This window comes from Lynx canadensis, chromosome E2 (assembly GCF_007474595.2).
Source record: "Lynx canadensis isolate LIC74 chromosome E2, mLynCan4.pri.v2, whole genome shotgun sequence".
In the NCBI taxonomy this organism is placed as follows: Eukaryota; Metazoa; Chordata; class Mammalia; order Carnivora; family Felidae; genus Lynx; species Lynx canadensis.
In genome coordinates this window covers 55,488,391-55,632,569 of record NC_044317.1, presented here as the reverse complement: position 1 = coordinate 55,632,569, position 144,179 = coordinate 55,488,391, and the positions used below count along the sequence as shown (strand labels likewise).

General features: G+C 43.5%; 4 protein-coding genes and 1 pseudogene across 4 annotated transcripts in view; 1 reads left to right on the top strand and 4 right to left on the bottom strand.

Moving 5' to 3' along the window:
• LOC115502181 (vomeronasal type-1 receptor 4-like) overlaps window positions 1-7,668 on the bottom strand; it is a 12,635-nt gene extending 4,967 nt beyond the window's left edge. The window contains exon 1 of the mRNA XM_030297367.1: window positions 7,582-7,668. Within this exon, the coding sequence (XP_030153227.1) occupies window positions 7,582-7,668 (87 nt within the window). The remainder of the gene's footprint in view (window positions 1-7,581) is intronic.
• Window positions 7,669-40,796: 33,128 nt separating this feature from the next.
• Window positions 40,797-70,138, bottom strand: LOC115503289 (annotated as a pseudogene).
• Window positions 70,139-88,731: 18,593 nt separating this feature from the next.
• LOC115503244 (zinc finger protein 665-like) lies at window positions 88,732-106,889 on the bottom strand. The gene is made up of 4 exons (XM_030299356.2): window positions 106,842-106,889; window positions 98,840-98,930; window positions 97,152-97,278; window positions 88,732-92,530 (listed from the first exon to the last, which is right to left on the bottom strand). Exons 2-4 carry the CDS (start codon window positions 98,852-98,854, stop codon window positions 91,119-91,121), a joined length of 1,554 nt encoding a protein of 517 aa, XP_030155216.1. The 5' UTR covers window positions 98,855-98,930; window positions 106,842-106,889; the 3' UTR covers window positions 88,732-91,118.
• Window positions 106,890-116,723: 9,834 nt separating this feature from the next.
• On the top strand, window positions 116,724-133,874 carry LOC115503219 (zinc finger protein 677-like). The gene is made up of 4 exons (XM_030299292.2): window positions 116,724-117,033; window positions 120,826-120,916; window positions 124,384-124,549; window positions 130,487-133,874. The coding sequence occupies exons 2-4, from the start codon at window positions 120,902-120,904 to the stop codon at window positions 132,541-132,543; spliced, it is 2,238 nt and encodes a 745-aa protein (XP_030155152.1). The 5' UTR covers window positions 116,724-117,033; window positions 120,826-120,901; the 3' UTR covers window positions 132,544-133,874.
• Window positions 133,875-139,152: 5,278 nt separating this feature from the next.
• LOC115503286 (vomeronasal type-1 receptor 4-like) lies at window positions 139,153-140,449 on the bottom strand. The gene has a single exon (XM_030299419.1). It carries the CDS (start codon window positions 140,322-140,324, stop codon window positions 139,380-139,382), a length of 945 nt encoding a protein of 314 aa, XP_030155279.1. The 5' UTR covers window positions 140,325-140,449; the 3' UTR covers window positions 139,153-139,379.
• Between the last annotated feature and the right edge of the window lie 3,730 nt (window positions 140,450-144,179).

Below are 144,179 nucleotides of genomic sequence, written 5' to 3'. Positions count from 1 at the left end.
TCTCAAAATAATAAATGTAAAAAAAAAAAATTAAAAAAACGGATGCAGCATTAAAAGCAAGAGGTGGCTAACGTCTTGGAAAAGACAAGAGCCCCGAATAAGGGTCCTTGCTCCGTTTTTATTAGGATCAGAAGGCTTACACACATGGTAATGGATGTGCACAAAGACATGAACATTAACTCATGGACCTGAGGGAAAGGGGGTCTTGAAGATATGTGGGGCTAGGGGTTTGGGTTAATACAAAACAAAATCCTGGTTGCATTTATAGCAAACATGAGGCAGGACCTCTGTTTATCATAGCTAGCCTAAGGGATAAGACGGAGCAAGTAACCTCAAGGTTAACAAAGCACCTTTTCTTTTGTTAATCAGCTCTGCTCTGGGCACCTTCACCCCCTGCTCATTGGTCTACAGCCCTATTTACGTGTTTACTTAATTTGGTCCTTCCTTCCTGTGAAAGCAGCTTTCTGCTATAGTACTAGATTGGGGGGCACTTTTGCCCTGAATACCTAATCTTGGTTACCTCCTATACCTTTATATCGGGGGCCTTTGCCCCCCCCCCCCACCCCCAGTCTTTCCTTATTTGCCTAATCTTGTTTACCCAAACTTGGGTGTGAACATCCTATGGCTTTGTAATTCTTTTTGCCTTGTTAACCCTTTGGTACAAGCCCAGGAAAGTGCTAAGCTTATTCCCCACAGCTTCCCCTTTTTTGTTTTTCTTGGTTCTTCTAGTTTTGTGTTTGAGGACCGTCATGACAAACTCCTGGTCCTTCTTTTGCTTTTGGATGGCCTGCAAAGTGATTCTGCAAAGACATAAAAAGAGGCATAGTAAAAGCATTCCGCTTTCCGGAGTTGTCCAGAATTTGAGATGGGTGCTAGCCTTAAGTGAGAAAGGATTTAAATCAGGCCACATTGCCCAGGAATCAGCCCATTCGTTTTTAAGCTGATCTTCTGCATATTGTAGCTGTTGGCACAATGTCATATCTAAATTTTCTTTGGTGTCAGAGAGGTAGGAAGAAAAGACACTGCGAAGGGGCATCTGGACAGCATCCCAAGCTTGGGAGTGATTATAAGGAATGCAGTCATGCAGATATGCTGGTAGTTAGGGTCACAGGGCAGTTTAGAGCAGAGGAACAAGGCCTCCTGTCTTTTTCCAATAAATTCCACTGCAGCCCCAAGAGTTTCAAGGCGGGCCAAAACTTGTCTGTCAATAGAAGTTTGGCTTACAAATTGTTTGGTAGTATTGACCGTAAATTTATTAAGGACATGGGCTGTCTGGACAGTGTGATGCAGGCTGATTCCAGCTACAGTGGCAGAGGCATAACGCCTACTGCTGCTAGGATACCCATGATTAACAGGCCAACAAATCTTTTTTGCCTTGCAGTAGAGTCCCAGTGTTGAACCTGGAAAGCACACTTAGTCCTGACAGATGCATATAGGGCTCAGAGCTATTAACAGGAACCCAGGCTGAGACGTGCTAAGTACTAATAAGGAGGAGATATTTAATTGGGTGATGTTATCATTCTTATGCAGGATACAATCCAGCCCTGAGAAGTAGAGCTGTCATTATTATTTCCTAGTTGTCGGATCTGGGAGGTAGAGGTAGCAAAGAGAACGTAGGGAGAAGGGACACAAATAGTGGTCCATGCAAATTGACCGTTGTGCAGGGAGGCCCAAGTTAGGTTAGTATGCTGATTTACATAAATTTTTCCATGGCTAATAGTACGAGTGAAGAAGGGAAGACCTAGCTTCCAAAGATTAACAAGCTAAGGTCCTTTTCATTTCACTTTATGTGCAGAAATTATAGGGCCAGTCAAGCTTCCTTCTTTTCAAAAAATATTCTCCCTGCTAAGATATGGTCTCATTAGTCTATTTTGTTTCAAGATATCCTCTAGGACCCCTGTCAATGGTCCAATTTTTCCAGTAAAGATTATGCTCCGACTCTCCATAACAAGTTGTCCAAGGAATATTATTCCAGGGGTGGTTTGAATATTTGAGACTAGAGCAAGCTATAACAGGAGTGTGAGAGATGCTGGGTTTTTTGTTTTTGTTTTTGTTTTGTTTTGTTTGAGGTATATCAGCACTTGTGGCTGAGAAAAAGGTAAAACTGTCTGGCCTTGTAGAGGTTTTGGGCTGTACATGCAAAAGCCAGTTGATTTTTTAAGACAAGCAGATAAGTTGCTAAGTTTAGTAACACACATAGGAGGTGCTGAAGTAAGCCACCATTGAGGTCTTGGCATATAAAGCCAATGCCCTTGTTTCATCTGGAAGGGCAGATTAAGATTGGCTCCTCCCATGAACTCAGTGTCATTATTGCTAATAGAAATATCCCGGTCTAGGAGTGTTAAGTTATCAAATATAGGCAAGTTAAGGAGATGAGCCTAATATGAATATTGAGCTTGGCCTGAACAAATGAGGGCAAGGAGTAGAGTCAGGGTTACACAAATCGAATTTTGGTTAATGACAGAAATCATGGCCATCAGCTGTGAATTAGAAGTATATGCAATATCATTGTGTCGTAAGAGGATGCCGGCCTGGTTAGACAGGCGTTTAAGGCTTCCTCATGTTATATCAGGGGCAAGGACTTGGCGTTTGTAGAGTGGCTTCTGGATGAGGAGTCCATGAAGAGGCTTCTTCCATCTTGAAAAAGTTCAGAATCTGAAAGAACACAAGCATATTCTCTACCCCAGGTGAGAAATTTAGTGGGCCGGGACCATATGGGCCCCCCTTTGGGGGTTTTGTACAGCACCAGAGGGTGAAAGGGCTTATCTGTTTTTGACGAATGCTGTTCAGCTGCAGTAAGTCCTTGAGGGTCAAGATTTAAAAAATCAAGAGTAGGGGCGCCTGGGTGGCTCAGTCGGTTGAGCATCCGACTTCTGTTTGGGTCATGATCTCGCAGTCTGAGTTCAAGCCCCGCGTTGGGCTCTGTGCTGACAGCTCAGAGCCCGGAGCCTGCTTCGGATTCTGTGTCTCCCTTTCTCTAACACTCCCACGTTCATGCTCTGTCTCTCTCTGTCTTAAAAATAAATAAACATTAAAAAAATTTTATAAAAAATCAAGACTAATCATAACGTGGTCAAGAAATTGAGATTGTAATGTAGACAGCCACGGGTATGTTGCCCTTTTTTGTTTCTTTTTTTTTTTAACATGTTTTTTAGTGAGCTATGTGCTTGTTCTGTAAATAGCTTGGTCTTGTGGGTTAGAAGGAATGCCCGTAATATGTTGGATATTCTATAAGGCACAGAAGTCATGAAATCAGGAGGAGACGTAGGCTGGGCCATTATCTGTCTTAATTGTGCGGCAGAAGCCCCAGGCTGCAATAGCATGCAGATATTGAATACCGCTTTGGCGTTTTCTTTTGTATGAGCTGAGACAAAAATAAAACCCAAGTAAGTATCTATAAATGCATGGATATACTTAGGTTTACCAAATGCAGGGTAAACTGTAACATCAGTCTGCCAAATCTCATTAGGCTTGCAGCTTGTTCCTGCTGGGAAGGAATTGACAGTCTGAGCAGGAGTGAATGATTTGTTTGGCCTCATTCACAGTAAGGTTCAATTGTTTGCTTAGAGCTAGCCAGTTTTGATGGTAAAGCTTATGGGAGGCTCTCATAAAGAGGATAAGATTCTTGAGAAACAATGTTGTCAACTTAGGCATTGCCTTCAACAATGGGCTCAGGAAGAGATATGGGAATGAATGCGAATGAAAAAAAGCGGGGAGGTGTGGGATATTAGGGCTAATTGAATACTTTGGAGAAGTATAGCAAAGGCAGGGTCTGAGGGGAGGTGAAGAATATGAAAAGGAAAATTTTCCATTAAATGCACTGTATATTGAGAGTCAGAAACAATGTTTAAAGGCTGGGAGAAAGTTTCTATTGCTAATAACATGGCTCGTAATTCTAAATGCTGGGGAAAGCTGGGTCCAGTATAAGAAATATGTTCCCAGTTTTCCCCAATTCTCCAAAGGCAAGAAGCCTTGTGAGTTTTCTTTGAGACATCTGTAACACCATGAGGGCATTCTTAATAGGTTGTTTTAGCACGACTCCCTCGGGAACAATGTTACTCTCCTGGTGAATCTTAAAACAAGGGTCAGAGGGGAGCCCATAAAATATATTGCCCACATAGTAGGCGAGAGCCAGGTGCAGCTCTAGCAAATAAGAGATGGCCTTGTCGAAGAAAGTGCTGCGAGGTAGCAAGTGATGTTTGCAGGGTCCTGACCTAACAATTCCCAGAATCTCCGATGTCCCTTTTGGATTAATTGTGCTATGTTGAATACGAGGGGGGTGAGAGTATGTCTAAGACTAATGGGGGTGAAGAGCCATTCTATTTTTAGAACTTTAATAGTGGCTTGCCCAATTAGTGTGGTAGAAAAATCCTTCGTATTAAGACTATCATAGCTGCAGAGGAAGGTTGGGATCTTGCCTATCATAACTACGAGAGGTGAGAATGGACTGAATATCATCCAGCTCCTTCTTTGCTGCTGGGGTGAGCTGGCGTGGTGATGTTAAGTTAGGATCACCAGAAAGCAGTGTTAGGTCAGATGGACATTAGTAATGCCCAGGAGGACGAACTCAAGTAATGGTGCCCCCAAATTTTTGTACATCATTAAGAGTACGAATCATTAGGAATGATCTGAATGAGGGGACGAATTTGAGTATTAAACATTTGCAGCCCCAAGTAAGAAAAAGGAGCCGACCTTTGTACTTTTTCAGGGGCTATTTTTCAACCCTGTTGGTGTTGTAGGTTGGGGAGAATGGCAAAGAGCTCATCTAAAGGTTGTTGATGCTGGGCACAAAAAAGAATATCCTTTGTATACTGATAATCAAAGAAGGAAACCACGTTTAATTGGCTCTAATGCTTCATTGACATAAAACTGGCACATAGTTGGGCTATTAATTAAGCATCCCTTGGGGAAGGACTTTCCAATGGTAACAGGGTGTTGGCCTGCAGTGATTAAGAACAGGAATGGTAAAGGCAAATTTATATCTTGTTTAGCTGAGGGGATTGTGAAAAAGCAATGTTTGAAATCAATAATAAGAATCAGCCAATTTTGAGACAATGTTGAGGGAAAGGGGTTTCCTAGCTACAAGGGGCCAAAAGGCTCAATTATTGCATTAATAGCTCTGAGATCATGAAGAAGTCGCCATTTGCCATTTTTTTTAGGAACACAAAAGAAAGGAGTATTCCAAGGGCTACTCCTAGGCTCTATATGCCCATTATTTAACTGTTCATCTACTAATTGTTGGATATGAATCAATCGGTCCCCTTTTATTGGCCACTGCTCAACCCATACGGGTTAGTTTCCCATTTTAATGGAAGGGGCTAAATTTGAGCAGTGGCTAGGAAAAAACTTGTTTTAAGCTCAATATTCCATTCACTCAACAAGCCTCTTCCCTGTAAATTGATAGGGATATTCATCACATAGGGCTGTATGTAGGCTATTTGATCATCAGGCCCTAAACATTTGCATAAGGTGAGACTGTCAGGAAGCCTGGGTGCCTCCAACTCCAACTAGGGTGGCTGTAGGGGCAGTAGCCTAGTGAGAAGTCCATAACAGTTACATCAGCCCCTGTATCAATCAACGCTAAGAGAAGTTTCTCTCTGACCTTTATTTGCAAGAGAGGTTTGTCTTGAGAAATGTTGGCGAGTCAGTATTATTCTAAAGGTGAATTTGTGATCCCAAACTCACGTGCCCAGAATTCACGATCCCCAAAGACCACCAGGGAGCCGAGTCCAATGCAAAAGCAAGGAGCCTTTATTCGAGCTAGCTCAAGTTCAATCTCCTACCTGCACCAATGCAGCGGTGAGATGCCAGAGAGAGAGAGAGCGAGTTTCAAAAGCACAAAGGTTTTATAGGGGTCTAGGGGCAGTTGGTGGGGTGATGGTCGTGGCCTTAGCCAATTGGCTGAGGAAGGATCAGAGTCCTGTTGCGCAGGTTGCCGGGTGTGGTTTGAATGGGAAGTTTGAACGGGTAAGCGGGAAGTTACTCAAGGGGAGGGGGTTTTAGCAGGTGAGAGGGAATTTCTTTCTGCGGTTTTCCTGGAAAAGGGGGCCATGTCGGGGACATAGTCACTCAAGATGGAGGACACAGAACAAAATGGAGTCCACCGGCCTAGGTCTGCTCTTTCATTCACCCCTTGTCATGTAGCTTACGGACCCAATCATGGGACGGGCTGCATTTCTATTTTGTCTTCTGTTACTAGGGGCTTGTACTGAGCATGGAGGACCATTAGTTGGATGGCCCCCACGAGGTCCCTGACAAACTGGACCAGCCTGTTGATGATACAGGGTCCGAGGGTTACTAGTAGGAGCAGGATGGGGAAGGGTCCGGCAAGGGCCGAGATGAGGGCAGTTAACCTGGGAGACCAGTTGAACAAAAACTCGTACCAGGACTGAGATTGTTCTCTAACTTTTGTTTTTGCAGCCCTTCTCTTATGAGGGCCATAGATTCTTTTACGACCCCCGAGTGATCAACATAGAAGCAACATTCTTCCCCTAGGGCTGCACATAGTCCTCCTTGTTGCATGAATAATAAGTCTAATCCCCTTCTATTTTGGAGTACTACTTCTGATAAGGAATTAAGGGATTCCTGTAAATGAGAAATTGATTTCTCAATTCTTTCTATGTCTAAGTCAATGGCTGCCCTTAGGGTTCTGGAGTTTTTGTCCTGGATGACCAGTGAGGATATTCCAGTCCCTGCCCCCGCTAATCCCAGTCCCAAGAGCGCAGCCAGAGTTAGGGTTCTAATAGGCTCTCTTTTACTCTCTTTTACTTCTTTAACAGAGCCTAACCTGTTAAGTATTCCCCCCCTCCCCCAAATGGTACACTAGCTTGAGGATCAACTGCACGAGTATTCAGAAGCCTTCCTTCAGGAGTTAAGGACTTGGGAGTGGACGCAGGGAGCGAGGCCTCTGGAACAGGTCCACCATGCATTTTTTGGGGGGAAGTAGATACACTGTCTCCCTGGGGACTGTTAGGGTTTCACTACAGAGATGTGACTGCCCGGGGGGCATGTGGCCTATGCAAGTGCCCAGTCCTGTTATTGCCTGGAGGGTTAGTCTTGCAGTAGTCTGCTGCCATCTGCAGGACTTAGAGTTGGAGGCTGTTGTATAATTGCCTTTAATGGCAATACCTTCGTAATATGGGGGCCACACATCTAGACAGAGCCAACAGGTTGGGCCTAGAAGTGTTTAGTACCTGGTATGCTCTGACAACCGAGCTCCATAGGGGGTCTGTATCAGAGAGTAAGTTGTGACCCGGGGCAGAAGATGTGGGTGACCCTCTGGGAGGGACAGGGGATGTGGAGGGCCGTATAGCCGGAGGCTGGGTGTTTCTGGGCGTGGCCGTCCGGGCGGGGGAAGGTCGGGGAACTAGTACTTGGTTGGGTCCTACCCCTGTGGGGGACTGCTGGGCAAGGGGGGGTTCCTTGCATTCGGAGGGTAAATAACATTCCTTTATCTCGAGTCCCAAGTCTGACCTTGTCATAAAGCCTGACCCCCAGGTTTTTCCAGCTTCCCTCCCTGTTGCCTTTTTTCCTTGTTCTGTGAAAGATATTGACACAGGATTACCATGGCCCAAGACATACGGTGGTCGGGGGCCACCAGGCCGCGTTACCACGATGAGATCTCCGGTGCGTGGTGGGGTCCACCAGATGTGTCCAGTGGTGACACATGACCAAGAGGCGCAGAAGTAGTCTGCCGCATCCCCGCAAGTGTCCCCATGGTCTTTTCCACCAGGACAGACATAGAAGTGAAAGTCTTATTGCCTGAACCCTGTGGTATCAACCCTGGGGTGGCCGGTATGAGGGGGAAACAGGCTTTCTAAGTCTACTCGTAATTCCAGGAACCATGTGTCTCTAGGGTGGGTCTGGGATGTCTGATTAAGTACTGTCCCTGAGCTGGTGTCTATGATCTGCTAGGTAATGTTTTGGGGGGTGTGGGGACTCTGGCAGCATGAGCAATGACAAGCAGAGTTAACAGAGTTACCAATATCAGGTGGGTTGAATGCGCTGTAGCTTGAGTGGGTTGTGTTGGTCCCGATTGATGGCCCATTGTGTGATGAAGTCCTTCCAGATCGAGGAGGGGTCCACTGGCTGAACGTGGGTGTGATGGACCCCGGTCGCAATGCCGTCTACTTTGAGAGTGGTGGGGGTTGTCAGCACCATGTTGTAGGGCCCTTCCAGCACAGCTCGAGGGTCTCTCAGCAGTGCCTCTTGACGTAGACCCAGTCTCCTGGCCTGTACTGGTGATGTGTCGGGGTTGGGCTGACCTCATAGATGGCACAGAGGTGCGGCCAAATGTCCTCGTGCACCTTCTGGAGCCCTCTCAAGGAAAGAAAAAGTTCTTGATCTTTAAACTCAGCAAGAAGTTCAGCTCAAAGGGTGGGAATAATAGGGGGTGGCCTGCCAAACATGATCTCATAGGGAGCAAAACCCAGGGTGTAAGGAGTGTTCCTAACCTGGTAAAGGGCATACGGTAGGAGAGTCACCCAGTCCCCACCAGTCTCCATGGTTAATTTGGTAAGGGTCTCTTTTAGGGTTGTATTCATTCTTTCTACCTGTCCTGAGCTCTGGGGCCTATAAGCACAATGTAATTTCCAATTTGCCCCCATAGCCTTGGCTACTGCCTGTGTTACCTGTGAGATAAAAGCTGGTCCATTGTCTGATCCTATCATGGCAGGAAAACCATACCTGGGTAAGATGTCTTCTAGTAGCTTCTTAGCCACCGTCTGAGCCGTTTCATGCTTGGTTGGGTATGCCTCCACCCAGCCAGAGAAGGTGTCTGTAAATACTAAAAGATATTTATAACCATACTTTCCTGGTTTAACTTCAGTGAAGTCAACCTCCCATTGGGCTCCCAGTCTGGTGCCTCTGAGCCTGGTTCCTTTTTTATTTGATGTGGCTCTCGCATTGGTGAGTTGGCAGGTCTTGCAGGCAGATACAACTTGCTCTATTTTGGTGTCCTGTTGGTGAATCTTGATTCTGGCATGTCAGATTAAGTCTTTTAATTTTCTGGCCCCCATGTGAGTGGACCAATGCATGTGCTCTAACACTGAGACTCCGAGCCGGTCTGGCAGCACGAGCTTCTTGTTAGGTGTATACCACCATCCCTTTATTTTCTGGGCCATGGGGAGTTTCTTGATCCACTGTAAATCCTCCTGGGAGTATTTGGGCTTGTCTGGTAAAACTGGGTTTCCCGGGTCCGGTAGTTGTATGGTCATGGTGGGAACTGATGTAAGGGCTACTGCCTTGGCTCCCTGGTCAGCCTTTCGATTACCTCTAGCTACCACGTTATCCGTTTTCTGGTGCCCTTGGCAGTGGATAATGGCCAGCTTGGCAGGAAGCCATAAGGCCGTAAGCAGGTCAAGTATCTCCTGCTTATTTTTTATAGTCCGTCCTTCTGCCATCATTAACCCCCTCTCCTGATAAATTGCCCCATGAATATGAGCCGTGGCAAACGCATAACGGCTGTGTAGATGTTAAGCCGTTTTCCAGCTCCCAGCTTCAGCGCCTTAGTGAGGGCGATGAGCTCTGCTCGCTGGGCTGACGTTCCGGAGGGTAGAGCCTCTGTCCATACGGTGTCTGTTTCGGTGACCACCGCTGCACCCGCATACCTGTGTCCGTCCCACATGAAGCTGCTGCCATCAGTGAACCAAGTAGCCTCGGCATCGGGGAGGGGCCGGTCGGTCAGGTCCGTCCGGAATCCATGTACTTGCTCCAGGATCTCCGCATAGTCATGTAGTGGAGCACCTAGGTCAGGGTCGGGCAGCAGGGTTGCAGGATTGAGGGCTGCACTAGGGTGGAACCGCACCCGTGGAGGGTTGAGTAGGAGGCTCTGGTAATGGTGTGTTGCTCATCCATCTATCAGGAGGCTGTTTCAGGACCCCTTCAATGGCATGTGGGGTCGTGATCCAGATCTCCTGTCCTAGGGTCAGTTTGTGTCCTTGACTAGGAGTGCTGTCGCCACAATAATTCTTAGGCATGGCAGCCAGCCGGCAGCCACTGGGTCTAGCTTCTTGGACAGGTAAGCCACCGGGTGGTTCCAGGGGCCTAAGGCTTGAGTTAGAACCCCTTTTGCTATTCTCTTGTGTCCATCTACAAAGAGGTGGAAGGGCTTCATAATGTCTGGTAGGCCCAGGGGTGGGGCACCTAGGAGGGCCTTTTTTAACTGATTAAAGGCAGTTTCTTCTTTTTCAGTCCATTCAAATGTTTTCCCCTCTTTGGTAGCTTCATATAGGGGTCTGGTGATGTCAGCAAAACCCGGAATCCAGAGGCAGCAGTACCCGGCCGATCCTAGGAATTCCCTTACTTCCCTTTGGGAGGTGGGAGTAGGGATCTTCAGGACAGTTTCTTTTCTGGCATCTGATAACCACCGCTGTCCACCCTCCAGGATGTATCCCAGGTAACTTACCCTCTCCCTGCATATCTTAGCCTTTTTCACGGATGCCCGGTACCCTAAGGCCCCCAGTGTAGCCAGCAGGTCCTGGGTCCCTCGCTCGCAGTCCTTGGCCGTGTCGGCAGCAATCAGGATGTCATCTACGTACTGTAGGAGGGTGAGGCCAGGGTGCTCCTTTCTGTACTCACCCAGGTCCTCGTGTAATGCCTTGTAGAAGATGGTGGGCGAATTTTTGAACCCCTGAGGCAGCCGTGTCCAGGTGAGTTGCCTCCTGTAGCCCTCCTCTGGATCATGCCACTCGAAGGCGAACAAGGGTTGGCTTTAGGGTGCCAGCGGCAGACTGAAGAAGGCGTCCTTTAAATCTAGCACAGTATACCAGACCCTGGAGGGCACCAAGGAGCTCAAGAGAGTATATGGGTTGGGATCAGTTGGGTTTATGTCCGTGACCCTCTTCTTTACTTCCCAGAGATCTTGTACTGGTCGATAGTCATTTGTGTGAGGCTTTTTGACCGGCAGTAGGGGGGGTGTTCCAAGCAGATTGGCAAGGAACTAGTACCCCTAGGCTTCGTAGTCTCCGGATGTGTGGCTGGACCCCCTTCCAGACCTCCTGAGACATGGGGTATTGTTTGATCCTTACTGGACCTTCTCCTGGTTTGAGCTCTACCAGGACCAGGGTCCTGTAAGCGACTAGTCCTATGCCCCCCGTCTCTGCCCAAACCGAGGGGAATTCTTGTAGCCACGTGTCTATATTAGCCTCTCTCAGGAGCGCCTCCTGGTGGAGGCGGTATTCATCCTCTAGTTTCATGGTCAGGACCTGATGGGGTGGCCCTTGCCATCAGTGACCTGAGGCCCCCTTGTCTGAAAGTTATCTGAGCTCCAATCTTGGTCAGTAAGTCTTGTCCTAACAGCGGGTAGGGGCATTCCGGTATCACCATAAAGGAGTGGGATACCCGGCCTGTCCCCAAATCTACCGTTCTGCAGGTAGTCCATGAATACTGGCTCATACCAGTTGCCCCTTGTACTCAGGACTTCTTGCTGGCTAGTTTTCCTTGTGGGGTGAGGAGGACCGAAGGTTGTGCTCCGGTGTCGACAAGGAAGTCAACAGGGGTTGACTTTGAGTTACCCTGGGTTCGGGGAGAGGGTCTGAACCCCGACTCCCCTAATCACTCAGTTCATCTAGCTCTAAGACTTTTACTCGATCAGTCTTGCTTCCCTTCCCACCGGCCTTTTTCGGACAATCTCAGGCCGAATGCCCTATCTCCTTGCAGTATGCACACTGATCTTTCTGCAGCCTCTGCTTCCCCCTCTTGGTGGTTCCTTTACCTCCTCTTGCGTCGTCCGCCAGCTGCCGGAGACGGCGGTCTCGTTCCTCGGGGAAGTCAGCAGTGGCAGCTAGTAGTATTCTGGCCAGGTCTCGAGTCTGCTTACTGCTGGCAGCCGCCATGGCGCGAGCCTGCTTGTCCTCAGGAGGCTCCCGGTTATTATATACCTTTTCGGCTACTACTAGTAAGTCCTGCAGAGTTTTTTCTCCCTAATTTTTTCTAATGTCTATGGCCGATTGGTTTACAAAGGCCATGATAACAGCTGCCTTGCTTTCCAGAGCCTCTGGATCCATGGGGGTATAAGTACGGAATGCCTCCATGATCCATTCTAAAAAGGCAGCCAGAGATTCATCTTTTTCCTGTTGTACATTTCCTACCTTGGCCAAATTGGTTGGCTTTCTAGCAGCCATTCAGAGACCCCCCATTAGAGTCTGGCAGTAGACCCGGAACCTCTCCTTACCTTCTGCCATGTTGAAATCCCACTTGGGCTGAGTTAAGGGGAAGGAGGCATCTATCTGAGCCTGGTTGGTGGTGGGATTCCTGTCTGTGCCCGGAACTAGTTTTCAGGCCTCATTGAGGATTCTTTCTCTTTACTCAGTCATGAACAGGACCTGCCAAAGCTGCTGGCAATCGTCCCACATGGGCTGATGGGTAAAAAGAACAGAGTCTAATAAATCAATAAGCCCTGCCAGTTTCTCAGAAAACTTAGGATTCTGAGCTTTCCAATTGTAGAGGTCACTAGTGGCAAAAGGCCAATAGTGATGGGGCTGATTCCCCTCCGCATCTGGGGGTCCGGTGGCTCGCAGGGGCAGAACAGTGGAGTCGGTGGCAGAGGCGGATTGCTCCCTCTGAGCACTTTGTCTGGTAAAGGGTGGGCTTCCCACTGGAGCGTTTCCGCCTCCTGCTCTCGGAACAGCGTCTGCCTCCCCCAGAGGGGGAGGATGGTGTTCTTCCGGCATCCTAGGGGGGTTATACCTGGGGGGGGGTTATACGGGGGAGGAAAAATTAATTCTTCAGCCCCCCCCTTGTAGGACAGGGTAGAGGGGTGCTGAAGGCTGGGTAAGACTTTTCTTTTTCTTCTTCTCTGTCCCCTGCAAAGCAAGAATGGGTTTTGGCTCCGGAGGGTGTGGGGCTAGGAAGGGCTTAAGCCAAGAGGGTGGATCTTCTACAAGGTCCTGCCAAGTGATAATGTAAGGAAGCTGATCAGGATGGCCTGTCTTAGGCTGAGAGATGATACCCCTGACTCGGCGGATGGTAGGGAGGTCGAAGGTCCCCTCTGGTGGCCATCCAACATTGAAAGCTGGCCACTCGCTAGAACAAAAAACCTGCCACCGACCCTTTCGGACTTCCACACTGAGGTTGTTAGCTCTTCCCTTGACATCCTTCAAGTGATCAATCATAATACTTAGAGGAGTAGTCTGAGTCTGTCCCATAACGTCCGTCCAGTAAGTCCGCAGAACCAAACAGAGAAACACAGAAACAGACAAACAGAGGGCCCCTAGAAACAGTCTTCCAACTCCATGGAAGCAAAACTGAAAGCTAGACGACAGCCTCATGCCAACCGGTGGGAGTGACCCGCCTCGTCTCAGACCTTGGGACTTCATTCCCGGGGAGCAACGGCCATCCTCCCACTGCTACCAGTGCCCAAGAGGAAACGGCTAGCCCTCCACACACCAGAGAAGGGACATTATACGGGACTGGACCTCAATCACCCGAACTCCCAGCCCCCATTCTCCCCCTCAGGCAGACTGCTCCAATTCCTGTCCCAGATGGGCATCAACCTAGGTCTACTCTAGTCTATACCCCTTTTTGTACCACTGATCTTTATAATTGGAAGACCCCAAATCCCCCTTTCTCTGAAAACCCCCAGGGCCTAATTGACCTATTGAGCTCTATTTTCACCATTCACTTACCTACTTGGGAAGACTGTCACCAACTCTTGCAGGTCTTACTGACTTCCAAGGAAAGGGCCCGAGTGCTCCGGGAAGCAACGAGAGCAGTCCTTGGCCCAGATGGAATGCCTACCACAGACCTTCACAGAATTGAGCACGTTTTCCCTTCCGCGCCACCCCAGTGGGACCCTAACATGGATAACGGTGGGGAGCATCTACTCCAGTATCGCCAGATTCTGTTACAAAGGCTTCGTGCAGCGGCACAAAAACCCACCAATCTGACAAAGATTCATGACATGGTCCAAGGACCGAATGAGTCACCTGCAGCCTTCCTAGAAAGGCTTTACCAGGCTTACCGCTTATATTCTCCTATTGACCCCGAAGCAATAGAGAACCGAAAACCATTAATAGGACTTTCGTTTCTCAGTTGGCCCCAGACATCCATAAAAAGCTTCAGAAATTAGAGGGATTTGAAGGAAAGGTAATCTCTGAACTGGTAGAAATAGCTCAGCGAGTTTTCCAGAGTAGAGACAGCCCAGCCATTATGCAGGGGAAGGAAATAGGGAAGGTATTCATGGCAGCATGGGGGGGAAGCCCCCCAACCACTCTAAAGGATTGGGGAAGCCTCAACCCCACCAAAAGAGACCCCGCTCAACTTTAGGAAAAAATCAATGTGCTTATTGCAAGGAAGAGGGACACTGAAAGAAAGAATGCCCCAAGAAAAAGCCAAAACCTCATAACCACCCATCCTGGTTGCCCAGGAACAAAGACGTCACCACAGCTCCCCTCTTTCCCTGGACCCCCAGGAGCCTGTGGTTACCCTCAACACAGAAAGGAAAGAAACCAGATTCCTGGTTGACACTGGGGCTATGTATTCCATTCTTAAAGAACCCTTAGGACCTGTGATTAAAGAAAAAGTATACATACAGGGAATCACAGGACAGACACAAGGCTACCCACAGACCCGTGCCCGAATCACTGACCTAGCTCAAGAACTGTTATTCTTTTATGCTTATACCTGATTGCCCATTTTCCCTTCTGGGGAGAGATCTATTGCACAAGCTTAAGGCCCAAATTTCCTTTACCAGGGATACTATAGATTTAAACCTACTGCCACCTGCCATTTTAGTTACCTGTCCGATATCAGAGGAATATCTACTCCTAGAAAAACCAGAGCAGAAAGCCTCTCCATTAATAGAAAAATGGAAAGAGACAATTCCTACAGTTTGGGCTGAAACTAACCCCCCTGGGCTAGCCATTCAACAAGTGCCACTAGTGATCTAGCTAGCTGCCACAGCCACCCCAATCCGGGTGAGGCAATATCCCATCAGCCAGCAAGCGAGGGAGGGAATTGCCAAACACATCAACCGCTTGCGAGAAGCTGGGATCCTAGTGCCATGCCATTCCCTCTGGAATACTCCCCTTGCTTCCTGTCCCAAAATCTGGGACTTCAGAGTATAGTCCGGTACAAGACCTCAGAGAAGTTAACAAAAAGGGTTGAGACAATTCATCCTACAGTCCCCAACCTCTATACTCTCCTGAGTGAACTCTCACCAAATTACCTCCTTTACTCCATCCTGGACTTAAAAGATGCATTCTTTGCTTTGCCGATTGCAAAGCTCAGTCAGCCTATTTCTGCCTTTGAATGGACAGACCCAGATGGGACCTACAACGGACAGTTAACCTGGACTCGACTGCTCCAAGGGTTTAAAAACTCCCCTACTCTTTTGATGAGGCTCTTGGAAGGGATTTGATCCCCTACCAGGAGAGCCACCCAGATGTTATGCTGTTACAATATGTAGATGACTTACTCCTAGCCGCTGACTCCTTAGAGAGCTGCAAAACGTCTACAGAGGACCTGCTAAGAGAATTAGACGTCCTGGGATATAAAGTCTCTGCAAAGAAGGTGCAGATTTGCTTGGGCTCTGTAATATACTTGGGCTACCAACTGCGTGAAGGTAAGTGATCGCTGGGGCCGGAAAGAATCCAAGCTATGCTAAACATCCCTAAACCTAAAACTAAAAGGCAGATCAGGGGGTTCCTAGGGGCCTCTGTGTATTGCCGCCTCTGGATACCTGGTTTCGCTGAAATGGCAAAACCCCTGTATTCTGCTACTGGGGGCGGGGGGCGGGGGAAGGAACTGAGCTGGTCTGGGGAGAACAAGAAAATAAAGCTTTTGAACAAATCAAGACTGCACTTACCCAGGCCCCAGCCCTAGCCTTACCAGACATTACCAAGCCTTTCCAATTGTTTGTACATGAGGTACGGGGAATTGCAAAGGGAGTCCTCACTCAAACTTTGGGCCCTTGGAAGTGATCCATGGCCTATTTATCCAACGACAAGATTCAGTCGCTACGGGATGGCCCAGCTGCCTTAGGGCAGTTGCCACGACAGCTGTGCTTGTTAAAGAGGCCTCCAAGTTGACACTTGGGCAAGACCTCCAAATTATAGGGCCTCATGCGGTGGCTTCCTTGTTGCACTCCCGGCCGGACTGGTGGATTTCCAAGGCAGGAATCATCCAATACCAGGTGTCACTGCTAGACCCTCCACGAATCACCTTAAAGACAGAAGCCTTAAACCCAGCCACGTTGTTACCTGATAGTGAGTTTGGGACTTGCTCCATGACTGCTTGGAAACCGTAAGTACCCTTTCAGGGCTAAGGGAAGACTTAAGGGATCAGCCTCTGCCTCAGGCGGACTTTGAGCTGTTCACTGATGGCAGTTTTGTCAAAAATGGAGTCAGATATGCAGGTGCAGCTGTAGTGACTCAGGACCAGGTTATCTGGGCCCGAGCCCTTGAGCATGACACTTCTGCCCAAAGAGCAGAGCTGATAACTCTAGCCCAGGCCCTCAGATGGGCAAAGGGAAAAACGGTGAACTTTTTCACTGATAGCAGGTATGCCTTCGCCACCACCCATGTTCATGGAGCTCTATATAAAGGAAGGGGACTACTAACATCTGGGGGAAAAGAAATCAAAAATAAAAAAGAAACTTTGGCCCCACTAGAAGCCTTATGGCTCCCAAAGAAGGTGGCCATTATACATTGCAAAGGTCACCAAAAAGTAGACTCACCCCAAGCCAAGGGAAACGCCTTCGCTGATCTGATGGCAAAGGCTGCAGCTGAAGGCGGTGTACTCCCAATTAAGATTTTGCCTCTGCTGCCTCCACGCTTTCTCCCCACGGAACCGTTTTATACCAAAGAAGAGCTACACCTGATAAAAATCTCGAGGGCAAAAAGAGATGACCAGCATTGGTATCACCTCGAGGATGGACGCATCTTCATACCAGAAGCTATAGGACGGACCTGGCTCCAGCAAGGCCACAGCTCCGCACATCTAGGGGCAACCGAGTTGTCTGAACTAGCCCAAAGGGACTATTTTATTCCAAACCTTAATAAAATCGTAAAAAGCCTAGTAGACCGATGCAAAGCCTGTGCTCAGACTAACCCATCTCCCAAGTTTAATTTTTCAGGACAGAGATTATGCGGGAATATGCCTGGAGAAATATGGGAACTGGACTTCACTGAGATAAAACATGGACTCTATGGCTATCATTACCTCCTTGTACTAGTGGACACCTTCTCCGGATGGGTAGAGGCTTTCCCCACTAGAAAAGAGTCAGCTCAGATAATGGCTAAAAATTACTCAATGAATTGGTTCCCCGATTTGGCATCCCTATTGGTCTGGGGTCAGATAATGGCCCGGCTTTCATATCCAGATCTCTAAAATGTTAGCCAAACGCTTACAAATAAATGGGAAATTATTGTGTCTACCATACCCAAAGCTCAGGGCAGGTAGAAAGAATGAATAGAACTCTAAAAGAAACCTTGACTAAATTAATTACAGAAACTGGCAAAAACTGGGTAGGCCTCCTTCCCTTTGCCCTTCTTAGAGTGCGATGTACACCCTATGTAAAGGGTATTACCCCTTTCGAGATCTTGTTTGGGAGGCCGCCCCCACTACTCCCCAAATTGGGAGATGAACATTGGGCCAAGATTTCCAACCAACATCTTCTTAAGTCCCTTCAGGCTCTGCAACATACGCTGCCAGCTATCCATGACTTGGTAAAAGAAAGCCATAAAGACCCCTTCCCCACCAGGAGACTAAATCATCACATCAAGAGCTCGGACCTAGGGATTGGGTCTGGACGCAGCGCCATGCCTCACCTAACCTAGAAGCTCGTTGGACCGGGCCTTATCCCATCATCTTATCTACCTCATCAGCAGTGAAAGTGGCTGGATGAAGTCATTGGATCCATCGCTCACAGACCAAGGCTGCCCATCCTGATCACGATCCACAAGAATGGACAATTCAGCAAACAGGAAAGGTTCGACTAGTTAAAACCTCCTGACCTTCTATTTGATAAATGCCTTGCCTGCTTCTGCCTTTATTGCTCCTAGTCATCTTTATACTAATTCTAACCACTGGATTAGTTGCAGTTGCGCCTGCAGATTGGACAGCCACTGAGAAAGGGCTATTCACTTTCACCTTCCTGTTATGGATGGAATGTTTTATAAGTATTGGATGCTTTTTATAATCTCTATAACTAGACAGGCTCTGATCATGCCCAATCCAATATAGATGGATTGCTAGTAAAACTACCACTGGACAGGTTCTAGCCAACTCCACCTCTTACGCCTCCCCCTGTCTTATTTTTGATCTTTGTAGCCAATTCCTAAGCTGGACCAACCCTGTACTTTTCAAACAAGGGGGAAGACCCATACTCTCACCCACTGGAGCCAAAATGGGCTTCATTGGAGCCAGCCCCCATCCAAAGGGACCAGAATGCCAACACCTTAAAAAGGTACAGCTTTATGCTTGCCCCTCGGATGGACGGACCCCCAGATTGTCAAGGCCATGGACAATTCCATTGTGCCTCTTGGAGCTGTGAAACAATCACAGACTGGACTTACAAAGATCCATTCATATCCTCTATAATTATAGTCTCTAATTCTAGAACCCAGCATTTAATATCCCTAAAAATTAAAGATGGATTAGACTCCCGATGGAACTCAGGAAAGACATGGGGTCTCAGACTGTATATAACTGGTAGTGATCCCGGTGTTGAAATCACTATACAGAGATTTAAAATCCGGGTCACCCCAAGGGCCCCTATTGGACCAAAATCCTATTATTAACCCTCTTCCTGATCCTGGAAGATCACTAACGTTAACCACTAAGGCAATCCCACTAACAGACACTCCTCCAACAATCAAAGAGACCCACAGTCCCAAAGAGACCCACAATGAGGATAAGGATACCTTTAAGGCCCTATACTATACCTTTAAGTTTCTAAACTCTACTAACCCAAACATCTCCCAAGACTATTGGCTATGCTTGGGGATAGGAGCATCCATACCCCTAGGAGAAAGAGATAATCAGATCCAGAATTTAAGCCACAATCATTATTACAAAATAAATGTCTGTGGAGACAACATGCCAGTCTTACCTTAGGGGATTTAGGTCAGGGAACTTGTTCCTATGCGGGAAATTATCGAGTTAACCAATCTCGGTACCTAAGTTATTGTAATAACACTATTCCCATCCCCAAGAGTCCCCATCTTGGAGATGCTCTCTACTTTCTGGTACCTCCCTCTGGGACATGGTTTGCTTGCTCTTCAGGGTTAACTCCATGTCTAAATTTATACCATGTGGGAAAACGCTCCAATTTTTGTATCTTACTCCACCTACTCCCCCAGGTTTTTTACTTTTCGGAAGAAGGTGGCCGAGGACATGTAGGTTTCCTTCCACAATCTAGATTTACAAGAGAACCCATCTCCACCATCCTGGCACCCTTATTTGTAGGGCTAGGAGTTGTGGGATCCCTAGGGGTCAGTACTGCTGTCTTTATTACAGGGTACCAAAATTTCAAGCTCCTTAGTCAACAGATTGATCAGGATATTTCAGAATTAGAAAAAATATAGGTAAATTAACAGAATCTAGGGACTCCCTGGCAGAAGTGGTACTTCAAAACCACAGAGGCTTAGACCTCCTATTTCTACAAGGAGGACTCTGCCTGGTATTGGGAGAACAATGTTGTTTTTATGTCAATAACTCAGGTATCATCAAACAAAGCCTAGCACAGATTAGACAAAGATTAGAAGAAAGAGAAAAACAAAGACAAGCCAATCTAAATTGGTATGAGTCTCTCTTTTCATGGTCACCATGGTTGACCACGCTACTTAGTGCCCTAGTTGGACCGTTAATCTTAGTTCTCCTTGTCCTCTTACAGTTTATCAACCAAAGACTCAGCTCTATCAAACTCATGGTACTCTGAGGACAATTTATACCTTTAACGACCCAAGATAATAATTAAGTACCCGAGGAATTGGGTAAAAACCAGAAGAAGTGGGGAATGTAAAGGGCAAACATAGCTAGCCTCCTGTAGCCCGGGAGTAAACTATGACCTACGTAAGCTTAGAAGGACCCCAGAATATGAGATGCTGAAACAGGGTTTGTTTTGGGCTTTCCTAGAAGTGCTGTTTCTGTTCCCTAGATATTAGTTCTGCTTAAAACCACATTTGCCAAGTTACTGAGAAATAGAACTTCTTCTTAACTGCTTGTTTGAGCTTCTGTAAACCTGCTTGGCATAATCACCCTTCCCCATTCTCGGGCACCGCATCCTGTTCGAACTAGATAGAAGACTAATATTGTAAACAACATGACTCAGCATTCAACTGGCTAGAGTCAACAAGTTATATTTTAAAATTCTTCAGGACTGTGTGATTGGTGCCTGCCTTATATTTTAAAAACCTACAACATTGTGTGATTGGTGCCCACCCTCTCAAACTGCTACCCTTTTGCAACCCGATTGGCCGATATAACCTTTATAAGAGATCCCCAAAGCTTGTTCGGGGCCAGACTTTCGGGACATGTTGTATTTCTCTGTCTGGCGCAGTTGTAATAAACTTGTTTTCATCCTGTTTTTGCTGTCCAGAGTTCATAAGCGATTGCGACCTACAACAGGTTGGATATACTGTCCTGTGCAAGACAATTGTTCAAAAGTCACTGGAGTAGAAGTGTCAAAGTTCTGCAGAGCACGAGTGACACAAGCATGAAATTCCTGAGCAACGACAGCATATTGGGCTGGGGTCAGGATGATTTTCATGAGAGAGCCCCAGTCCCAGGCACATATGGAATAAGTGCCACAGTTTCCAAAATACTGATCATAAAAGGGCTATGAAGGCCGTATAGTTGAACTGCTTTCTGTAATTTTTACTATTTGGAAGGGCAGGCTTTCATGGACATGTTGTCCATTTTGCCTAAAAACGGGAAACAGGTGGAATTCACGGCCTTCTGGGCTTCTTCAAGACACTTCTGCATTAGGGTAAGGACCTTATCAGAGGTCTTTATGAGACCTCTGATATCAGGTTGATGAGATTTTTTTTAGGCTTGATACTGTCTCACCCTTTTGGGAGAGGGGGAGTAAACTTTGGCTGTAAAGGCACCAGAGGCACAGCCTGATTATAGGGGGACTGAGGTTTTTCCTCCTTTTTAGGTAATTCTACCTCTTCGTAAACACCATCCAAGCTCAAGGGGAGAAGGGCAGTGTGGACGATGGACCAGGTGAAGATTGCCTCAGGGGGGGACATTAGCCCCTTCAGAATGCCTGCCCTTTAATGTTTTCCCTACTCGTTCCCACACGTCAAGATCATAAGTTCCTTGTTCTGGGAACCAAGGGCAACTTTGTTGGACAGTTAGCAATGATTTAAGGAGAGCCTTATAGTTTAGAGTCATCCCTGCTGTCTCTCCTAGTGACTGAAGAATTCAAATACAGTGCTTTTGTAGGGAGTCAGGAGCTGGGAGGGAGCTAGGGAGTTCCCCATGGGAGATCTCTCAAAAAGTTCCACGGCAGCAAATCCTAATATAGTTTTGCTTTATCCCTTACCTCGTCAGGGAGACTGTACCCAGTGCATTTTTTTTTTCTTCGAACTCCTTGATCGTTTCGCAGTGTCCTGCAGTCCTTGTGTTGCACCACCTCCTGGCCACGTCAACTCCTTGTCCATGATGGCCCGTAGTCCCCTTTCCTTCCATCACGTCAGGGTCACCATCTGTTGTAGACTCTAAGTCTAAAGTTCTCACTTGACCAGCAATACAGTGGATGCAGGATTAAAATCAAGAGGTGGCTAACATCCTGAAAAAGACAAGAGCCCCGAATAAAGGTCCTTGCTCCGTTTTTATTAGGATCAGAAGGCTTACACACATGGTAATGGATGTGCACAAAGACACGAACATTAACTCATGGGCATGAGGGAAAGGGGGTCTTGAAGATATGTGGGGTTAGGGATTTGGGTTAATACAAAACCAAATCCTGGTTGCGTTTATAGCAAACATGAGGCAGGACCTCTGTTTATCATAGCTAGCCTAAGGGATAAGACAGAGCAAGTAACCTCAGGGTTAACAAAGCACCTTTTCTTTTGTTAATCAGCTCCTCTCTGGGCAGCTTCACCGAAGCTCATTGGTCTACAGCCCTATTTACGTGTTTACTTAATTTGGTCCTTCCTTCCTGTGAAAGCAGCTTTCTTCTATGGTACAAGACTGGGGGGCACTTTTGCCCTGAATACCTAATCTTGTTTACTTCATATACCTTTGTATTGGGGAACTTTGCCCCCCACCCCAGTCTATCCTTATTTGCCTAATCTTGTTTACCCAAACTTGGGTGTGAGCATCCTATGGCTTTGTAATTCTTTATGCCTTGTTAACCCACTGGTACAAGCCCAGGACATTTCTAAGCTTATTCAACAACAATATACAACATTGTATATTTTGACGATTGACAAGTGCCTGTTGGTGGTCCCCTGTCCATTCAAGTGCTGCATCTGTGAAGTGCAGTCTCTGCATGATACCGTTATCAATCTGTGAATAATCATTGCTTTGGTGATATTAGTATTTATGTGATTGACTACTCTAGCAGTATGGACAGACTCTGTCAGGGAGACTGCTGCCACAGAGGCTATGGTAAGATGACACCCGATGACATAAGGAAGGCAGTGAACCATCCAACAAATCTTGCAGGTCTCCAGTTAGAAATGGCTTGGGTTAATTGAGCGAGACCACTGGACCCTTGTCAGCGCCTTGTTATATTTATTGGAAGCCAAGTTTGAGACTGTCTTTAAGATAAACATATGTGAGACACAAAGTTTAGTAAGATGATAATGGCTGAGACAGGCTGGGTACCAAGCCAAAAACATAGTATGTATGGGTTGTCAAATGTTATATTAACCAGCTTAAAGAAAGGGGGGCTGTGATAGGAGCCTCATACTGTGATGGTATGAAGAGTCAGTGGGGCAGAGAGAGAGGTAGGGAGAATCCCAGGAAGGCTCCACCCTGTCCGTGCAGAGCCCGATGCAGGGCTCAAACTCACAAACCATGAGATCATGACCTGAGCTGAAGCTGGACACTTAACCCACCGAGCCACCCAGGCACCCCAAGAAACAGACTCAACTATAGAGAACAAACTGATGGCACCAGAGGGGAGGTGGGTGGGCCATGGTTCAAGAGGTGATGAAGATGAAGGAGCACACATGTCCTGATGAGCCCTGGGCGATGAGTGCAAGTGCCGAGTCACTTTATTGTACCCCTGAAATTAACAGAACACTGTATGTTAACTATACTGGAATTTAAAAGGAAAGAAAAATACCCTTTCTTTGAGAGCTAACATAATTTTGTACAGCGTGAGTGTTTTTGTCATTGGGTGTTTGAAACCAGGCTATCCTGAGATTAATTTGTATTACAGATGAGCACTCTTTAGTAAAAAATCCTGTTCCTTTAGGTATTCCTAAAATTTTGGAGATCATGGAAAAGTTTTATAACTGTGCTCAGTACAAGTATTACTTTTATTGTTATATGTTGAGAACATTACATTCGTTTGCTGACTGTAATTAACAGGATACCTCTGGCTCTTTATATTTGTAGATGTTTCTCCTACACACGTGATCAAGAAATTACAACCAAAGGAGTATAGTAATACAGGAGAAGTATTCCAGGCAATGATGTTGGAAGGGCACAAAGGCCACAAAATCAAAGATTTTGCTTCAGGGAAATCCAGAAAAATGTGCATGACTTTGAGTGGCCGTGGAGAGACGATGAAATAAATTACAGAGACATGCCTGTAACCCGTAAATACAGTCTCACTGATAGAAGAGATCAATCTGGTACGAGGGATGCAGGAAACAAGCCTGTTGTAAATAGGCCTGGATTAAGTTTTCAGGATAAACTGCACATTTCATTGAAATTTTTTTTGTTTTATTTATTTTGAGACAGAGAAGGAGAGAGAGAATCCCAAGCAGGCTCTGTGCTGTACGTGCAGATCCCAACATGGGGCTCGATCTCAAGAACCATGAGATCATGACCTGAGCCGAAGTCAAGAGCCTGACACCTAATCATGTGAGCCAACCAGGTGCCCTTGTCAAGTGGCTTTTGAATATATTTCCCACAAGAAATTCACTTCAAAAATTAAAGGACACAAGGTAAAATCATGGACAAAAGATAAACATAAATGCTATTAAAAATAGGGTAACTATATCAGATCAAAGTTAATTAAAGAGCAAATACTATGACCAGGGATAAGGAAATCTATTTCACAATCATAAAGGGATACATTCAACAGAATAACATGAGAATCCTAAACTATGCACCTGGTAGCAGAACCCCTGAGAAAACAGAGAGGACCGTAATGACAGAACAATCCACAATCACAGAGATCTCCACGCTCCTTCTCTCCATAATAGAACAAGTAGACAAAATCAGTACCTTGGCGACTGTAACATGACTATCAAGGAAACTGCCCCAATTGACATTTACAGAAAACTGTGAGATAAAAGAAAAATTATGTATTGTTCTCTGCGCCTGGCTCCTGCACAGAACTCCTAACGTCCTTGTATTTCCTAAATGATGAGGTTAACAGCAGCATCTTTTGTTATAATGAGGCCACTCCTGTGTGGGCTCCTTGGGTGGGGCTGCTCACCAGAAAGCCCAAGCCATGATTATAAACGGGATTTTGAGCCCTATCCCCTCATTCTCCAGAGAGAGGACCTGGTCTGGAAATGGAGTTAATGACTGGTCATGTGTATATGAGGAAGTCTCCTCAAAAGCCCAATGGCTGGAGATTCAGAGAGATTTCAGGCTGGCGAACACTGCCCCTCCAGGAGGTGACACACCCCAACTCCATGGGGACAGAAGCTTCTGCACTGAGGACCTTCCCAGACCTCATCCCGTGTGTCTCTTCATCTGACTGTGCATCCGTATCCTGTATCATAGCCTGTAATAAACTGGTAAATGTGTTTCGCCGAGTTCTGTGAGGGGCTCTAGCAGGCTAGTCAAAGACAATGAGGGGGTTGTTGGCACCTCTGATCTAGACCAGTTTGCAGAAGCATGTGAGTCAGCCTGGACTTGCAGGGTGGCTGGAGTGTGTGGAGGGGCATCCAGGGAGAGGGTGTCACAGTTGAGGTGGATGGTAGGAAACCGGCTGGTGTCGGAGACTGCTTATTAGTGGGGGAAACCCTCCACGTATTTGTGACCGGAAGTGTCAGAAGTGAAGTCTTCTGTGTGAGTAGTGAGGGAGACAGGATAGAAGCACACAGTAGGGGAAAAAAACAGATTTTTTCCCTACACAGGAGAAATACTGATTTTTTTCATTCATAAGAACGCTCCACCTAACCAGGGAATTAAACACAATCTTTAAAAGTGCACACAGTACTTTACCAAGAGAAACCATATTCTGGGCCATCAAACTTGTCTCGCTAAATTTTAAAAGAATTCACATCACACAAAATATGTGTATGACCATCATGGAATTATGATAGAAATCACTAATAGAAAAGCCTCTGGAAAATCCACAAATACTTGGAAAACAATGACCTCCTTGTGACTAACCCTGGGACAAAGAAGACGTAGAGAAAGAAATGAGAATGTAGCCTGAAGTGAATGAAAATGAGAGCAGAACATTCATAATTTGCCACCACAGCGGGAGAAACTGAAGACCACGTCCTTGGAAAAGGGCTAGCCACAGAACACCTAAGCCAAAGACTCTTCCTTTTTGTTTGTTTGTTTCCTTTGGGTGTTTGCCAAGGAGTGTGAACCTCCTCCTAAGTGAGCTCATGCAGTTCTGAGGCTTACTTAGGTGAAGCAGGACAGTGAAGAAGGCAAGGTTCTTGAGGTTATGTATAAATATTTGATTATGATAAACCAGTTGAAAATGTTGTAACTGAGAACACATAGTCCACTGAGGGTAGTTGGATTGTAAAGGGCAATATATTTCTAGATACATTAAAATAAATGGGGGCACCTGAGTGGCAGAGTCGGTTGAACAGAGCATGGAGCTCCGTTAAATTTCTCTCTCCCTCTCTCTGCCCCTACCCCACGTGTGCATGAGCTCTCTCACGAAATAAACTTACAAAATTAAAACAATAAAATTAAAAATAAATGGATATTTTAATGGAAGTAGAGAATATAAAATGGCAGATATGAGGGTAGTAACATAGGAAGGGAATAACCAAAAATGTGATTTCAAAGGTGGTACAATTACTGGAGACAATGACTTTGGGTAGTTAAGATGGGTAAGGAGAAAAGAAAAGGTCACAAAGTACCAGTCAGCTTTCTAGAAGGGTTTTCTATGGTAACAAATATCCCTGAATTCTCCTGGGCTAACAAAAACAAACATTTATTTCTTCCTCATATCACTCCTATCATTAGTCACCTCTTGCTTGGTTCTGTCATTTGAGTCTGGGATTCAGGGTAGAACTTCAGTATGTGGGACATAACCATTCTTGTCCCAGAGAGAAGAGAGGGTTAGAAGGAGCAAACAAAGCTTTTAAAGCTTCTGTTACACTTAAAATATGCCGTTCTACTGATACCACATTAGTCAAGGTGGCTATAAACTGAGAAGGAAGTGTAGTCCCCTCAACAAGAAGGAAGGGTTGCGTAAGTCAAATGGCCAAGCTTGATATCAAAGAGCAGAGACATACAATCTCACAAGAGGGTGGTAATTAATTGGAAATATTACAATGTATGACAGTGCAACTTCTATCAGAAATCATTTATCCCTTCTTTGTATTTCACACAAAATACACTTACGTTTGTCCCAAATGAAGAAAAAAATTCTACCCAAACGTGACTACAGTCACACGGGAGGGTCTCACAACAGTCTCGTGAGATTCCTCTTGGTTGAGAGCCTTACGTGGAGTCCTCACTCCTAACACATTATGGTGGAACACAAAAAAACCTCAATAAACTCTCCCACTCAGAAAAGAAAAGGAAAGGAGGGACCCAGCAGTCTCTGGTCCACAGCAAACAGAGAGGGGCAGGAATAAGGAACAATCTTTTCCTAGGTTCCTGCTTTTCCCCTGAGAATAGCCATCTAGTCCTTTGTGTTTCACTGTTCTTGACTTCATATAGTTACATCTGCTGAAGTGTCAGAAACCCTGCCTTCCTTGTACAACCAGCCACTTTCCCCAGTGACTTCCTTCCCATCATAATGTACATTACCAAACATTATTGCACGATCCCAATTTCCTTACGGTGCAAACTTGGCCCAAGGTGGACAGCACAATATTTTTTAAATAGCACTTTATGTGTCACCAAACAGCTACATTTTTTATTAGCTACACCCACCATATTTAGCTAGACATGCCATGCTCTTCTTATTTATTCCAGGGTCATTGAGCCTCTCAGCCCCTCTAGTAGAGCCACACTTGTGCTTTCTGTTCACTAAGTCATCCTGTCCAAGAGAAGCAATCCCACCAGACCTACTTTAGTCAACTGTAGGTTACATCAAAGGGCATTGATTAGGGCCATGTCTTTCATGTAAACTTTGCCATGATTTTGAATTTTAACTTGCCCTTGATCCTCCAAGTATTTATTAATACTAAGTTTTACCGGCTGGCAATGAGGCACAGTTACGTCCTTAAATCCTACTTGCAAATCATCTCATTCACTTCTGACATCAGGTCTTTCTTGGAATACTGCGTTAAATGCAGCTGAGAACAAAGTGGCATGGTAGTATCTTTTGCTTTCCTGGTCTCTATATTGGTGGAATTGATATAAAGAGGTGATAACAATCCCCCCACCTTGGGAACATTTGCAAAGGTCTGGGGACATTTTTAATGTCATCATTGCAGTCGTTCTACTGGAATCTAGTGGGTACAGGCTAGTGATGCTGCTAAATGTCTCACAATGCACAGTACAGCTTCATACATAAAAGAATTATCTGAACCCCAATATCTACAGAATAGTACAACTTATACCATGTAAACCTCAATGGAAAGAAAGCAAGAATGTCTATATTAACACCAGATAAAATAGATTTCAGAGAAAATGAAATTACTCAGTAAAAAAGGGAAAATTACATGATAAGAGGGTCAAACAAGGTGACTTAGCACTCCTGAGTGTATAGGCACCAAAGAATAGCTGTAAAGTATGTTGATGATCAACTCATAGAACTGAAAGGAGAAATAAATTGACAATTACAGCTCGAGACTTCTCTCGATAATTGATAGAACAATGACAGAAAGTCAGAAGGACACCTATGAACTCTACAACACCATCAAGTCACATGACCTCATCAACATTTTTAGAATACCACCCAAACACAGGAGATTACATATTTTTCCCCCAAGAACATATGCCAGGAGGGGCCAAGATGGCAGAGCAGCATTCAAGTTTTCTGCTTCTCTCATCCCTGAAATGCAGCTAGATCAGCACAAAACCATTTTGCACATGTAGAAAATTGACCTGAGGATTAGCACAACAATCTGCATAACTTGAGCCACAGAACTTGGCAGGTATGCAGCATGGAGAAGTGAACTGGGGGAGAAAGAACCCGTGGAGGGTAGGGAGAAGTTTTTGCTGGCAGAGAGAGGATGGAGAAAGTGGGGAGAGTATAGGAAATGTACTCCCCCCCCCCCACCCCGCAAAGCAGCTAGAGAGAAAGAGAACGAGTGGAAACAAGGGACTGAACAAGAAAGGGAGAAAGGAGAAAGGAGAGGGTTTAAATACAATTAAGACTCTATAAAAGGGAGTGCAGAGTCGGAAACTCCGAGGCTGGGTACCTGGCAGTGCTTGGTGGGAAGCACGAATCTCCAGGAGCATACAGTGAGTTCCTCGGGGTCCTCAGGCCACACTGGGAGAGGCAGTTCCCCTGGTAAGGAGACATTTGATAGAGGCCCTGGAGCCTCCCCAGAGGCAAAGGTCCTAACAGACCCAAAAGAACAGGCACGTTTGCTGGTGTTGCAACCAGGACGTTAGGGGGTGGTGAAGTCTGGTGCCAGGTGTGTGTTGTGATTTACCATAATCCCTGAAATGCTGCTGCTACACAATTGTGGGAACTTTTTCGGGGGTGGGCTGGCACCCGGTGGCAGATTCTGGGCCTCTGCAGCGGCATGGTCGGGGAAGCATCCCCAGGGGCAGGCCGGCACATGCCATTGCTTGGTGAGACCCTTCCCCAGAGGGTCAGAGCAGGTCCAAGCCACAGGGGCCCTCAGAATTGAGGGGTTTGGAAACACAGGCCAATTGGAGATGAAATTTGGGAGGGAGGTGCTACTTGGCAGCTTGACATTTTGGTCACAGACAGTGTAGAAGCAGGCATTGTAAGGAAGCTGGAGACAAAGAGGGTTGCTTGATTGCCCCTTGGCAAGAGCACAGAGTTCTTATGCTAAAGAATGGGTAGTTGGGTAATGCCATTTTCAACTCTCCCACACATGCGCGTACATGCACAAGGATCCACCCCAGTAAGCTAAGCAGCGCCATCTAGTGGAGAACAGAGCCGTCAGACCAAGTCCTGTCGACTGTGCCAACAATGCTCTAGATGAACACCACAAGTCTCTGCCTGGTTAGTGTACAGACTATAAAGTGCTTCATAGTTTGACTTCTTGGGGAAACTGGATATAATTTCATCTGTATTTCATTCTGTGCACTAGTCTATTCAATTTTCTTTTTCTTACCCTTGAATACAGAAAAAAAATCATTTTTATTTTCCATTTTTATAAAAAAGATTTTTATTTTTCTCCTAATATATTTCTTTTGTAAATTTTTTATTCTATTTTACTTTCATCATTTCATTTCATTCTATTTTATTGTATTCGTATTTTTAAAGTTTCAAATGTTTTCCAACTTTTTTTTTCCTTTTCTTTTCCTTCCATTTTTTGTCTACTCTATCAAGCTTCTTTCAACAAGACCAAACACACCTAGGATCTAGCATGCTTTACTTGATTTTTTTTTTGTGGTGGTTTTAATTTTTTATTTAAAAAAAAAATTATTAAATCTTTTTCTTCCTCCAAAATGACCAAACGAAGGAATTGACTCCAAAAGAAAGAACAGAAAGAAATGACATCCAAGGACTTAATCAAACCAGATATAAGCAAGATGTCTGAACCAGAATTTAGAATCATAATAAGAATACTAGCTGGGAATGAAAAAAAAGCACAGAATCCCTTTCTGTGGAGATAAAAGAAGTAAAATCTAGTCAGGATAAAATTTAAATTGCTGTGACTGAGAAGCAACCTCAAATGGATGCCATGGCGGCAAGGATGGATGAAGCAGAGCAGCAAATCAGCAATACAGAGGACAAACTTATGGAGAATAATGAGGCAGAAGAAAACAAAAAGAGGGAAACTAAGGCAAGAGAACACAATATAAGAAATGGACAACTCAGTGACTCATTAAAAAGGAATAACATTCAAATCGTAGGGGTCCCAGAAGATGAGAGAAAAAAAGCGGTAGAGGTTTATGTGAGCAAATCCTAGCTGAACCTTCCTAACCTGGGGAAACACAGTGACATCAAAATCCAGGAAGCAGAGAGAACTCCCATTAGATTAAAAAAAAGAAACGACCATCAAAAGGCATATCATATTCAAATGCACAAAATGCATAGACAAGAAAAGAATCATAAAAGCATCAAGGGAAAAAAAGTCCTTAACCTACAAGGGAAAACCTACCAGGTTTGCAACAGACCTATCCACAGAAACTTGGCAGGCCAGAAAGGAGTGGCAGGATATATTCAATGTGCTGAATCAGAAAAATATGCAGCGAAGAATTCTTTATCCAGCAAAACTATCATTCAAAATAGAAGGAGAGATAACGAGTTTCCCAAACAAAAACTAAGGAGTTCGTGACCACTAAACCAGCCCTGCAAGAAATTTTAAGGGGGACTCTCTGAGTGGAAAAAGCCAAACCACAACAGACCAAAAGGAACAAAGACTAGAAACAACCAGAGAACACCAGCAGAAAGTCCAACGCTACAGGCAACACAATGGCAATAAATTCTTATCTTTCAGTACTCACTCTAAATGTCAATGGACTAAACTCTCCAATCAAAAGACAGAGGGTAACAGAATGGATAAGAAAACAAGATCCATCTATATGCTGTTTACAAAAGACATATTTTAGACCTAAAGTCACCTTCAGATTCAAAGTAGGGGGGTGAAGAACCATCTGTTATGCTAATGGTTACCAAAAGAAAGCTGGCATAGTCATACTTATATCAGCAATCTAGATTTTAAAATAAAGACTGTAACAAGAAGGGCAGTCTTTATGAAGAAGGGCATTATATTATAACTAAGGTATCTCCACCAAGAAGACCTAACAATTGTAAACATTTATGCCTCCAACGTGGAGACCCCCAAATATATAAATCAGTTACTCACAAAAATAAAGAAACTCATTGACAATAATACCAAAATAGTAAGGGATTTCAACACCCCACTTACAACAATGGACAGTTCATCTAAACAGAAAATCAACAAGGAAACAATGGCTTTGAATGACACACTGGATCGGATGGACTTCACAGATATATTCGGAACATTTTATCCTACAGTAGCAGATTACACATTCTTCTCGAATGCACATGGAACATTCTCCAGAATAGATCACATACTGGAAACGCAAATCAGCCTTCAACAAGTATAAAAAGATCAAGATCATACCATGCATATTTTCAGACCAAATGCTATGAAACTTGAAATAAACCACAAGGAAAAATTTGGGAAGACAACAAATACTTGGAGACTAAAGAACATCCTACTAAACAAAGTTACAGGGGAAATTTAAAAAGTCAATGAAAATGGTAACACCACAGCCCAAAAACCTCTGTGACGCAGCAAAGACAGTCATAAGAGGGAAGTATATAGCAATACAGGCCTTCCTAAAGGAGGAAGAAAGGTCTCAGATACACAACCTAATCTTATACCTTAAAGAGATGGAAAAAGAACAGCAAATAAAACCCAAAACCAGCAGAAGACAGGAAATAATAAAGATTAGAGCAGAAATCAATGCTAGCGAAACCAAAAAACAAAAACAGTAGAACAGATCAGTGAAACCAGGAGCTGGTCCTTTGAAAGAATTAACAAACTTGATAAACCCTAAGCCAGTTTGATCAAAAAGAAAAAGGAATGGACCCAAATAAATAAAATCAATGATGAAACAGTAGAGATCACAACCAACACTGCAGAAATACAAACAATAATAAGAGAATATTATAAGCAATTACATGCCAATAAGTTGGGCAATCTGGAAGAAATGCAAGAATTCCTAGAAACACATACACTACCAAAACTGAAACAAAAAGAAATAGAAAATTTGAACAGACCCATAACTAGTAACAAAAATAAATTAGTAATCAAAAATTTCCCAAAAGACAACAGTTCGGGGATGGATGGCTCTGCAGGGGAATTCTATCAAACACTTAAGGAAGAGTTAACACCTATTCTTTTGAAGCTGTTCCAAAAAGTAGAAATGGAAGGAAAACTTCCAAACTCATTGTATGAGGCCAAAATTACCTCGATTCCAAAACAAAGACCCCACTAAAAAGGAGAACTACAGACCAATATCCCTGATGAACATGGATGCCAAAATTTTCAACAAGATACTACCCAACCAGAGCCAACAATACATTAAAAGACTTATTCACCATGACCAGGTGGGATTTATACCTGGGATGCAGGGCCGGTTCAATATCCCCAAATCAATCAATGTGATACATTACATCAATAAAAGAAAGGGCAAGAACTGCATGATCTTCTCAATAGATGCAGAGAAAGCATTTGAGAAAATACTTGATAAAAAACCTCAAGAATGTAGGGATAGAAGGATAGTAACTCAAGATCATAAAAGCCACATACAAAAGACCCATCGCTAATATCATCCTCAATGGGGAAAAACTGAGAGCCTTCTCCCTAAGGTCAGGAACAAAATAGAGAGGTCTACTCTTGCCACTATTATTCAGCATAGTATTAGAAGTCCTAGCCTCAGCAATCAGACAACACAAAGGAATAAAAGGCATCCAAATTGGCAAGGAGGAGGTCAAACTTTCACTCTTCACAGATGACATGATACTCTATATGGAAACCCCAAAAGATTCTACCCCAAAACTGCTAGAACTGATCCATGAATTCAGCAGTCCTAAGATGTAAAATCCATGCACAGAAATCAGTCGCATTTCTATACACCAATAATGAAGCAACAGAAAAAGAAATCAAGGAATCGATCCCATTTACAATTGCACCAAAAACCATACCATACCTAAGATAAACCTAACAAAAGAGTGAAAAATCTGTACACTTAAAACTATGGAAAGCTTATTGAAAGAAATTGAAGACACAAAAAAATGGAAAAATATTCCATGCTCATGGACTGGAAGAATATTGTTAAAATGTCGACACTACCCAAAGCAATCTATATACTCAATGCAATCCCTATCAAAATAACACCAACATTCTTCACAGAGCTAGAACAAACAATCCTAAAACTTGTATGGAACCAGAAAAGGCCCAAATAGCCAAAGCAATGTTGAAAAACAAAACCAAAGCTGGAGGCACCACAATTCTGGTCTTCAAGTTGTATTACACAGCTGTAATCAATCATCAAGACAGTATGGTACTGACACAAAAACAGACACATAGATCAAATGGAACAGAATAGAGAACCCAGAAATAGACCCACAAATGTATGGCCAACTAATCTTGACAAAGCAAAAAGTGATATGAATAGAATAAAGGCAGTCTCCAGCAAATGCTGTTGGGAAAAGTGGACAGCGTCATGCAGAAAAAATGAACCTGGACCACGTTCTTATACCATACACAAAAATGAAAGCAAAATAGGTCAAAGACTCAAACGCAAGACAGGAAGCCATCAAAATCCTTGAGGATAAAACAGGCAAAAACCTCTTTGACCTCGACCACAGCAACTTCTTACTCAACACCTCTCTGGAGACAAGGGAAACCAAAACAAAAATGAACTAGGGGGACCTCATCAAGATAAAATCTTCTGCATGGGGAAGGAAACAATCAGCAAAACTAAAAGGCAACTGATGGAATGGGAGAAGATATTTGCAAAATACCTACCAGAAAAAGGGTTAGTATCCAAAATGTATAAAGAACTTTTCAAACTCAACACCCAAAAAACAAATAATCCAGTGAATAAATGGGCAAAATACATGAATAGACTCTTTTCCAAAGAAGACATCCAGATAGCTAACACACACATGAAAAATTGCTCAACATCACTCATCATCAGGGAAATACAAATCAAAACCACAATGAGATGTCACCTTACACCTGTCAGAATGGCTAACATTAACAACTCAGGTAACTCAGTGCACTTTTGCACTACTGGGAATGCAAACTGGTGCAGCCACTCTGGAAAACAGTATGGAGATCCCTCAAAAAATTAAAAATAGAAACTACCCTGCGACCCAGAAATTGAATTACTAGGTATTTACCCCAGGGATAAAGATGTGCTATTTTGAAGGGGCACACGCACCCCAATGTTTATAGCTGCATTATCAACAATAGCCAAAGTATGCATAGACCCCCCCACACACACACATATATACTATGGAATATTACTCGGCAAAGAAAAAGAATGAAATCTTGCATTTGCAACAACGTGGATGGAACCAGATACTAGAGGGTATCATGCTAAGCGAAATTAGTCAAAGAAAGACAAATATCGATGAAAGACAAAACAGATGAACATAAGAGAAGGAAAGCAAAAATATAAAAACAGGGAGAGGACAAAACATAATAGACTCTTAAATATAGAGAACTGAGGATTGCTGGAAGGGGTGTGGGTGAGGCGATGGGCTAAATGGGTAAGGGGCACTAAGGAAGACACTTGTTGGGATAAGCACTGGGTGTTATACATAGAGGATGAATCACTGGATTCTACTCCTGAATTCATTATTGCTCTATATGCTATCTAACTTGCATGTAAATTAAGAAAAAGAAAGAAAGAAAGAAAGAAAGAAAGAAAGAAAGAAAGAAAGAAAGAAAGAAAGAAAGAAAGAAAATATGCCAAGACAGATCATATCCTAGGTCCTAAGACACCCTTCAACAAATTTAAAAGAACAGAATCATAGGGTATGTTCACTGCCCACAATGGAATCCAAATACAAAACAAAAACCGAAAACAGGAAAATCTCCAAACACTTGGGAATTGAACAACATACCTTCCAAATAATCCACAGGAAGAAGACAAAGACTCAAGGGAAAGACACAGGCTGAAAGAAAATGAAAATACAACATGTCATTATCTGCAGGGTTCAACTAAAGCAGTACTGAGAGGGAAACTGATAGTTCTCAATGTTTATACTAGAAAAGAGGGGAAATATCCAAGAAAAATCTAAACTGCAGTAAGAAATCAGAAGAGAAAAAAACCACAAATGAAGCAGAGGAAATAATAAAGACAAGAGCAAAAATAAGTAAAATTGAAGCCAGGAAAACAGTAGAGAAAATAAAACAAAGAGGCAGTTCACTGAAAAAGTCAATAAAGTTCATGACTAACTAGTAAAACTACCAAAGAATATAAGAGAAAACACAAATTCCTCCTAACAAATTAAACAGGGAATATTACTCCAGAACCTGGAGACATCAAAAGGGTAGTAAGGGATTAATACAAAACTCTACATACATATACTTGAAACTTTAGGTGAAATGGACCAATTCCTCTAAAGGTACACCTTACCACAAATCACCCATGTGAAACAAATGATAGGAATGGCTTGAATTGCAGAGTAAGTTTGTAATCTTAAATTGCCTCCCCAAAATACACCTACAGGCACATACAGTGAATGTTGAGAGTTTAGCTAATACTGGTGCCTCAGCATCCATTCTGTGTGGCCAGGTGGTCTGTAGGGACCTTGAACTGATACTAGCCATTCCCTTGAGCACATACCCTAGTAAGAGCCCATGCAGTCAGAAGCAAATGTCAAGATAGGACTCTCCCAATCATCCCTATGATAAGCATTCTCCCCAATCTCCCAGGATCTTCCCCTTGTCCCCTTTAGATAAGACCCCCCCCCCACACACCTCCAAAAGCTTACCAAAACCCAGCTCTGTTTGGTTTGAATTGACCAATGCAGCCTTAGCATAGAACCCTAAAGCAGTCCATTGAGGGGCCCTAATAAAGCCATGTGCCCTTGATCCTGCCCTAAGAGTTCTGCCTATACCCTGCCTTAATCTCCTCACACAACCCACATAGGTGTGCAGAATAGCTCCCCCATGATCTGTGACCAATAAACTTCTCTACTTCACTTTCCCTTACAATCTCTTGTTGAACCGTGGCTCACCATCTGACATCTAGGACTCTGCTTAACAAATATTAGTACAACAAAGTCACAATACCAACACTAGACAATTCTATCAAACCTACAAAGAATTAACAGGAATTCTACACAATGTCTCTCAGAAAATAGAAGGGTGAATACTTTACCCAACTAATCGTATGAGGCCGGTATTAGCATAATACCAAAACTACACAAAAACATTAAGGGGGCAGGGGGAGATAACTACCAAAGAAATCCCAAATGAAGGTGCAAAAATTCTTAGCAAACTGTTAACACTGGAAGTCAGCAATACACAGAAAGAATTGTACACCATGACCAAATGGGTTTATTTGGGGGACAGAGAGCAGTTTCAAATTCCAGCAGTATGAGCCATCATGTTAACAGGCTCGACAGGAAAAATCACAGGATCCTGTCAATTGATACAGAGGAGCATTTGACAAAATTCAACACCTATTTATGATCTAAACTTTCAGAAAACTAGGAACAGAGGGAAATTTCCTACACTCGGTAAAGAACACCTGCAAAAAACTTACAACAAACTTTATCCCTAATGGTGAAAGACTGGATGCTTTTCCTCAGAGACTGGAAACAAGGCAAGGATGTCCACTCTCCACACTGATATTTGACATGTTAGTAGAAGTTCTAGTCAGTGACAGAAGAGGAGTAAACAAAAATGATAACGAGAGAAAAGGAAGATAAAATAGTAGCTACTTGCAGAAGCCATCATGGTTGTGTTAGGCTGGATAACACACCCGTCCCAAAGGATGGCCACGTCCTTGTGCCTATCACACGGGAGTGTTACTGTAAATGTCGTAAGGGAGTCTGCAGATGTGCTCTGGTGAAGATCATGAGGCGGGCGATTATCCTGGATGATCTGGTAAATGCGATATGGTCCCGAGGGACTTATAAGAAGGATGCAGGTAGAGTTACTTATGTAAAGGTTGGTGAAGTGATGACAGAGGTAAACACGTTTGAAGATGCTATCCTGCTGGCTTCAAAGAGGGAGGAAGGGGACCACCATGAGGCAGGGGATATAAGTGGCCTCCAGACATGGGAAGGTAAGGAAACAAAATCTGACCTGGCATATCCAGACGGAGCACGGCGTTATGGATCCATTTTACACATTTCGCCTCCGGAACTGTAAGAGAATAAATTTGTTAAAGTCATTCAGGCTGTGGTAATTTGTCACAGCATCAACAGGAATATTTTTGAAGTGGTATGTATAGAAAATACAAAGGAACGTACAAAAATTTCTAGAAGAACGAAAATTTACAAAGTGTCAGAACACAGAAGCATGCAAAAATCCACTGCATTTCTATATACTAGCAATTTACACCTTGAACCTGAAATTAAAAGTACAATACCGGGGTGCCTGGGTGGCTCAGTTGGTTAGGTGTCTGACTTTTGACCTCAGCTCAGGTCTTGATTTCAGGGTCAGGAGTTCAAGCCGTCCATTGGGCTCTGAGCTGGGCATGAAATCTACTTAAAAACAATCCATGTATGATTGCTTAGAAAAGAAAAAGTAAAAGAAATATGAGCCCACATTCCAGTGCAGGGACCTGTGGCTCTGAAGACAAGAATCAGTCACTGGGAAATGGCAGAATGGCCTCCAGGCAACTGAGGCCATCATCTCCTTGTCAGACACCGGGGTTGGAATCGCGGGGACTCTATCTTATTCATCATTTTTCATTTTTTATTTACTTTTTCATTTACTTCACTGTGTGCTCGTTAACCTCCACACACTTGGTTTCCAAACACCAGACCACAGCCAACTACTACAGTTAAGACGTTTCAAGTTATTTCACTCAAGACCTGAAGGAACTCTTCAGATTTAGCACCTACTTTGTACCTGTCACCATCTCATATGCATTTTTCACGTCACAAGAGTCTCCCAACAACCCACTGACTTCTATATCCCTTGGTGTAAACTGGGAAAAAAAATGTAAATGAAACATATAATCTGGGTCACAACGTGTGGAAAGAAAAGATAATGGCAAGGGAAAATTGTATAAAAAAAAGTTTGACTACAGTTGAAAATGAGCCATGGAACAAATTGCTCAAGACCATACTTTGAAATTCACATTTTAAAATCCTCTGGAAAATTGTTCTAATAAAATTGTTTAGTAACATTTATGATCTAATAAACATTTCCAAACATCTTCATTAAGCTAGTATAAAAATATCCTAAGGCAATTTATCTAAATAGTATTCTATAAGCATTTCAACAAGCACATCATACAATGGAATCTAGGTGTACAGAAGGAAAAGGAATGTAACAAATTAGCATGAAGAAAAGTTTGTCTTTCCCAACCAAGAAATCAGGAGTTTCAAGACTACATATTCAGTGTATTACTAAAGAGTATCCATTTTTTGGTGGCTGATGACTGACACCTTTTAAGCCTCACCACCACATCTGTTCTACCCACCTGCCCAAGCTGAGAGAAAAGCCTGGTGCTCCTTCCTTTGGTATCAGCCGGAAGTTCAAACCACAGAAGGCATCCTCCCCCCAGCTCCACCCAGTCACCACCCAAAACACACCAAACCACTCACCATTTCCTGTTCCCTCAAGCCATTTTTTTTTTTTCCAGCTTGGAAGTCTGTGCTCTCCCTAGAAATCTTAATTACAGTACGTGTTCTCATCACACTTTTAGTGCATGGCACCACCAGTCTCGATATCCAAACCCAACTTTGGTTAGGGTTCCATCTGTTCCAGTGGACGGCCACAAGTGGAAGTTAACAAAAAATGTGTTAGGCAATGAATATGTGAAATTTCTAGTTTAACTATGAAACAAATGTTCCCATTGTATATTGTTCATTCTAAATTCTTTAGTGCTCCAAGCTCAAAACAATTATTTTTGGCCTTATTTCTGAAATTATTTTATTTCCGAATTTTTCATGTGTACTATGTTCCTATTTTTGCTTTATTTACATCATGGCGGAAACTATGGGTTTTATTTGGCCACAAAACACATGAAATAGAATCATATGGTGCATATTCATGAATGGGGGGGCAGGTTTTAGGGGATCAGAATCTTGAACTTGCACTGCTGTGGCATTTCATTGTAACTACATAAATATCCTGCGGCAAAGTATGGAGAGAAGAACTCAAGTGCAAAGTGTAAGTATATAATCCTCAAACTGTCTGTTCTTTAATTCCATCCTGGAAGGAAATTATTATAGGTTTCTTCAACCTTGAGAGCCTAAAGGTTGTTAGTATGTGTTACAAAGTACTCTACAGAGGTGGGATAAAACTGTGTTAGAAAAAGAACATGACTCCTTCAGGGTTATGGGGAAAAATTATTTAAACTTTATTAATGAAAACGTGAGACTTGTGATACATCCTGCAGAAAATAGTAGCAAAATGTAATGGCAGGAGTTAACTATGAATCATGAACATACTCTTCTGGTTCTCTGGATTCAACTGCCCTCTCAGATAACTGCTCCCTTCATTTTCCAAAAAAAAAGGAATGGCATTAATGATCCATCAGTTTGTCATTGATAGTATCGCACAGCTATTACTATCTTCCCCTGCATTGTTTCTACCACATAATCCGTCCCTAGCAAACAAACTATCACCATCATTGCATGAAAAGGTCAGTCCCTGTAACTCTTCTAGAGAAGAGTGCCCTGATCATAACATGCATGACAACTTCAAGGGTGATTTTGCATTATTCTCTGCCCCTACCCCATGCAAATTCACACAAAATTGAATCTGACAACTCCGTGTCCTTGCTGTTCCAGGGAACACGGATATGAATGGGTCACACACAATGAAGTAGGCCCCTTCATCTTATGACTGCTCCTCAGAGACCATCAGGAAAGGCTTAAGATCAACAGATTTCAAACTTGAGGGTGAAACTCATAAATAAAATGTAACTCAAACTCATAAAATATAGCCTTTTCAAGAAAAGTCAGGTAAGTATCTTATACACAGAAAATCATGAGCTACTTCCACACATGTCCTTGTTCCCATGATATAGGAGTTTTAACAATTTTTGACATAATTATCATGCAGTGTGGAACATTTCAGGTTAATCTCCGAGATCTAAAGTCCTAGTTATTCCAGTTGGATCCAATTATGCCTGGATTCTCTAATGTGTGGTCTGTTCTGTGAACTGGTCAAAATACTTATCATATTTGTAAGGATTTGCAAGGAATCTCCCCAGTACCAATTTGTTGGTGAATCCTAAGGACACACAGTTTCTTAAAGGTATCTCCACATTCAGCATATTTGGTATAGTTTCCCTGCATAAATTCTCTCATTACTCCAAAGGTGTGAGCATTTAATGAAGGCCTTATGACATTATTTCCATTTGTAAGGTGGCTCTTCAATATAAATCCTCTGATGTTTTGGCCTTGGGCAAAAGCCTTAGCACGCACATTAGTTTTCTGTGATTTCTCTGCAAGGGCTGGATAATGGCTCTGCCACAAACACTTACGTGGTTTCCTTTCAACATGGACCCTTGTTGCAAAATACCGAGAACTCAAGCTAAGAGCTTTGCCACACTCATTGCGTTTATAAGGTATATGCTCTAGTATGTTCCCGAACTTTTGATCTTTGGGTAAAATCCTTGCCACACACATTACATCTGTGTGGCTTCTCTCCAGGATATTTACTCATATCCAGTGAAGAGTACTAATTTAAAACATTACCACATTTGTTGCATTTGTAAATATGAATGATTTGGTGAACCCTGAGTTTAAGGCAATACCTAAAAGCCTTGCCACATTCAGTACATTTATAAGGCTCTCTCCAGTATGGATTATCTGATGACTGGTGAGGGGTGAGCCTCGAGTAAAGGCTTTGCCACGCTCATGGCATTTGTAAGGTTTCTCTCCAGGACGAATTCTTTGGTGAATCCTGAGGTCAGACCATTGTCTAAAAGCCTTGCCACATTCAATACATTTGTATGTTTTTTCTCTAGAATGAATTTTCTCATGAAGTCTAAGGTGTGAACCCGTGATAAAAGCCTTGCCACACTCATTACATTTGTAAGGTCTCTCGCCCGTATGGATTACCTGATGTTTATTTAAGCTTGCATGGATGCTGAAGGATTTGCCACACTCCTTACATTTGAAAGGTCTCTCGCCTGTATAGATTCTCCGGGGATTTATAAGGTGTGAATTTTGACTGAAGACCTTGCCACACTCATTACACTTGTAAAGTTTCTCTCTGGTATGGATTATTTGATGTGTACTGAGGTGTGAGCCTTGAGTAAAGGCTTTTCCATACTCATTACATTTGAAAGGTTTCTGTCCAGCATGAATTCTTTGGTGAATCCTGATGTCAGACCATTACCGAAAGGTTTTGCCACATTCAACACATGGATATGACTTCTCTCCAGTATAATTTCTCCCATGATGCCTAGGGTGTGAACGTTTGGTAAAGGCTTTGCCACATTCATTACATCAGTAAGGTTTCTCTCCAGTATGGATTATCTGATGTTTAGTGAGGTGTGAGCCCTGAGTAAAGGCTTTGCCACACATGGCATTTGAAAGGTTTCTTTCCAGCATGAATTCTCTGGTGAATCCTGAAGGCCTTGCCACATTCAATACATTTATATGGTTTCTCTCCAGTATGACTTTTCTGATGGTCAACCAGGTTTGAACTTTGGATAAAAGCTTTACCACACTCATTACATTTGTGTGGTTTCTCTCCGCTATGAATTCTGTGATGTTTTACCAGTTTTGAACTCTGGCAAAAAGCCTTGCCACATTCACTACATTGGTAAGGTTTCTCTCCAGTATGGATTAGCTGATGGTTTGTTAGGCTTGAACGTACACTAAAGGCTTTGCCACACCCATTACATTTGTAAGGTTTCTGTCCAGCATGTATTCTCTGGTGATTTTCAAGGTGTGAATTTTGACTGAAGAGCTTTTCACATACATGACATTTATATGGTTTCTTTCCTGTATGAGTTATCTGATATATGCTGAGGTGTGAACCCTGATTAAAGGTTTTGCCACAGTCATGACATTTGTAAGGTTTTTCCCCATGTGATTTCTCATCATGTGTTAGTGTCGAAGGCTGAATAAAATCACTCCCATGTTTATTAGAAATGTCGGTTTGGACACTAGGAGAAATTTCTTGAAGTGGTGAAACTGAGGAACCAGTGTTGACACGCTTATCAACTTGATTACATTCATACATTTTCCCTTCAGTATGAAACACATGCCATTCATCCTGAAAGCTTAATCCAGGCCTATTTACAACAGGCTTGTTTCCTGCATCCCTTGTACCAGATTGATCTCTTCTATCAATGAGACTATATTTACGGGTTACAGGCATGTCTCTGTAATTTATTTCATCGTCTCTCCACGGCCACTCAAAGTCATGCACATTTTTCTGGATTTCCCTGAAGCAAAATCTTTGATTTTGTGGCCTTTGTGCCCTTCCAACATCATTGCCTGGAATACTTCTCCTGTATTACTATACTCCTTTGGTTGTAATTTCTTGATCACGTGTGTAGGAGAAACATCTACAAATATAAAGAGCCAGAGGTATCCTGTTAATTACAGTCAGCAAACGAATGTAATGTTCTCAACATATAACAATAAAAGTAATACTTGTACTGAGCACAGTTATAAAACTTTTCCATGATCTCCAAAATTTTAGGAATACCTAAAGGAACAGGATTTTTTACTAAAGAGTGCTCATCTGTAATACAAATTAATCTCAGGATAGCCTGGTTTCAAACACCCAATGACAAAAACACTCACGCTGTACAAAATTATGTTAGCTCTCAAAGAAAGGGTATTTTTCTTTCCTTTTAAATTCCAGTATAGTTAACATACAGTGTTCTGTTAATTTCAGGGGTACAATAAAGTGACTCAGCACTTCCACACATCGCCCAGGGCTCATCAGGGCACATGTGCTCCTTCGTCTTCATCACCTCTTGAACCATGGCCCACCCACCTCCCCTCTGGTGCCATCAGTTTGTTCTCTATAGTTAAGAGTCTGTTTCTTGGGGTGCCTGGGTGGCTCGGTGGGTTAAGTGCCTGGCTTCAGCTCAGGTCATGATCTCATGGTTTGTGAGTTTGAGCCCTGCATCGGGCTCTGCACAGACAGTGTGGAGTGTGCCTGGGATTCTCTCTCTCTCTTAAAATAAATAAGCTTTAAAAAATTGTTTCTTGGTTTGTCTTTTTTCCCTTTGCTTGTTTGCTTTCTTTCTTAAATTCCACATACGAGTGAAATCATATGGTTGTCTTTCTCTGACAGACTTATTTCATTGAGCATTATACTGTCTAGCTCCATCCATGTAGTTGTAAATGGCAAGATTTCATTCTTTTATGGCTGAATAATATGCCATTGTATATATATACCATATATTCTTTACCCATTCATCTACCAATGGATACCTTGGCTGCTGCCATGATTTGGCTATTGTAAATAATGCTACTGACATAGGGGTACATGTATCCCTCTGAATTAGTGTTTTTGTAATGTTTGGGTAAATACCCACTAGTGTGATAATGGGATTGTATGATAGCTTTTTTTTTTTTAACGTTTAATCATTTTTTAGTCACGGAGTACCAGCAGGGGAGGGGGAGAGGGAGAGAGATACAAAGAATAGGAAGCAGGCTTCAGGCTGAGTTGTCAGTGCAAAGCCCAGTCTGAGATGGGACTCAAACCCACAAACCATGAGATCGTGACCTGAGCCAAAGTCGCACACTCAACTGACTGAGGCACCCAGGCACCCCAGGTAGCTCTATTTTTAACTTTCTGAGGAACCTTCATACTCTTTTCCACAGTGGCTGTACCAATTTGCATTCACACCAACAGTACAAAAGGGTTCCTTTTTCTCCACATCCTTGTCCACACATGTTCTAAGATACAGTATTTTTCCACCATGACCCCAAAGCACATACCAATTGGCAGTAAATACATTTCTCATAACCGATGAGAAAAAAGTATCATACATAATTTCTGTATATGTCATATAAATAAATGCTGCAGGACAGATAGTATATTACAATGGTAAGTAACCCAAACCAAGCTTATCTGATGGATAATCTAAATAAATGAGAATCCAGAATTGCAAAATAAATATAGCATTGAGAAAATGAAGAATTTAATAAAACAATGTTTACCAAACTAAATTTTATAAATACCTGTTATAAAATTATCTGTACCCATGAAGAATAGGCATTTCACACTATTAACAAGTGATGCATGTCAGTTCTATTGCATAAAACATGATAAAAGATCATCATCGTAAATCACAATAAACAATAATAAATAAAATATTCTAGGGGTGCCTGGATGGTATTACCCCAGAACAGGTCCACGTGGTACAGGATCCTTTCAGTCACCAGGTTTTCATCCCAGCTGAGAGCCTAGGAGGTGCACAGGACTGTGGAGCGGGGCAGGCAGACTGCCCATGCTACCCTATGAGGGCTGCCTGACTAGCATGGTTTGAAACATCCAGTCTGGGGAGGAGAGAATTGGGTGTCGCCATTTCCCCCCCATCACCAACACAATGGAGTTTCAGGGAACAGGACAGAGGCCCCCAGTGGAGGCAGAACCCAATTGCACCAAACCCCACCCCTCCATGCCTGATAACGGCTTTTCTACCAGAGTAGGGCCGACACTAACCAAACCAGATAGTCTATCCTCGAGATCAGCATAGCCACTGATCCCAGGCACCAACAGACAACTGTCCTGTGGTTTTATATGTTAGTCTAGTTTGTTTTAAATATTCTTTTTTTTCTTTTCTTTCCTTCTCTCTTCCCTTCTTTTACTTTATACCCTCTGATTTTTTTTTTTTTTCTTCCCTTTGGAATCCAGGCTCATAGTTTCTGCTTTCATTTTTGGTCAATTCTTATTTTTTATATATTTACATATACATATATACGTATGTGCATGTGTTTACACATAAAAGTGTATATACATATAAGTACATATATATATACACACACATACACACACATATATATATACATCCTTTTTTTCTTTCTGTTCTAGGTGTTCATTTGTTTAACCAGGCATTTTTATTCTATTCTTTTTACACCTTTTCTGTATCTCTTTCGTCTTTATTTTCCTCTCTCTCTGGATTAAGCCTTATAGTTTCTTTGATTCTCTGTCTGGCCTTTTTTTCCCCCTGCTCCTTTCATTTCGCTCTTTGTATGGGATAAGGTTCATATGCTCTTTTTTTCCTTTTTTCTGGGTTACTTCAATGAACAAATCAAAGCACACCTGGTGGAAGGTCCAAACAATCCACCACTCCAAGCAGTGGGATAGAACAGCCAAAGATGTAACAACAGGGTAGACACAACACACCCCAAAAACACTTGCTGAAGTGCCAGGTCCTGGACAGTGTATGACTCCTTTCTAATATGGTAGTACTTGCAGGTGCAGGACACATAACAAGCCATTGAAAGATGTAAAAGACAGAAAGTGACCCAAAATGACAAAATGGAAGAATTCTCCTCAAAAGAATTTCCAGGAATAAAGGATAGAGAATTGCTCAAACTGGATATAAACAATATATCTGAACAAGAATTTAGAATAACAGTCATAAAACTAATAGCTGGGTTTGAAAAACACATAGAAGACAGCAGAGTATCTATTGCTGCCTAGATCAAAGACCTATGAAATAGTCATGATGGATTAAGATATATTGTAAATGAGATGCAAAATAAACTGGATGCAGTGACAGCAAGGATGAAGGAGCAGATGAGAGAATAAGTGAGATACAAGATAAAATTATGGAAAATGACAAAGTTGAAAAAAAGAGGGAAAAGAAATTACTAGACCACGAGGGGAGAATTAGAGACCTAAGTGATTCAATAAAATAAAATAATACCTGTATCATAGGAGTTCCAGAAGAGGAAGAGACAGACAAAGGAGCAGAAGGTTTATTTGAATAAATTATAGCTGACAACTTCCCTACTCTGGGGAAAGAAACAGACATCCAAGTCCAGGAGGCACAGGGAACTCCCTTCAAAATAAAAAACAGGTTAACACCATGACATATCATAGTGAAACTGGCAAAATACAAAGACAGAGAGAGAATTCTGGGTCTTAACCTACAAGGGTAGACACAAAAGGGTAGTAGCGGACCTGTCCACTGCAACTTGGCAGACTAGAAGGAAGTGGCAGGAAATATTCAATGTGTTGAATAGGAAAAATATGCAGCCAAGAATCCAGCAAGGCTGTCATTCAGAATAGAAGGAGAGTTAAAGGCTTTCCCAAACAAAACTAAAGGAGTCCATGACCACTAAACCAGCCCTGCAGGAGATCATAAGGGGAACTCTGAATGGAAAGCAGCAAAGACTACAAAGCACCAGAGACATCATCACAAGCATGAAACCTACAGAACACACAATGACACTAAATCCATATCTTTCAATAATTACTCTGAATGCAAATGCACTAAATGCCCCAATCAAAAGACATAGGCTATCGGAATGGATTAAAAAAAGAAAAAGAGCAAGATCCATCTATATGCTACCTACTAGAGACTCATTTTAGACCTCAGGACATCTACAGATTGAAAGCGAGGGGGTGAAGAACCATCTATCATGCTACTGGATGTCAAAAGAAAGCCAGGGTCGCCATATTTATATCAAACAAATTGGATTTTAAAACAAAGACTGTAACAAGAGATGAAGAAAGGCATTGTATCATCATTAAGGGGTCTATCCATCAAGAAGAGCTAACAATTGTAAATGTTTATGTCCCCAATGTGAAAGCATCCAAGTATACAAATCAATTAATCACAAACATGAATAAATATATAGATAATAATATCATGATTGTAGGGGACTTTAATATTCCACTTGCAACAATGGACAGATCATCTAGGCAGAAAATCAATAAGGAAACAGTGGCTCTGAATGACACATTGGACCAGATGAACTTAACAGATATATTCAGAACTTTTCATTCTAAAGCAGAATACACATTCTTCTCGAGTGCACATGGCACATTCTCAAAAATAGATCACATACTGATCACAAAACAGCCTTCAACAAGTATAAAAATATTGAGATCATACCATGAATATTTTCAGATCACGCTATGAAACTTGAAATCAACCACAAGAAAAAAATTGGAAAGCCCCCAAATACATGAAGGTTAAAGAACCCCCTACCAAAGAATGAACAGGTCAACCAGGAAATTAAAGAAGAAATTTAAAAATATATGAAAGCAAATGAAAATGAAAGAAGGACAGTACAAACCCTTTGGGATGCAGCAAGGCCATCCTAAGAGGAAAATACATTGCAGTACAGACCTATCTAAGAAAGGTCCCAAATACAGAACCTAGCCTCACACCTAAAGGAACTAGAAAGCAGCAAAGGAAACCCAAAGCCAGCAGAAGAAATAAAATAGAACAGAAATAAACAATATAGATTGGGGGAAAAAAACCCCACCAACCAGTAAAACACATCAACGAATCTAAGAGCTGGTTTTTTGAAAGAATAAACAAAATTGATAAAAATAATAGTAATATATAAAAAAAAAACTGATAACCCCCTAGCCAAACTTCTCAAAAAGAAAACAGAGGACCCAAATAGATAAAATCACGAATGAAAGAGGAGAGATTACAACCAACACCACAAAAATGCAAACGATTATTACAGAATACTATGGAAAATTATATGCCAACAAAGTGGACAACCTGGAAGAAATGGACAAATTCCTAGACACTCATACACTACCAAAACTCAAACGGGAATAAACAGAAAATCTGAACAGACCATAACAAGCAAAGAAATTGAATCAGTTATCAAAAATCCCTCAACAAATAAGAGTCCTGGGCCAGATGGCTTCCCAGGGGAATTCTACCAGACATTTAAACCAGAGTTAATGCCTATTCTTCTCAAGCTGTTCCAAAAAATAGAAATGTAAGGAAAGCTTCCAGACTCATTCTATGAAGCCAGCATTATCTTGATTCCTACCAGAGACCCACTAAAAAGGAGAATGACTGGCCAATATTCCTGATGAACATGGATGCAAAAGTTCTCAACAAGGTATTAGCAAATCGAATTCAACAGTACATTAAAAGCATTGATAGCATGATCAAGTGGGATTCATGGCTGGCTGCAAGGCTGGTTCAACATTCACAAATCAATCAATGTGATACATCACGTTAATAGAAGAAAGGATAAGAACCATATGATTCTGTCAAAAGATGCAGAAAAAGCATTTGACAAAATATAGTATCCTTTCTTAATAAAAACCCTCAAGAAAGTCAGGATAGAAGGAACATACCTTAACATCATAAAAGCCATAAATAAAGTCAAACAGCTAATATCCTCCTCAGTTGGGAAAAATTGAGAACTTTCCCGAGATCAGGAACACAACAGGGATGTCCACTCTCACCACTGTTGTTTAACATAGGGTTGGAAGTCCTAGCCTCAGCAATCAGACAACAAAATGAAATAAAAAAGGCATCCAAATTGGCAAAGAAGACCAAATGTTCACTTTTCAGACATGACATGATACTCTACATAGAAAACCCAAAAAACTCCAAAAAACTGCTAGAATTGATACATGAATTCAGCAAAGTTGCAGGATATAAAATCAGTGTACAGAAATCAGTTGCATTTCTATACACCAATAATTAAGCATCAGAAAGAGGAATCAAGGAATAGATCCTATTTATAATTACACCAAAACCCACAAAAGACCTAGGAATAAACCTAACCAAACAGATAAAAGATCTGCACGTTGAAAACTATGGAAAGCTCATGATAGAAATTGAAGAAGACACAAAGAAACAGAAAAACATTCCATGCTCATGGATTGGAAGAATATTGTTAAAATGTCCATACTATCCAAAGCAATCTACAAATTCAATGCACTCCAAATCAAAATATGACCAGTATTCTTCACAGAATTAGAACAATCCTAAAATGTGTATGGAACCAAAAAAGACTCTGAATAGCCAAAGTATTGTTGAAAAGAAAAATCAAAGCAGGAGGCATCATAATCCCACACTTTAGATTTTATTACAAAGCTGCAATCATCAAGACAGTATGGTATTGGCACAAAAACAGACACATAGACCAATGGAATAAAATAGAGAACCGAGAAATGGACCCACAAAAATATGGCCAACTAATCTTCAACAAAGCAGGAAAGAGTATCCAGTGGAAAAAAGGCAGTCTCTTTAGCAAATGGTGCTTGGAGAGCTAGACGGCAACATGCTGAAGAATGAAACCAGACCACTTTCTCACATCATACACAAAAATAAATTCAAAGTGGATGAAAGACCTAAACGTGAGACAGGAGACCATCAAAATCCTAGAGGAAAACAGGCATCAACCTCTTTGGTCTCGACCACAGCAACTTCTTCCTTGACATGTCTCCGAGGGCAAGGGAAATAAAAAGAATATGAACTGGGACCTCATCAAGATAAAAATCTTCTGCACAACAAAGAAAACAATCATCAAAACTAAAAGGCAACTGATAGAATGGGAGAAGATATTTGCAAATAACATATAGGATAAAGGGATAGTATCCAAAATCTATCAAGAACTTACCAAACTCAACACTCAAAAAACAAATAATCCAATGAAGAAACGGGCAGAAGACATAAATAGATACTTTTCCAAAGAAGACATCCAGATGGCAGACACATGAAAAGATGCTCAACATCACTCATCACCAGGGAAATATAAATCAAAACCACATTGAGATACCACCTCACACCAGTCAGAGTGGCTAAAATTAACAACTGAGACAACAACAGATGTTGGTGAGGATGTGGAAAAAGGGGAACCCACTTTCACTGTTGGTGGGAATGCAAACTGGTGCAGCCACTCTGGAACACAAAGTGGAGGTTGCTCAAAAAATTAAAAATAGAATTACCCTATGACCCAGGATACAGGAGTGCTGATTCATAGGAGCACATGTACTCCAATGTTTACAGCAGCACTATCAACAATAGCCAAATTATGGAAAAAGCCCAAATGTCCATCAACTGAAGAATGGATAAAGAAGATGTGGTATATATATGCAATGGAATACTCCTTGGCAATGAAAAAGAATGAAATCTTGTCATTTGCAACTACGTGGATGGAACTGGAGGGTATTATGCTAAGTGAAATAAGTCAATCAGAGAAAAACAGATATATGATTTCACTCATATGTGGAATTTGAAAAACCAAACAGAAAGGCGGAAAGGAAGGAAAAATAACTTACAAACAGAGAGGGAGGCAAACCATAAGAGACCCTTAAATACAGAGATCAAGCTGTGGGTTGAAGGGGGTGGGGGACTGGGGGGAGCGGGGGAGGTGGGTGATAGGCATCGAGGAGGGCACTTGTTGGGAGAAGCACTGGATGTTGTATGTAAGTGATGAATCGCAGGAATCTACTCCTGAAGCCAGGACTTCACTGCATGTTAACTAACCTAACAATTTAAATAACTGACAAAATAAAATTAAAATAATAAAATAAAAAACAAAATAAAATAAAATAAAATAAAATAAAATAAAATAAAATAAAATAAAATAAAATAAAATAAAATAAAATAAAATAAAATTCCTAGTAGAAAACAGAGGAAAAGCTTCATGACATTACTTTTTGCGGTAATTTACCAGGTATAACACCAAAGCACAGGCAACAAAAGTACAATCGGATAAACTGACTACATCAAAATCAAAAACTCCTGCACATCAAAGGACACAAATCAAGAGCTTGAAACCAACCTATGGAGCACAAGAAAAGATGTGCAAATCATATATCTGATAATAGGTTGGTATTAAGAATAAATAAGAACTCTAAAAGGGTATAGTTCCACAGTGCGTGGTCTGGGAGCGGGGAGGTCCCCATACCAAAAAACAATGCTCTGACAGCAGCTAGGTATCCTACAATTCTGACTCAGTTCTGACAATTCAACTCAAGCCTGATGTTATCTATTGGGAGGTCCCACAAGTTAAGGGCTGAGTCCTACACGACCCACCCCCACTTTAGATGCTAATGGTAAGTCCAGGTTGTCACACCTACGCTTCTGATGGACCAGATATAGATCTGAAGTTCCAATGAACCCCCTCCTTGGGTCTGACTTGCTAGATTGGCTCAAAGAACTCAGAGAAACATTTTACCTACTAGATTACTGGTTCATCACGAGAGGATGTGACTCTGCAACGTGTAGGGCAAGGCAAGAGGAAAGGGTACAGAGTCCTCTCCACGTGGGTCACTCTCCACAAATTTCCTCTTGGTCACCAGCCCAGAAGCTCTCTGACCTCTCTCCTTTTGAGTTTTTATGGAGGCTCCATTATAGAGGCATTATCGATTAAATCACTGATCACTGCTGACTGAACTCCATCTCCAGTCCCTTTCCTCTCCCACAGGTCCAGGGATGGACTGAAAGTTCCAACCCTCCAATCACGTGGCTGTCTCTCCTGGCAACAAGCCCCCCATCTTTACAGGATTTCCAAAAGTCACCTCATTAGTATAAACTAGGTTGTGGTTGAGAGGTGACTGTTATGAAGAACAAGACACCCATTTCATCTTTATGGCTCCTGAGCAATTTCAGGAATTGAGGACAAGAGGTCAAATTATGATCAAAGATGCTCCCATTGTGGGGCGCCTGGGTGGCTCAGTCGGTTAAGCATCCGACTTTGGCTCAGGTCATGATCTCGCGGTCTGTGAGTTCGAGCCCCAAGTCGGGCTCTGTACTGACAGCTCAGAGCCTGGAGCCTGCTTCAGATTCTGTGTCTCCCTGACACTACGCCCCTCCCCCACTTGTGTTCTGTCTCTGTCTCTCAAAAATAAATAAATGTAAAAAAAAATTTTTTTTTTAAAGATGCTCCCAATGCTCTTATCGCTCAGGAAATTCCAAGGGTTTTAGAAGTTCTGCACAAGAAACACGAATGAAGACCAAACAGATTTCTTATTACGAATCACAATATCACAAACTCCTACAGCTCAACAAAAACAGAACCCACAAATATTCTGATTAAATAATGGGCAAAGGACTTTGGAACCAACATATCTCCACAGATGATATACAAATGGCCAACAAACTTATGAAATGATGTTCAGTATCACAGAGCATTAGAGAAATGCAAATCTAAACCACAATGAGATTATCACTCATTAGGATGGCTACTATCGAAGAAACAGAAAATACTAAGTGTTGGCGAAGATGGGGAAAAATGGGAATTCTTATGCAAATTCATCAGCAAGTAAAATGTAGATGGAAAATATCAGGACAGTTACTTGAAAATTAAAAATTAAATTACCATACACTGTGAGCTGAATGTTTGTGCCCCCTAAAATTTCTATGTTGAAATCTAATCCCCAAGGTGATATATTTGAAGGTGGTGGCTTTGGGAAGTAATTAAGTCATCAGGATGGAGCCCGCATGAATGGGATTAGTGCCATTACAAGAGGCCAGAGAGCCAGCTCTTTCTCTTATCATGTGAAGATACAAGCAGTCAGCAGCAGCTTGCGGTCAGGAAAGGGGTCCTCACCAGAACCCAAGCATGCTGGCACCCTGATCTTTGACTTCCCATTTCCAGCACTGTGCAAAACAAATGGAACAACTGTTGTAAGCCACCCAGTTTTTGGTATTTTGTTACAAGAGCCTGAACAGACTAAAAAAGAAAACTGCCTTGATTGTGAGAAGTAGGGAGCTTCTGCAACAAATACCTAAAATGGGGATGTGGCTGTGAACTGGGTCATGGGTAAAGGTGCATGCTGGAAGGTGAGAATGTCACGAAGGGAATTTTAAATGTGATTCTGGTATAGGCTCCAAGACAAAAAGAAGAGAGCTGAACACAGTTCTCTTGGCTGAACTGCATTCATGTTCTACTGTCTTGTGGAAAGTAGAACTTGCAAGCAATGCCATTGCTCTTCAGCTGAGATTTCTATGCTTGGTTCCTCCTGACTGCTAATGGTTAGACACGACCAAAGAAATAACTTGAAGATAAAATTATCAAGCAAAAAGAGACTATAGAACTTCAAGATGTTGAAAATTCCCAGCCTAACCATTTTGCAAAAAAAGGAGAAAGCATGTTTGGAAGAGAATAGGGTGTGGCCCAAAAGACCCCGAATAGCCAAAGGAAATGTTGAAAAAGAAAACCAAAGCAGGAGGCATCACAATCCCAGACTTTAGCCTCTACTACAAAGCTGTAATCATCAAGACAGCATGGTATTGGCACAAAAACAGACATATAGACCAATGGAATAGAATAGAGAACCCAGAATTGGACCCACAGATGTATGGCCAATTAATCTTTGACAAAGCAGGAAAGAGGATCCAATGGAAAAAAGACAATCTGTTTAGCAATAGTCCTGGGAGAACTGGACGGCAAAATGCAGAAGAATGAAACTAGACCACTCTCTCACACCAGACACAAAAATAAACTCAAAATGGATAAAAGACTTAAACGTGAGACAGGAAACCATCAAAAACCTTAGAGGAAAAAACAGGCAACAACCTCCTTGACCTCAGCCACAGCAATATCTTGCTCAACACATCTCCAAAAGCAAGGAAATTAAAAGCAAAAATGAACTATTGGAACCTCATGAAGATAAAAAGCTTCTGCACTGCAGAGGAAACAATCAACAAAACTAAAAGGCAACTGACAGAATGGGAAAAGATATTTGCAAATGACATATTGGATAAGGGGCTAGTATCCAAAATCTATAAAGAACTTACCAAGCTCAACACCTGAAAAATAAATAATCCACTGAAGAAATGGGCAGAAGACATGAACAGACACTTTTCCAAAGGAGACAACCAGAGGGCCAACAGACAAATGAAAAGATGGTCAACGTCACTCATCATCAGGGAAATACAAGTCAAACCACACTGAGATACCACCTTACACCACTCAAGAGTGGCTACAATTAACAACTCAGGAAACAACAGGTGCTGGCGAGGATGTGGAGAAAGGGGATCCCTCTTGCACTGCTGGTGGGAATGCAAACTGGTGCAGCCACTCTGGGAAAACAGTGTGTAGGTTCCTCAAAAAACTAAAACTAGAACTACCCACAAGCCAGCAATAGCACTACTAGGAATTTATCCAAAGGATACAAGAGTGCTGATTCATAGGGGCACATGTACCCCAATGTTTATAGCAGTGCTTTCAACAAGATCCAAATTGTGGAAAGAGCCCAAATGTCCATCAACTGATGAATGGATAAAGAAGATGTGGTTTATATATACAATGGACTACTACTTGGCACTGAGAAAGAAGGAAATCCTGCCATTTGCAGCAATATGGATGGACTGCAGGGTATTATGCTAAGTGAAATAAGTCAGAGAAAGACATACATCATATGTCTTCACTCATATGTGGAACTTGAGAAACAAGACCATGGGGGAAAGGAAGGGGAAAAAAAATAGTTACAGAGAGGAAGGGAGGCAAACCATAAGAGACTCTTAAATCCAGAGAACAAACTGAAGGTTGATGGGGTGGGAGGGGAAAATAAGTGAGAAGCACTGAGGAGGGCACTTGTTGGGATGAGCACTGGGTATTGTAAGTGATGAATCACGGGAATCTACCCCCAAAACCAAGAGCACACTGTATACACTGTATGTTAGCCAACCCGACAATAAATTATATTAAAAAAAAAAAAAAAGGAATAGGGTATGGCCAAGCTGTTTGATAAGATCAGAATGAGTGTGTTTTACAGGGTTTTTCAGATTCTACATGTACGTGAAATCTTATGAGGTATTTCTCAGTCTAATTTACTTCACTTGGCATAATACATTCTAGGCCCATCCACGTTGTTGTACATGGCACAATACCATCCTTTTTTATGGCCGTGTAACATTCCACTCTAAAATACATCTTCCTTATCCATTTGTGTATTAACGGACCCTTAGGTTGCTTCCCTGTCTTGGCCAGTAAATAATGCTGCAATAAACATAGGGGTGCATTCGTAATCTTTTCAAACTAGTGTTTTCATTTTCTTTGGGTAAATACCTAGTGGTAGAATTATTGGATCATACGGTATTTCTATTTTTAATATTTTGAGGAATCTCCATACTGCTTTCCAGAGTGGCTGTACCAATTTACACTGCCACCAACAGTGCACAAGCTTCCTTTTCCTCTACATTTTCATTAGCACTTGTTATTTCTCATCTTTGATTTTAGCCATTCTGACAAATTTAAGATGATAGCTCATTGTGGTTTTGACTTGCAATTCCCTGATAATGAGTGATGGTGAGCATCTTTCCATGTGTCTGTTGGCCTTTGGGAAAATGGCTATTCATGTCTTCTGTCCCTTTTAAAAATAAAACAAAAAGCAGAATCAGATCTATAAACATAAGAACTGATGGTTGACGAGAGGAGGGGAGTAGAGAGGTGGGCAAAATGACTGAGGGGAGTGGGAGATACAAATTTCCAGTTATGAAATAAATGTCATGAGAATAAAAGGCACAGCATAAGGAATACAGTCAATGATACTGTGATAATGTTGTATGGTGACAGATGGTAGCTACACTGGTGAGCACAACATAACGCACAAACTTGAATCGCTATGCTGTACACATGAAACTAATATAAAGTTGTGTGTCAACTATACTCATGTTTAAACATTAAAAAAAAAAAATTAGTGAGTGTCAACTATGGACCTTATCAGCTACTATGGCAGGAAAACTGCCGGTGTGAAGTGAAGGGAAAGAAAATGGAAAGGAATAAAGGAAGACGGCCAGACTTTACAGAACAGAACCATAAAGCTATTTCTCTGCAAATTTTCTCTATTCTTCAACACAAAGGAGGAGTGACCTCAAGGCACTTCAGAGATGATTGGGCCTGCATCTTCACTTTCTTTCTTTCTTTCTTTCTTTCTTTCTTTCTTTCTTTCTTTCTTTATTTTTTAACATTTATGTATTTTTGAGAGACAGAGCACAGTGGGGGAGGGGCAGAGAGAGAGGGAGACACAGAATCCCAACCAGGCTCCAGGCTCCGAGCTGACAGTAGAGCCCAGTGCGGGGATCAAACCCACAAACCGCGAGATCATGACCTGAGCCAAAGTTGGACACTAGCCCGACTGAGCCACCCAGGCGCCCCTGCCTCTTCACTTTCAACAGGCCAGATGACCTCCCCGCAAAACTGGGTTTTCAACCCCTGCTCAGTAGAACCTGGGGGGTGGTGCAGGACCCTGCCTGGTGGAGCTGGGTCTAGCAGTAGGACTGCTGTCCAACAGGCCTGGAGGGCAGAGCATGGAGGCAAAGAGGATTATTTTCAAGCCTTCAGATCTCATGGATCTTGCTAGGTTTTGGACTTGCCTGGGATCAACCTGTGCTTCTCCCCCATTTCTGCCTATTGAATGGTATTGTCTACCCTATGCCTGTCCCACCACTATATTCTGGAAGTACACAATTAATCCATTCTACAGGTTCACAGCTAGAGAGGATTTTTTGCCTCAAGTCTCACCCATATCTGATTTAGAGATGTTTAGATTAGGTTTTGGACTACAGACTTTAGAGCTGATGCTAGAATGAGTTGACTTGTAGGGGTGGTGGGATAGAACACATGTATTTGGCATATGGGAAGTACATGAAACTTGGGGAGGGGGGAGAAAGCAGAATGTTGTAGATTAAACACTGGTGTTCCTCTAAAATTCATTGTTGAAACCTTCCAAAATACAACGGTGGGCCTATGGGCAGTGACCAGTCCATGATGGTGGAGTCCTCATGAGTATCATCAGTGTCCTTACAAGAGAGATCACAGAGAGCTATCTCTCTGTTTCTGCTATGGAAGGGGACAATGAGAAGTCACCCATCTGCAACCCATCAGAAGGTCTTCCTCAGAGCCTAACCATGCTGGCACCCTGATTTCACACTTCTGGCCTCCAGAACTGTAAGAAATAAAATTTGTTAATAAGCCACCCATTCTATGGTACTTTGTTATAGGACACCAAACTAAGATACCATATAATCTAGCATTTCCACTTCTGGGTGTGTACACAAAAAAAGTGAAAGCAGGACCTCAAAGAGATGTTTGCATACCCATGTTCACAGAAGCATTATTCAAAATAGCCAAGAGGTAGGGGCGCCTGGGTGGCTCAGTGGGTTAAGTGTCCAACTCTTGATTTTGGCTCAGGTCATGATCTCACAGTTCGCGAGATTGAGCCCTTGCACTGAGCTCTGTGCTGACAGTTTGCTTAGTATTCTCTCTCTCCCTCTCTCTGTCCCTCCCTGCTCTGTCTCTCAAAATAAATATACTTAAAAAAAAAATAGCGAAGGGCACCTGGTTGACTCAGTTGGTTGAACATCTGACTCTTGATTTCGGCTCAGGTCATGATCTCCCAGTTCATGAGATCAAGCCCCACATTGGGCTCCGTGCTATCAACACAGAACCTGCTTGGGATTCTCTCTCTCCCTCTCACTGCCCCTCCCCTGCTCTGTCTCTCAAAATAAATAAACAAACATAAAAAAAATAACCAAGAGGTAGAAGCAACTCAAATGTCTACTGATTGAGGAGCGCACAAATAAAATGTGGTATATACACATAATGAAATATTATTCAGCCTTAAAAAGACACTTGGGACGCCTGAGTGGCTCAGTCGGTTAAGGGTCCGACTTTGGCTCAGGTCATGAGCTCACGGTTCATGGGTTCAAGCCCCACGTCAGGCTCTGTGCTAACAGCTCAGAGCCTGGAGCCATTTCAGATTCTCTTTCTCCCTCTTTCTCTGTCCCTCCTCCACTTATGTGAAGTATCTAAAATAGTCCAATTCACAAAAACAGAAAGTAAAATGGTGTTCACCAGGCTGTGGGTAGAGAAGAAAATAAGTGGAAAACAAGTGAATTTAAATACTCGTGGTAATCAACTGAATCTACATTCAAACAAGAAAAATATGGCATATTTTAACTCTAGTAAGCTCAAATGATGGAAAATATTATGAAAGTTATCTGAAACAATAGAGAGAGACATGAGGTCAGGTGCCCCTCCTGTAGGTATTACTAAATGCCAAGCTATTATTATGAATCCATGAAACTTAATGTGCACTTATCCAAAATTAGTAAATCAGACTTCATAAATATGACCAGGAGAACAAAAGTAAGCTTACGGAGACCAGAGGAAATAAGCGAATGGCCCACTGCGGGAAGGACCTGTGACACAGGACACCATAAGCAGCAGCAGGTTCACGCAGAAACAACTTCTCCTCCCTGGAGGAGGTCCGCGGGCAGAGAGGAGGCAGGCAGCATACACAGCAAACGAGAGCCAGAGAACAACAGGAAAGCACGAGACGGTGGGACACCAGGGACCAGATGCACCTTCTATGAAGTTCAGATGGAAACCCAAAATAGTGTTCGCGTGTTCACTCATGAATGCAATTTACAGAAATTTAGAAATTTTGCAGAAAATATAAGTGTCATAAGCAACAGTGGAAGAGAAGTCAATAAAGTATAAGAAATGTGCTAAGTTTTCTGTAAAACACAATGATATTTACGTATCAATTCAATATACTGATATGAACATGATGAATCTAAACAGGGAGAGTAATTTTTAGAACACAGCAGTTACAACAAGAAATTAAGTCAGTGAAATTTACACAAACTCAACAAGTTATGCACAAAAAACTGAAAACATACTATAAAAAAAGCAATAAATCTTACGTGACAAATTAATGGTATTTCTGGGATTTGTACAGTACGAATATAAAATATACATGTTTTTAAGATATCTAAAATTCCCAATTTAATAAATTTAATTCACAAAAGTGTAACTTGATATTAGGTACTAGGTCAGGTGAGGACAAGTAGAAAAAATAATTCAGACTATCTTTTCAACATATTCCAGGGTTTGTGCTGGATTTAGGGAACCTGTTGCTGAGCCATACCCTGAAAACTAAAGACGGAAATAGTGTAAAATATTTAAAACAATATCTGTTCCCCAATTCAACACTCCCACTTACAAATATAAAACAAAGAACACTACTGGTAGCACCAGAAATTCACAATTGATGATTAAATAATAAAAATCAAGTTCTTGGGTGCTTGGGTGACTCAGTTGGTTAAGCATCCAACTCTTGATTTTGGCTTCAGCCTTGATCTCACAGTTCGTGAGTTCAAGCCCCATGCCGGGCTCTGTGCTTTCAGCGAGAAGCTGCTTGGGATATTCTCTCCCCCTCTCTCTCTCCCCTTCTCTCTCTCTCTCTCTCTCTCAAAATAACTTAAAAAAAATCAAGTTCCTTTACAATGCATAGAAATGGACAAGATGAAAGCAAAAAGTGGCTTAAAGGAAACGTATTACGGTGAACTTCATTAAAGTCATCGCTCAGCTTCAGCAACTCCCTCATTAAGATGCTGCATAATTATACCTGTTGAGGTAGAATGAACAACGGCCCGCAGAGGGGATGGCAAAGGCAACATGAACAACAGTCCAGTCAACAGCCTCAGACATATGAGAACATGAACATGGACAACATTGCCCCAGGACAGATTCCTGTTTCGTTTATTGTGGCTCAAAGGGATGAATTAGCATCTAATGAGCAACGTTGTCACAGAGCCCTTGAGAGAAAACGTGACACACCTCAAAAACCGGAAAGAAAACTGGAATCACTGGTCCAGTCAGGATCTCGTGATACTTTCCATCTCAGTATCCAGGGCATATGCTGACCAGTCTAACCAGCAGCTTCAAGAGGTGCTTCTGTAGGAAGCAGACTATTATTAGAACACGGTAGTCAAAGTGTTCTTGGTCAAGAATTTTCTTACCAAGTAAACCCACTCCACAGAAGACTCCACCAGAAGCAGTCCATAACCTAAAAGTGGACTATCACAGCAAAAAAAAAAAAAAAAAAAAAAAAAAAAGACAAATTTCAGACTCTAGGGACGTGTCTTCCTTCCAAAAGCAAATTTCAGAGGCAAAATCACGCAGACGTAAGAAAAATGAAATCGTTGCCAAACTAGGTAGAGAGGTGGAAGAGAGAGAAAATACAAGATGTCAGGGCCAGGTGATGGAGGATCTTGACACGGGACTGTGCCCTCCACCCACAGACACCAAGCTAAAAGCTGAAATGCGCTCCCATGTGGAACAGGGGATCAAAAAGACCTTTCTGCCAACTGTCTTCACACATGTGAGTAAAAAATCTCGTAAGATCCAACCCACCTCTCCATTTCATGTGCCCCTGAAGTGTGGCAGAAGCAGAATGGGAGCTATGGCTAAGGAACCTGAACAGGCAGACAGGGCTCAAGACGGCGCCATGCAGCTTCCAGGGAGCCTGATGGAAGGAAGGCAAGAGGAGCCAGTGTCTTCCCTTCTGATCAGGTCTCCCAGGGACAGCCAATGGGTGTGGAACAAGGACAGGTGCAAGAGTCAGGACTACGAAGGCCTCAGCGCTGAGCCACGTGGACGAAGACCTGAGCATCTGATGGCATCAAGCCCAGAAGGAGAGATCCCCTTTGAAACGGCCCTCCCATGCCCTGCAAAGTCAAGGACCAAAGCCATCACTGCACCAGGTCACTGTGTGTGGATCACGGATCGCGACGTTTGTGTTTGTCTCTGTGGGAGCAACAGCACCGCTGGAGGGTGAAAGGGTCAACCTCACACATCTGAAGACCGAGTGATAAGCGAGGGAGGAGAAAAATGTCCTCTAAGTGTTCATAAGAAAAAAGCCTTTGTTTTCCCATAGAACTCTCCCACTGCAGAGAGTTTCTCAAACACCATTTTTTTTTAGTTTATTTATCTTGAGAGAGATAGAGCACATGAGTGGCAGAGGGGCTGAGAGAGGGAGAGAGAATCCCAAGTGGGCTCGGATGTGGGGCTCAAACTCACGAAACTCTGAGATCACAACCTGAGCTGAAACCAAGAGTCAGATGCTTAACCGACTGAGCCACCCAGGCGCCCCTCTCAAACACTATTAATGTGCAGCTTCCTCTCTGCCCTTCTTTCCCTTGCTCCAAAAAGGACGTAATATTCAGGTCAAACACACATATTCCTGCTTATAAGAAGAAAGGAAGGTGAACGTGATGTGCTATGGCTTTTCCAGAATCTTCGCTTTTTGTTCAGCTGAGGAGAGAGGACATCACAGATGGATCTGGAAAGATCATTTCACAAACTCCTCCACCGCCTGCCTCCTTCTGAGAGTGCAGGCAACAGGATCGCAGAGATACAGCTCTCTTCCCGAACTACTGAATCCAAAGTGCAGGGGAAGAAAATAGGGAATTGGCTATGTAAAATTTTTTTTGAACATTTGTTTATTATTATTGAGAGACAGACAGAGACAGAGCATGAGCATGGGAGGGTCAGAGAGACGAGGAAACACAGAATCTGAAGCAGGCTCCAGGCTCTGAGCTGTCAGCACAGAGCCCGGTGTGCAGCTCGAACTCACAAACCACAGATCATGACCTGAGCCGAAGTCACGCTTAACCGACTGAGCCACCCAGGTGCCCCGGAAACTGGCTATTTTAAAAGTCTGCCATTTGGTTTTATGCATTCTTAAACTCCAGAACAACTCCTGATGTATCATCTGAAAAAACAGGAAAGTAAAAGTCCAGCTGCCGCATAATGAGGCTTTTCAAACTCAGGCAAGTAAGGCAGGGGCTCCCAGGAGGCAAACTAAGGAAAAATGCAAAGATACCCAAGGGCAGATCCCCACTTCTGAACAGATATTGTCCTCACCCAGGGAGACCAGGTTCCTGTAGTTCTCCAGCATCACGTCCCTGTACAAGGCCCTCTGAGCGGGGTCCAGGCACTCCCACTCCTCCTGAGAGAATTCTATGGCCACATCCTTGAAGGTCAATCGTCCCTGAAATGAAAACACACTTCACCAAGAGGCCATGGGGTGAGTTCTTCACACAAAATGAGAAGAGAGAGGTGCGTATCAATTTGGTTAAAGTGACTGTCCAACAGACCCATGTTAAGGTATTTTAAGCAACTTATGTGCCTCTAACTTTAAGTTCTTATGCATTTCCATAAGAGATTATAATACCCTCCAAGTAACTGTGGATTTCTCATTTTGTGGACAATACATGAAGAATACACCTAAAAAACCCCAATACTAAACTGTCTATACACAGTATTAGATACTGTGTTCTACACACGGAGTGATAGTATCTAGATGAGCTACGGCATGAGTGCTATCTGCAGAGATGACAACATTCACAGTGGCTTTAAAGAGAAGTTAGAATTTAAAAACAGTGATGAGGGGGCACCTGGTGGCTCCGTTGGCTAAGCGTCTGACTCTTGATTTCAGCTCAGGTTGTGAGTTCAAGCCCCACATCGGGCTGTGTGTGACAGCCCAGACCCTGGAGCCTGCTTTGGATTCTGTGTCTTCCTCTCCCTCTGCCCCTCTCCCCCTTGTGCTCTCTCTCTCTCTCTCTCAAAAATAAACATTAAAAAATTTTTTTAATTAAAAATTAAAATGAAATCAATAAAACTTGTGATGAGGATAGCAATGGCAATGACTTCAAAGCTTCTGACCCTTCCTACGTGCTAGGTATTACTCTAAAGGCTTCACATGTACCAAGCTGGTATCAGCAGAACAGCTCACTGGGGGAAGATGTGCTCCCATCCTATGGAGGGGAAGACTCATACTGGTCGGAGGCACTCTAGAAAACTCTCCTCCGGTCAAAGAGCTAAGAATGACACAGCGAGCACACGAGCTCAGGTAGTCAGGTTTTAGAACTGAAACTCAAGAATTAAGTAGTTCAGTAACGGAGCATTACAAGTACACAGACAGAGGCTTCTTGAAACAAGCTCAAAGTTTACTACATCAAACTACATAAAAGGTCCTCATAGACGCTGCATGCACAGAAACGCTGCTATTCTTATCATTACCTAAATCATTAGCCTGATAGTGTAGAAAGAATTTAAGGCCATGGAATATACTTAAGATATAATTTCAATGGCTAAAAACTATGAAACTTATTTATGGAATGTCTTTATAAAAACCATGAGCCTGGGTGGCTCAGTTGGTTAAGCGTCCGACTTCAGCTCAGGTCACGATCTCGCGGTCCGTGAGTTCGAGCCCCGCGTCGGGCTCTGGGCTGATGGCTCAGAGCCTGGAGCCTGCTTCCGATTCTGTGTCTCCCTCTCTCTCTGCCCCTCCCCCGTTCATGTTCTGTCTCTCTCTGTCTCAAAAATAAATAAACGTTAAAAAAAAATTAAAAAAAAAAAACCATGGACTTACACATCCATGCATTCGTGCAAATTAACTGAAATATGAGGTGTGGTTTCTCAACATAATTTTGAATGATTTTTTTTTTTTTAAGAGAGAACATGGGCAGGGGAGTGAGGCAGAGTGGGGGAAAGAGAAACTTTTTTTTTAAGTTTTTAAAATTTATTTTGAGAAAGAGTGTGAGAGGAGGAGGGGCAGAGAGAGAGGGAGCGAGAGAAAATCTCAAACAGACTCTGTGATTTGTGTGCAGAGCCTGATGTGGTGTTCAAACTCACAAACTGTGAGATCATAGATCATGACCTGAGCTGAAATCAAGAGTTGGAAGCTTACCCAACTGAGCCACCCAGGTGCTCGAAAGAGAGAGAAAGAGAGAGAGAGAGAGAAAGAGAGAGAGAGAGAGAGAGAGAGAGAGAGAGAGAGAGGGTGTCAAGGAGCTGAAACTGTTGAAATTCACAGATCTAAGGATGGAAACAGGCTAAAAGGGCAAGAGGGAGAACGATATTTCATGCAAGCAGGATCCTAAAGACAGCAGAGGTGGTTATATCCTATCAGACAGAAGAGATTATAAGACAAAACGGTCGCAAGAGGGGAAGGACATCATGATAAGATTGGCTCACCAGGAAGACAGCACAAGGGTAAACACACAGGCATGTGACATTAGAGCCCCCAGATGTATTAAGGAAATAATAACAGTATGGGGTGCCTGGGTGGCTCAGTCGGTTAAGCGTCCGACTTCAGCTCAGGTCACGATCTCACGGTCCGTGAGTTCGAGCCCCCCGTCGGGCTCTGGGCTGACGGCTGGGAGCCTGGAGGCTGCTTCCGATTCTGTGTCTCCCTCTCTCTCTGCCCCTCCCCCGTTCATGCTCCGTCTCTCTCTGTCTCAAAAATAAATAAATGTTAAAAAAAATTTTTTTAATAAAAATAAAAAATAAAAAAATAAAAAGAAATAATAACAGTAGACTTCAGTACCCAGTTTCAGAAGATCCAGAAGGAGACAGAAGACCTGAACAGCACTCTCAGCAAGTGCACCTACCAGACAGACGGAACACCACAGCCAGCAGCAGCAGAACATGGTCTTCTAAAGCACACGTGACGTCACGCCAGAAAACAAATCTTAGCAAATTTTAGAAGGCTGAAATCTTGGGGCGCCTGGGTGGCACAGTCAGTTAAGCGTCCGACTTCAGCCAGGTCACAATCTCGCGGTCCGTGAGTTCGAGCCCCGCGTCGGGCTCTGGGCTGATGGCTCAGAGCCTGAAGCCTGTTTCCGATTCTGTGTCTCCCTCTCTCTCTGCCCCTCCCCTGTTCATGCTCTGTCTCTCTCTGTCCCAAAAATAAATAAACGTTGAAAAAAAAAATTTTAAAAAAGCAGGCTGAAATCATAAAGAGCATCTTCTCTAACACTGAGTTGAAACTAAAAGCAAATAGCAAAAAGGAAACAACTCATTTTTTCTATAATATACTTTTTTCTAATTGCTTATTTTTTTAAGTAACCTCTACACCCAACATGGGGCTCGAACTCACAACCCTGTGATCAAGAGTCTACCTACTGGGCCAAACAGGAACCCCAAAACATTTTTTGTTGTTTTTTGTTTTTTGTTTTGAGAGAGAGAGAGAGAGAGAGAGCAAGCAAGTGAGCAAGGGGCAGAGAGAGAGAAGGAGGGAAAGAGAGAGAGGGAGGGAAGGAGGGGGAGAGAGAAAGGGAGGGAGGGAGGGAGGGAGGGAGAGGGAGGGAGGGAGGGAGGGAGGGAGGGAGGGAGAGAGAGGCAGAGGGAGAGAGCAAAACGGGGCTCATGCTTACTTCATGTGGGACGTGAACTCACAAACCATGAGACCATGACCTGAGCTGAAGTCAGATGCTTAATGACAGAGCCACCAGGTGCCCCCAAACAGCTCATTCTTAAGCAATGGGTCAAAGAAGAAACCGCAAGAGAATCTGCAAAGTGTCCGGATGAAAATGAAAAAACAACATACTGAAATGTAGGGACACTCAGAGGAGGGTCTGCAATGGTGAATATTTACATTAAACAAGAAGAAAGATCTCAAATCAGAAATCTAATTTTACACCTCAAGGAGGCAGAAAAAGAAGAACAAACTAAACCCAGTTTAGCAGAAGGAAGTAAATAAGATTACAGCAGAGGTAAATGAAATAGAGGATTAAAAAAAAACAATATTAAAAAAATCAACAAACCAAGAGATGTTTTGAAAAGATTAATAAATTGACAAGCCCTTAGCTAGACTAGTGAACATTGCAATTCATGTCATGGAAAGTTTTAAAAAGGACTCTATGAGGGTACTATGAACAACTCCATGCCAACAATGCATAACCTCAAAGGTAAGGGTCAATTCATGAAAACATACAACCTACCAAGACCTATGATCACGAAGAAATAACAAATGTGAACAGAATTACACCTGGAGAGGACATACGAGCAGTGATCAAAAATCTCCACAAAGAGGGGCACCCGGGTGGCTCAGTTGGGTAAGCGTCAGACTTCAGCTCAGGTCATGATCTCATGGTTCCTGAGTTCAAGCCCCGCATCAGGCTCTGTGCTGACAGTGCAGAGCCTGCTTGGGATTCTCTCTCTCTCCCTCTCTCTCTGCCTCTTCCATCCTGGTGATTTCACTCTCTGAAAATAAATAAACTTAAAAAAATTTTAAAACAAAGTATGGAAGATTCAACATTCAAAAAAATCAATGACAATACATTAGTAGAATGTACTAACAGAATGAAGGAAAAAAAACATTTGGTCATCTCAATGCAGAAAAAGGCTTTCACAAAATTCAACAAGCTTTCAGGATGAAGACATCCAACAAACTAGGAATAACAGACCACCCCCAACACAATTAAAGTCATATACAAAAAGCACACAACCAGCCTACCCAACGGTGAGAGACTGAAAGCTTTTCCTCTAAGATAAAGAAGAAGGCAGGGGCGCCCGGGGGGCTCAGTCGGTTGAGCGTCCGACTTTGGCTCAGGTCATGCATGATCTTACAGTCCATGAGTTCGAGCGCCATATCAAGCTCTGTGCCGACAGCTCAGAGCCTGGAGCCTGCTTCAGATTCTGTGTTTCCCTCACTCTCTGCCCCTCCCCCACTCACGGTCTGTCTCTCAAAAATGAATAAATTAAAACAAATTTTTTTACGAAAAAAAAAAAAAAGAAGGCGGCAGCAAGGGTCCGCACTCTCAGCATTTCCGTTCAACAGAGTACCGGAAATCCTAGCCAGAGAAATGATGAAGGAAAAGAAATAAAAGCCATCCAAATTCAGAAAGGTTGATTTCATATTTTAAAACTCATGATGAATAAAACTCTTTCCATTCCATTCCCAACATTAATATTTTAAAGGCAGTGACCCACACTTGTTCAGCTTCAAATGTAGTGTAAAAGTGGGCAGATTGCTCGCTATTGGTCTATTTTTCTAGAAGTTTCCAGGCACGTGTGGACGTTAATACAGGATTCCACGCGCCGCTTCTTTTACCCCGGCTTACAGACGCCTAACAGTGCATCCAGATGTGGCCCCTACACAACCGCTGCCTGAGCGTGAGCCCATCAGCATGTGGCCAAGCCTGCTCACAGGCTCCGTGTCACTGGGTTACCATGAGCTGGAATCTAACTGGAGAGGAGGGGGACTGGGGGAAGGCCTGGGGGAGTGTGGACGGGCACGTGTCAAGAGTCCTCTAGAGATCCGCAAGGCCAACAGGAAGGAGAAATGGATCATCGACCAAGAATATGACTTTACCTGAGAAAACGCCATTCCTGTGTCCTCTTTCATTTTTCTTCCTCCTCTTCTGGGCCTCTTCCTCAGGCAATGTGGCTCTTTCTTAGAAGTCCACCTTAAAAGCTGAAAATTCTCCTTAAAGCTTAGAATGGCCATACCCCATTCTGTGCCACAAACACACACGGGGAAGTCCTCACCACATGGGAGAGTAAAATATTTAAAAATACATAATTGCAAAAACATAACCATTAATGCAGATCACACTGAAAGACGGTCAGCTACAGAAATTAGCTCTGAGCAAATTTTTGTTTAATTTCAGTTTTGTTGAGGGTTTTTTGTTTTGTTTTGTTCATGAGCAAATTTCTTCATTGTAAATAGATGGACTCTTTTGGGAAAGGTTCCAAGTCAACCCAGCCATCCTTCAGTTTGCAGAGAGCAGACAAAATGGAATTGAGGGGCACAGAGACTTAGTAGCTCACAGCCCACTGTTTTAAGGGATCACATAAGAAATTGGAGCATTAGGCAACTGTTAAACTAGGTTTCAAAGGCTACAAGACCATCAGCATCCTTACTAAGTACTCACTGAAACAACCTAAAAGTATGTACCGATTGCTGAAGAACTTTTCTAATATATAAGATAAGGAGGAGAAAACACGCACGCCTCAATCTAAACCAGAAACCCATTTAAAAGGTGAATAATTTGTAATTTTTTTTAAAAAATCTAAATAATTCTTGGGAATGCAAGCTGGTGCAGCCACTCTGGAAAACAGTATGGGGGTTCCTCAAAAAACTAAAATAGAACTACCCTACAACCCAGCAATTGCACTACTAGGCATTTATCCAAGGGATACAGGTGTGCTGTTTCGAAAGGACACATGCACCCCCATGTTTATAGCAGCACTATCAACAATAGCCAAAGTATGGAAAGAGCCCAAATGTCCATCGATGGACGAATGGATAAAGAAGATGTGGTATATATATACAATGGAGTATTAGTCGGCAATCAAAAAGAATGAAACCTTGCCATTTGCAACTACGTGGATGGAACTGGAGGGTATTATGCTAAGTGAAATCAGTGAGAGAAAGACAAAAATCATATGACTTCACTCATAGGAGGACTTTAAGAGACAAAACAGATGAACATAGGGAAGGGAAACAAAAATAATATAAAAACAGGGAGGGGGACAAAACATAAGAGACTCTTAAGTATGGAGAACAAACAGAGGGTTACTGGAGGGATTGTGGGAGACAGGATGGGTGAAATGGGTAAGGGGCATTAAGGAATCTACTCCTGAAATCATTGTTTCACTATATGCTAACTAATTTGGATGTAAATTTTTAAAAAAAACCTAAGTAATTCTGGGGTCAAAGTGAAAACAAAATTAATATATCACATTGGGCGATTAAAATAAAAACTTAAAAAATATATATCATACTGAAAAAAGAATAACCTGACTTGAGTGTACAGGAGGCCATTATTTCAGAAGTTAATAATTATTTATATAAGGGGCACCTGGGTGGCTCAGATGGTTGCGCTTCTGACTCAGGTCATGATCTCACCGTGAGCGAGCTGGAGCCCTGCCTTAGGCTCTGTGCTGGTGATGCAGGGCCTGCTTGGGATTCTCTCTTACTCTTCCTCTCTCTCTCAAAATAAATAAGCTTTAAAAAATTATTATTATTTATAGAAAAGTGGAATCTGAACTAAGATTTACCTCAAGCTACAAAAAGAATACTGAATTAAATGTAAGAGCAGTAGGGAGGGGGAAGTAAATCCATTACAAAAACAAAAAGAGTAAATTTAACACTCCTTTAAAAAAGGCACCATGTAGGGGCACCTGGGCGGCTCAGCTGGTTAAGCATGTGACTCTTTGTTAAAGAAGTTTTTTTTAGATGTTTATTTATTTTTGAGAGAGAGCATGCGCACAAGAGTGCGTAAGAGTGGGGGAGGGGCGAGAGGGAGCTAGAGGATTCAAGGCAGGCTCCTCACCAAGAGCAGAAGAGCGGAAGGCCCTGCTCGGGCTAGAATTCAAGGACCCTGGGATCATGACCTAAGCTGAAGTTGGACGCTGACCAACTGAACCACCCAGGTGTCCCTACTCATCCCCTAAGCAGTGGACTCGAGTTTAGCTCAAGTCGTGATCTCACAGTAAGTGAGATAGAGCCCAGAGTTGGGTTCCACACTAACAGCACAGAGCCTGCTTGGGACTCTCTCTCCCCCTCTCGGCTTCTCCCCCACGCGTGCGCACAGGCACGCGCGCGCACACACTCTCTCTCTCTCCCCCAAAATAAAGAAAAAAAAAAAAAACATTAAAAAGTATATATAAATAAATAAAAAGGCACCATGTAGTGACCAGCATTTCTCCCCTTCCGCAACCCAGGCAAAGGGGAGAGGGTGATCCACAAATGACTAAGTTACCGCCCACTGGCTGAATAGGGTTTGCAAATGGAAATTACCTTGGGATGCAAATAAATATAAAACGCACAAGCCTTACGGGCAGGTGTTCTGAAATTCTCGTCCTCATCCACATGATTTAAACAAACTTTAAATGTATTAGATGGTAAAGCCCCAAATCAGTATTTCACAATTTAATCATCTATATCCAATTAACGCAGACCCATCTGGATTCAGGCCCACCCTCTCTTTTCACTAAGATGTACTTTCCTCTTATTCTATCTTATTCTGTGTTTCTCTCTCTTTTTTTTTTTTTTCCTGTTTTCCCCCTGGGTTTCTGCTCAGTCCGTTATCCTCTTTCTGTCCTCTGGATTCCTTCCCTCACACCTATTCTGTCCCATTGTGCACGTGTTTCCCCTCTTGTTTTTATTTCTCCCCAGTCTCCATGCATTTCAGTCTCTTTCTTGTCCCACCTGCGCTCTTTCCCTGCTCTCCGTTATATTCCTCTCTTCTTTCTCTGTTATACTCCCTTGGTCCCCACTCTCTGGCACCCCCAGGTAGCTATATTTCCATTCTGGTTTCTTCCTCCGCTCTCTTGTCACCTCTTTCCTCTGTCTCAACTACACCTTCCTCTGTTGGCCAAGACTTTAACTCTTTAGTCCTCTCCTCCATCTGACGTGCCTCACCATTGTTGCCTCCACTTCTACTCTGAACAAGGGCCCTTCCATTTTGCTCTCCTTCATCTCCTTGGAGACCGGGCTTTCCTCAAACTTCTACTCTTTCCACCTGCTACTTCCGCGGCTTATTCTGTCTCTTTGCAAAGTCCCTCACCCATCCTCTACGTTGCCTCTAGGTTTTCTTTCAATGGCTTTCTTTCTCCCAGTGCCCTCCATCACACATTGAGTAGGCATGGAATGAAATAAGACAACCGCCTCCTGGAAGAAGCACGTTTTCAAGTGGGGAGGAATTTGGGGCGAAATACACTGGGTGTCACTAGGCAGGCCAAGTCACCCACCCCAGCGCGGAGTCAGGGGAAGGGGTGACCAGGAAGAGGGGGTTCTGGGGAACAGAAGCCGACGCGAGGAGAGGGGGCGGGGAGGGTGCCCCAGAACGGTGGGCTCTCCAGAATCGTCCGCCCGGAGGAGGATGCGGCCTCTCCCGAGAGGCTGCAGGGGCTGCCAGGCAGGGCCGACAGGGCGAGGCTGGGGCGGGGAGGGAATCCACTTCGTGGAAGGGGGCTTTTCACGACGTGAGGCGGGCGGCGGGTTCCGAAGAGAATTCCAGCAGGACACGGACGGGAAAGCCGGTGTCTGCGTGGCCCGAACGCGGAAACGCCGGGGACAGGGGTCAGTTTAGCTGCGATTTTAAACAGAAAGGGACGCGGCCCCGGCCTCCCAATGTGACGTCTGAATTTACTTGGGGTGCGGTGGCGCATGCGGGGATTTTAAGACCCGTAGCGATATCCAGACCCCGGCTTTGGAGGAGAGGGGACTGCAAAGAGCAGGTTTAAACTAGAAAGACGGAAACTCACACTCAACAGCGAAACTTTTGCTCCGCGCTGTCCGCTTCCGGGTCTACAGGAACCTGAGCGCGCGTGCAATAAAAAGACGAAGGGGCCGTGTGTGGGCGGGGCCTAAGCGGGGCGTGGCCGTCAGGGGCGGGGCGAGAAGAGGTGACGCCTCAGCAGGTACCGCTATGGGGGCAGGACGGAGCCGGCGAGGGGGGGCGCCGAAGGGACGTGACGCCTCCGCAGGGGCGGGACGAAGATGGGGAGGGGGCGGGCTTTGGCGAGCCCGTCAGGGGGCGGAGCGTGGAAGGAGGCTAGACCACAAGGGGGCAGGTACGGCGAGGGGGCAGGTACATGGCGGGTGTCCCTCCCCTCGCTCCCAAGGTGTCTCTGCCAGGTGTAAAAATGATTCTTGAAATGTCTCCAGGAGCAGCCTGCTTCCTGCTTATTTCACGGTCTCTAACAGTGTTAAGGTAAAAGCCCGTGAAGCTGAAGCAATTTGGGGGCCAGGGAACTGGGATCCTGGTGGTCTGTGGGGACGTGGTCTGTGGGGATCCTGGTGGTGCAGGAACATTTCCTGTAGTTAAGATCAATTTAAGTAGTTTAATTACACAGCTGGAGCTGTTTGTGTCGGGCTTACAAACTAGAATGTAAAATTCAAAACTCCCTGGAGAGAAAGGGCAATTCCATACGGACACCCAACAAAATGGCATTGCTTTTTCAATTCCCCAATCACCCAGGAGGCCAAACTCAACGCTGTGCTCAGTTCCGAAGACTTGCATAGGGACGAGACCAGAGGAAAGACGCGTGGAGGGCGAAGGCATATATAATTTGGGTTGCCAACCACTGCTTTAGGCAGAACACTAACTTTTTAAAAAATGTTATAAATTGCCTTGTTGTCGTTTATGTTTGTTATAACAATTTATTCTGTTACACGCTTGAGATGACTTACCTTCAAATACCTGAGTTTAACTTTACATCATAATATACTTAAATCAGTATCTAAATATAATTTCAAAATCACTACACATACCTTCTCAAAGTACAAGGTTTTTTATTTACAAATTGTATATTTTAGCTCTTTGCTTTCTAAATGTTTACAAAGCTCGTAACATATGTAGTCTTAGCGATTTTCACTTAAAGAATAATCAATTTTGCAATATTTCTAAAGGCACCCAGGAGGGAAGTGTATGTTCTTTAATATGAACCCTAAGGAAAGTAAAACTAGGTTATCAAACATCCAACAAACTTCTACCCTGAATAATTTTTCTGGCAGTATCTGTTAACATCTACTACAGATGTGTTTTCTCTCACCCTGCATATGGAAGATTTCAACCACGTGAAACTGACAGTCAATCAAAATACGTTTAGATAGGGAAATTAGCATATTTAAAATACTTTCAGGTAAAATTGAGCAGAATGTCTTGACATAGCACACATATGAATAAAAGAAGATCTATCATCCCATTTTTATTTTTATTTTATTCTTTTTATCCCATTTTTAAAAGATGCAGTGACACAGTGCCCCTCCATAACACAGGTTGAGGTACGAGCTATGTGACCTGGCTTCAGGCCCACTGGCGCATAATCCCAGAAGCAATCCCATTAGTTTGAGGACCTAGCTGGACAGGGTTTTTGCCCGCCAAAAGTGAAAGATATGACCGCTCCTTCCTTCAAATGCATTGACTTATAAAGAAATCAATAAGGGGTGCCAGGCTGGCTCAGTCCTTAGAGCATGTACCTCTTGATCTCAGGGGTTGTGAGTTCAAGCCCCAGGTTGGGTGCAGAGATTACTTAATAAATAAATAAACTTAAAAAGAGAGAGAGAGAGAAATCCATTATTTAATTAAATCAACTTCATAGAAACACTGACTAGAAAAGTGGTTGCCAGGACTGGGAGGTGCGGGAAACACGGAGAGGTTGATAAAAGGGTACAAGCTTTCAGTTCTAAAACTAATAAAGACTAAGGAATTCATGTAGGACATGGCAACTACATTCTATTATATACCTGAAATCTTAGAGAACTTAAATGTTCACACACACACACACACACACACACACACACACACACACACACACAATAAATATGTAAAGTAATAGATGTGACAACTACATGGGGAAAATCCTTTTAAAATCTACACATATATCAAATCATCACAATGTACATTTAAATATCATACAATTTTATTTGATAATTATACTTCATTAAATCTGGAAGAAAAAAAAAAGTAGAAAAGTTATACCAGCAGGGTTACCTGGGTGGCTCAGTTGGTTGAGTATCTGACTCTTGGTTTCAGCTCTGGTCATGGTTTCACAGTTTGTGAGTTCAAGCCCTGCATCGGGCTCTGCACTGATGGTGCAGAGCCTACTTGGGATTCTCTCTCTCTCCCTCTCTCTGCCCCTTCCCTGCTTGCGCTGTCTCTGTCTCTCTCAAAACAAATAAATGACGTTAAAAAAAAAAAGTTATACCATCAGTTAAGTGTGAATCATACACCTGCATGAATTATATTGGTTCTTTCGATTAAGCTCTCCTGATAACTGTTCTCTCTTCAATTGTCAAAAATAAGATTCATTTTCATTAATTTTTTAATGTTTATTTATTTTTGAAGGAGAAAGACAGCATGAGCAGGGGAGGGACAGAAAGAAAGGGAAACACAGAATCCGAAGCAGGCTCCAGGCTCTGAGCTGTCAGCACAGAGCCCGACTCAGGGCTCGAACTCACAAGCCATGAGATCATGACCTGAGCCGAAGTCAGATACTCAACCAACTGAGCCACCTAGGTGCCCCTTCACTAATTCTTGAAATAAAACAGCTATTAACATCCAAAGGACAATGTAGCCACCGTGTCTCCTGTATTATTTCTACCACATAATCAGTCCCTAGTAACCTATTCCTATCTTCCCATATAAATCCCAATCTCCCAGTGTCTTGACCTGCTTTATTTCATGGTCATTTGGTAAAGCATTCCTTTCCTATAAACCACATGGAGTCTGTCTGGAGAAAGGCTCCCTGAACACAATAAACCCAAGGGCTTAACTGCATCGTTTTACAGTATTCTCTGCCACCCCACATCCTCCCTAATTCAGAAAATATTTAATTTTATTTATTTGTTTTTAAATGTTTATTTGAGACAGAAAGAGCACAAGCAAGGGAGGGGCAGAGAGAGAGAGAGAGAGAGAGAGGGAGACACAGAATCCGAAGCAGGTTCCAGGCTCTGATGTGGGGCTTGAACTCACCAACTATGAGATCATGACCTAAGTTGGACACTTAATGGACTGGGTCACCCAGGTGCCCCAAGATAATATTTATTTTTAAAAGGAAGTATCCTTGTTCTTTCAGGGAACAAAAATATGAATGAACCTCAGCTAATGAAGTAGGACCTTCCATCTTTGTAATTCTGTCCCAGAGACCATGACAAAAGGCCAGTGAGAAAAGCCTATCACCAGAATCCAAATGTCAGGTTGAAACTCCTAGATAATGGAGCAGCCTTCTAAAGAAACCTCAAAAAATTGAATAAAATACCTCATAAAATTATTTGGCCATCTCCACATATTTGTTCTTTTGCTATCTATCATGCCGTGAGTTTTAACATATTTTGACTTCTATTTATTCTGCAGTATGGGATATCTCAGATTAATCTTGAAGAAAGACTTATTCTTTGTAAAAATATTCTGATGTCGAGTCTGTTGTGACAATTAAGAAAATTAACATGTTCCATTACATTGGAAGTATGAATTCGTTGTCAATCCTGAGAACCCACCTTTGCTCCAAGGTCTTTTCCAGGTTCAGTACAGATGTATGGTTCCTCTCCACTATGATTCTCTGACACCAAAAGCATGGATGTTTGAAACAAAGCCTTATCACAAACTACCTTTGCAAGATCGCTCTCCAATATAAATCCTGATGTTTCAATTTTGATCTTTGTTCTCAATAGTTAAGAGTCTGTTTCTTGGATTGTCTCTTTTTTTCCCCTTTGCTCGTTTGTTTTGCTTATTAAGTTCCACATATGAGTGAAATCCTATAGTACTTGCCTGAATGGGCGGGCCTACGCCGGCCAACTCCATCTTGTTCTGTGTCCTTCACCTTGACCACGCCTCCTCCCCTTGAGTAAACTCCCGCTCACCCGTTCAAACTTCCCGATCAAAACACACCCAGCGACCTGCATAACAGGACTCCGACCCTTCCCCTGACAATCGGCTGAGGCCACAGCCATTACCTCACCAACTGCCCCTAGGCCCCAATAAAACCTTTGTCCTTTTGAAACTCGCTCTCTCCCCCCGGTATCTCACCGCTGTGTCGGTGCAGGTAGAGGATTGAGCTCAAGCTAGCTTGAATAAAGGCTCTTTGCTTTTGCATCGGGCTCCGCTCCCTGGTGGTCTTTGGGGATCACGAATTCTGGGCATAACAGCCTTTCTCTGACTGACTCATTTTGCTTAGCATTATACTCTTTAGTGCCATCCATATTGTCACAAATGGCAAGATTTCATTCTTTTTTATGGCTGAATAAAATACCATTGTATCTATATACCACATCCACATTGTCTTTATTCATTCTTTTGTCCATGGACATTTGAGCAGCTTCCATATCTTGGCTCTTGTAAATAATGCTTCTAAAAACTTAGGTAGGGGTGCATGTATCCTTTTGAATTAGTGCTTTTGTATTTTTTCGGCAAATACCCAGTAGTGCGATTACTGGGTAATAGGGTCATTCTATTTTTAACTTTGTGGGGAACCTCCATACTGTTCTCCAGAGTGGCTGCACCAGTTTGCATTCCTACCAACAGTGCAAGAGGACTCCTTTTTCTTCATATCTTCACCAGCACTTGTTGTTTCCACACTCAACTAATTTTTAACAACCACATAATTGGGAAAGGATAGTCTCTTCAATAAATGTTGTAGGGAAAACTGGAGGTCTATGTGCACAAGAATGAAACAACTCTTACCTTACAACATACTCAAAAATCAACCCAAAACGGATTAAAGACTAAATGTAAGTTATGAAACTGTAAAACTCCTAGAAGAAAATAAAGGGGGAAAGTTCCTTAGTATTGATTTTGGCAATGATTGTTTAGAATTGAAAACAAAAGTGTCAAAAACAAAAACAAAAATAAGACCAGATCACACTAAAAACCTTCTGCACAGCAAAGAAACAGTCAATAAAATTAAGAGGCAACCAATGAAATAGGAGTAAATATTTGCAAATGCTCAAGATGACAAGGTGTTAATATCCAAAATATGTAAGAACTTATGAAACTCAATAGCAAAACAAACCAAAAGGAAAAATAAACACAATGATTAAAAAAAATGGACAGAGGACTGGGGTGCCTGGATGGCTCAATCCAATCGGTTAAGCATCCAACTTCAGCTCAGGTCATGGTCTCACAGTTGGGGAGTTCGAGCCCCACTTCGGGCTCCGGGCTCTGTGCTGACAGTTCAGAGCCTGGAGCCTGCTTTGGATTCTGTGTCTCCCTCTCTCTCTCCACCCCTCCCCCACTCATGCTCTGTCTGTCTCTGTCTTTCTCAAAAAGTAAACAAACATTGAAAAAAAATGGACAGAGGACATGAATAGACATTTTCCCAAAGACATACAAATGGCCAACAGATACATGAAAAGATGCTCAACATCACCAATCATCAAGGAAATGCAAATCAAAACCACCATGAGATATTACATCACACCTGTTAGGAAGGCAATTATCAAAAAGTCAAAAGATAAAAAGAATTGGAGAGGACATAGAGAAAGGAATCCTGTGCCCTGTGGGTGGGAATGTAAATTAATGCAGCCACTGTGGAAAACAGTATGGAGGTTCCTCAAAATATTAAAAAAAAGAAATACCATGTGATCCTATAAACCCACTACTGAATATTTACCCAATGAAAACAAAAACACTAATTTAAAAACATAAAGTCACCCCTAGATTTACTACAGTATTATTTACAACAGCCCAGATACGGAAGCAGCCCAAGTGTCCATGGATAGGGGAATAGATGAAGATGTGGTATACATATTCAATGGAAAATTATTAGTCAGACATAAAAAAGAATGAAGTCTCATCATTTGTACAACGTGAATAGACATATAGGGTATTATGGTAAGTGAACTAAGTTGGAGAGAAAAAGACAAATACTATATGACTCCACTTATATGTGGAATGTAAAAAACAAAATAATATGCACAAACAAAAAGACAGAAATAGACTCATAAATACAGACAACAAATTGGTGGTTGCCAGAGGGGAGGAGGTAGGTAATGGGCAAAATAGGTGTAGGGGATGAAGAGGTAAAATCTTCCAGTTATAAAATAAGGAAGTCACAGAAATGAAAAGTACGGGGCACCTGGGTGGCTCAGTTGGTTAAGCGACTGACTTTGGCTCAGGTCATGATCTCGCGGTTCATTGGTGCAAGCCTCGTGTAGGGCTCTGTGCTGACAGCTCCGAGCCTGGAGCCTGCTTCGGATTCTGTGTCTCCCTCTCTCTCTGCCCCTCTCCTGCTAATACTCTGTCTCTCTCTCAAAAATGAATAAACATTAAAAAAATAAAAATAAAAAAACAATCATGCAAAAAACTTGAAGAAGAAAAAAAAGCCACGTATTTAAGCAAGACTATTTCACCAAATAGCATGACCAAGACTGGACAATTTCCTCTAAATTAAGGCTGAGAAAAGGGGCCAGCCAGGCCTCCAGCAATTAACCACTGCAAAGGATGCCTGAGGAGGGAGCAATACAAGAGAAAAGAAGGAAAGAAAAAAAGAAGGGAGGGGAGAGAGTCAAAGACCTGGTGTGTTACGTTCATGGATGACAGGATTGCAACTTTGCCCAAGGTGGTCGCTGAGGCAGGAGAACTAAAGCAATGTACTAAAAATAATATTTTCTTTACTGGCCCAGATTTCCCCCCCATCGATCTCCTTTTCCAGAATCTTCCAACTCTTCCTACACATGAATCCAGGACTTCCACACACGGCTTCTTTCATCCTGGTCGACAGAGAGCCTACTGTGTGTCCAGAGGCGGCCCCTAAACACCCCCTGCAGCCCAGCCACACTGACACCACCCGTCTCCACTCGCCTGCTGCGAAGCCCCTCAGGATGTGCCCAGTGCAGCCCCCTCACAGGCTCGGGTCCCTGGGTCACTACGAGCTGGAATCTAAGTGCAGAGGAGAGGGACGGTGGGGGGAAGGCCTGGGGGAGTGTGGACAAACACTTCAGACTCAGACAAGGTTAGCAAGTCCAAGAAGGGCCTTGCAGGAATGAGAGACAGGAAATCGACCCAGGATATGACTTCACCTGACAGACGGCCATTCCCGACTCCTTTCCTTTGCTCTTCCTCCCTTTCCAGGATTCTTCCTCAGGCAGGATCAGGCTTGGGAATTCAATCCTAAGTGTCAAGAAAACGCAGCTTAATGCTTTGAGTCAGTCTGGGTCCTTCCCGTCCTGCAGCCTCACACGGGAAGGCCTCTCCGTGTGAAAACACGGGGGGGGGGGGGGGGGGGCCCGGGACAGTGGACTCCTCCAGAGGCCAGCAAGTGACCTTCCCACCCTTCTTCTTCAGAACCGGCTCCCGCCCTGGTGAAGCCCCCCCCCCCCCCCCCCCCCCGCACACGGCATCAGTGGGGACCTGGGCGGGACCTGACCCTCCCCTGCAGGCCACAGGCCGGCCCCGATCACACCCCACGCAGAGCGGGGCCCCCTCACCTCTCCCTGGGTCAGGGGCTGATGTCAGCCTGACATGCAGCACCACAGCCTTGGTGCTCAGCGCTGGAGACACATCAGAAACCCCCGAGGCGCTTTAACTAGGACTGAGATCAGGCCCTGTTTCCCCTTGGCCATTTGAAGGGACTCTCCGGGAGGGGGTCCGAGAGGCTCCGCTGAGGTGGCATCAGAACGAGGACCCAGGGGAGGGAGCGTGTTTGCCACCCGCCTCTGAGGGGCCACACAGTTCCAGGCAGAGGGACAGGCCCCGGGAGGCCCTCAGGCAGGGGCAAGCCTGGCCCCAGGAGAGGGGAAGAGGCTTGCGTGGCAGCAGTGGGGTGAGGAGACCAGCAGGGGAGGAGGACAGACAGGGACCTGGGGAGGCAGATCCGGAAGGGCATGTCTTCTAACATTTGCACCCTACCTCTTTTTTTTTTTTTTTTTTTAGTTTTTTTAATGTTGATTTACTTTTTTGGAGAGAGGGAGAGAGCACCCACCAGTGGGGGGAGGAACAGAGAAAGAGAGAGAGAGAGAGAGAGAGAGAGAGAGAGAGAGAGAGAGAGACACCCAAGCAGGCTCTGCACTGTCAGCACAAAGGCCAATGCAGGGCGCGAATCCATGAACCCATGAACTGCGAGATCATGACCTGAGCCAAAATCAAGAGTCAGACACTTAACCAACTGCCTTAACCAACTGCCTCACCCAGGTGCCTCGTTTTTTGTGTTTTTTTTAATGTTTGGGTTTTTTTTTTTTTCAGAGAGTGTGCACATGCGTGCATGCACGGGGCCGGGGGGAGGGGGGCTGCAGGGCAGGGGAGTGGGGGACAGGATCCAAAGTGGGCTGTGCACTGACAGCAGAGAGCCCAATGTGGGGCTTGAACTCACAAACCTTGAGATCATGACCTGAGGCTAAGTTGGATGCTTAACTGACTGAGCCACCCAGGCACCGCCTGCCTCCAACATCTTGAAAGAATTTTAGAAACCGCATGTTCCTCCTCTCATGTTAAGTAAACATCAAATTTTTTTCTTCATCTTATACAATAAAACATTTACAAATATAGTGTAGTATCTTATATTTAGAATCCTGCTTGACATGGGGCTCGAACTTAAAAAACTGGAGATCATGACCTGAGCTGAAATCAAGAGTCAGACGTTTAACCAACTGAGCCACCCAAGCGCCCCTCCTCAAGCCTTTTAGACTTTTATAAGCCTCATCCTCATCTGTACAATTTATTTTTTTTAATGTTTATTTATTTTTGAGAGAGAGAGAAATTTTTTTTTGTGAGTAGGGGAGGGGCAGAGAGAATGAGGGAGACACAGAATCCGAAGCAGGCTCCAGGCTCCGAGCCGTCAGCACAGAACCCAACGCGGGACTTACTCACAAACTGAGATCAGACCTGAGCCGAAGTCGGACGCTTAACCGACTGAGCCAACCAGGCGCCCCATTATCTGTATAATTTAAACAAACTTCAGTTTCTTAGGTTATAAAGCCACAAGTCAATATAACAACTTAATCATCCATATCCAACCTTACCACTCACCTGGATCCAGGTACACCCTCTTTCTTCACTAGGATGTTTCCCTTATTCTGTAGATCTCTCTCCATTTCTTCCACTCTGTCTCTTGGCAAAGATTCTTTGCTTCACCAAACTTGAGTCAGACCCCTGAATCTTCTCCTGGGCCCATCTGTGCACTAAACCAGCTTTGGCAAGAACCCGGAGTTTAACCAGAACCTCCCACCCTCTGTGTCTGATCAGGTTCCTTGTCCCCCACTACTCCCCAGGTGATGTCTGATCACCCTGGCCTGTCCTCAGCAAGAATCCTACTTGGTCTGTTTAGCCAGAACCACACGTAGCCCTGATGCTCCCTCTTGGCCATTTTCCATGCAGTAACCCCCTCCTTGCCTCTTAAATTCCCACTTGCCCACGGTGTATTCAGAGTTGAGCCCAATCTGTCTCCTCCACTCTGTATCCTATTGCTGTGGTCCCTACACCTGTCCGGAGGCTGGTCCTGAATAAACCCTGCCTTACCATCTTTAACGGGCACCAGTGATTTTTTTTTTCTTTGACACTCTCACTGTTTTTGGCGGGGGCAAGGGACTGTGTCTGGTTTCCCCTTGGATGTCTCTCACTCTGTTCCCCTCTCCTGTCCCGCTTTCTCCCCTTTTCTGGATTCCTTCTCTCACATCTCTTCTGCCCCACTCTGCAACCTGTTTCCCCTCCTGTTGCTTTCTCCCCAACCTGATTGTTCCCAAGTATTTCTGCCTCCTTCGTCCCCCATCTGTCTCTGCTCTCCCTGTTAGGTTGGGGCTACCTCTGTTACAACACCCACTGCGCACCCCCCCCCCCCTGCTTTCTGGCACCCCGAGCTCACTACGCTGCTTCCCTGCAGTCTCTCCTCCTCTCCTCATCCGCGGTTCCTTCTTTCTGTCCCAGCACCACGCTGGTCTGCCATGGCTCCAACTCATGTACCCTCTCTCCACCGTCGGTCTGAAGCGCCTCTCCCTTTGTTGCTCCTGCCCCCACTTCCCGCCCCTCTCACTGTTCTGTCTTCCCCTTCATCTGCCTAGAGATCCCGCTTTTCTCCATCCCCTTTTCTCCCCCTGCTGCTTTCGCAGTTGATTCTTTTACTTTTGATGTCTGCCACCCCCTCACGCGTCCTCCGCTTTGCCAGTTGTTCGTGGTTTTCCCTCACTTTTCTCTTTCATTTTTCTGGAATTCTCTCACTGGGTCTGTCTCTCCTGATTCCTCTCACCCAGGAATGGGATGGAGTCAGATGCCCGCCTCCTGGAAGGAGCACGTTCTCCAGGGGCGAGGCGTTTGGGATGGAAGAACGCTGGTGTCACTAGGCAGGCCCAGGTCACCTCTCCCAGCGCGGGGTCGGGGGAAGAGGTGACTGGGGGAGAGGGAGCCTGAGGAGTGATCAGAGCGGCGGTGTTCTAGAAGCGGGGGGAGACCTGAAGAATCCCAGGACCCGGAAGAGCACGCGGCCTCTCCGGAGGGGCCGAGAAAGAGAGGCTGTGGGGCGCCAAGGGAATAAATCCACCTCGCGGAAGGGGGCTTTAGGCGCCCGGGGCGGGCGGCGGGCTCCGAAGAGGGTTCCAGCAGGACACGGACGGGAAAGCCGGCGTCTGCGCGGACCGAGCACGGCAGTGCTGAAGAAAGGGACCTGCCTCGCTGCGATTTTAAACCTAAAGGGACGCGTCCCCGGCCTCCCAAAGCGACGTCTGAATTTACTTGGGGTGCAGGGGCGGGTGTAGGGATTTCACGGCCCCTAAAGACGCCCAGACCGTGGCGATGGAGGAGAGGACCCTACGAACAGCGGGTTTAACCTGGAAAGACGGAAACTCACGCCGCGTAACAGGACCTTTAACCCGCGCCATCCGCTTCCAGGTCTACAGAAACCTGCGCGCTCTCAGTGAAGAGGACGGGGAGGGGGCGGGGCCTGGGCAGGGCGCGAGCGTTAGGGGGCGGTGCGCGGCGGCGAGGCTAACCCAGGTATCGTGAGAGGGCGGGACGAAGCCGATGAGGGGGCGGGGCCTCGGGGCGGAGAGCGGTGAGGCGAGGCCTACGCCGGAATTGCGAGAGGGTGGGGCGATGTGGGGGCGGAGCCTCTAGTGAAGCGCGTTCGTTCCGGGGGCGGGGCCTGGGCTTTGCGTCCTCCCGTCCTGTCTTCTAGCTGGTCTGTTTTCTGGGTTTGGAAACGTTTGAGTGTCTTCTGTGGAGCGGCGTTGCCTCCTATCTCAAGTTAATGTTTTAAACAGTTTTAGGGTAAAAGTTTAAAGTTGTGGGGGACACTTATGTTGGAAATTAAGATGCTTTTGTTTTGGGGGGCGGCTGGCTGCCATAGTAGGTTGAGCCTCTGACTTGATTTCCACTCAGGTCGTGATCCAGGGTGGCCGAGCCCTGAGCCCTGTCTGTGCTGAAAGTGGAAACTGCTTGAGATTCTCTCTCTCTCTCTCGCCCTCTGCCCCTCTCTGCCCCCTATTTGAGTTCTCTTTCTCTCTAAAATAAAGCTTTCATTTTCACAGTTGAAAATGGTTCAACAATTATAAATTATAACAAGACAATGTAACGATTTTTTTAAAGTTACTAGTTTTTTCTCGTTTTTTTTTTTTAAAGTTAATGTTCGGGGCGCCTGGGTGGCGCAGTCGGTTAAGCGTCCGACTTCAGCCAGGTCACGATCTCGCGGTGCGTGAGTTCGAGCCCCGCGTCAGGCTCTGGGCTGATGGCTCAGAGCCTGGAGCCTGTTTCCGATTCTGTGTCTCCCTCTCTCTCTGCCCCTCCCCCGTTCATGCTCTGTCTCTCTCTGTCCCAAAAAATAAAAAAATAAATAAACGTTGAAAAAAAAATAAAAAAATAAAAGTTAATGTTCATTTTAAACCAGTGGTTGGTAACCCAAATTATCGTATGCCTTTAGCCACGCCTCATATCCCAGGTCTGGTCCCTATGAAATCTTCAGAACTGAGCTCAGTGCTGATTTGGGCCTCCTGGGTGAATGGGGAATAGAAAAAGCAATGCCATTTTGTTGGGTGTCAGTACAGAATTGCCTATTCTCAAGTGAGAGAAAGTTTCTCTTGCCTTATCAGAGAAATAAGCTGATGAGAATAAGCTTTTTTCCCCCCCTCTTTTTTTAAAGTGAAACCCCTGCAGATGTAGTTTATAATCTTCACTTAGTACAAGAATTAGTTAGTTCCAAGGGAGTGCACCATTTCATCACCCGGGTCACTCTCCACCACCCCCCCCCCCAACAAATGCTCCACGATGCAGTACAACCAGATGTTGTGTTTATGTAGAATAGAATGTTTTTTTTTTTGTTTGTTTGTTTGTTTTTTTTTTTAGAATAGAATGTTTTAACAACACTTGTCCTATAACCACTCTTGCTGCTTTGTTCTGTTTTGGGAAAGGAAAAAAAGGAAAAAAAACAAACAAGAAAGCAACATAATCCGAACACTGTGCACACACCAGCGGGTGCCTGTCTTCCCTGGGCATTTTCAGTGGAATTTCTGCTGAACCCTGGCCCCCACCCCACCCCACTAGCAAGGAAAGAGGCAAAAGAACAGGTTCGCACCTGTGCACAGGAGTGGAAAGAGAAACCACATACAAACTGGGCTGCAAGTGGATTCTGGCACATTTTTAGATGAGACCTAAAAAAAAAAAGTCATGCTGTGCACAGGAAGCAGGCAAAGGAGTTCTGAGGGAGGTAGTGCCCGTAGACACGGTCTCCCCAGGAGACAGATGGAAATCAAGCTTTTCTTTATGAAAGTGAAGGAAGGCCTATTATTTTCTCTTCTTTTTTTTACAGTTTTTTAAAAATTTTATTTAAGTAACCTCTACACCCCAACATGGGGCTCAGACTCAGGACCCTGAGATCAAGTCTCATCCTCCCCCAACTGAGCCAGATGGGTGCCCCACGACCCGAGAAGGAAAGCTGTATGTGAATTCTGATCCAGACTGGCCATGTAGAGAGTACATACAGATATGAACGAACTGAGTATTACCTTAAAACTCCGTGTGTGCAGATATGGGAAGGTCCTCGTGTAACCCCACAGTGAGGGCGAGGATTTAATGCATCTAAACTAGCAAACACAGACTGAATTGTTCAAGACATAGTCTTTTTTTTAAAGTTTATTTATTTTGAGAGAGAGCAGGGGAGGGGCAGAGAGAGAGAGAGAGAGAGAGAGAATCCCAAGCAGGCTCTGCACTGTCAGTGTGGAACCCGATGAGGGGCTCAAACTCACGGAACTGTGAGATCATGACCTGAGCTGAACCCAAGAGTCGGACCCTTAACTGACTGAGCCACCCAGGCGCTCCAAAATCCAGTTCTTTTCAAACTCTACACCCAGTGTGGGGCTTGAACTCATGACCCTGAGATCAAGGGTCATGCTCTTCCAACTGAGCCAGCCAGGCACCCCTCTCATTTTTTATAGTAGCTGCCCCAATAGGTGTGAGGTAGTATCTCATGGCAGGATATATATTTAAGTGCTTATTTATTTGAGAGAGAGAGAGCGTGTGCAGGGGAGGGGCAGAGATACGGAGAGGAAAAGAGAGAGAACCCCAAGCAGGCTCCATGCTGTCACTGCAGAGCCCAACATGGGGCTTGAGCTCACGAAGCTTGAGATCATGCCCTGAACCGAAATCAAGAGTTGGCCACAACCGACTGAGCCACTCAGGTGCCCCTAGGGTATCTTTAAAGAGTTTGGGAGACAGTTGGGAAATATGACAAGATAAAATCCAACTGAATATTAGGATATTTAGAAGATCAAATATTGTGTATTCAGTGGTGATCTTAGCTAGAGGAGTGAATTTGGATTCCCATGTCCTTTACTTGAGGAAATATATCCATGGTGGGATTTTCACCATTTCTACGATAGCAGAGGAGGAGAGTGGGGGAGAATAACCTGAGTCTTTTTTATGTTTATGAATCAAAAAAAAAAAACAGAATAAAAAGAGGGGGGTGGACAATCGCTCCATCACATAGAACAATTAAAACATATCCCTATTGGTAACTGCTAGATTTGAGAATCCAAAAAATTTGAATGAGTTTCAATAGACAATATACTCATCCCTTTGTCAAAAAAAAAAAAAAAAAGAAAGAAAGGAAAAAAAAAAAAAAAAGCTCTATGCAGAACTCTATGCCCAACAGGGGACTCAAACTCACAGTCCCAAGTTATGAGATCAAGAGTCCCATCCTCTACTGACTGAGCCAGCCAGGCGCCCCTTAAATTTTTCCTAAATCAGCACGACTGCACATAAACTGTTTAAACCAAAAGCCTGATTTATGGTGCACCAAGCATACATTTTACATCTGCTTTGTAAATGAGTGGCCTAAAGCAAAACCATCTCATCCTTAACACCAATGCTCCTACTTCTTGCATTTCTTGGTGTTAAAACTCGTCATTCCTGCCTATATGCTAATCTAGAGTCTTTGGGCTTTCATAAGATGTACAAAAAAGTATATAATCCTGTAAAAACTGTTCATTGTCTACAGCACTGTCTTCCCTGTGAAGATTGTTGGTTTGGGCCAGCTGGCCTAAATTGGGCTGGAATAAAACTTTCTTTCTTGTAGAGATTTTTTTTTTTTTTTAATTCTAAATGTTTATTTAGAGAGAGGGAGAGGGAGAGAGAGAATCCCAAACAGACTCTGTGCTGGCAGCATGGAACCTGATGCAAGGCTCGATCTCATGGCCTTGACATCATGAGCTGAGCCGAAATCAAGAGTCGGTTGCTTAATGGACTGAGCCACACAGGAGCCCCTCTTATAGACTCTAAAAGGTTTATTCATTTTGCGTCAATACCACAAACTCTCAAAACTATAGGATATTTTGTAATAAGACAGATAATGTTTATCCTCTTTCAAATAATGGTATCTGGAAAACTGTACTTTCAGATTTTTAAAAATTGAACACCTAAGTAATAGTTGCTATTTATTTTGATAACTAGTTTTTGTATATGAAAAGGTAAGAAAATTCCGGTTCAGACTTCTGGTATTTATTTAATGAAAAAAATCTCTGGAGGAAATAAGTTAGCTGCAAATTTACATATTAAAAGTTCACTGGACATATCAATCCTACAAGTCCAATTCAAGACTGTTGAAAAAGATACAGCGTAAGCCCAAAAAAGGGCAGAAATGAGATTTATATTGAATATAATGAAAAGTAGAATAAAACTAATGTCTTATCAAAATTGATACAGCAGGTAAATCTTTTAAAATATTGACTAAAGATAGGCACATGAACAATACTAATTAAACTATATTTATTAGTATTAGTACTTATGAATACTAATTACAGTAAGACTATTGATAAGAGATTTTCAAAACCTGTAGGAATTACTGTGAACAACTTTATCTTTACTAACTTGAGAACTGAGAAGAATAGTTTCCATGCAGATAGATCATTAAAATGGAATTAAGAATTAGAAATCAAAAAAGCATCCATAACTTGAAAACTTTGAAATATTCAACAGGACTCTGATCACCTTCCAGGAAACTTTCCCACTTTTTCAAGGTATTTATTCACAGTTCTCCCCACTTACAGACAAAATTTTTTCAGAACAGAAGAAAACATATAAAAAAAAATGTAGTATTGCTAGTATATCCCTCATCTTAGGATATCAAAGAGAAAGCAGTTTGACTTCTGGAATGTGGTGCAAAATGAATCATTAGAATATGCACTATGACTAAAAAGGTTTTACTCTAGTAATGTCTGCATTTTAATATACTGTGGTACTATACACCCGATGATGTGATTACGTCTCCATTATGCTAGTAACTTCAGAAAAGCACTTTAAACATTTAAACACTATTATATTTAAACTATAAATGTGTGTTCAGTACATAACATGAGGAGGAAAGTTAATCTGATCTATAGTATCCATCTACAATGAATACAGAACTTTGACAGCCAAATGTCAGAAGCATTTCTGTTATGATCAGGAGTAAAGAATTGAGAACTGAACCCTGTATATCACCACTTCTACTCAAGATTATACTGGAATTTCAGGCACCTGGATGGCTCAGTCAGTTGAGTGACTCTTGATCTCAGCTCATGTCTTGATCTCAGGGTCATGAGTTCAAGCCCTGCATTGGGCTCACTGTTGGGCATGAAGCCTACTTAAAAAAAAAAAAAAAAAAAAAAAAAAAAAAGAATATACTGGAATTTGTAGCCATTTATAGCCAGTTGGTCAGAAGTACAAGAGGCCCAGGACTTGTGATTGGCATCTGAAGTGGGGGCAGTGTTGTGAGACTGAGTCGTTAATCTCTGTGGTCTGTGGAAATTCCCAGTTGGCTTCAGAACTGAATTAATTGTAAGACACCCAGTTGGTGTCCAGAGAGCTGGAGAATTGGTTGGTGTAGGGAAAACCTCACACGTTTCGTCTCAGAAGTGCTGTGTGAAACAGCTCACCTTATTGTTGATAATTAAAATGATCTTATGTGTGTTGGTTGCTAAATATACATGAAGAGAGGCACCTGGTTGGCTCAGTGGTAGAGCATGCAACTTGAACTCAGGGTGGTGAGTTCAAGCCCCATGTTGGGCACGGAGATTACTTAAAAAAAATAATGAACAAATGAACAAACATGAAGAGAGGAATAGACAGAAATGGTACCAAGGGATTTTCTGATGGTTTGTTCATTTGTCTTCATGAATTTTAATGTTTTTGTTTACCTACTTATTTATTTTGAGAGAAATAGAGACTGTAAGGGGTAGAGAGGCAGAGAGAGAGGGACAGAGAATCCCAAGCAGACTCCGTGCTGCCAGCTGCAGAGCCCGACGTGGGGCTCGAACCCACAAACTGCAAAATCATGACCTGAGCCAAAACTGAGAGTTGGTCGCTTAACCAAGTGAGCCACTCAGGTGCCCCATGAATTTTAATTTTTATGTGGAGCAACCAATGGGCCCTTTAGGAGTGGAAGACTTGGTGCTACAAGGAACTCTTGAAACACAGGCTCCAGCCACAAAAACTCCACAAACCCACTTACCAACCTGTACGTCCTTTGCACCCTTTTATCTGCATTTGTGCCTAGAAATAGGCAGGAGGGCCCCCCAATGCCCAAACCCATTCTCCTCATAGCAGTTCTGAGGAAGAACGTGATGAGGCAAAGGGGAGGGGTGAGAGAGCCAAATTCGCTTAAGAGGCTGTTTCAGAGGGAAGAAAAGTATCTTAATGTATTTATGGTCAACTGATATGCAAACAAGGATGCCAACAACCCACCATGGGGAAACGAATAGTCTCTTCAACAAACCGTGCTGGGAAAATTGGATGTCCATCCCTATGCAGAAGTTGAAAGTGGACTTTTATCTCACATCACACTTAAAAATCAACTAAAAAATGTGTCAACAACTTAAGTGTAAAACCTGAAACCAAGAAGAAAACAGGAGAAAGCTTCTTGACACTGGCCTATGGAATGATTTTTGAGTTTGACCCCAACAGCATGGGGAGGCAGGAGGGAACAAAGCTAAAATGGGCAAGCGTGACCACATCAAACTACAAGGGACAAACTTCTTTCTGCACAGCAGAAGAAGCCATCAAGAGTGAAAAGACAATCTATGCAATGGGAGACAATATTTGCAAACTATGTATCTGAAAGGATGTCAATATTCAAAATATATACGGAACTCAACATACCAAGGGAAACTTCCTCAACTCAATAAAGAACAGCTACAAAATTACCGTACAGCAAACATCGATCTTAAGGGTGAAAGAGTGAATAGTTCTCCCACAGACTGGAGATAGTCAACGTACTGTATGTTACAGCCAATGAAATAAGGAAAGAAAAGTGATGTAGACCAGAAAGGAAGGTTTAATAATGTACCCATCAACAGAAAGTATTGCAATTGCAGTAAGATGAATGCCTCCCGACGCCTCTCACCCCCCACCAAAAGGATAGCCCTCATCCCTATAACCCGCGAGGGTTACATTCTATGTCAAAAGAGAGTTTGCAAAAAGAGTTTGTCCTTGTGCCCTAGGTAAGGATCCTGAGATGCAAGATGATCCTAGATTACCTGGCAAACATGATATAATCAGGAGGGTGTGATAAGAAGGATATAAGTGGAGTTGGAGACAGAGAAGTCGTTGCTCTGATAGAAGCAGGATGGGGACAGATGTTAAGATGTTACCTTAGAGGAAGTGGGCTATCAGGCAAGGCAATTAAGCAGTCTCCGGAACTTGGAAAGTGCAAGGAAACAAATTCCTCCCTGGAATATCAAGAAGGCTAACAGTGCTGTGGATCCATTCTAGACACCTTATGTTGAGAAGTAAAAGAGAATAAATTTTATTGTTTTAATTCACTTAGTTTGGGGTAACTTTTTACAGCCACATTAGGAAGCTAGCGAAATGGTGTACACAGAAAAGCCCAAAGAGGGACTCCTGGGTGGCTCAGTCGGTTAGGCGTCTGACTTGGGCTCAGGTCATGATCTGGCGGTTTGTGAGTTCGAGTCCCACATCAGGCTCTGTGCTGACAGCTCAGAGCCTGAAGCCTGCTTCAGATTCTGTGTCTCCCTCTCTCTCTCTGCCCCTCCCCTGGTCATGCTCTGTCTTTGTCTCAAAAATGAACAAACATTTAAAAAAAAAAAAAAAGAAAGAAAAAAGCCCAGAGAAGCTACAAATCTCTAAAGTGAGATTAGTAAATTCTTTTTTTTTAAGTTCATTTATTTACTTTTTTAGTAATTTCTACACCCAAAGTGGGGCTCAAACTCATGCCCTGGAGATCAAGAGTTGCATGCTCTTTAACTGAGCCAGCCAGGCGCCCTGTAAGATTAGTAAATTCTAGATATTCAAGATCGACATTAAAAAAATCTGTATTACTTCAATGCAGTAGCAGTTAACACATGGAAACTGAAATTAAAAATACAATTATATGTACAATTGCTCAAAAAGGAAAAAGTACAAACATATGTTAATCTAACAAAAACATTAACAGGATTTTGATGCTAAAATCTATAAAAGTTTACACAAATAGAGACCTACCACAGCCATTTACTGGAAGATACAACACAGAAATGATGTCAAACGATTACAAATTGATAGACAGATTAATGTAATTTCTATCAAGGTATTTTCTACAATACAAACAAGATTATTCTAAAATTTATAAAGAAAGGCAAAGGAACTAGAATAGCTAGAGCATCTGAAAAAGAATAAAGTGGTCAGAATCTTCATGCAAGATTTCTAATATAGTAAAAAGTAATCAAAACTACATTGTATTCGTGGAGTGAGACACAAATAAATCAATGGAAAAGAACAGAGAACCCAGAAATGGCCCCACACAAGTACTTCCAATTGAACTCGGACAAAGGTACCAAGGAAACTAAGAGAATTTAAAAAAAACAAAAAAACTCCACAAAAACTTCATACCTGTACTAATATTAGCTCAAAAATGATCATAGCTTTAAATGTGAGATGTAAAACAATAATACTTTAAACCAGAAAAGATTCCATAGAACATTATCCTCAGTATCCATATACCTTTGCTCTATCTCTGTGTTATCTATCTTCCCATCTGGAGTTTTAACACATTTTGACTTTATTCTGTGGTATTTTGAAAAAAAACAATTATCCTGTGGTGTGTACTATTTCGGTATCTCACTTTAGAGAACTTGAGATTTCATTAGTTTATTCCTCATAGAAACTCTCTGAGGGCACCTGGGTGGCTCAGTCAGTTGAGCGTCCGACTTCGGCTCAGGTCACGGTCTTGCGGTCCGTGGGTTCGAGCCCCGCGTGGGGCTCTGTGCTGACAGCTCAGTGCCTGGAGCCTGCTTCAGATTCCGTGTCTCCCTTTCGCTCTGCTCCTCCCCCACTCACGCTCTGTCATCAAAGACATCAAAGGCAGGATGTTTGAAAAAAAGCCCTCTCAGATTCATTACATTTGTAAGGCTGCTCTCCGGTGTGGGCCCTGTGATGTTCTATAGTTTTGATCCATGGGTAGAAGCCTTAGCATGCACATTACATTAATGTGGTTTTATCAGAGATGTAGATCCCGATGTCTAGTGAGTGGCGAAGCCTGTGTAAGTCCTCTGCCGCACACGTTCCATTTATGTGATTTCTCTTTAGTGTGGGCTCTCTGATGCCGATTCGTGCTTGAACTTCAAATCAAATGCATTGTCACACTCCCTACATTCGTCAGATTACTCCCCGGTATGAATTCTCTGATGGCTTACAAGGCTTGAATTCTGAGTGAAGACCTTGCCACAATGACTACATTTATAAGGTTTCTCTCCAGTATGGATCATCTGGTGTCTAGTGAGGTTGGAGCGTTGAATGAACGATCTGCCACACTGATCACACTGGTAAGGTTTCTCTCCAGTATGAATTCTCCGATGACTAGGCAGGCTTGAACTCTGACTGAAGACCTTGCCGCATTCATTACATTTGTAAGGTTTCTCTCTAGTATGGATCACCTGATGGTAAGTAAGGCTCGACAGCATAGTAAAGGCTCTGCCACACTCATGGCACTGGTAAGGCTTCTCTCCAGAATGAGTCCTGCGATGACGCGCAAGGTGTGAATCGTAACTGAAGACCTTCCCGCATTCGTCACACTTGTAATGTTTCTCTCCCGTGTGGATTATTTGATGTCTAGTGAGATGTGAGCTCTGATTAAAGGCTTTGCCACACTCGTTACATTTGTAGGGTTTCACACCGGTATGGATTACCTGGTGGTTAGTGAGCTGTGAGCCGTAGGTAAAGGCTTTGCCACATTCGTTGCACTTGTAAGGCTTCTCTCCCGTGTGAATTCTTCGGTGACTCACCAGGCCTGAGCTCTGACTGAAGACCTTGCCACACTCATTACACTTGTAAGGCTTCTCTCCCGTATGGATCACCTGATGGCTCGTAAGACCTGAACACTCACTGAAGGCCCTGCCACACTCATTGCAGTGGTAAGGTTTCTCTCCAGTGTGAATTCTGTGATGACGTACGAGGTGCGAGTTGCGACTGAAGACCTTCCCACATATGTCACATTTATATGGTTTCTCTCCTGTCTGGATTACCTGACGTCTAGTGGGGTGTAGACCGGGATTCACTGCTTTGTCACACTCCTCACGTGTGTAAGGTTCTTCCCTGATGCGCGCTTTCTGGTCTTGTGTGAGTAATGAAGAACGCAAGGGATCATTCCCACGTTCATTAGAGATGTTGGTCGGGACTCTTGGAAGAATTGTGTGAAGTAGTGAAACTGAGGCACTATCGTTGACAGACCTCGCCACTTGGTGACATTCGTAAATTTTCCCTTCAGTCTGAAGTATCTGCACGCCAGCCAGACGTGACTGAAAGCTTAGTCCAGACCTGTTTTCAATCGGCTCGTTTCCTGCGTCTCTTCTACCAGTCAGGTTTTTGTTAAGGGTCACGAGCACACCTTCGTGATTTCTTTCACCGTCTCTCCGCTGACACTCAGAGTCGTGAAAACTTTTCTGGATTTCTCTGAAGCCACAATCTTCGGCGTCACGGCTTTCATGTCTTTCCAATATAACTGTCTGCAATACTTCCCCTGTATTACTGTTTTCTTTTGGTGGTAGTTCCTTGATCACACATTTGGGAGAGAGAGCTACGAGATATAAAGAACCACAGGTTTCCAATTAATTACAGAAAAATCTCATATTGAAAAACATATTACACCAAAAGTACTACATATATTGATCAGTTATGAAATGTTGCAACCATGACTTTCAATTTTTAGGAACACAAAAGGTACAGGATTCTTTAATATAAAAGGGTAATTACATGTAATTCAAATTGATTTTAAAGCCTACTTTATTTTTTTTTTTATTTATTTATTTTTTTTTAATTTTTTAACATTTATTTATTTTTGGGACAGAGAGAGACAGAGCATGAACGGGGGAGGGGCAGAGAGAGAGGGAGACACAGAATCGGAAACAGGCTCCAGGCTCTGAGCCATCAGCCCAGAGCCCGACGCGGGGCTCGAACTCGCGGACCGCGAGATCGTGACCTGGCTGAAGTCGGACGCTTAACCGACTGAGCCACCCAGGCGCCCCTAAAGCCTACTTTAAATAGTCAATGTTGGGGCACCTGGGTGGCCTAGTCGGTTAAGTGTCCGACTTCAGCTCAGGTCATGATCTTGCAGTCCGTGGGTTTGAGCACCGCATCGGGCTCTGCGATGACAGCTCAGAGCCCAGAGCCTGCTTCGGACTCTGTGTCTCCCTCTCTCTTTGCCCCTCCCCCCACTCATGCTCTGTCTCTCTCCATCTCTCAAAAATGAACAAACACTAAAAAAAAAATTAAATAATCAATGGCAAAAAAAAAAAAAAAATCACACTATGCAAACTTACGTTAGCCCTGAAAAGAGGGGGATTTTCTCATCATGTTCGGAAATGGCACACCATTACCTGCCAATTTTTCACAGAAAATATATGGTTGTTTCACGTTTGAAGAGATAAAAGTACTGTCCATATTTACTGCATCTTTATTGGGCACTAATTCTAAAGCACAGCATAATATGCTCTAATGGTAAATAATCCAGAACAAACTTATCTAATGAGTAATCTAAATTTTTTTTAACATTTATTTATTTTTGAGAGATGAGAGAGACAGAGCACGAGCGGGGAGGGGCAGAGAGAGAAAGAGACACAGAATCCAAAGCAGGCTCCAGGCTCCGAGCTGTCAGCACAGAGCTTGACATGGGGCTCAAACCCACGAACAGTGAGATCATGACCTGAGCCGAAGTCGGATGCTTAACCGACTGAGCCACCGAGGCACGCTATCTAAATAAATGGCAATTTAGAATTGGAAAACTATAGTAGCACTGGGGAAATGAGGGAGAATTTAATCAATGTTATAAAAATATTTTTCTGAATACCAGTCATGTAACTATATTCCCTCAGAATGGCCATTTTTAACAAGCAGTATAAGTCGGCGATGCTGCACTGTGCATACCAAAAAACCATCATCTGTAAGTCATAACGACAGTTAATAAAACATTCTAGTAACCTAGAGTAAAAGCAGGACTGAAATAATAAGCAACCACAATGATACAAAATTATAGTTTGTGGAATTCTCAACAAATCTCTCTTGAGAGAAAAAAAAAAAAAAGCAAGGGCTTCTATTCCAGAACCAGCATACAAGATGAAAACTGGAATTTATGTTAAGACCACTCATTTTTGAAGTATCCAGTCAGGGAAATACTTAACATAATTGGGAAAAGAAGTCAGAAATCACAATTATGATTTTTTTTTTAAGTTATCTCTATGCCCAACAGGGAGTTCAAACTCACAACCTTGAGATCAAGAGTCACATGCTCTACTGACTGCACCAGGCAGGCACCCCATAAATCACAATTATGAGTTTCGGCCTGCACTTATGTAACAGCTAATCAATTTCCTATCTATGTAGTATTCTTTAATTTTTTAGTTCACTGGCCACAAAGTATATGTAATAATGAGTTTGTGCGTGAAAACCTTATTAATGAAGGCCAGATCAAACAATGTTTGGACAGAATTGTAGAATAAAAACACACAAAATATAGTGCAGGCTGCATGGCCTGAATGTTTGTGTCCACCCCAATATGATGGGGTTGGAGGTGGGGTCTTTGGCAGGTCATGAGGGTGCAGGGTCGCGAATGGGATTAGGGCCGTTACAAGAAGAGATATGAGAGCTTGCTGCCTTACTCTTTCCATCATGCAAGGACACGGCAAGAAGGCAGTGCTCTAAACCAGAAGAAGGCTCATCAGGAACTGAACTGACTAGCACCAAGATCTTGGACTTGCCAGACTCCGGAACTGTGAGAAATAAATTTCTATTAGTTAAGCCATCTGGTTTTGGTACTTGCTATGGCAGGCTGAGCCAAGGCACAGACAAAAGACCATCTGATCAAAATCACGACAGAAGGTTGCCGTATCTTACAAAAGTCAAAGAATTTCTGAGACTTTACTATAAAACACGGAATAGCTTTACAAATCAAAACCACAATGAGATACCACCCTACACCTGTCAGAATGGCTCACACGAACAACTCAGGCAACAAGAGATGTTGGCGAGGATGCAGAGAAAGAGGATCTCTTTTGCACTGCTGGTGGCAATGCAAGCTGGTGCAGCCACTCTGGAAAACAGGATGGTGGTTCCTCGTAAAATTAAAAATAGAACTACCCTACGACCCAGCAATTGCACTACTAGGCATTTATCCACAGGATACAGATGTGCTGTTTCGAAGGGACACATGCACCCCCATGTTTATAGCAGCACTATCAACAATAGCCAAAGCAAGGAAAGAGCCCAAATGTCCACCGATGGATGAATGGATAAAGAAGATGTGGTGTATGTATACACACACACACACACACACACACAATGGAGTATTACTCAACAATCAAAAAGAATGAAATCTTGCCATTTGCAACTACGTGGATGGAACTGGAAGGTATTATGCTAAGTGAAATTAGTCAGAGAAAGACAAAAATCATATGCCTTCACTCATAGGAAGACTTTAAGAGACAAAACAGATGAACCTAAGGGAAGGGAAACAAAAATAATATAAAAACAGGGAGGGGGACAAAACAGAAGAGACTCATAAATATGGAGAACAAACTGAGGGTTACGGGAGGGGCTGTGGGAGAGGGGATGGGATAAATGGGTAAGGGGCATTAAGGAATCTACTCCTGAAATCATTGTTGCACTATATGCTAACTAATCTGGATGTAAATTTTAAAAAATTAAAAATAAAATTAAAAAAAAATAAAACACAGAATATCTTAAGCCTTCTAATAGTGCTGACATGGCTAAAAGCCTTGAAGTACATCACCACCACTTTTTAAATAGGGACAGTAGGCACATGGGGTTTGTGTTTCTAACCCTTATTCATAGAGAAAGTAAGTATGAGAAACAGGATTTGACCTGGGCCTGCGGGTTCAGACAAAGTGTGCTCATGCATAAACGCCTGCAAATCAAGTCAAGATCAGGAGCTTCGACATAAACACGTTGAGGGAGACACCAGAGCTGTGTTGTGCTAACAGTGTTACCTAGCCACCCTGAGTACCCTGTCACCCCCGCAATAAGGATTTCTGTAGTGTCCTGAAACAGCGATACAGTGGATAAGCAGGGATCTTTCTTAACGTGGTAAGTAGTGTGGCTGGTGAGGGGGGCCTGCGGGAATCAGGGTGTTCAAGTTCTACACAATTCATAAGCTAGTAAGGAACGGTGTGGTCCATCCAGATCGAGGTACCGTGTGAGGGAAGGCCAGAAAGAAGGAAGGTCAGGAGCGGAGGGCAGGAGGTAATGAGCACATGAGAGAAGCGATGGTATTTGCCAATCCACGGAGGGGTAAATGTACCAGGGCAGTCAGAATTCCAACCTTGGGAAAAAAGAAGGGACTGACGTGGCAAACACCATCATGCTGTCCCACGATGGAATTATAGGAATTAACTGTAGGAATTATAGTGTGGGTGTGTGGCCAAAATGTAAGACGGGTAACAGGGAGGGAATGTGGAGTCCAGGCAAGAAGCCATGCTTAGAAAACAGAGTAGGATGGGTGGCTGCTGACGGGGGAGGCATAGGGGACATGGGGTAAGGTTGGTAAAAGGGGACAAAATTTCAGCCACGTGGTGAACAAGGTCCGCGGAGCTAACGTACCACATGGTGACTACAGTCGGTAATATCGTATAATTGAAATTTGCTAAGAGAATAGAACTTAAGTGTCCTCACCAAAAAATTTTTTAAAAAGTTAAGTATGTGACGTAACGTGTGTTAATTAACTTGATTATGGAAATCTTTTCACAATGTATATGTATGTCAAATCACTACAGGGTACCCTTTCAATATATTACAATTTTCTTTGCCAGTTATACCCCAGTAGAGCTAAAAAACAAAAAATTCATCCTCTGACTGCCTCCTCTGAATACTTACAGAACAGTTTACACGAGGATCTCGGTCTCTTGTAAGAACCAGTGAATCAACAGCACAGGGGGAGAAAAAAAAGGAACTGGGTATTTTAAGCTTTTCATAAGGTTTTACGCATACTTAAGTTCTGGCAGCATGTCTGATTAAGTGTGCAAATCATCTGACAAAAGCGTAAGTGTGAAGTCCAGATGCCACGTCATGAGGCTTTTCGTATCTGAGGCAACAGGGCTTCAATCTCAGCAAGTAAGACAGGGGCTCCAAGGGGGAGAATGCAGACACACAAGGGCAGATCTCCACTTCTGGAGGGAAATTTTCCTCACCCAAGGAGACCAGGTTCCTGTAGTTCTCCAGCATCACGTCCCTGTACAAGGCCCTCTGTGCGGGGTCCAGGCACTCCCACTCCTCCTGAGAGAACTCTATGGCCACATCCCTGAAGGTCAACCATCCCTGAAAGGAGAACACATTTCACCAAGGAGCTACGGGGAGAGTTATCTGCACACAAAACAGGAAGACGAGAAATGTGTAAGGGTCAATTCAGATGAAGTAGGTTTTCTTACAGATCTATGTAAGGTATTTCTGAGCAAGTTATGTGTCCCCAATTTTGGCTTATTACACATTCCCATAAGAGGTTAGGATGGCCTCTAAATCAATATGGCTTTTTTCATTTTTGTGGACAATATAAGAAACATAAAAACAGAAAATCAGGGGTGCCCGTTGGGAGCATGTGACTCTCGATCTTGGGGTTGTGAGTTTGAGCCCCACGTTGGGTGCAGAGATTACTAAAAAAATAATAATATTATTAATAATAATAAACTTAAAAAAAAAATAGGGCACCTGGGTGGCTCAGTTGGTTAAACACCAGGCTTCAGCTCAGGTCATGATCTTGTAGTTCATGAGTTCGAACCCCACGTCGGGCTCTGTGCTGACAGCTCAGAGCCTGGAGCCTCCTTTGGATTCTGTGTCTCCCTCTCTGTTCCTCCCCCATTTGTGCCCTCCCTCCCTCCCTCCCTCCCTCTCTCTCTCTCTCTCTCTCTCAAAAATAAATAAAGATTAAAAAAATTTTTTTTCAAATAGAAAATCAATACAAGGTTATCTAGAAGTGTTATCCATCATGTTGTGATATCTATCAATGTCACAATGAGTGATATTCAATATCTAGATGGGCAAAGGCATGAGTGTTATCTTCAGAGAAGACAATACCCATGATGGCTTTAGAGGAAGGCCACAGTGAGTAAAGGCTCTTGAAGACTTCCCACGTGCTAGCCATCATGCTAAATGCTTTCCACGCACTAACTCCCATTGACATCGACATCACTCATCATAGACAGATCTGTTCCCATCTTACCGAGGAGACAACTGTGTTACACACATTGCCCGAAGCCTGCCCAAGGTCAAATGCTCTAAGAAATGGCAGAAAAAGCTCCAGAACCCAGATATTTAGGCTTTGGAACTGAACCTAAACAACGAAACATATATATCAGATAGCATGAAAAGAATGTTGAGAGGGGGATTCCTGGAACAATTAGAGACAAGTTTAAGGCTAACAACATGGTCATTGTATCTGTGCACGCACACGCACACGCACACAAATGTCACTCTTGTGCTAGTCACTCATTAATGTGATAGTATAGAAAACATGTAAAGCCATGCAAATACTTAAGATTTAAATTCAAAAATTCATAAACTTATTTATGAAGTAATGATAATGTCTGTAAATACCACAGGCTTGTGCGTCCCTGCACACGCGCACACACACACACACACACACACACACTCAAATTTACTGAAGTAAGAGGAGTCGACTCTCCACGACACAAAGGGCCCTCCTCATAGGCTCCGGTCCCTGGGTCATGATGAGCTGGAATCTAAGTGCAGAGGAAAGGGACGGGGGTTGGGGGAAGGCCTGGGGGAGTGTGGACAAACACTTCAGACTCAGACAAGGTTAGCAAGTCCAAGAAGGGCCTTGCAGGAATGAGAGACAGGAAATCGACCCAGGATATGACTTCACCTGACAGACGGCCATTCCCGACTCCTTTCCTTTGCTCTTCCTCCCTTTCCAGGATTCTTCCTCAGGCAGGATCAAGCTTGGGAATTCAATCCTAAGTGTCAAGAAAACGCAGCTTAATGCTTTGAGTCAGTCTGGGTCCTTCCCGTCCTGCAGCCTCACACGGGAAGGCCTCTCCGTGTGAAAACACGGGGGGTGCCCCGGGACAGTGGACTCCTTCAGAGGCCAGCAAGTGACCTTCCCACCCTTCTTCTTCAGAACCGGCTCCCGCCCTGGTGAAGCCCCCCGCACACGGCATCAGTGGGGACCTGGGCAGGATCTGACCCTCCCCTGCAGGCCACAGGCCCGCCCCGATCACACCCCACGCAGAGCGGGGCCCCCTCACCTCTCCCTGGGTCAGGGGCTGATGTCAGCCTCAGACATGCAGCACCACAGCCTTGGTGCTCAGCGCTGGAGACACATCAGAAACCCCCGAGGTGCTTTAACTAGGACTGAGATCAGGCCCTGTTTCCCCTTGGCCATTTGAAGGGACTCTCCGGGAGGGGGTCCGAGAGGCTCCGCTGAGGTGGCATCAGAACGAGGACCCAGGGGAGGGAGCTTGTTTGTCACCCGCCTCTGAGGGGCCACACAGTTCCAGGCAGAGGGACAGGCCCCGGGAGGCCCTCAGGCAGGGGCAAGCCTGGCCCCAGGAGAGGGGAAATGGCCTGTGTGGCAGCAGTGGGGTGAGGAGACCAGCAGGGGAGGAGGACAGACAGGCACCTGGGGAGGCAGATCCGGAAGGGCGTGTCTTCCAACATTTGCCCTCCAGGTCTTGAAAGAAATGTTATGTTCCTCCTCTCATTTGAAGCAAACATCAGATTTTTTTCATCATACACAAATATTTACAAATAATGCAGTATCTCATATTTAGAATTATGCCAAGCTGTTCACTAAGCCCCAGGAAGTAGACGGTTGCCCTTAACCAAAATGTGGAGGGTGCAGGGGGAGGGTGACTGGGGGAGGTCGAGTCAGTTCTGGACAAGTTAAGATGGATGTGCCCCAGACGTCCTAGCAGAGATGTGGAGGCAGCTGGACACGGGACGGAGTCCAGGGCAGGAGTCTGGTGGAAGTGGAAACCAGGAGACATGCAGGTGGTGCTGAGAACCAGGAGATGAAGCGATAAGGAAAGGCAGGGGTGTAGCCAGAGAGAAGAGGTTCAAGGACTCAGCTGCGGGGTGCCCCACACTCGGAGACCAGGGAGTTCAGCAGACACCAGCAGGGAAGCTAAGAGGTGACCAGTGATCGGGGAAACCAACAGGTAAATAGGGCAGTAAAGCTTAGCGAGATGTCCTCAAACTAAGAAAAAAAGGGTGTCGAGGAAGAGGGAGTGGTCACATGCGCCACCTGCCCCTGACAGGAAAAGCAAAATAAAGACAGGACATTCAATCCTGGACTGAGAAATGGGGTCGCTGTGGCTCTGAAAGACAGTCTCAGGGGCACGGTAGCTGTTGACAGCTTGACCAGATGGGGTTCACAAGACGAGTGGAGACCAGATTTGAAGACAGTGGAAGCAGGCTTTTAGGGTCTTGTGTCCTGAAAGGGAGCACGAGGTGGGATGCGCATTAAGGAGGCCACTTGTTGTGCTGAGCACTGGGTGTCGTATGTAGGTGATGAATCACTGCATTCTGCTCCTGAAACTAATATTACGCTGTATGTTAACAAACTAGAATTTAAATAAAAACTTGAAACGTGAAAAAAAAATGAAAGGGAGTAAGGAAGAGAAGGGCTTACCAGAGGGGAAATTAGTTAATAGAGAACGTTTTGTTATTTAAAACAATTTTTTTAAGTTTATTTGAAGGGAGGGAGGGAGGGAGAACGAGCGAGAGAGAGCACATGAGCAGGGAGGGGCTGGGAGAGAGGGAGAGAAAGAGAAGCCCAAGAAGGTTCTGTACGGTCAGCGCAGACCCCAATGTGGGGCTCGAGATCACGACCTAAGCCGAAGTTGGACGCTTAACCGACGGAGCCACCCAGACGCCCTGAGAATGTTTGGGTTTAAAGATTCAACGAGACAGTGAATAAAAGCCTTTGGGGGGAGGCGTGCACGTGCGTGTGGAAGACGGGCGAAACCACCATCTGCGTGTGCTGACTGAAATTATTTCCTGACGCGTACAAACTCGAGATGGAGTGGAGGAAGGATCCCATCCGGTCCTGAGGCGGTGGGTGGGGCTGGCGACCCGGGAACAGTCTGGCTCAGCAACACACAAAACGACGGTGGTGCAACCTCTCGCATGGCCTTCATTTGGGGGCACTGAAATGCGCAGGGGTATTGTTTGCCCTTGGAACAGTCTTCATCGTGAGGGACAGAGCAGCTGACCAGGTGCAGGGGAGGCACAGAAAGCCAAATCCAGCGCGCCTGGCTGGCTCAGTCAGTAGAACATGCGACTCTTGATCTTGGTTGGGGTCATGAGTTCGAGCCTCACATTGGGTGTCGAGATTAAAGAAAAAAAGAGTCAAGAGACCTTCACTCAGACCACTCTCCTGTCAACAGATGTCTACAAGGATGCATGAGCCCCCATGAGACCCCAATATCTTCTTAAACATTCAAAATTCTCACTTAGATCTTCCAAAATGCATCTGAATCCTTCTTGACTTGCAACACAGAATAATCCAGAAGGTTCTCTGAGACCTTCCCTCCAAATCCTCTGTGTCAGACGATGATTCCTGCACAGACTCCACACAGGTTACTGTGTGGAACAGATGCTGGGGGGCACCTCCCAGATTCCCCCCAACCCCTAGGACCGAGGCACCGTGAGCTGCGGCCAGAGCTCCCTGTGGCTCGAACAACATCACAGGGGAACGTGCCTCTGCCTAATCCCTCTCCTTTCGTGTCTCCTCAAGTGTCATCAAGTTTCCCAATTAAACCCCAGCTGGCAAATCTCAGCCTCAGCATCTGGGGCCGGGGGAACCTGGGCCACGACAACGGCTCTCCAAACGGACCCATGCAGCCCCACAACCACCCACAAACCACTTCCAGGCGCTCCCGCGGGAACCGAGACACCCCTTCCCAACAGGTCCACACACCCCTCACCCCACAGCCATGCCCGGACACGCGCACACACCGTTCCCTGGGCCGTCTCGGGGCCCACACTTGCTTCCGCCTCCCTCCCGCACACCCCTCTCGCCTCACTTCCGTTTTCCCCATCTTCCCACCTCTCCTCCACATGCGCCTGAGCAAACTGGGCCAAGAGGCACGGGCACCACACCAGTAACGGACACGAGTGCAGAGAGAAGGACACCGGGTCTTCAGTATGGACACCAACGAGGTGGCCCCACCAGGGAACACTTGGGAGCAAGTGGGGACAACAGGGAGTCCAGTTGAAAACCAGTCAAAGGTTGGCCGGATCCAGTGCGGTGGGACGCGAGAGACAGAGAGGCCCCAGATCTCTTCCCAGAGGCCACCAGGTCTCCCCTCCCCACTCACAGCAAGTTGCAAGAACCTCTAGTCCTTCGTGGTGCCTATTTTATGTCCCCTGAGGCTCCTGACCTCATCCTCACCCGTCCCGAAGGGAAACTGAGACTCTTGACTCTGAGCAGATAACTGCTGGAAGCCAAGCCCCCGCCCAGGATGCAGCCGGTCCCTGGTGACGTGCACAGCCCGGGCCACCTGGGAGCTGGTGAAGGGCAGTGACGCAGCAGGTGAACACGTGGGCACTCCTGGTCTGTAGGGCCTTCCAGGCCCCGGTACGTCCTTCTGCTCTTGAGTAAATAAGCAGCCACAGGAGATTTCGATCCATTAACTGAAATTCTCAGAACAAATACTGGCATGAGCATCACCACCTGCCCGGCCTCCTTGGTCTTCCCCGAGGACTACTCAGCTCTACCACAGGCCCGGCAGCTCAACCCAAGCCCAAAGTGAGGTGCAGCCGCCAGCCTGGGAAGGAGGGACTTCGTGCTCCCTCCAGCTGAGACAAAACAGGAAAGACTCACTGGAGACGATTCAACCCGCATAACACGACAGATGGCTGGGGAAGGGCACTTGAAGTGTCGGGCTGGAGAGCCTGGAGAGACATCTCTGAGCCTAAACCTGAAGGAGAAAGGGCCAGAGCTGACATGGTTTAGGGACATCAGGTCAGAGCAGGGACGAGGACCTGTGACAGTAAAGGCTGGTGTTTGGGAACAGAGAAAAGGTGATCGTGACTGGGGCACAGCGAACTGTGAGGAGAGGGTAAGGTCCCAGGACGAGGCTGGAGACACTGGCAGGGCCTGATGATTCGGGCTGTGCAGCCACAGTGAGTCCGTATTCTGTCCTGGTGACGATGGAGCCAGCAGAGGGTTCGATGCCAGGGAGGGACATACTCTGCCGAGAGAGTCACCCCTGCTGCAGAGAGATGGTCTGTGACTCAGAGTCTGTGTCTCTGCCTCCATCCTAGTGTTCTGTGTTTCATTTTTGGAGGACGGGGACCCATGTACAATTCTACTGACATCTGGGCACTCTGTCCAAGAACTGCCACACGAGATATGCATTGTATTCTGCCAATGAATTCAGGGCTCAGCGTTGCTCAAATTCAGTGTCTGTCTAGTCCGTCATCTCCATGTTGAGCTGGGCTCACTGAGGCCCACAAGGGAGTCATTTCACCAAGTTATCCTGAGAAGGTCTGCGTTGAGTAAGCAAAACTGGGTACAACTGAATTCTGATAGGGTGGCCTGAAGGGCCCAGTGGGCAGAGTTTGCCCACATCACTCTTCTCTCTTAAAAATTCCAGGACCATCTTTCACACGTCTGGGCTAGGGAAACTTCCATTTCTTTTCTTTTCCTTTATTTTTTTCTTTTTAAATAATCTCTAAGCCCAGTGTTAGGCTTGAACTCATGACCCTGAGATCAAGAGTTGCACACTAGGAGCACTTAGGTGGTTCAGTTGGTTAAGTGTCTGACTTCAACTCAGGTCATGATCTCAATGTTCGTAAGTTCGAGCCCTGTGTTGGGGCTCTGTGCTGACAGCTCAGAGCCTGGAGCCTGCTTCTGTGTCTCCCTCTCTCTCTGCCCCTCGCCTGCTCGTGCTGTCTCTTTTGGTCTCTCAAAAATGAATAAAAACATTTAAAAAAAAAATTAAAAAGAATCACACGCTCTACCAAATGAGCCAGCCAGGCGCCCTTAGGAAACTTCTATCTCAAGGTATAATCGCTGTGTGCTGAGGCACTAAACTCCCCTTATCCAGAACATCACATTAAAACATTTACAAAATTCAAAATTTTGAACACATAATGAATTGCTGCTGTAAACACTGCAAGGCGGCCACCTATAGAAACAAGACACGAATTTCCTCATCAGGAACAGATGGGCTCTGTTAGGTGACATTTCCAAGTAAATCAGCCCATTCTTCAATATTTGCAAAAAGCAGGCAAGAGGAACTTGAGGGGAATATCTATTCGGTAGCTCATGGCCCACTGTTTCAAAAGATCACATAAAAGGTAAGAAAACTGAATATTAAAGTGACAGCTTAAACTAGGTTTTGACTTACATAAGAGATTACGGACATGTTTACGAAGTACATACTGGAACAGTCTAAAATTATACTAGATACTAAAGGAAGTTCTCAATATACATGACAAAGAGAGAGCTTACAGACCTGTCTGAACCAAACACAATGAACTTAAAAAAGAAAAGTTAAAAAAACATTTTTTTTAAACAATGAAGTATGAGACCAAAATTTTTAAAAATGGCAAGGTCATGCTTAGAAAAGAATGCCAGAAACTGTTTACAGGATGCCTTCAAAGCTCACTTCAGAAGTTAATTATTTATAGGAAAGTATAAAGATGTATTTCAAGCTTAAAAAAGGAAAATGATGTAAATATAAGCGAATCAGGAAGAAAAAAGTAAAATCCATTACAAAGAAGCAACAGTTTTCAGTTTTCATGTTCCATAAAAAGGCAGCGTGTGATGATGGCCATTTCTTGCCCCACTTCTATCCTTGGAGCCCAGGCAAAGGAAAGAGGGTGACCCATGACTGAGTGAAGTCTCTGCCTTCCTGGCTGAACAGGGATTGCAAATAGAAGGTATATTCTGAAGCAAATAATTATAAGATGCACAGGCTTTTTAGAAAGGAGTTTTGCAATCCTCACCCTTATCTGCATAATTTATTCTAATTTTAAGTGTATTATATTATAAAGCCATATGTAACGTAACATACTTCATCATCCATATCCAACCAATTCACCATTCATCTGGATCACTTTGCTCACTACTGTCTTTCCTTCTCTCAATATTTATCTCTCCCCCAGCCAGCCCCTTTTCTTTTTTTTTGGTTTGCTTTTCCATTTTCCCCTTGGGTTTCTGCTCATTCTGTTCCCCTCTCCTGTCCCGCTGTTTCTCTCCTCTGGGTTTCTTCTTGCACACTCGTTCTGACCCATTATGTAACCTGTTTCCCTTCTTGTTGCTTTCTCCCCAATCTTTCTGATTATCCCCAATCTTCATGCATTTCTCTTTCCTCCCCAGCTCCCATCTGCTCTCCCAGTTAAGTGTGCTCTTTCCCTGCTACTCTCCCTCTGTCCCCACTCTCTGGCACCCCCAGCTTGCTGGGCTCCCTCCCGGCTGTTTCTCCCTCCCTTCCTCTGGTCTCCTCCCATTGGCCCCTTCTTTCCTCTCAGCACCACATCGCCAGGCTGCTAGGACTCCAACTCTTAACTTCTCCCTTGGCTCCAAGTGAAGTGCCTTCCCCTTTGTTACCCACGCTCCTGTTGCCCGTCACGGGCCCCTCTCTACATTTTGCTCCCCATCATCCCTCTGGAGATTTCCTTTTTACTCTAAATTTCTCAACCTTCTTTTCTCCCACTGCTGCTACTTTGCCATCTGCTTCTGGTTCTCCCTCATTCATTTTTCTGTAATTCTCTCGGTAGGTCTTGTGAAAATAAATAAGGAAACCTCATTTAAAGTGCAGTAGGGAAACCCTGAAGTGGGAGCTCTCTGGCAAGTACCACTCCCTGTAGCCTGCTTAACCAGCAGGAAGAACGAACAGAAGAATTACTTTAACAAGGGAGGTCCTTTTTCACACGGGAATTTCATCTCCTGCTTGTAAGAAAATAAAGGAAGATCCCTTCATGCCCCACCAACAGACGCACTGACCACCACTTGCAGCCACTGAAAAACCGCCACAACCTTCAACTCTTGTTCTTCTCCAATGAACTTCCGTTTAAAACTCCCCCCGGGGGCGCCTGGGTGGCTCAGTCAATTAAGCCTCCGACTCCTTGAGTTCAGCTCAGGTCATGATCTCGCAGTTCCTGTGCTGACAACACGGAGCCCGCTTGGGATTCTCGGTCTCCCTCTCTGCTCGTCCCCCGCTCGTGCTTTCGCGCACGCGCTCTCTCTTTAAAAAAATAAAAAACAAAAAACCCTCCCCAATTTCCTCCTAAAAATAAGAGGTGACCTTCCCTTTCTCTCCCAAGTTGCCAATAATTCACCACTCCATGCATGTCCCGAACTGCAATTCCTCTGCTTCTTCCAGAATAAAATCATTTTGCTGGTAAAATAACTGACTTTTGTTTTTAAGATGGGCAGTCCCTCTCCTCCGGATTCCTCTCACCCAGAAGTGGGGTGTAAAAGGATGCCCACCTCCCACAAAAACACATTATCCAGCGCCGGGTGCACGGTCTGTCTCAAGACAGGCCCTTTCTAGTCCTCCCCAGCACAAGGTGAGGCCTGGGGAACTAAGAGTAGCCGGCTGAGAGAGACGCGAGGTGAGAGGAAGTGAGCGTGCCTCCGGAGAGGGCTGAGCTCTCTAGAATCTCAGGGCGCAGGTAAGGACCAGCCTCTCCCGAGGGGGCGGCCCGGCGCTGCCCTCTAGGGGCAGAGAGCAGCGAACATCCACCTCGCGAATTCCAAACAAAAAGGGAAGCCCCCGGCCTCCCACGGAGACGTCTGAATTTACTCGGACTGGAGGAGGTGGTGCGGAGATTTTAGCGGCCCCCAGACCCCGGGGACAGAGGAGGGGAGACTGCGAGGCGCAGGTTTAAACAAGAAAGACGAAACTCACACTCCACAGACTGGCCACCGCTCCACGAAACCCGCTTCCGGGTCTGCAGGCAACCGCGCGCGCGCAAAGGGAAGAGGCGGGGCCTGTGCGGGGCGCAGAGTGAAGCCCTGCTGGCGTAAGGTCGGCGGGAGAGGGAGGCGGGGTCTCAGGGACGGGCGGTAACCATAGATACGAGGCGCGCGGAGAGGGCAGGCGTGGGCGGGGCCGACTCCAGCTCGGGATCTGGGATTCCCTCCCGGGTTTTCGGGGCTTGGGAGTGCTAGAGTCAGCCTGGCCTTTATCCTGGGAAGCGGCACTTTCTATTTCAAGTTAACGTTTCAAACAATTTTAAGGTAAAAGCTTAGAGTTTTGTGGGCGCGACTTATGTTGGAAAGTCAGATGTTTTCCTCTTCACAGCTGAAAACGATTCAAGTCAAAAGCCACGAGTCCCGCCAGAGAGGATGAAGCAACTCAGTGATCTTGGGAGCTGGGACCTTGGTGCGGGGTGGATGTGGGCGGTGGCTGGAGCCTGGAACACTGTTGCAATTAAAGTTAAGTTAAACAACTTAACTGCAAATGGATACAAACTGGAATGTGAAATGCAGATTCTGCCTGGGCGGAATGTGCAATTTCACAAGTGCACCCAGGCCATCATTTCCGTTTATACTCCCCATTCACCTCGGAGTCAGACTCAACCCTGTGCTGTGTGTTCCAGAGACTTACCCAGGGACAAGACCTGAGGTGTAGGGCTTGGAGGGCTAAGGCATGTGATAATTTATTACTTTTAAAAAAGCAATAACTTTAAAACAAAGATTAAATTACATCGCTCTTTTTATACTTACTATATTGTTCCACACTTGAGATAATTATACTCAAATGCATTCGAGATAAACGTTGTTGACATCACAATATGGTTAAGTCAATAATTTCTAAATATAACGTAATTTCAAATTCACTTTACTATCACTCTGAAGGTGGTTAAAAAGCATGTTTGCTTTTTTTTTTTTTTTTTTTTTAATCTAAACGTGGTAGTGGGTCACCTGGTTGGTTCAGCTGGTAGGGCATGCAACTCTTGATTTTGTGGTGGTGAGTTTTAGCCCCGTGTTGGGTGGAGGGTTACTTTTAAAAAATTGTAGTATATTTCAGTTGTTTTCTTTGTTTTCTATTTCTCAATGTTCTGGCAGATGTGGATAACAAAGCCTGTACATTATATAGTCCTTAAAAGACATTTCAATTTACTTTCACCTAAAAAATAATTAATTTTGCAATATATCTAAGGGTATTTATTTAGGGTTTTATTTAAACCCTACAAAAAGCAAAACTGGATTTTCAAATTTTCAATAGGCTTGTTTTTGCCCTCAATAATTTTTATGGCAATATCTGTGAATTAACATCTATCATGAAATAAGTGATTTTCTTACATCCCTAGATGTGGAAGATTTCACCACAGAAATGGTAATCAATTGAAGTATGATAATGTTTAGATAGGAAATTAGCATATTTAAAATATTTTCAGGTAAAATGAAAATATCCTGGCATGACCCCAACGTGGATACATGATGATATGATGATATGATGATATATTAGTACATTAAAAAATATATGGTATCTGGGAGGGATTTTTTTAAAGATTTAATTTCTTTAAGTTTATTTATTTATTTTGAGAGAGAGAGCACAAGTGGGAGAGGAAGGGGCAGAGAGAGAGGGAGAAAGAATCCCAAGCAGTCCCTGGACCATCAGTGCAGAGCCTGATGTGGGACTCCATCTCACGAACCACGAAATCATGACCTGAGCCGAAACCAAGAGTTGGATGCTTAACGGACTAAGCCACCCAGGCATCCCAAGATTTGAGTTTTTTAAAGTAATATTTACACCCAGCGTGGGGCTTGAATTCACAAACCAGAGACCAAGAGTCATACAGCTCCATCGACTGAGCCCCTGGGAGAGATTTTGAGATCTTTAAAAGGTGGATTATTCTGTGATGTGATATGGCTAACTAGTCATTGAAGGGCATTAGAATATGCCATCCCCAAATACACCCTTTTGCTGTAAGGATTATGTTGAGCTGCTTATTTTGAGAAACAGGAGACACAGGAGAAGCTCAGAACAGAGTGGAAGTTACCCTTTCATAAGGGGAATTACTTTTAAAGGAAATCTCTACTTGTAAAGGGTGTCTCCTCTATAGAGGAAGAGAAGGATGGCCCTACACAAAAATGTGATCAGAAGCATAACAAACTTAATCCTTGTTTACCCAGCTTTCTTGGATAAACTCTTCATAGCTGGCGTTGCCCCATATTTCTTTTGTCTTTAGCTGAAGGTCGTATTTAAGCAGGTGGCTGAGGCTACTTGGGGAGTTACTCATTTTTCCCTGTGTCTCTCCCATGTATAGAGGAAGTATACGTGTTACTGAACATCTTTTTTCCCCTGTTAATCTATCTTTTATTACAGGGGCCTCAGCCAAGAGCTCAGAAGAGTAGATGGAAATTATTTTTCCTTGCTTATACTGTGTTGACAAGAAAGAAGTTTCAGTATGGACTTCCATAATCCCAAGCAAAGAAATGAGTTTACAGTGGAACATTTCATTAAACCCATAACAGTAGAAAAGTTAATAATAGGTGAGAGTCATGAATCTATTTGTTTATGAGGAGTTTTATTGCTTGTAAAATTGTCAAGAGAGCAAAATAAGTATATTCGCAAGAAGTTACAAAGGATATTTCCTCATCCACAGGAAGGTTTTGACATGTCTCCCTGTGATGTCACTTAAAAACAGATACCACTTGGGGTACCTGGGTGGCTCAGTCAGTTAAGCATCCAACTCTTGATTTCTGCTCAGGTCATGGTCTCACAGTCACGAGATCAAGCTCTGAGTCAGGACTCTGCGCTGAGCATCAAGTCTGCTTAAGATTCTCTCTCTTTCTCTTTTCCTCTGCCCCTCCCCCACTTGCACGTGCACACGCGCATGCTCTCTGTCTCTCTCTCTGTCTCTCAAAAAATAAATAAATAAAACCAGATGCCATTTATTAAAGATTCAAAAATGTGAAAAACACAGGAACTAATTTGACCTGATGAACATATATTAAACCTGGTAACACAAAAATAGAGAATAAATATTTCTTAACATAGATGAATCAACTAAGGGGTGCCTGGGTGGCTCAGTCAGTTGAGCATCTGACTTCGGGTCAGGTCATGATCTTGCGGTTTGTGGGTTCAAGCCCCGTGTCGGGCTCTGTGCTGACAGCTCAAAGCCTGGAGCCTGCTTCAGATTCTGTGTCTCCCTCTCTCTGTCCCCCCCATTCACACTCTGTTTCTCTCTCCTTCAAAAATAAATAAACATTAAAAACATTTTTTAAAAAAATATGAATCAACTGAAATATTTACCACTGCCAAATTAAAAAAAAAAATCAAACTTAGGTAAGGACAGGTTTTACTTGAGACAATTATTATATTAGAATATTCCAACCACATGATCTGTGAATGTCTCCAAAGCCAGACAGAGAAGAGATTTATTTCAAGGTGGAAACAGGTCTAGGAAAAACACACACACACACACACACACACACACACACACACACACACACACAAACAGGTATAGGAGAATTGATGAGCATGTGGCAAGACCTATAAATGATCAGAGAATGTTTTACCTTGAAGTTGCTTACTTTTAGGAGGGTCTGTTATAATGGTGGGGTTATTATGAATTATAATGCTCAAGAGAGGTCTAAATTCTGAGTTTTGGGGAAGGAGAGAAGCTTTTCTTAAAGTTTTATTTTATTTTTTAATTTTTTAAAAAAATTTATTTTTGAGAGACAGAGAGAGACAGAGTATGAGCAGGGGAGGGGCAGAGAGAGAGGGAGACACAGAATCCGAAGCAGGCTACAGGCTCCGAGCTGTCAGCACAGAGCCCGGCGCGGGGCCCGAACTCACAAACCGCGAGATCATGACCTGAGCCGAAACTGGATGCTCAACCAACTGAGCCACCCAGGCACCCCTCTTAAAGTTTTATTTATTTAAGTAATCTCTACACCCCATATGAGGCTCAAACTTATGACCCCAAGATCAAGAGTCACATCTCTTCTGACTGAGCCAGCCAGGCACCTCAAGGGAAGGAGAGACGCTTAAGTAAAGTTTGGTTAGGTCATATTAACAAGCATTGTTCTGTAGGAGGGGAAAATTCTCTTTCCTCTTGGGTCTCTGGCTTGGCTTAAGAATTAAACTGACCTAAGACAGATTCACAGGAGAAAAGCATACACATTTTGTTGAATTTATACATGTACCCCGGAGCCTGCACAAGAGAATGAAGACCCAAAGAAGTAGAGTGGGAAGATTTTATACCTTTTAGACAAAATTCAGTAAATTTGTAAAGAATTGGCAAGACACAGAGATTTGGGCTGGTTGGTAAAGAAGTAACTAGGAAGATAAGGATCAGTTTAACAAGATTTGTCCGTATAGATATCTTGGACCCCAATTCTCTATCTCTGGTAATAGGAATGTCTTCCTCCTGGTACAGGGAGGGTGACGTTCACATGGGAGGGTGATCTACTCTCAGGAAAACAATGAAAGGTCAGAGTGTTTCTTATATTAGCTGTTCAAGTGTTCTTAATTCAAAATACTCAGTATGCCAAAGTGGCATATTTTGGACAGATGCTGGTTTCCTTCAGTTCCTATTGATCAGTGGGTACAAACAATTCAGTAATCATTGATGGGAGAAAGGATCGGGATTTGGAGGGTCTGTATCTGCCTTGCTTCTAGATAAATGGGGCACGGGGGTGCAAGAGCACCTGGCTCAGGGGTCCCCAAACACACCAGGTTTGGCCACTTTCCACTGACAAAATCCAAAGGCAGAGACACAAGTGGCACAAGTGGTGGTGGAACAAGAAAGGAATTTATTTCAGGGAGGTCAACACCCAGAAGACCAGGGACTAACAGCTGAAAGCCTGTCTCCAAAGTGCTGAAAATACTTCTAGGTTTATATAAGGAAACGTGGGACAAAGATCTGTGGGGACATGCAGCTGGGCAGCAAAGGTCGGGTTGACCATTGTCCTGGGGTCAATTACGTGGGGTCTTGCTGGCTCAGGACAGTCATTATTGCTTGAGGGTAATTTTGGATCCAGCAGGGTCTTTTTTTTGCCTGAGTTAAGGTAAACTGGAAAGAACTTAATCAATACTTAGAAAAAGTACAAACATTTGAGGTCCAAATGGAGGTGGCTGAAATCCTGTTTCATCTCACTGAGGTCATATGTGGAAAGGTGGTTCTTTGCAGTGAGCAGTGCTATTTTTCCAGACTTACGGGGTCAGAGTAAAGCCCAACACGGTCACCAGATATTATGACACCAAGCAAAATTTAAAAAAATAAATACATGTTATATTTGAACAGTGGAACATTATAAACTTTAATGCTAATAATAACAAATTTGCCCAAGAACTTTGGCATATGTGCCCTTTGAATGGCCCTGGAAAACTCTGTATCTTCATTATGCTCTGTTGTGTCCCTGAGTTGGAAAAACACATTCCTATGTTGTTCTTTTATTCACACAATACTTCTGACATGTCTGGTTGCCAAATGTGTGATAGTGTTTCCTCTACCAGCAATTCTCTGTGACAGCAGCTGGGTGTCCTATAATTCAACTCGATTTTGACACTGTCTACCTGGAGACACTGTCAGATCCCACAGGTTAAGGACTCAGTCCTATAAGCCCGTCCCCTCCCCCACTTCAGACGGCAATCACAAGTCCAGGTTGTCACCTGTGCTTCTGACCAACTGGCTATAAATTGGAGGTTCTTATTGGTGCAAGCAGCTGGGTCCGAGGACCCAGAGATGGGGCCCCACTAGGGCTAATTGAGAGGGTTCTTGGCTTCATGCAGGATGGAAATCAAATGTGAGCCAGCGGGGAGTGAAAGCAGAATTTACTGAAGATATATATAGATGTATATATACAGAGTGTCCAGGAGACTCGGAAAGGAAAAGAGTGTGAGTCTCCTCTTTGCTTAGGGTCTGTGGTTTTCATTGGCAATTGTGGTCTTGTGCACACGTCCTCTTAGGAATCAGGGAACTGGTCAGAGCAAGGACAGGATCCAGCTGTCCTTCATAAGTCACTCATTCCCTGAAGCTAGGGGGTCTTGGCATCAAGGTGTTTGGAGTCAGTGGTCTTGGAGGCGACCCCACCCAGTCACTCCTTAGATGTTAGCTATTGTGCTGGAAAGTTCCAAAGATATCATTGTCTCTTTGTCCCTCACAAGGAGGACACATGCTATTTGCATTACAAGGCATGTGTAGAGTGGGGTGGGGGTGCAGGCCCTAGCAAAAATGGAAGCTGGAAAAGAAGCAACGAGGGGGGAAACAGCTTTTTTTAATGGGGTCCCTTCAGTTTCCCCATCTCATTATGAGACTTCCTACTCTGGTTCGATACATTTGCTACAACAGTCCACAGAACTCAGGTAAACAGTTTACTTACTACATTACTGGTTTATTGTAAAAGAATATAACTCAGATATAGCCGGGTGGAAGAACATATTGGTCAAGGTCTTTCTGGTGACCAGCTCCCATTCGGGAGCCCACCAAGGTCTGCCTCTTTAGAACAAAAGACACTTGTATCACAAAAGACACTCGTATCACTCAGAAAAAATTCCAGGGATTTTAGACCTGTGTGTCAGGAATCAGGGTCAAAGACCAAGTATTAGAACAAAATATGCCCCTATTGCTCTTATAACTTCGGAAATTACAAGGGACTTAGGGGCTTTGTGCCAGGAAACAGAGGCAGAGACCAATATATTTTCTATTTCACACTGTCCTACCTGAGACATTATTTTTTTTTAAGTGTATTTATTTATTTTGAGAGAGACGAGACAGTGTGAGTGGGGGAGGGGCAGAGAGAGAGACAGAGAGGGAAAGAGAGAGAGAGAGGGAGAATCCCAAGCAGGCTCCCTGCTGTCAGCACATGTGGGGCTCGAACTCACAAAATCATGAGATCAAAACCTGAGCTGAAACCAAAAGTCCGATGCTTAACCAGCTGAGCCACCCAGGTGTCCCTACCTGAGACATTATTAACTGTTGGAAGATGTTGCTCTAAACCACCAAAGTCAGAGGTCTCTGTGACTGTTAAACTGAACGAGAACCTGGAGGCTATATTAAGAAAAATATTTTGCTATTTTTTCATTAATCATAGAAACAAATCTGCAGACACATCATGAATTTTATAGTCATGATTAGACAGTACAAGCAGTATTTAAAACTCAGGGTCACTGGGAGAAGGCAGGACCTCACCTGATCACGTCTTTGGGACTCAGGCTTCTCCAGAGAATTTAGGAACCTTGGGCACCAAGTTGGGCGGCCGAGAAGCCACGGGACATATTATGCCTAGACCTGCAATTCGATTGGAAGGGGACCTAGGTGTGGCTCCACCCCTGGTAGACCAGACTCCGCCTCCCGGAGTCCTTGCCCCGGGAGCTTGCACTGCTGTAAGGTGCTCGCCCAAGCGGAGCGCCTCTGCTCAAAAGACTGTCTTGTGTATTCCTTACTCAGGATCCAAACATGAAGCAACAAGTTGGTCCCTCTACCTATTTGGGGCTCTGATCACTCAGCCAGAAATCAGTCTGACCCCAAGCCCACAGGAAGGAGCTACAGTGCTCAGCCCTGACTGGCCATGAGTATGTGGCACCGAGTTCTCCCACCATCCTGCGGTGTCCCTGGGGGTACTTGATCTCTCCTACTCTCGCCCTTTCTGCCTCTTCCTTCCTGCCCAAACCCTCCAACACGCACACACAGCGAAGCCGGCAGCCCCTCAGGGCCTGAACGCAGTGTTTCCCACCCTCCATGTATCCACAGGACCGCACAGAGGCTGGCGCTGGCAGCCCACGACTACCCCGTGCTTTATAGACATACAGAGCGCTCACAGGTCTTAGCTAAAGTTGCTCTTCCCCAAACTAGATTTCTAGGTGTCTAGAAATCTAGATGCCTAGATTTCTATGGCGCACTTCTGGCCTGGCACAACGGGCACACAGAGTTCAGCTGCCTCCAGAATCTGCACCTTGGAAGGCCATCTCTTCTGCCCAGCTGGGGTCTCCAGGGCCTAACAGAGCTGCCAGACCAGGTACCCTCTCAAATAACCTCTTAGATATGGAGTTTACCTCTTGCACTCCTCCCACCCACTTCCACCCCGAGGTCCTACGTCTTGAGAACTGCTTAGAGAAGAATTTAGCTCGGAGCAGCTCCTGTGGCTGCCCATCCAGGACACTCAGGTTTTCAAGACACTCAGATGCACATGAAGGGGAGCAAAGGTCTTAGAATCTGATAAGTGAAAATTTGCTTTTTTGGTTATAACCTAAGTGCAGGGAATTTCTCATAGCACCATGTCTCCAACTCCTGGGGGGCCCACTGATGGTTCCACATGTTAAAAACAAAATACATGAACACAAACGAGCACACCATCAGAAAACCCCTCAGAACCACTAATCCCACCACTGCTTTGCCTTTTTTTCTTTCATGTATATTGAGCTACCGTCACATGAAGACCATTTTAATGATCAGTCATAGGGAGACAAAAGAGACACAGGATCTCTACCCCCAGCAAGGCAAAGCCCAGCACCTAAATCCTCCTGAGGAAGATGGATATATAAAACCCAACTCCCAGGGTATTACAGGAATTAACTCACATAATTTGTGTGTGGTTCCCAACACAGTTCCTGAGACATAGTGCACACTACCATTTTTGTGAGTACATTGCAGCTGTTAAAAAATATATATATATTTTTATAGATTTATATTTATATATTAATATATGCTTATATATTAATATTTATATATTAGTGAATGCATGCTGTTCCTGTAAGGAAAAATATAAACTAAAAATGAGAGAGAGAAAACAGATTTAATTCTCTCTTAAAAAGGGGGGGAGGAAAAGAGACTTCTCTTCCTCCTTTTTCCTAGAGCATTTCTCTTAGGAAACTTGTAAGTTTTCTCTGCCTGTTCGGAATGTATGTATGTCTTTTAAAAGCTAAATAAGACTCTGGCCAACATTGTAACTCAGGAATGTTTGCTCAAGGATCTGGGAGTCAACTCTTTGAAATGTAAATATCAAAGGAGATAATACATTTATCTCCTCCCAATTCCTGCGGGAAGATAGGTGCCTAACTCAGCAGGTGCCTTGCTCCCAGTTTCAAAACTCCCTCCAGTCATTAATATGAGAAGTTTGTTTTCTCTCTGGATAAAGCCAATTAGCTAAAACAAGTGGCCACTCTGCTTACCTGATAATGTTAGGATGAGCTATGTGTGACGAATGGTGTCGTCATGTCTTCTTGAGGACAACTTATTATCTTTCTTGAGAACATGTATGTAATCGGTCGTATCCGCTTGCTTGTCTTCTATGACAGGGTAAGATTTATCTTTGCAATCTCTCAACAGATTGCCTGTGATGCATGTCACATTCTGGTTTAAAGCTTACTCACTAATGAAACGGTTTTCTTTCCTACTACCTTTGTGGAGAGGATTGCTGGGTTGGGAGATGATTTTATTTTTAATTGTATTCCCCAATACCTCCCGCCAGCAAAAAGAGCTTTGACTTACACCATTTCCAACTTGAAAAAGGAAAACATTTCGGCTTCTAATATAAGTGGCTCTCACAACTCTAATCTTTTACTTCAAGTTGTTTGAAACATTAACTTCAAATAGCCAGGAGGCCGCTCGGTCCACGAGATACCAAAGAGATTCAAAGAAACTCAAAAGCAGGGAGCAAGGTACTTTAGGGCTGAAAGTGCGGAGAAACGTCCAGGGGCGGGACGGAGGCCCAGACCCTACGCCTATTCGGCCACGCCCCTTCGGCCGCTCACTTTCTGTCCAGTCCAGGCCACTGTCCAAGGCCCGTCCCTGGGCGCCCCCCCCCCCCCCCCGCCGCACGCTGCGCACGCGCAGTTTCCCGCAGACCCGGAAACGGAGCTAAGGACACCCTCCGGTGGGTCAGTGTCAGCTTTTCTGATTCAACACTGGTGTTTGCGATACACCTGCCCGTCCCCGGCCTCCGATCCGCAACACCCGCAGTTCGGGGGTCACCACGTACGATAAAACCCCCTTCAGGCGCTTGTGCTGCGCCCGATGATTCTCGGCAGGACCGTCAGATATTCCAGGCCTGGGAGCCCCACTGCGGGTTCGGGGGTCGACGACTATTTCGAGTTAAAGTCTCCGAGGCGCGTCCCCGCCCCCGGCCGTCCGCCTTCGGTCCAGGTAGACCGCTCCTGCCGCGTCTTTTTCCTGCTGAAAACCCTCCCGGGACTCCGCACTCTCTGGCCCTTTCCCCTTCGCGTCCTCCCTCTCTGGCCCCCAGGCTGCTCCTCTCTCGTCTCCCCCAGGCGCTAGTGCAGACCCAGAAGCCACGTCTCCTTGGCCTTGGGGTTCTGCAGGCACCACCCCTCTCCGGACACCCCCTCCACCTACGCGACCTCCGGAGCCGGGCCCCTCCCCCGTTAGTACTCCACTTTGTACTCACAGCCTTGGGAGCTTCTTCCGCACGATTCGCATCCACCGGCTGTGCTTGCCATGGTGTGTTTCCACTATTGAAGCCGCCCTGGAAAGTGTTCTTCGCGGGCAGAGAACTTTTTTTTTCCATAGTTGTGAGTGTCAGGGTTGGGGGCGAAGCAGAGACAGTCTGAGGGAGAATGAGTAAAACTACGTGTGAGAGAAAGGAAGAAAGAAAGAGTAAAACAGGGAAGAGCAGGTGGATGTGGAGAGAGAGTAAGAGTCGAGTGAACCACAGAAAAGTAGAGGGAGAAAAGAAAGTAGAGAAATCTAGATTAAAAGGTGTCTCCAGAGAGGTGAAGGGTAGCACACTGGACGAGAGAGATCTTAACCGGTGATGGGAGTGGGGCAGCAAGGAGCAGGCACATCAGAATGAGAGTGGGGAAGGAATAAAAGAATTGGGGCCGTGGCAGATAGAGGTGGTGCTGGGACAGAAAGAGGGGCAACGGTGACAGAGACAGCAGAGGTACAAACAGAGCAGGGAGGGAATTCCCTGGCTTTTAATCCTTTCATTGGCTTCTGGTTGTCCTCGGGACAAAAATCCAGACTCCACTGTATGGCGACAGCCTAGAGCTCTGCAGGTGGGGTGACCTTCCAGAGTTGGTCCAATGTGAGGGAAGGAAAAGCCTTCTCTTTCCTGCTTCGACCGGACATTGGACACTGGCTGGTCAGCCAGGTGCTGTGGTGAAGAGGCCGTTTACAAGGAGGGAGTGAGCTGTCCAGCAATAGCAGCCAGACTGACAGCTGTGGGGCAGTTTGTGCCTGAATCCTGAGGGGTGGATTCAGGAAGTGCAGCTAGTGTTTCCGTGGTTGACTTGTGGGGTCTCTTAGGACCCATAAGGGTTTAACGGGAAAATGTCACCATTTGGGGGGTAATCTGTGGTGGTTTTGGTGGGGAAAATCTCATTATTTCAGGCAAAGCATTCCTGAAGGTATCACATGTGTTTTGTGGGATACAGATGACATTTGGGGGTGTTCCAGAAGGTCCTGGAGTCTAGTTGGAGTGTGTGGATCATTGCAGACATTGCTCTTGTATTATGGCGTCATGGAGGTGCCTGACGTTGGGGTATGGTCTCCAAGAGGGAACGTGTCGAATCCTGGGTTGGTGGGTGTCTTCCTGACAAAATAAAAGACCGGTATTAGGAACATGGCGTAGGATCTTTGGGCAAAGTGCGTAGCTGATTAGGAGGTTCTGTCGTGTAATATTGTGTGTGGGGTGTGCGCTGGGAGTGTAGCACAAACAGCATGGGAACCCGCAGGAGTGTCTGAGTCAAGAAGGCAAACAGTGGGGGACTGGGGCCCAGGAGGTGGGTGCTTTCACTGAGGCAGGCTTGCTGGAGGTGGGTCTCTGGGAACAGCTGCAGAACGGCTGTGAGGTCCAACAGTACGACAGCCTCAGGATCCTTTGGACCCTGCTCATCAATTTTTACCTCCAGGCAATTATTTGGTTCAGCATATACATATGGCGATATTGTCCCATCTTTAAAAAAAATACACAAAAAAGAGGCTTTTACTACATTCTCCCATCTTTATTTTTATTTACAAAAATTTTTAATGTTTATTTATGAGAGACAGAGAGAGAGTGGGGGAGGGGCAGAGAGAGACAGAGACACAGAATCCGAGGCAGGCTCCAGGCTCTGAGATGTCAGCACAGAGCCCGATGCGGGGCTCCAACTCACAAGCGGTAAGGTCATGACCTGAACCGACTGAGCCACCCAGGCGCCCCTTTTCTCGCACCTCTAAAATAAAGAACCTTCCATCAGCTACATTCCCCGTGGTGGTAAGTGCCCTGGGGTGTGCTCCATTTTAGAGCAGAATACACTAAACACTTGTTTATACTCTGCTTCAGATCTTGGTTCCGGTTCTGTTTCATATCCACTGCGCCGCTGAGACTCTCCATGTCCGAGTCACCAGGGACCTCCCCACTTCTCAGTCCAGGAATTGGCTTCCCCTTCTCTTCACGCTGGTCCCAGCAACAGCACGCCAGGCTCCTCTTTCTGAAGCACTCTTCTCTTGGTTTCCACATCACACTAGTTTTTTACAAGTAAAACTACAACTTACCTGTTTTAACGTTCTTCTCCATGTTCATGCATCCGTTCCCGGTGCCTGTTTCTCCTAACTCCTTGGTCTCTGACTGCAGGAGCACCTCTGGGCTTAGCCTTGAAAACCCTTCTCACTTCCTGCCTTTCCCCCTCGCCCCATCTCATGACTTTCAACACTGATGTCTCCTTTCACTGTTCCACCAGACTTCTCCCCTGAAACCAGGGGCCTTTACCCAGCTGTCTCCTCGATGTCTCTGCTGGGACAACAGCCTGGTATCTTCACCTTAATATGTCCAACAGTGACCCCCCCCAAACTCCTCCAAACCTGTCCCTTGCAGTCTGCCTCTGCATATAGGGTGACCCTGTATTTCCTGGGCTTAGATGGGCATCTTGACATGTTTGCAAAACAGACATTACTTGTTAGTGTTTTAACTTAGGACACAATAAATAAAAATCAGATGTTTACTCAAAATGGATAAGGGAATACATGAGGTATGGGGGACATTTGGAAGAATGCAGTCCCTTCTGATTTGCTTCCTTTAATACTTTCTGATCTTACCTCCTTGTCTCCTCTACTCACCCTGCTCCAGCTGCACAGGCTTCTCTGTCCTTTCTGGAGCTCAGAACACCACTACCTTAGGGTCTTCACATGGGTGTCCTTCTGCCTCGAAGTCTCTGACCCCTCACGTGCAGGTGGTAAAATCTCTTCTTTCCTCTGGTCTTTGTTCTGATATCACCTCTCAGTGGCGCCTTCTCACCCCCCCCGCTCCCTTTAACATTCCAGCCACGCCCCCACCCCCAATTCTGGTCCATAGCGCCTCCTTGGCATCTCTCTCCTGCTCCTTCCCCTTCCACTGGCTGGATATTCATGACGGCAAGGCCCCTGGGGATCCAGAGCCAGAAGGGGGATGTGCTGGGTGGGCCTCCTGAGTGTGCTCCACCCAGCTTCACGCTGTAAATCTGAGGCTGTCTGCAGATACAGCTCTTGTGTTCCTCCCAAAGATTCCCTTCAAATGGCCAAGGGGAGACAGGGCCTGATCTCAGTCCTAGTTAAAGTGCCTCGGGGGTTTCTGATGTGTCTCCAGCGCTGAGCACCAAGGCTGTGGTGCTGCATGTCTGAGGCTGACATCAGCCCCTGACCCAGGGAGAGGTGAGGGGGCCCCGCTCTGCGTGGGGTGTGATCGGGGCGGGCCTGTGGCCTGCAGGGGAGGGTCAGGTCCCGCCCAGGTCCCCACTGATGCTGTGTGCGGGGGGGGGGGGGGGGGGGCTTCACCAGGGCGGGAGCCGGTTCTGAAGAAGAAGGGTGGGAAGGTCACTTGCTGGCCTCTGGAGGAGTCCACTGTCCCGGGCCCCCCCCCCCCCCGTGTTTTCACACGGAGAGGCCTTCCCGTGTGAGGCTGCAGGACGGGAAGGACCCAGACTGACTCAAAGCATTAAGCTGCGTTTTCTTGACACTTAGGATTGAATTCCCAAGCCTGATCCTGCCTGAGGAAGAATCCTGGAAAGGGAGGAAGAGCAAAGGAAAGGAGTCGGGAATGGCCGTCTGTCAGGTGAAGTCATATCCTGGGTCGATTTCCTGTCTCTCATTCCTGCAAGGCCCTTCTTGGACTTGCTAACCTTGTCTGAGTCTGAAGTGTTTGTCCACACTCCCCCAGGCCTTCCCCCCACCGTCCCTCTCCTCTGCACTTAGATTCCAGCTCGTAGTGACCCAGGGACCCGAGCCTGTGAGGGGGCTGCACTGGGCACATCCTGAGGGGCTTCGCAGCAGGCGAGTGGAGACGGGTGGTGTCAGTGTGGCTGGGCTGCAGGGGGTGTTTAGGGGCCGCCTCTGGACACACAGTAGGCTCTCTGTCGACCAGGATGAAAGAAGCCGTGTGTGGAAGTCCTGGATTCATGTGTAGGAAGAGTTGGAAGATTCTGGAAAAGAAGAGTGGTAAGAAGAAAGCAGCTCTGCCTGACCTTGTAATGCATTCAGAGCTAAACAAGTGCACCATGGTGTTTCTGGTTCCAAACTACTAATTTAGAATCAAGTTCAGAAATCAGCATCCGTGATAGTGGATGTTTTATTCCATAGTTGGTTTTACAGTGTGGAGTCAACCTAATCAATGGTAAAGGTTTTAAAAAAAATCATTCTCAGCACATCTGTCCCAAAGAGACCATGGCGTTCCTACAGCAGCTCTTGTGAGGCAGATGTTTTAGATGAAAATGGTGCCCAGATCTGGAGCATAGAACTTTATCTTCACCATCAGAGAGGCTGTAGCCATCTGGTTCCACCATTATTTTTAAGTATTATATCTCATTGACCTTAGACATCACATGAGTGAGTGACATGTATTGACTGGTTGATTGAATAAGCTCCAGACCAAGAAGCAACTTAGGCACGAAGATGTAGTCAGAAGGGGATGCCCTTCCCTGTCACATCCCCACCCTTCATGTCTCAACAGGGAACCGATGTTGTCAGTTCTGTGGCAGGAGTCAGTTCAAACCTGATACAAATGCATTTAACACTGGTATAAAATTTTAGGAAATCTCGATGAAGTTTGTCGTAACATTTTATTATGCAAATTAGAAAAATTTACACGAAAAATTTACACGTGCTAGAAAAATAGCACGTCTAGACACTGTTTTCATGTTAATCAACACAATCAGACACAGCTTGCTCATTTAGAGCCTCATTGGATCATTTTCTTAATGGGGACACACGGGGACCTTTGCCATTTTTCGCTGATGTAAAGAATGCCACGATGGCTGTGTAGGAGTAGGCCGGCCTCTCTGCAGATGTCTCAGGATTTCTCTGGGTCAGGCAACTCAACGTGTGATTACTGGATTAAGGACAGTGCATTTCACATTAGGATAGATTCTGTCCGATATGGTCTCCTAAAGCTACGAAGTACCCCATCCCACAACAACACGTGAGATTTCCCCCCTGATGTAAGCAAAATTGGTACTGTAATCTCTTTGTGTTTGAAAATTGGGGAGAAATTGACAATCCGTTGTATTTCCATTTTCCACCTACTTGTAACTTTCATTAGTTTTGTGGGAATAAAACCTGGATTTTCATACTTTGCTGTTCTCCTTTGATATATTTTTAAGGGCTATTTTATGGCTTAATTCTTTACACACAGCCTTGTGTCTTTATTTTATCAGTGTTTTGCAGTGAAATGTAAATCTTTCCTTCTTGCCCTCTACTTTCTGATCTTTCTTAGGCAGATCTGAGCTAGCATAATCTCAAGGTATTATGTTCTGTTTAGTACTCTTTTCTTAAAATTATCTCCTTAAATTGGCTTTTTGTATATATCTGGTAGTTATTTATTTCATTGATTGTAAAGTTTAATGTAACACACACACATTAATAGGTTCATGTGTTTTTTGGCAAATCTCTCCATTTAATTTTTGTTTTCAAAATTATTTTTCCTCAGCACAATGGCCATTGTTTCGTTTTTTTAAATCCCACATTTTTTCTGCATTTGAATTGCTCTGAGTTTCTAAATCACTGAGGTCTTTATGTCACCACACCTCCAGTAAGAATTAGGTTTGGGGGCGCCTGGGTGGCTCAGTCAGCTGAGCATCTGCCTTTGGCTCAGGTCATGATCTTGTGGTTCATGAGTTCGAGCCCCGCGTTGGGCTCTTTGCTGACAGCTCGGAGCCTGGAGTCTGCTTCAGATTCCATGTCTCCCTCTCTCTCTGCCCCTCCACTGCTCGTGTTCTCTCTCTCTCAAAAATAAAAAAACATTAAAAAAATTAAAAAACAAAAAGAATTAGGTTTGTCAGTTTTTGGTCATGTCTTTGTTATGTCCTTCACATAGGTTGGGAAATGTCTTGCAAATAGGTTCCTCAGTGCAACTTCTAATGGGAATGAGTGTTTCCCCCCAGCTGGGCCCAACTTAGGCATCCAGAGCAGCGGTGAACGGCAGGAGCCTGGCTGGCCCACCTACCTCAGCCTCACCTTCGGTGGAAATGTTTCCAGTGCTTACTGTGGATTGTGATGCTTGGTGGAAAGTTCTTCCTCAATAAAAACGTTTCAGATGTCCTGTTTGGTATGATTTAAAAAAAAATTTTTTTTAACATTTATATTTTGAGAGAGACAGAGCATGAGACGGGGAGGGGCAGAGGGGAGTCCCAGATTCTGAAGCAGGCTCTAGGCTCTGAGCTGTCAGCACAGAACCAGATGCGGGGCTCGAACTCAGGAAGCGAGAGATCATGACCCGTGATCTGAGCTGAAGTCAGATGCTTAACTAACTGAGCCACCCAGGCGCCCCCCGCCCCTTTCATGTTTTTGGTTTTTTAAAATTTTTAATCATCCAGTATTTCTTCAAAGATCTGCTGTGACCAACCTGTGTTCTATTTAGTTCAATTAATGTACATTAGTAAAGTTCATCAACCCGAATCCTTTTTTTGTTGTTTTTAGTGGAATAAGCTCCATTTGATGCATACATTCCATAATGGCTAAACGTCTGACTTTAAACGAAAACATGTATTTATATTTTTGCATATAGTTTGTCACACCTGAAGTTACCTCTTGTGCTCTAGAGCCACTAGGTGTGTAGAACTGTCACTCAGGAGAACGTCAGGTGTACAGCATAATGGCTAAATGTCTGACTTTAAACGAAAACATGTATTTATATTTTTGCATATAGTTTGTCACACCTGAAGTTACCTCTTGTGCTCTAGAGCCACTAGGTGTGTAGAACTGTCACTCAGGAGAACGTCAGGTGTACAGCGTCCATATAATCAACCACGTGTTGGATATTTTTCATTTATATCGTTCTTTTTATTGTCCACAAAAATGGGAAGTCTACAGTGATGTAGTGGATTCGATATCCTCTGATGGAAAAATATAATGAAACAAAATTAGGGACCTAAGAATTGCTCACAGTTACCTGTTCTTGCCCAAAATGATATGTCAGAACATTCACTTTCGTTGAATCGGGCCTTACACTGCTCTCCCGCTCATATTTTGTGTGAACAGGAGAACTCACCCCCAAGGATCCGTGGTGAAATGTGTTTTTCATTTCAGGAACGGTTGACCTTCAGGGATGTGGCCATAGAATTCTCTCAGGAGGAATGGGTGTGCCTGGACCCGTCTCAGAGGGCCTTGTACAGGGACGTGATGCTGGAGAACTACAGGAACCTGGTCTCCCTGGGCAAGGAAAACGTCCCTCCAGAAGTTGGGATCTGCCCCAGTGAGTCTCTTGGGAGCCCTTGCTCTGCTTGATGGAGATTGAGGCTGGGTTCATTTTGAAATGAGAACTTCTATGAGGCGGCATCCCCTTCCGCTCCCCGTTTCGTCAGATGGTCTGCCCACCCCACCCTAGATTAGTGGTGCCTCCAGAAGTTGAGGAAGAACAAAACCTTATGGCAAACTTTAAAAAATGTCTCATTCTGGATCCACTTAGATCCGTGTACGTCTGACTAAGTAGTTCTTGGAAGAGAGCTGGATATCTATGTTTTAAAAATATTCCATAAGCATTCAGGAGAGAGTGAAGAGGCCTGTGGAATGTTTTTCTAGACATCTGTAACATCCTCTCTCCTCAGCTGAACAAAGGGCTGGAGTTGGATTCTGGAAAAGATACAGCACATCACATTCCTTACTTTTTTTTTTTTTCATTCCTTTCTTTTTATAAGTAGGAATCTCTCTGTCTTGAATGATATCTCTATTTTGGAGCAAGGGAAAGAGCCTCAGACTGGAGAGCAAGGTGAAAACAGTGAAAAAAACAAACGGGTGGGAACATAGGCAAGAGCTCAGAAGGGCAGAGAGGAGGCCGCACCGTTAATGGTGTTTGGGGAACTCTCTGCCAGTGGGGGAGTTCTGTGGGAAAACAAATGTGTCTTTCTTGTGAGCTCTCAGAGGAAAAGTCTGCTTCCCTTCCCCTCATCACTCCCTTCTTCAGACATGTAGAAATGCATCCTCCTAGCCCCCGGCTCATGCAAAGACCAAGGCAAAATCTTCGTCATGACCTGTAGCACTCTATTAAGTGCCCCATGACCTCTTTTTTTTTTTTTTTTTTTTTTTTAAGATTTTATTTTTGGGGCACCTGAGTGGTTCAATTGGTTAAGTGTCGGACTTCGGCCTAGGTCGCGATCTCCTGGTTTGTGGGTTCCAGCCCCACGTAGGGCTCTGTGCGGACAGCTCAGAGCCTAGAGCCGCTTCGGATTATGTATCCCCCTCTCTCTCTGCCCCTCTCCAGCTCGTGCTCTGTCTCTCAAAAATAAATAAATGTTAAGATTTTATTTTTAAGTAATCTCTCCACCTAACGTGAGGCTCGATCTTACAAACTCAAGATCAAGAGTTGCACGCCCCCTTGCTGAGCCAGCCAGGCGTCCATGCCCCTGTGACCTCTTTTGTTCCTTGACCATGAAGGGCACTAGGGGGCTGGTTTTAAGGGTTCTCTTTCTCTTTCTCATTCTTTTCTTGTTCTCATTCTCTTTCTTTCTTTTCTCATTCCATTCTTGTTCCCAGTCCACACGGGTCAGAGCTGAAGCCTCCCCAATCCTGGCATCAGGACTTCTCTAGGATCATCCTCAATCTGTGTGCTTAGGATACCTGCTCCTGGTGTTGGAAAACATCAGCATCTGTGGGCCCAGAGCTCTCTGCCTCTTCAGGCCCTTTCTTCAGTTTTGCTTTTGCCCCACGTTAGAGTGTGTGTCACGGGGGTGGGTGGGTCTCTCAATCCAGCCCTGAAACTGCTTTGACTCAGCAGCAGTATAAGCACGTCCACACCACACTATACTGTAAGTTTCGCTATGTTATGTGTTTTTGTTACTTTTCTCTCAAAGTATTTTCTACTTTGCTGTGTGATACCTTCTTTGACCCATGGGATTTTTTAAGCGTTTAAAGATCTTCATGTATTTATGTCCTTTCCAGTTTTCCTTCAGTTACTAATGTCAAGTTTCATTCTTCTGTGGTTGGAGAAAATACTTTGTCTGATTTCACTCTTTTTCAATTTGTTGAGACTTACTTCACGGACTGATATATGGTCTGTCCTGGAGACTGTCCCACGTGCAAGTGGGGAAGAATGTATTTTGCTCTTATTGGCGGGGTGCTCCATATACGTCTGTCAGTGCTTGCTGGTTTATACTCGGCTAAAATTGTCTGTGTCCTTCCTGAATTTCTGTCTGGATGTACTCTCCATCATTGAAAGTGAGGTCTGGAAGTCTCCAAATACTCTTCTACAACTATTTTTATTTCTCCCTTCAATTCTATAAATATTTGTTTCATATATCTTGGGGTCTCTTGTGTATATGTTCATATTTGCTGTAATTCCTTAATGAGTTATACTTTTTAAAATATATATTGTCCTTTGTCTCATAACAATTGTTACTTAAAGTCTGTTTTTTCTGATACTCCAGACACTAGGAAAACAAAAAATTCATTAGATTCGCATTGCTCTCTGAGCCCACAGTATCTCCAAGGTATGCCTGTATATAAAAACTTTCTTCTTTTATTTTTTATTTTTTTTAGTGTTTATTTATGAGAGAGACAGAGCGCGAGCAGGGGAGGGGCAGATAGAGAGGGAGACACAAAATCTGAAGCAGGCTCCAAGCTCTGCACTGTCACCACAGAGCCCAATGCAGGGCTCAAACTCACAGACTATAAGATCATGACCTGAGCTGGTCAGATGCTTAACCGACTGAGCCACCCAGGCGCCCCTAAAAACTTTGCTTCTATAAATCCTGTCCTTCTCTCCTCTGCTGCTGTCACAAATTCTGTATATATACTGTGTGACCATCAGTGGTTCACATTTAAATCACAGATTTAAAAAATTTTTTTTTTTCAACGTTTATTTATTTTTGGGACAGAGAGAGGCAGAGCATGAACGGGGGAGGGGCAGAGAGAGAGGGAGACACAGAATCGGAAACAGGCTCCAGGCTCTGAGCCATCAGCCCAGAGCCTGACGCGGGGCTCGAACTCACGGACCGCGAGATAGTGACCTGGCTGAAGTCGGACGCTTAACCGACTGCGCCACCCAGGCGCCCCTAAATCACAGATTTTAAGTACTGTTTGATGTTGTTGTTTTAATCAATAGGGAAAAAGAGTGACAAACCGAAAACACAATACTAACCTTATACTCACCAGTCTACTGTCTTTATTACTGTTTCTTATTTCTTGATGTGGATTTGCGTTTTTGTTTCTTCCTTCATATTAGCCTCAAGCATTCCCTTTACTAATTTTTTGTTAGACTGGTCTTCCAGCAAGGGACTCCCCAGTTTTGTTTTGTTTTGTTTTGTTTTTCTGGCAACGTTTTAACTTTTCTTCTATTTTTGAAGGATAGTTTGAAGTGTGTAGAATTCTTAATAGACCTTTATTTCTCTTTAGCACTGTGAAAATGTCATCCCGTTGCCTTCTGGTCCATACGGTTTCTGGTGTGAAATCATTGGGTAATTTTATTGACGATCTCTTTTACCAGAGGAACTACCCTTTGCCGCTTTCAGGGTTCTGTGTCTTTGGCTTTTGACAGCTTGATTATGAAGTGTTTCACTGTGGGCATCTTTCAGTTTATCTCACTCGGGCCTTGCTGAACTCCTTGGATATGTTTGTCGGCTTATGTACTTCACCAAATTTGGGAATTTTTCTGCCTTATTACTTCAAATATTTTTTCTGCCCATTTCATTCTGTCCTCTCCTGGGATTCCCATGATCTGTGTTGGTACACTTGAAAGTGCCCCGCGAGTCTCTTGTTCCATTCATTTTTCTTCATGCTTTTTTCTTCTGCTGAGACTGAGTAATCTCAGTGGACTTAATTTGTTCAATTTGCCTGTTCAATTTGGTGCTAAACTCCCTTAGGGCTTTTTCCATTTTAGTTTCTGTACTTTTCAGCTCCAGAATGTCGATTCTGGTTCCTTTTTCTAATTTCTGCCTCTTTCTTGATATTCTTTCTCAGTTTTGAGAAATATTGCTGTCATTGGGTCCTTTGGTTATTTGCATATGGTCTCTTCATAGTTCTTTCAGCATAGTTCTTTCAAAATAGTGACATAAATTCTTTGTCTAGCAAAGTCTGATGTCTGGGCTTCCTCAGGGACAATCTTTGTTAAATTGCTTCTTTTCCTATGTATGGGCTATACATTATTGTTGGTTTGCCTGCCTCATAATTATGTTTTTAAGTTAAACATTTTGAGTATTATGACAACTCTGGAAGTCACGTTCTCCCCTACCCATACCCGCACCTCAGCATTGCTTATTGTTGTTTACTGCAGTTGCTGTTGTCTGTTTAGTCATTTTTCTGAGTCAGTTTTGTAAAGTCTGTATTCTTTGTCACATCTGGTTTGCTTAGTGGTGAGCTAGTGATTAAACGCATAACTTCTCAAACACCTGGAACCAAAAAAACCAAAAAGCAAGAGACTCCTAGTCTTTGGAAATAGACTTTGTACGTTTGTTTGGGAATACCCAAAACTCAGCTTGGCGGTTTACAGTGGGGTCTTAGCCTTTACCTCCTGCTTCTGCCGAGCCTGAAGGTTAGCAGGAGGTGAGGCACAGGGTCACCTCACGTGTTTTCTGAGCACTGGCCCCACCCTGGGAATGTGCACGACTTAGATTCCTAGGAACGTGTAGCTGTTTTTCAAAGCCCTTATTCCCCAAAGCATTTTACTCCCCAGCCCTTCATCCCTGGCTTTACAGTGTCTTCTCTTGGCCCCAAGTGTGCCATCTGCTAGTATACTTGCCTTTAAATATGCTTGTCAAATGCACACCACTCCCACCCCACCTGGCAAAGCACCTCTTGAATTCGGCAAAGGCAAAACTTTTTGAGCCAGTTTTTCAGTGAGCCACCAAGCAGATCAAAGTAAAACCCACAATTCTTAGAGAATCAAGTCTGTTCTGCCACTCCCAGTACATGGGACCTATAGCAGGAACATGGGCTGCCTCTATGCTGTAGAGAATGGGATTGGGCCAGGGGAAGTTAAAATGTTAAAATCTCTCCAACTGAGATCAGCTGCCTTTTTCTTAAGTACCTACGTGATTGCTGTAAATCTTTGTTTGGTTTCCAGAACTTTGATAAAGTTGATTCTGACAGTTTTTGCCAACTTACTTGCTGTTTTTATAGAGAGATGGACTTAGAATATTCCACGATTTTCATGCTGTTACTTTTACCCAGTTCTTTACAATACTAATTATCTGAAAACTGACATTTCAGAAGCCACTGGGCATGTGTGTAACTTAGACTGCTATGAATATGTGGAAGCTTTTCTCAACATGTTTTCCAATTCTCATATTGTGTGCTCTTTCTGGAATATAAGTCCTTTCCCTTGTTATTAAGAGAGAAATCATTAGAATTCCAGTCTATAATTGTGTGTAAGTGTGGTTACTTATTATTTACCTGTTGGATTTATCTTGGTTTAATTTAAAAATTTCATTTATTAACTTGTCATCTACAGATTAGGAGTTTCAGTATCTAGTATGGAATATGACTGCAATTCACCAATTGTTAAATGTTCTAAAATGCCTATTCTGCATACAGCATAGACAGTTTTAGAGTAGATATTAAGAATATTTTCTTATTCCAATGATGTATTAAATTCTTCTTGACTTATTACCTTTTTATTTTTACTTTTATAGTTTGTAACTTCCAGGTATTTATCTTATTTTTTTTTTGAAAGACTTTATTTTTAAGGAATCTCTATACCCAACATCAGGCTCAAACTCATGACCCCGAGATCATGAGTCACATGCTCTACCGACTGAGCCAGCTAGGCGCCCCTAATTCATATTTTTATGGATTGTCATTACTTCATGTAGAATTGTGCCTCATCATTTGCATACAGTAATTATACTGTAAATATGCATTTGTATAATATGTTTTCAGTACAACACACCTATTTGTCTACTGGCATTTGGTGTGTGTTTTGACGTGGTGGGCAAAGAATACGCTTTCTTTCAGAACTTACATAAGTTTACATAATGTGAATGATTTGGTCATAGGGTGTTTCAAAGTAGGTTTCTCTTAATATAATTCGAAATACATGTTATCTTTTATTAAAAGATCCTATTCACTTTGCCTTCTTAAACATTTACAGACTTTGGTTGAGAAGTTTTTATTTCTTCAATGTAAGTTTTACTTTCAGTGTAACATCCATCTTGCAACTCTAGTTAATATGAAGACTTTTTTTTTCATATATATCTTTCAGATAGCTCTGCTACATTCGTGATCAAGGAATTATTACCAAAGAAAGACATTAATAATGGAGAATTATACCAGTCAGTGCTCTTGGGAAGACCTGAAAGCCATGGCCTTGAGGATTTTGACTTCAGGGAAGTCTGGGGAAATATGTATGAATTTGAGAGCAAGTGCGAATATGAAGAAAGAAATTCAAAAGGAATGCTTGTGACAGATAACCTAAATCTCAGTGGTCGAAGAGATAAACAAGACAGCAAATCCTGGATTAATTTACCTTTAAAGCACAGTGTTTCTTTAAGAAAAAGTACATATCAATATTTTAAACAAGGGAAATCATTAATAAAGAATTTGTTAAAAATAAAAACCAATATAGTCTATGCAGGAAACAAGTACACAAAATGTTTTGAAAATAGAATTGCATTAAGCTCCCAGTCGCATCTGGCTGAATTATTTCAAACTGAGGAGAAAATTAGTGGATGTAATCAAGTTGAGAAGTCTGTCAAAACTTGTTCCATTTTGCCGCTTCAGAGATTGCCTCCTAGTGTCAAAACCAACATTTGTAATAAATATGGAAAGGTTTTTATGTGTCCTTCATTGCTTACACAGCACCAGAAAACAAAAGTTAGAGAAAAACCATACAAATGTAACGAATGTGGAAAGACTTTTAGCCATCATTCAGTCCTTACTAGTCATCAGAGAATTCATTCTGAGCAGAGACCTTACAAATGTAATGAGTGTGGTAAAGCCTTTAAGCAGTTCTCAAACCTCACAAGACATCAGAGAATCCATACCGGAGAGAAACCATATAAATGTAATATATGTGACAAGGTCTTTAATCAAAATTCCCACCTTACAAACCATTGGAGAATTCATACTGGAGAAAAACCACACAAATGTCACGAATGTGGTAAGGCTTTTATCAAGTGTTCAGACCTCTGGCGTCATGAGAGAATTCATACAGGAGAGAAACCTTACAAATGTAATGAATGTGGTAAGGGTTTTACTAAACGTTCATATCTTTGGGATCACAAGAGAATTCATACTGGAGAGAAACCATACAAATGTATTGAATGTGGCAAGGTTTTTAGGCAGTGGTCTACCCTCAGGATTCATCGAAGAATCCATACTGGCGAGAAACCTTATAAATGTAATGAGTGTGGCAAGGCTTTTAAGCAATGCTCACACCTCACTAAGCATCAGAATGTACATCCTGGAGAGAAGCCACACAAATGTACTGTGTGTGCCAAGGCTTTTATCCACATTTCAAGTCTTGTGAAACATCAGAAAATTCATTCTGGAGAAAAACCATACAAATGTAATGAATGTGGTAAGGCTTTTATCCAAAGTTCAAGTCTTGTGGATCATCAGAGAATTCATACTGGTGAGAAACCTCACAAATGTAATGAATGTGGTAAAGCCTTTACTGTGCGTTCAAGCCTAACTAAACATAAAAAAAACCATACTGGTGAGAAACCTTATAAATGTAATGAATGTGATAAAGCATATACACAGCTTGTACACCTTACTAGACATCAGAAAATACATACTGAAAAGAAACATGATGAATCAGGTATACATGGTAATGCTTTTATTCAAAGCTCAAGCCTGAGGGATCATCAGAGAATTCATGGAAGAGAGAAACCTTACAAATGTAATGAGTGTGGCAAATCCTTTAACTGGTGTTCACGCCTTACTCGACATCAAAGAATCCATACTGGAGAGAAACCATATAAATGTAATGTGTGTGGCAAGGCTTTTAGTCAAAATTCAAACCTTACAATTCATCAGAGAATTCATACTGGAGAGAAACCTTACAAATGTAATGAATGTGACAAAGCCTTTAAGCAGTATTCAAGCCTCATAAGACATCAGAATATACATCCTGGAGAGAAAACACACAAATGTATTGTGTGTGGGAAGGCTTTTATTAAACGTTCGCACCTCTGGGGTCATGAGAGAATGCATACTGGAGAGAAACCATACAAATGTATTGAATGTGGCAAGGCCTTTAGACAATGGTCTGACCTCAGGATTCACCAAAGAATTCATACTGAAGAGGAACCTTAGAAATGTAATGAATGGTGGGGTACTTGGGTGGCTCAGTCAGTTAAGTGACTGACTTCAGCTCAGGTCATGATCTTGTGGTTCATGAGTTTGAGCCCTGCATTGGGCTCCATGCTGGTGGTGCAGAACCTATTTGGGATTCTCTCTCTCTGTCTCTCTCCTCCTGTCTGCCCCTTCTCCACTCTCTCTCAAAATAAATAAACTTTTTAAAAATGTGAGTAAAAAAGAAACGTAATGAATGAAAATCATTTAACCATTTTCCACAATACACTATATATCAGAGGATTTATACTAGGGAGAATTAAGTCTAGTCCAAGATTAATCAACCTCAGATGTTAAATTATTCACAGTAATTAAAAGTCAAATCATTTAAGACTCATGAGATGAGTGTCAGTGGAACAAGGTGATCTTTAGTAGTGATGTACCATTTATTAAAAAAAATTTTTTTTAAGTGCCATCTTTTTTTATTATTTTGAGAGAGAGAGGGAGAGAGAATCCCAAGCAGTCTCTGTGCTGTCAGCACACAGCCCAGTGTGGGTTTCAAATTCATAAACCATGAGATCAGGACCTGAGCTGAAACCATCAGTCAATGCTTAACCCACTGAGCCACCCAGGTGCCCCTGTACCATTTCTTTTAAACCTACTTTTTTTGTTTTTAATTTGAGGTTTCTTAAAAAGCCTACATTACTATTGATGTCTTTCAACCTGAAGTTTGGTGTTCTACTTTCATTACGTGTTTTTTTTTTGTGTGTTACCATGATGGTTTCTGGGAGCAGATCAATATGATAAAAGGGCCTACTTTATTAAATGAGAATCATTCTTATCCATGTATCCTGAAGGAACACTGAATTTTAACATACAATGTTGTGTGGTATTGAATGAGAAAATGGGTTGGGCAGAGAATATATGTCAAACAGTGATGTAAATAGTATGTTCAGGATCCCTTCTACAGATTTGTCAGTACAACAGAGGGCCACTGGATTATCAGAAACCACTGTTGTGCCAGATAGCATGAAAAAGCAGGCTTTAAGATTGAGAGACTGAGATTTTCATGATAGGTTAGCAGGGACTGCTTATGTGCTAGAAATAATGGAGAAGAAATGATAGTCATCCTCTCCCTGTAATGAAAATAGTGGCTGTATATCAAAGATAAGTGAAAATTTAGCCTTATTTTGGGGAACTAAAAGCAATTACCAGAGAGGAGAACTTAATCAAAACAACCAGAATACAGTGTAGAGGTACTGGATTTGTGTTTAACCACTACACTGATGCTGTTTTACTCAGAATATATCATAGTTATGTTTTTGTTAATAAAATGTAATCATTTTTTCAAAGCTCTAAATGAATTATTTTCTTCCCCCTATCAGATCAAGTCTATCCTGTCTCATTATAGTACTTCAACACAAACATTAACAATACATCTTCAGGCTGTCAAGGCTGAAAAGCATCTGCAACAATTTTCTTCCCTGATGGAATCAAAGAACATAAAACTTTATGAATATATACTCATAATTTACTTGAGTTACTCCCTCCACCCTCTGCCTCTTGGATATTTATGTGGCTATGATGAAAACAGCACAGCAGTGCAACCTTAGACTCCAAACATTTGAAGTGCAATTCATCAGTGTGCACCTGATGTTTCCATATGCCCTTGTTTGTGCCTACACGAGACTCACGACTTGTACTGGCCTTGATTTACATGAAGCAATACACACACACACACATATACATATATATCTATATAGGGATAATAGATAATACACACACACACACACACACACACACACACACACACACACAATCTCTACACCCAACATGGGGCTCAAACTCAAAACAACCTGAAATCAAGGGTCACATGCTCTACTGACTGAGCCAGCCAGGCTCAGCCCTGGGGCAAAATATATTAAGCATATGAGAAGTGTCAGGAAATAAAAGAAAATTTCAGGAGTAGAGATATGTGCAAAGTTTCCCCCCAACCGCTACTTGGAGCTTTCACTGGAGTAATTTGGAAAGCTCACTGATCATGAGTTTCCCTGTAAGAATGAACATATACACTTGAGGATACATTAGTCTTGCTTTGTAGGCCAACTAGGAGTTTCACATATTGATCCCCTTGAAAATAGTTAATTTGCACTTTTAGATATTCCACAGACATGGGATGAACCCCTATCTGAAATTTAGTCTTGGGTATCAAGACTGATAATGCTAATCACCAAAAGGATGTGAAGATGTTTAAAGCACAGTGAGACTTTCTGGGGAGAGCAGGACAGGTTTCCAAAGTTCCCACAAAAATGGCTTGAGAGACAAGAGGAGACTCACTTCAGGTTTCTATGGAGTTTGTACTAGATGGTGGGTCCTGCGTGTGGTTTGACCTTTTGTGGGCACCAAAGGAGCACCTGGGCTTCTAAATTTGGCCACTTGTAGAGTAGATGGGAAAAGGGAGATACATTGAATATGTGCAGTAAGTAAATGTGTGTGTGTGTATCAATTATACCTCAAGCTGTACCAAAAACAGGGAAGGCAACTGAGAGAGGGCTGAGGCTTAAAAGCTGTCCATGGTCAAATACCAACAACCAAAAAGCAAAAAACTGGAGTGAGATTAGAATACAACACAGAATGTTTACTCTCAAACCTGATTGCTTGGTTAGGAGAGACCCATTTTCTTCATACTAATAATAACTTCTTATGCATCCTTTCCTGCTACACACATAGGACCCTTTACCCAGTATAACTGCTGAAAGTGAAATACTGAAATACTGTTTAGATAAATTGCCCGAGTCGCTTTTACACTAGTTTCATGATCATTAATGTGTGCAAGTGTTTATCAGACGGTTAATATGATTCAATAATCTTACCAGAAGAGTTTTTCAAAGGTTATAAAAATCTCAATTTGTGATTATACTATTAAGCATTATGTGAGTCTTTCAACTCTGGTAAAATTCCTTTTTATTTAGAAATTTTTCCTTAACCCATTTTATATATATTTAGTTTACATGTTTTCTCTGTGTTACTACATTGAAAAATTGAAAAAATGGCATGAGTTAAAGATTCTTTTAAGAGGTGTGTAACACGATAATGTATCCAGGACAATAAGAGGTACAAAGTAAGTGCTTTACAGATATGAAGATTAAGAGTTCTTTTAATTTTTCTTAACGTTTATTTATTTTTGAGACAGCGGGAGACAGAGCGCGAGTGGGGGAGGGGCAGAGAGCGAGGGAGACACAGAATCCGAAACAGGCTCCAGGCTCTGAGCTGTCAGCACAGAGCCCGATGCGGGGCTCGAACCCATGAACCGTGAGATCATGACCTGAGCCGAAGTCGGATGCTCAACCAACTAAGCCACCTAGGTGCCCCGAGTAAGAGTTCTTTTATACCTTTTAGTTCAGTGGAAGAAGTAGAACAATATGAAATTGTGAACTAGAATCTAGTAAGGTGGAGCTAGGAGACCTGTTGATACCCTACAAAACTAATACCAGGATTTGGGGAACACAATATGTTCATTTTACCTTATAATTATTTCCAATTCTTCTATTATTGCCATAAAACTAATCCTCTCTGTCCTACATTATTGCAATGGATACTGGAACTTATTTTTTTCTTATTTTTATTTTTTTAATTTATATCCATGTTAGCTAACATATAGTGCAATAATGATTTCAGGAGTAGAATCCAGTGATTCATCTCCTACATATAACACCCAGTGCTCATTCTAACAAGTGTCTTCCTCAATACCCCTTACCCATCTAGCCCATCCCCCCCCCACCCATAACCCCTCCAGCAACCCTCTGGAACTTACATCTCAAGTCCTTACAGTATAGTGTCAGGATATCAGACTTTTTTCCCCTAAGTTCAACGTGAAGCTATTTGATGTTTTTACTTGATTGTTTCAATAACATATGTCCTACCATAAAATCCACTTTTTTGGGGGTGGGGACTCGCATGTTTGAAGGAGGGGGCAGAGAGAGAGAGAGAGAGAGAGAGAGAGAGAGAGAGAGAATCTTAAGCAGGCTCCACACCCAGCATGTAGCCCAAAGCAGGGCTTGATCTCACAATCATGAGATCATGATTTGAGCTCAAATCAAGAGTTGGATGCTTAACCGACTGAGCCACCCAGGCGCCCCCATGAAACCCACTCTTAAAATGTACAATTCAGTGGCAAGGATGTCTTTTCTCACCATTCTTGTTCAGCACTGTACTGGAAGTCCTGGATAGTGCAGTAAGAAAAAGAAGTAGGACAGACATTATGAAGCAAGAAATAAAACTGTCTTATTTGCAGATCACACGGTCTATGTAGAAACTCCACAGAGTCAAAAAGAAAAAAACTTTTGGAACTAAGAAATGATTATAGCAAGACTGAAGGACACAAGGTTAATACAATGTGCTGACTGTGTTATCCACCTAAATCCCATATGGTGCAATTCTAACCCACAGGCATGGTATGTGGAGGTGGTGCCCCTGGGAAGTCAATGACTGCGTTAGAGGGGAACCCTCATGAAGGAGATTAGTGACCTTATACAAGGGACCTCAGAGAGCTCTTAATCTCCACAATATGAGAATCCAACAAGAAAACAGTCTTTTGCAGCCAAGAATAGGGCCCTCACTTAGACACCTAATTAGCCATCACAGTGATCTTGGGCTTCCCAGCCTCTAGAACAGTGAGAAGCATCTGTTGCTTATGTACCATCTGGTCTATGTTGCTTTGTTACAACAGTTCAGACTAAGACAGTACACAAGTCAGCAATGAACAAGTGGAATTTGCATTTAAAACCACAGTAACTTTACACTACCAGAAAGGAAGTTATACTTAGGTATAAGTCTAACATAGTATGTACAGGATCTACAGGAAGAAAGCTAGGTAGCTGATAAACAAAATCAAAGAACTAAATAAATGGAGAGAGATTTCATGTACACGGACAGAAAGACTCAATAGGGTCAAAGTGTCATTCTTCCCAACTTGACTTACAGATTCAATGCAATCCCAAACTGAATAGCAAGTTATTTGGTGAGTATCAACAAATTGATTCTAAAGTTTATATTGATAGTCAAAAGACACACAGTAGGAAACAAAATATTGAAGGAGCTGAACAAAGTCAGAGGACTAATATTACTTGATTTCAGGCTTACTATAAATATACAGTAATCGATGGGGCGCCTGGGTGGCTCAGACCGTTAAGCGCTCAACTTCGGCTCAGGTCATGATCTCACAGTTTAGGAGTCTGAGCCCTGCATCCGGCTCTGTGTTGACAGCTCAGAGCCTGGAGCCTGCTTTGGATTCTGTGTCTCCCTGTCTCTCTGCCCCTACCCTGGCTTGTGCTCTGTCTCTCTCAAAAAAATAAACAAACATTAAAATTTTAAAAAAAATATACAGTAATCAAGACACACAAACAGATCAAAGGAACATAATGGAGAGCTCAAAAATGGACCCATACAAATATGGTCAACTGATCTTTGACAAAGAAGCGAAAGCAATACAATGGAGAAAAGGTAGTCTTTTCAACAGATGTGCTGGAGCAAATGGACATCAATGTGCAAAAAAAAAAATTCATCTAGACACAAACCTTATTCCTTTCACAAAATTCAACTCATAATTAATCATAGATGTAAATGTGAAATGTGTAACTATAAAATTCTTAGAAGATGACACAGGAAAAAATCTAGAGGACCTAGGTTTCATCGCTTTTTTGATACAACACCAAAGGCACGATCCACGGAGGTAATAATAATTTGGATTTCGTTAAAATTAATAACTTCTGTTGTGCAAAAAACATGGTCAAGAGAATGAGGAAAAAAGCCACAGACTGGGGTAAAGTATTTGCAAAGCACATTTCTAAAAGGTCTGGTATTGGAATACACAAAGAACACTCTCAAAGCCCAATAAGAATGCAAAAAACATCATTTAAAAATGGGAAAAAGACAACAATAAACACCCTCATCAAAGAACATACACTGGATGGAAAATGAAGCACATGAAATACGCTCCGCAATCTTATTCATTAGACAACTGAAAAGAAAAAACAATGAGTTACCACCACACATCTAATACAATGGCCCAAAATCCAAATCCTGACACCAGGGGATGCTAGTAAAGATGCCTAACAACAAATACCACTATTCACTGCTTGTGGGAAGATTATAGCCACTTTGGAAGGCAATTTAATGGTTTCTTACAAAACTAAACATACTCTTATCACATTCTAGCAATCACATTCCTTGGTATTTATACAAATGAGCTGAAAACTTATTTCCATGTAAAACCGGGCACATGAATGTTTACAGAACTTCTGCTTAACTGTCCAAACTTGGAAGTAATCAAGTAGGTGAATGGTTAAAAAAAAAAAAAAAAAGCTGTGATATATCTAGACAATGGCACATTATTCATCACTAAAAATAAATGAACTATCAAGCCAGGAAAAGACATGGGAGAACCTTAAAAGCACCTTGCCAAATGAAAGAATCCAATCTGCAAAGGCTACATATTGCATTGTTTTAACTACACGATATTCTGGAGAAGGCAATAGTATGGACATGTAAAACATATGGCCAGGCAAAACATTTCCCCATGTAAACCAGTTGGTCAACCACTCTATGAATCTGACACAGGAGCTAGGACCCAGTCTATTAAATTTTGTGTAAACACCATTTGATTAAGTTTATGAGGTCAAGCTGCTTTATTCACCTCCGCTACAGAAATGCAGGTTCCTCGTTCAACCAGCTGAAGAAAAAGCCCAGTGCGCATTAAGTGTGTAATGTAAAAGACATGGCATTTCTCCTCTACTTCCTGAACTCAGTTTTTGATGGTGATGCATCAAGAACTAAATATGGTGTGAAAAACATTCACTTCACATATTTCTGATAAGATTAGGAAATGTTATATTTGTTATCCATGCGAAGCAGAGTCTGGATATAGCAGAGTTCCGGCCCATAAGCAGAAAGGGGCAGACAGTTGGAAAACACACAGAAATCATGGCAGCGGTGTTCACCAGCCACCAGCTGCGATTACAAAGAAGAGCAACGCAAACATGAAAGACAGAGGAGATGAAGTAGAAAGACACAAAGGTGCTCACGAGGACGAGGATGCTCTGGGTGGCTCTGGACTCAGCAGAGGATCTGGGGGTGACATTAGTGCTGTGAATGTGCTGGACCCGCTGCTTGTGTCTGTGCAGGAGTAAGACCATGGAGCTGCTGGCCCCGATTGTGAGACCACACAAGGAAGCTTCAGGAAGTACTATCAACACTGCATATACGGAAACTGTGATTGTGTCGTGATCTACAGCAAGACAGTAGCCCAAATCTCCTTTCTTTGTGAAGTTTTTCATGCTCCGGTTGCTAAACACATATAACAGAGGAAAAACTAAATTTACAAACATGAACTGGATCCAACAGAGGGAAATGGAGAAGCCAATGTACTTTGGGGCTTTGACTTTAAACTCCTTCAAACAGGAGTTCATAGGGCTGATCATAATGGTCTGGAACACAGTCAAGAGGCAGGTGCTGCCAATGGACATTCCCCTGCCCACCCTCTGAACACAGAAAAGAAGTTTGCATCCAAACTCATTGAAAAAATGTTTCAACCCAAAAGATGCCATAGTGTGGGGGACTCCTTTAGAGAGAATGACCAAGGAGTTGGCTATAGTGAGGTGCCTGAGAATCAAATGGGTGGACCTCACCCTGCATTCAGTGTGGTAAAGGAACAGATAATGGTAAAGAAGAGAGAAATTTTCCACAATTCCAACTATGGTCTGTGACAAGAAGATTATTCCTACTATCAAATCCCTGTAGGACATTCTGTCATTCAACACCCTTACTTTTAAATTATGGCAACAATCATTCTTCTGAGCAAAAAGGCTCACTGAAGATTTCTGACACCAAAAGTGACTTTCATTATGTGCTTCTGTTTGATTGCCAAGACTTCATGAGATGGGAATAATAGATGTCTGGTATATTTCACTGAAAAGTCAGCACGAAAGATGACGTGGTTAGCCTGGGGGAAGCAATGAGAAGTGACAGCAAAGGGAATGAATGCAAATACAACATTTTCAGAAAAAGCTAAAATTCACTAGCTGTACCTGAGGATGGAGGGACCCTCAATCACTCCCCATGTCATAAAACAGATAAACTCTCAATGGATTGCTCATCTAAATTTTAAAGAAAAATAGTGTATTTTTTTTTTTTTTTTAGAAAACCAAACAAGATATTTCTATGGTCTTAGAATAAGAAAATACTTACTTTAAAGAAGATATTTCTTAAATAGCACAGAACACATTAATCATATGGGTGAAAAGACAAAATTAAGGGTAGTTCTCATCAAAGCACGCACGCACGCGCGCACACACACACACACACACACACACACACACACACACCCAGAGAGATATAACCTGTAACCAGCACAAAGAACTACTACAAACCACACAACAAAATAAACCATAGGCAAAGCATTCCAACAGAAATTTTAAAAAGAAGTTATTCAGTGGATAATACATATGTAAAAGTATTTAAAGATTTTTAAATGTTTATTCATTTTTGAGAGAGAGAGAGAACGTGCAGGGGAAGGGCAGAGAGAGAGAAGGAGACACAGAATCCAAGGCAGGCTCCAGGCTCTGAGCTGTCAGCACAGAGCCCGACACGGGGCTCAAACTCACAAGCCGTGAGATCACGACCTGAGCCGAAGTCAGATGCTCAACCAACCGAGCCACCCAGGCACCCCGTGTGTAGAAGTATTTAATAACCTTAGTAAACAGGAAAATCAAAATATAACCACTACCTAAATATAATGCCAAACAGCACTGAAAAATATGAACTGGAAATGACAGAAATAACGAGGCTCTGGCAAAGATATAGATTAATGAAGAATCTCAGATACTGCTGGCAGGTGTTAAAACTGGTATACACATTTGGAAAACGATGCAGTATCCACTTTAGCTGTCCAAATACAACACTGTGTCCCAACAATTCTACTCCTGCAAATGCGTTCAACGGAAATCTGTGCATTTATCATCAGAAAGACCAATCACAGGGTTTGTATGCCAGCACTACTCATTACTCATAACAGCCCCAAACTAAAAACTACCCACCAGCTCATTAACAGAATGAATCAATTAACTGACTCATATTTACACAATAGTGTCCTATACCGTGAATGGAGGGAGTAATATACAGCAATAGAGATAAATTCACAACATCAGATAGAATGGGGGAAAAATGACAATATGAAAGAGATCATGCCATAAAGTACAAAACAGGCAAAGTGAACTACTCTCTTAAATGTTAGAGCAGATATAAACCTATGTCCTAAGATTCCACTCCCATAAATCCATGCAAAAGAATTATATTCTTGGAGGTAGTGACAGGTGGCGCAAGAGGGTTTCTGAAGAACTACAGCATTCTTTTCTTGATCTAGGTGTTGTGTACAGTCATGAATTCCACTGACCTCTGTGCTTACAACCTGTGTAGTGTCTGTCATTTTTGAAAATGCCTAACACACACACACACACACACACACACACACACACACACACACACACACAAATCTGTGAGTGGCTGGAAAAGGTTGTCCTGTGATTGTGTGTAATCTGCTGATGGAGTCCATGCGGAAGAAACTTACAGATCTACAGGTCCAGATCTGAGCCCACATGAAGCCTCAGGGACAGTAATAATACTGAGTCTGCAAATTTGTCACAAAATTCAGTAGAGCAGAATCCTAAATTTCTGTTCTCTCTGATGGGTTTGTTGCCCCATTTGGAAATCCTACAGGAAAGGGATATTTACCAGCATATAAAGAAACCAGGGGTGCCTGGGTGGCTCAGCTGGTTGAGTGTCCGACTTCAGCTCAGGTCATGATCTCACAGTTTATGGGTTCGAGCCCTATAATGGGCTCTGTGCTGACAGCTCAGAGCCTGGAGCCCGCTTTGGATTCTGTGTCTCCCTCTCTCTCTACCCCTCCCCAACTCGTGCTCTGTTTCTAAAAAAATGAATAAACCTTAAAAAAATTACAAAAAAAAAAAAAGAAAAAAAAAGAAACCAGCAGAGGAAAATGGAAACCCCCAAATCCTGGGGAGGCTGTACTTTAATTTCCACCCACCTGGAGGTCCTGGGGCTGCTTGTGATGGCTGGAGACACAGAAGGAGAAGCTGGTGCCAATGGACACACCCTGCCAGCTCTGTGAGGACAGAAAACAAATCTACATTCAAAAGTCACTGAAGAGGGGCGCCTGGGTGGCTCAGTCAGTTGGGCATCCGACTTCAGCTCAGGTCATGATCTTGTGGTCCGTGAGTTCGAGCCCCGCGTCGGTCTCTGTGCTAACAGCTCAGAGCCTGGAGCCTGCTTCTGATTCTGTGTCTCCCTCTCTCTGGCCCTCCCCTGCTCACACTCTGTCTCACTCTCTCTCTCAAAAATAAATAAATATTAAAAAAAAAAAAAAGTCACTGAAGAAATCCTTTGCCTAAAGGCTGCCATTGGCTTGGGGACACCTATAAAAGGCATGACCAAGAAAAAACTGTAACCACATGTTTTAGAACCAAATCTGTGCAGCACAACCTGCATCTTATATAACAAAATGAGAGATGAGAGCAGTGAAGAGAAAATGCCCAGGATTCCAACAAGTCTCAGATAAGGAGACCACTCCTATTGTCAAAAATCTAGGGCTAGTTGCTAGTGACTGGTATTTGTCTTCAGACTCAGAGGATCCTGCACCAGATCATGTCGTGGGGACTAGATTGATCATATCAACTGAAATCCAATATGCTCTCTGAGATACATTTCTTCAATTTAGTTTTGTTAAGGGGCTTCCAAGAATGGAATGAATAACTCTTACATGGCACTTAAAACGTGTAAGTCACTGCTGTACAGCCGTAAATATGAATCATTTTAAAAATTTTCCTCACTGCATGACAGAGGCACTGCAAAGATAAGAAGAACTCAGAGACAGAGAAGTTAAGGGACATACCTAAATTCACACACTGGTCAGGGGCCGAATGGAGACTGGAACATGGCAGGCTGGAGCCGACAGTGTCCGAAACTCTGTGCTCCACGGACAATCCAGGTCAGCTGTGTCTTCCAATAAGACCCGTATTTACTTTTGAAAAACACTTTTCCATTTCATTTCATGCTACTTTTCTTCTCCTTGACAAACCCGCTCATAAAGTTTCCCTATTCTTTAATAATTTATTCTCTAGGTTAATCCTACAAGAAACTTTGCAAGGTCTTAGCTGGGTTTGGTGAATGAAGGGTTTGCTCAATGTGAGTTCAGCAGAAAGACTCATTGGCTGTCATTCCAGGAAGGAAAACACAGTGGACTCAATCCAATAAACCATCTGACAATATTACCCTGTTCCCAGAGCTGTGAAGCAAAAAAATATATATGGTATGTAATTAAACAGTGTGAGGTAGAAACTAAGTTATTAGTAATTCTGGTTCAAATGATTAAGCATTAAATCCCACAATAAGCGAAACTATCGGATATTAGGCAACATATGTGAAAGACAAAAGACAGTAGAAGAGAATCTGGGAATACAGAATCTTGTGTTTCGTTTATGTCGAAATCATAAGGAAATGAGTTGTGAGCTTGGGGATGATGTTAGAATATTATTAAACCACAGATAATAAGACAAGATACATGGACTCATGACAGCTGTTTTCTG

Excerpts from the sequence above, each read along its gene's own strand:
- LOC115503244 (XM_030299356.2), bottom strand. Across the intron at positions 92,531-97,151 it reads CAGGAACCTGGTCTCCTTGG|CTCTCTCTCCCAAATGTGTG; the intron begins GTGAGGAAAATT and ends TATATCTCGTAG.
- LOC115503219 (XM_030299292.2), top strand. Across the intron at positions 124,550-130,486 it reads AGAAGTTGGGATCTGCCCCA|ATAGCTCTGCTACATTCGTG; the intron begins GTGAGTCTCTTG and ends TATATCTTTCAG.
- LOC115503286 (XM_030299419.1), bottom strand. The coding sequence starts at position 140,324 with ATGTCCTACAGGGATTTGATAGTAGGAATAATCTTCTTGTCACAGACC.